The sequence below is a fragment of the Pseudophryne corroboree genome, chromosome 11 (genome assembly GCF_028390025.1).
Source record: "Pseudophryne corroboree isolate aPseCor3 chromosome 11, aPseCor3.hap2, whole genome shotgun sequence".
Classification (NCBI taxonomy): domain Eukaryota; kingdom Metazoa; phylum Chordata; class Amphibia; order Anura; family Myobatrachidae; genus Pseudophryne; species Pseudophryne corroboree.
In genome coordinates this window covers 286,521,546-286,665,724 of record NC_086454.1, presented here as the reverse complement: position 1 = coordinate 286,665,724, position 144,179 = coordinate 286,521,546, and the positions used below count along the sequence as shown (strand labels likewise).

The following is a 144,179-nucleotide window of genomic DNA, read 5'->3' as shown; positions in this document are numbered from 1 at the left end:
TGGTGCTGCACAAAGGCCCACTATTGCAGCAACATGGGCTGCAGAGGCTATTGAAGCATGGGCCTTGGAGTTAGAAGCTGAAATCTCTTCTGACCATGCTAGACAATGCTTGTCATATATTGTCACAGCTTCTCGATATATTAAAGAGTCGGCTTCTGATCCCAGTATCCTAGCAGCCAAGGCCTCTACTACGTCAGTCCTGGCTCGCCGGATATTGTGGCTGAGATCCTGGTCTGTGGATCTGGACTCTAGAAAAACCCTGGAGGTACTCCCTTTCAAGTGAGATATTCTGTTTGGGGAGGACTTAATTAAGATTGTGGCTGACTTGGCTACTGCCAAAACTGCCTAATACCGCTCCTTCTGTGTCGAAGGCTAAAGGTACATCCTTTCGCCCCTTTCGTCCTTCAGGTAAAGCAAAAGGTCAGGCGTACCATAAGCAGGCCCGCACTTCCAAGCCTGGTAAGCCGAAGCCCAAAAGAGCCTGGGCTGCCCGTCAGCCAGCTGCCAAGACCGATAAGCCTGCCGCATGACGGGGCGGGCCTCCCCCTGGGGGATCCCAGGGTGAGGTGTCGACTTCTAGGGTATACCCAGGAATGGTTAAAGACCACTTCAGATGCCTGGGTACGGGAAGTCGTCACTCGAGGTTACACCATAGCCTTCAAAAACCGACTGGCGCTGCTTATAAATAGCAACTTATGGACGGTGTTTATATGCTATACGTATCTATATGCGCACACGTTACCACGTATAGCATAGTTCACTTATGTTTCACTTAGCTCATCTTTAAATATACTACTACACTGAAATGAGCAACACCTGAAAATAGCACAAGAATGATAATATATTATCAGAGAGCGCATATAGCTGTATATATCAAATTTATTACATATAAAATAAAATAAACACATGTACATATAAAAATAAACAATCAATTAAAAATTCCCCCTACTAAGGCGGATTGAATTTGACAGGACACTTTTGCTATATCCAGATTTAAAGTTCTTAATATGACCTTATTCTCAATTTAAAGTCCCGAACAATATGCAGTCCTATTTAAGAACAGTTGATCATGCCTGCCGTTTTTATCCAGCTGTGAGCATTTTTCACATGCTCTTAGAGATCTCCTTATGTCTCTGATAGACAGCCGGCTTTCCACTCCCGTTAATTGGTGCCGCAAAACGGCCAAGTGCTTTGGATGCTTAAGCTTTAGTATCCGTATTAAAGGACTTATACGTCCACTCTCACTGTGCTAATAGGGCCACATTGCAAGATTGTCCACTTTACTCACGGCCAGGAGCGTGCCTGTTTGTTATCCATGGACGGCCCCCGTTGTCGGTCTCAGCCACAGTCGAGAGAAGGCACCTTTCTTTGTTGCGGGGTGCACCGGAGGATCTCTCAAGATGGTCAGCTTCCAAACGGACAGTAGTTACGAAGGATGATAGTCAACTGGATACTGCTGGTAGTAGGAAGGACGTCAATACAGAATAAGCCCCAGTCCTAACACCTGAAAATATTATACCACTCATGCACTTTTTATAAATGTCAATTTTAATATCCTAATGTGTAATAGTTTACATTTTTAAAGAAATCCCTGTTTCATTTCACCTACCCCCTCTTTCTATAAACACCGTCCATAAGTTGCTATTTATAAGTACCTATCGTCCAGAAATAAAATGTAATTGCCCATTGGACCACTAGCTATATCTTACAGAAAGAAAATGCATATAGTTTATTTTCATGCTCCATTTGTAATAAATGTATCTTAGTGAAGAATAAGGATGATTCTCTGCGAAACGATATTGATTGCACTTTATCTTATCTCATTTTTTCCATGTAATCGAGCCTATAAAATGTACTAAGCATCCATGTCTGCTGCACGGACTCCGCTAAAATGGCCACCAACAATGCACTGAACTCCCTAGATGTTATGCCTGTAAAGACAAATAGGAAGAAGCGTCATATGACGTTGCGGACACACACACCGGAAGTTGGGCATGGTTTACCGAACATTGAGGACGGAAGTGGGGCACAAAGCTCTGAACACAGCCGTTCGTATGTACGCGAAACCGGAAGTGGGGCGTTCGCACATGCGCACTTCGCAGCCGCCGATACAGGAGGTGTGGCGGAAGTGCGGAAAATTAATAAGAACTCTCTACTACACTGTTTTAAAGGACTTTTCAAGCTCGTTTTTTAAGATAACTGTTATGGGATGCCTCTCCCTAATTCACTAGAACTGCTCCATCATTGTTTTTTGTCATTGATAAAAATCACGGATACTATAAACCTATACATTGTTAATTGACAGGAAGTGATGTCACAACTAGTAACCCCTTTTCAGCAGGTATATAAGTCTGTTCTGCACACTTGATCACTACCCCTTGATGAAGTCAGACTGACGAAACGCGTTGGAATATCCTGTATGACCCTCCATTTTAAGTTAAGCTATTTTTAATACAGGTTGAGTATCCCTTATCCAAAATGCTTGGGACCAGAGGTATTTTGGATATCGGATTTTTCCGTATTTTGGAATAATTGCATACCATAATGATATATCATGGTGATGGGACCCAAGTTTAAGCACAGAATGCATTTATGTTTCATATACACCTTATACACACAGCCTGAAGGTAATTTCAGCCAATATTTTTTATAACTTTGTGCATTAAACAAAGTGTGTCTACATTCACACAATTCATTTATGTTTCATATACACCTTATACACACAGCCTGAAGGTCATTTAATACAATATTATTAATAAATTTGTGTATTAAACAAAGTTTGAGTACATTGAGCCATCAAAAAACAAAGGTTTTACTATCTCACTCTCACTCAAAAAAGTCCGTATTTCGGAATATTCCGTATTTCGGAATATTTGGATATGGGATACTCAACCTGTAGTTACAATTTTTTTATTCTTTTTATGTCTTAAGGAAGTTTTTATATATACTTTCCAATACATACCCAATTTTTTACGTATATATACACCATTTTACCACTTTTATCATATATGTAGTTATATGTTGAAAAATAGTTTTTGCTTAAAACTAGTGTTCTCATGTATTTTGACAAATAAATTGTTTTAACTTTTTTACAAAAAAAGGCTTTTTTTTACCATGTCCTTTATAAATTGCATTTTAGTCCTCTAAATAATTTTTTATATATAAACACCATTTGGTCGCCAGAACCCCTACCTATCCATATTCATATGTATATGTATGTTTATATATATATATATATATATAAAACAAAAAAGACAAAAGAAGAGGGGGCGCTCCATAGTGCATAAAAGTTTTAATTGAAACAGACAGATAAAAGACTGTAAACTCCAGAGAGATATGACTCGTACCAGAGAATAAAACACTGTGGGCTGGTTACTCTAAGAAAGATTTAGTACTACTGGTGTGCACTGGCTCCTCCCTCTATGCCCCTCCTCCAGACCTCAGTTAAGGAAACTGTGCCCAGAAGAGCTGACATTACAAGGAAAGGATTTTGGAATCCAGGGTAAGACTCATACCAGCCACACCAATCACACCGTACAACTTGTGATAACATACCCAGTTAACAGTATGAACAACAATCGAGCATCACGCAACAGATGCCACATAACATAACCCTTTATTAAGCAATAACTATATACACGTATTGCAGAAAATCCGCACCAGGGACGGGCGCCCAGCATCCACTACGGACTACGAGAAATAGATTTACCGGTGAGTAAAATCTTATTTTCTCTAACGTCCTATTGGATGCTGGGGACTCCGTAAGGACCATGGGGATTATACCAAAGCTCCCAAACGGGCGGGAGAGTGCGGATGACTCTGCAGCACCGAATGGGCAAACACAAAGTCCTCCTCAGCCAGGGTATCAAACTTGTAGAATTTTGCAAAGGTGTTTGAACCTGACCAAGTCGCTGATCGGCAAAGCTGTAATGCCGAGACCCCTCGGGCAGTTGCCCAAGAAGAGCCCACTTTCCTTGTGGAATGGGCTTTTACTGATTTTGGATGCGGCAATCCCTCCGCAGAATGAGCTTGCTGAATCGTGTTACAGATCCAGCGAGCAATGGTTTGCTTTGAAGCAGGAGCACCCAGCTTTTTGGATGCATACAGGATAAACAGCGAGTCAGTTTTCCTGACTCCAGCCGTTCTGGTCACATAAATCTTCAAAGCCCTGACTACATCAAGCAACTTGGAATCCTCCAAGTCACGAGTAGCCGCAGGCACCACAATAGGTTGGTTCAAATGAAAAGATGACACCACCTTCGGCAGAAATTGTGGACGAGTCCGTAATTCTGCCCTGTCCATATGAAAAACCAGATAGGGGCTTTTACATGACAAAGCCGCCAATTCTGACACACGCCTAGCCGAAGCTAAGGCCAATAGCATTACCACTTTCCACGTGAGATACTTTAGCTCCACAGTTTTAAGTGGCTCAAACCAGTGGGATTTCAGGAAACCCAACACCACGTTGAGATCCCAAGGTGCCACTGGTGGCACAAAAGGAGGCTAAATATGCAGCACTCCCTTAACAAAAGTCTGAACCTCAGGAAGAGAAGCCAGTTCTTTCTGAAAGAAAATGGATAGGGCTGAAATCTGGACCTTTATGGGGGTGTCGTACGGTATGCCGGTGCTCGGGCTCCCGGCGCCCAGCATACCGGCGCCGGGAGCCCGACCGCCGGCATACCGACAGCGTGGCGAGCGCAGAGGAGCCCCTTGCGGGCACGGTGGCGCGCTACGCGCGCCACACTATTTTATTCTCCCTCCAGGGGGGTCGTGGACCCCCCACGAGGGAGAATAGTTGTCGGTATGCCGGGTGTCGGGATTCCGGCGCCGGTATACTGTGCGCCGGGATCCCGACATTCGGCATACAGAAGACCACCCCTTTATGGACCCCAATTTCAAGCCCATAGTCACTCCTGACTGTAGGAAGTGCAGGAACCGGCCCAGCTGGAATTCCTCTGTTGGGGCCTTCCTGGCCTCACACCAAGCAACATATTTCCGCCATATACGGTGATAATGTTTAGCTGTCATGTCCTTCCTAGCCTTTATCAGCGTAGGAATAACTTCATCCGGAATGCCTTTTTCCGCTAGGATCCGGCGTTCAACCGCCATGCCGTCAAATGCAGCCGCGGTAAGTCTTGGAACAGACAGGGCCCCTGTTGTAACAGGTCCTGTCTGAGAGGCAGAGGCCATGGGTCCTCTGTGAGCATTTCTTGCAGTTCCGGGTACCAAGTCCTTCTTGGCCAATCCGGAACAATGAGTATTGTTCTCACTCCTCTTTTTGTTACGATTCTCAGTACCTTGGGTATGAGAGGAAGAGGAGGAAATACATAGACCGACTGGAACACCCACGGTGTCACTAATGCGTCCACAGCTATCGCCTGAGGGTCCCTTGACCTGGCGCAATACCTTTTTAGCTTTTTGTTGAGGCGGGATGCCATCATGTCCACCTGTGGCAGTTCCCATCGATCTGTAATCTGCGTGAAGACTTGTTGATGAAGTCCCCACTCTCCCGGGTGGAGGTCGTGTCTGCTGAGGAAGTCTGCTTCCCAGTTGTCCACTCCCGGAATGAACACTGCTGACAGTGCTTGCACATGATTCTCCGCCCAACGAAGAATTCTGGTGGCTTCCGCCATCGCCACCCTGCTTCTTGTGCCACCCTGGCGGTTTACGTGAGCCACTGCGGTGATGTTGTCTGACTGAATCAGCACCGGTTGGTTGCGAAGCAGAGGCTCCGCTTGACTCAGGGCATTGTATATGGCCCTTAGTTCCAGGATATTGATGTGCAGACAAGCCTCCTGACTTGACCACAACCCTTGGAAGTTTCTTCCCTGAGTGACTGCCCCCAACCCTCGGAGGCTTGCATCCGTGGTCACCAGGACCCAGTACTGTATGCCGAACCTGCGGCCCTTGAGAAGGTGGGCACTCTGCAGCCACCACAGAAGAGACACCCTGGTCCTGGGGGATAGGGTGATCAGCCGTTGCATCTGAAGATGCGATCCGGACCACTTGTCCAACAGATCCCACTGAAAGATCCTCGCATGGAACCTGCCGAAGGGCATGGCCTCGTATGACGCCACCATCTTTCCCAGGACTCGCGTGCAGTGATGCACCGACACCTGCTTTGGTTTTAAGAGGTTTCTGACGAGAGTCACAAGCTCCTCAGCCTTCTCCGCCGGGAGAAACACCCTTTTCTGTTCTGTGTCCAGAATCATGCCCAGAAAGGGCAGACGCGTCGTAGGAATCAGCTGCGACTTTGGGATTTTCAGAATCCAGCCGTGCTGTTGCAACACTTCCTGAGAGTGTGCTACGCTGACCAGCAACTGCTCTCTGGACCTCGCCTTTATGAGGAGATCGTCCAAGTATGGGATAATTGTGACTCCTTTCTTCCGAAGGAGCACCATCATTTCCGCCATTACCTTGATAAATATTCTCTGTGCCGTGAACAGGCCAAACGGCAACGTCTGGAATTGGTAATGACAGTCCTGTACCACAAACCTGAGGTACTCCTGATGAGGTGGATAAATGGGGACATGCAAGTAAGCGTCCTTGATGTCCAGAGACACCATAAAATCCCCCTCTTCCAGGCTTGCAATGACCGCTCTGATCGATTCCATTTTGAACTTGAACTTCTTCAGATAAATGTTCAGGGATTTTAAATTCAAAATGGGTCTGACCGAACCGTCCGGTTTTGGCACTACAAACATTGTGGAATAGTAACCCCTTCCCTGTTGAAGGAGGGGAACCTTTACCACCACCTGCTGGAGATATAACTTGTGAATTGCCACTAACACTACCTCCCTTTCCATGGGGGAAGCTGGCAGGGCCGATTTTAGGTAACGGTGAGGGGGCATCACTTCGAATTCCATTTTAGTACCATGGGGATGTACCAAAGTTCCCAGTACGGGCGGGAAAGTGCTAATGTTCCTGCAGAACTGACTGACCAAACTGAAGGTCATCAGCAGCCAAGGTGTCAAACCTGTAAAACTTAGCAAACGTGTTTGCCTCTGACCAAGTAGCTGCTCGGCAAATTTGCAACGCCGAGACACCCCGGGCAGCCGCCCAAGAAGAACCCACTTTCCTTGTAGAGTGGGCCTTTACCAAACTCGGTAACGGCAATCCTGCCGTGGAATATGCGTGCTGAATGGTACCTCTGATCCAGCGCGCAATAGTCTGCTTAGAAGCAGGACCCCCAATCCCTTTGGGGTCATAGAGGACAAACAAAGATTCTGTTTTCCTTATCCGAGCCGTTCTTGCAACATAAGTCCTCAACGCTCTGACATCCAAGGACTTTGAAACGGCTGAGGTGTCAGAAGCCACTGGCACCACCACAGGTTGGTTGATATGGAAATAAGACACAACCTTTGGAAGAAAATGCTGACGCGTCCGCAGTTCAGCTCTATCTTCATGAAAAATCAAATGAGGATCTTGTGTGACAGAGCCCCTAAATCAGACACTCGTCTGCCTGAGGCCAAGGCCAACAGCATGAACACTTTCCAAGTGAGAAACTTCAACTCTACCTCTTGTAGAGGCTCAAACCAGTCCGATTTAAGGAACTGCAACACCACATTAAGATCCCATGGCGCCGCAGGAGGCACAAAGGGAGGTTGGATGCACAGAACCCCCTTCACGAACGTCTGGACCTCAGGAAGGGAAGCCAACTGTTTCTGAAAGAAAATGGACAAGGCCGAAATTTGGACCTTGATAGATCCTAATCTCAAGCCAGCATCCACACCCGCCTGTAGAAATAGGAGAAGATGTCCTAATTTAAACTCCACCGCAGGAGACTTCTTGGATTCACACCAAGATACATATTTTCTACAAATACTATGGTAATGTTTGGACGTTACCCCTTTCCTGGCCAGAATAAGTGTGGGAATTACTTCATTGGGAATACCCTTACGGGCTAGGATCTGGCGCTCAACAGCCATGCCGTCAAACGTAGCTGCGGCAAGTCTTGATAAACAAACGGCCCCTGCTGAAGCAGGTCCTCGCGAAGAGGAAGAGGCTCTTCCAGTAATAACTGCTGAAGATCTGGATACCAAGCCCTCCTTGGCCAGTCTGGAGCAATGAGAATTGCTTGAACCCTTGTTCTTCTGATGATCTTGAGAACTTTTGGTATTAGTGGAAGTGGAGGGAACAGATACACCGACTGAAACACCCACTGGGTCACCAGTGCATCCACTGCTATTGCTTGTGGGTCGCTTGACCTGGAACAATATTTCTGAAGCTTCTTGAGACGCGATGCCATCATATCTATTTGAGGAACGCCCCAACGATCTGCTACCTCTGCAAAGACTTCTGGGTGGAGGCCCCATTCTCCTGGATGGAGCTAGTGTATGCTGAGGAAGTCTGCTTCCCAGTTGTCCACTCCCGGAATGAAAATTGCCGACAGAGCTTTTGCATGTCTTTCTGCCCAGAGGAGTATCTTTGTCACTTCTTCCCTTGCCGCTCTGCTTTTTGTTCCGCCCTGGCGGTTTATGTAAGCTACTGCCGTTACACTGTCTGACTGGATCTGTATGGGACAACCTTGAAGAAGGTGTGCCGCTTGATGATGGCTGTTGTACACAGCTCTCAATTCCAGAATGCTTATGTGAAGGAGTACTTCTTGACTTGACCATCGTCCTTGGAAGCTTTCCCCTTGCGTGACTGCTCCCCAACCTCGGAGGCTTGCATCTGTGGTCACCAGGATCCAAGTTTGAATCCCAAACCTGCGTCCCTCCAGGAGGTGAAAACTTCGAAGCCACAAGAGTGAAATTCTGGCTTTTGTTGACAGGATTATCCTCCGGTGCATGTATAGGTGCGATTTGGACCACTTGTCCAGTAGGTCCCATTGGAACACCCTGGCGTGGAATGGGCCAAATTGTAGATCCTCGTAGGCCGCTACCATCTTCCCCAGCAGGCGGATGCACTGATGAATCGATACACGTGCTGGTTTTAAAACTTGTTTGACCATCCTCTGGATCTCCAGAGCCTTTTTCCACCGGTAGGAATACTTTCTGTGCTTCCATGTCCAATATCATTCCCAGAAATGATAATCTCCTTGTGGGTTCCAATTGTGATTTTGGAAGGTTTATGATTCAACCGTGCTGTTGAAGCACCGTCAGCGAAAGTGCAATGTTCTGCACTAGTTTCTCCCTGGATCTCGCTTTTATGAGGAGATTGTCCAAGTATGGGATGACTATGACTCCTTTCTTGCGAAGAAGAACCATCATCTCCGCCATCACTTTGGTGAATATTCGCGGAGCCGTGGAGAGCTAGAAAGGCAATGTTTGGAACTGGTAGTGGCAGTTCTGCACCGTAAACCTCAGGTATGCCTGATGCGGCGGGTAGATGGGAACATGTAAATAAGCATCTTTGATGTCAATAGACACCAGAAATTCCTTTTCCTCCAAGCTGGAGATCACTGCTCTCAGGGATTCCATCTTGAATTTGAACCTTCTCAAATAAAGGTTCAGAGTCTTTAGGTTTAAAATCAGTCTGACCGAGGCATCCGGTTTCGGCACTACAAACAGGCTTGAATAAAACCCTTTTTCCTGTTGTGACACAGGAACTAAGAAAATTACGTTGTCTTGACATAATTTCTGTATTGCGTTCAGCACTATTGCTCTGTCCTGAACAGAAGCTGGTATGGCTGATTTGAAAAATCGGCATGGGGAAAGGTCCTGAAATTCCAATTTGTACCCTTGGGATACTATCTGCAATACCCAAGGATCCAGATCTGAGTGAACCCAGACCTGGCTGAAAGACAGTAGACGTGTCCCCACCCGATCATACTCCCGCAGGGGGGCCCCAGCGTCATGCTGAGGTTTTAGCAGAAGTAACTGTTGACTTCTGCTTCTTCGAGCCTGATGGTGTTGTAGATTTTTTACCTCTTCCTCGACCTCTTCCTGCGAAGAAGGGGGTACCCTTTGCCTTTTTGGACTTGTTGGGCCGAAAGGATTGCATCGTATGAGAATGAAATCCTTTCCTAGGTGGAGCAGCTGTGGAAGGCAGAAATGCTGATTTGCCTGATGTAGTTGTTGAAATCATGGCATCCCGCTTGTCTCCATAGAGGGCTTCTCCATTGTAAGGAAGCGCCTCAATATTTTTTTTTTTTTATTACGCATCAGCATTCCATTGGCGAATCCACAGCGCCCTGCGGGCTGAAATCGCCATAGCGGAGGATCTTGAACTCAGCAACCCAATATCCTTCATAGCTTCAACTAAGTAACCTGCAGCATTTTTGATATGGCCGAGAGTTAGGACTATTTCATCCCTGTCAACTGTGTCTATGTTAACAAGCAAGCTGTCAGACCATTTTTCCACAGCGTTACCTACCCACGCACAAGCAATGGTGGGCCTGAGCACCGTTCCGATAGCCATATATATGGATTTTAGGGTTGTTTCTAATTTACGGTCAGCTGGATCTTTTAAAGTGGCTGAAACTGAGGTGTCTATCATTGGGGTTGTCTCCCATTTGTGCCTGTCTTCCTCAGGGAAAGGGTACGCTACACGTATCCTTCTGGGAAGGGTACATTTCTTCTCTGGGTTAGCCCAGGATTCTTCAAAGAATGCATTCAAATCCTATGAAGGAGGAAAAGTCACAACCTTTATTTAATTTAAAATAATCCTTTTCCTCAGGGACCAGTGTTAATTCAGGAAACTCCAACACTTCCTTTATAGCAACTCTCATACATTGTATGCTTTTGGCTAATTTGGGATCCACCCCTCTCAAATCCCCAGTGTCGACGTCAGAGTCGGCATCTGTGTCTGTGTCCCCTTGCATTATCTGGGCCAGAGACCTTTTCTGGGAACTTGAGGGGTCCCGTGGAGGGATCAGCAAATAGTACATCCTCTACTGACTTTCTCCAGTATTTTGTCTGTTGTTCAGACTCCCGAGAATTTTCTAGAAAGCTTTGACATATTACTTTGTAATTTTCTCACCCACTCTGGCTCCTTCTGTGAGGGAAGGGCCACCACATTACACTCCTGCGTATATAAAATGGCTTCCTCAGGGGAAGAGCTCTCTCTATTGTCTGACATGTCACAAACGTGCACTTTCACACCACAATCATACAGGGGAGCTATCGGTGACAGACCCACACTAAAATCTATCAGAGAAACGCAGAGAGATTTGCCAGTTCACACACTGCGCCCTATATGAAGAGAATTGTATATGTATATTTATTATACAAAACCTTCAGCACTTTATTTCAATATTAGGCACGCTCACCTAATGTAATAAACACTCTCCCCCCCCCCCCCTCTCTATAACACCCTGGTACTTGTTTCAGCGTTGTTCTGAGGAGGAACACTGTCAGCTTTTCTCTGTGACCCTGCATGAAAAATGGCAGAGTGAGTGTCTGGCAAGTCTGAGGAGAAGCCACGCCTTCCTGCCTCAGCTACAATGATTTTTATACTGGCTGGGGTTTGTAAATCAGAGGCTATACATGTATTTACCGTTTTGCCAGTGAGAGTAAGGATTTTCCATGCAGCTCAGGGCGTCCCCCTCCGCGCCCTGCACCCTGTGTGTTTTGAGATGCATGCTTGCGCAGCTTCAACCGCTGCGCTGTACCTTTTTTGCCGCCAACGATGACCGGAGGATCCCCTCTCTGCAGCACTCCGGTAATATACTCACCAGCCTTCTGACTTCTGGCTCTGTTAGGGGGTGGCGGCAGTGCTGTGGGAGTGAACGCTGGCCAGGCTTGGGTTGTGTTCAGTACCCTTTAGGAGCTAATGGTGTCCTGTCAGCGGAAGCAGAACCATTAACTAAATGAGAAATTGGTTTCTACTCCCCCCCCCCCCCCCCCAAGTCCCACGAAGCAGGGAAGCTGTTAGCAGCTTCCCTGTAAAATAAAAAACCTAACAAAGTCTTTTTCTGTTGGAAAGTCTTAAACTGCCGAAGGCTCCTGCGGAACCGTCTATACTCCATGGTACTAAAATGGACCCCAGCATCCTCTAGGACGTAAGAGAAAGGGACTCTACCTGGCATTGTAAAAGTGGGCTTTACCTTGTGCAATGTGTAAAAGGGGGCTCTACCTGGAATAATGTGTGACTGGCTGTATCTGGCGTAATGTATATAAGGGGCTCTACCTGGTGTAATGTATATAAGTGGTACTACTGTGTGGCGTCATTTTGAATAATGGAGACTACGGTGCGTCAGTTATTATATGCCCCTATATTTTTGGGCCGTGCATTCGGCATGCACTGTCCATGTTATAGATCTTAGGTGGGGCAGGGGGATGAGATGAGATCGGTCACATTTGTATTTGTAGAAAGGTGCAAAATTGATAGTTTGCAGGAGGTCGCCTAACACCGGCCCTGCCTGGTTGTATTGAACCCTACTTCCCTTTTTAAATATTAGAGGACACAGAATAATAATAAGATTTTAGTCACCGGTAAATCTATTTCTCGTAGTCCGTAGTAAATGCTGGGAACTCCGTAAGGACCATGGGGAATAGCGGCTACGCAGGAGACTGGGCACAACTAAAGAAAGCTTTAGGACTACCTGGTGTGCACTGGCTCCTCCCACTATGACCCTCCTCCAGACCTCAGTTAGGATACTGTGCCCGGAAGAGCTGACACAATAAGGAAAGGATTTGGAATCCTGGGTAAGACTCATACCAGCCACACCAATCACACCGTATAACTCGTGATATTATACCCAGTTAACAGTATGAAATATAACTGAGCCTCACTAACAGATGGCTCATAATAATAACCCTTTAGTTGGGCAATAACTATATACAAGTATTGCAGACAATCCGCACTTGGGATGGGCGCCCAGCATCCACTACGGACTACGAGAAATAGATTTACCGGTGAGTAAAATCTTATTTTCTCTGACGTCCTAGTGGATGCTGGGAACTCCTTAAGGACCATGGGGATTATACCAAAGCTCCCAAACGGGCGGGAGAGTGCGGATGACTCTGCAGCACCGAATGAGCAAACTCAAGGTCCTCCTCAGCCAGGGTATCAAACTTGTAGACTCTTGCAAAAGTGTTTGAACCCGACCAAGTAACAGCTCGGCAAAGTTGTAAAGCCGAGACCCCTCGGGCAGCCGCCCAAGAAGAGCCCACTTTCCTCGTGGAATTGGCTTTTACAGATTTAGGGTGCGGCAGTCCAGCCGCAGAATGTGCAAGTTGAATCGTGCAACAGATCCAGCGAGCAATAGTCTGCTTAGAAGCAGGAGCACCCAGCTTGTTGGGTGCATACAGGATAAATAGCGAGTCAGTTTTCCTGACTCCAGCCGTCCTGGAAACATATATTTTCAGGGCCCTGACTACGTCCAGTAACTTGGAGTCCTCCAAGTCCCAAGTAGCCGCAGGCACCAGAATAGGTTGGTTCACATGAAAAGCTGATACCACCTTAGGAAGGAATTGGGAACGAGTCCTCAATTCCGCCCTATCCATATGAAAAATCAGATAAGGGCTTTTTCCTGACAAAGCCGCCAATTCTGATACACGCCTGGCAGACGCCAAGGCCAACAGCATGACCACTTTCCACGTGAGGTATTTTAGCTCTACGGATTTAAGTGGCTCAACCCAATGCGACTTCAGGAAATCCAACACCACGTTGAGATCCCACGGTGCCCCTGGAGGCACAAACGGGGGCTGAATATGCAGCACTCCCTTAACAAAAGTCTGAACTTCAGGCAGTGAAGCCAGTTCTTTTCGGAAGAAAATGTACAGAGCCGAAATCTGGACCTTAATGGAACCCAATTTTAGGCCCATAGTCACTCCTGACTGTAGGAAGTGCAGAAATCGACCCAGTTGAAATTCCTCCGTTGGGGCCTTCCTGACCTCACACCAAGCAACATATTTTCGCCATATGCGGTGATAATGTTTTGCGATCACATCTTTCCTAGCTTTAATCAGCATAGGAATGACTTCCTCCGGAATGCCTTTTTCCTTTAGGATCCGGTGTTCAACCGCCATGCCGTCAAACGCAGCCGCGGTAAGTCTTGGAACAGACAGGGCCCCTGCTGCAGCAGGTCCTGTCTGAGCGGCAGAGGCCATGGGTCCTCTGAGATCATTTCTTGAAGTTCTGGGTACCAAGCTTTTCTTGGCCAATCCGGAACCACGAGTATAGTTCTTACTCCTCTCCTTCTTATTATTCTCAGTACCTTGGGTATGAGAGGCAGAGGAGGGAACACATACACCGACTGTTACACCCACGGTGTTACCAGAGCGTTCACAGCTATCGCCTGAGGGTCCCTTGACCTGGTGCAATATCTTTTTAGCTTTTTGTTGAGGCGGGACTCCATCATGTCCACCTGTGGCCTTTCCCAATGGTGTACAATCATTTGGAAGACTTCTGGATGAAGTCCCCACTCTCCCGGGTGGAGGTCGTGCCTGCTGAGAAAGTCTGCTTCCCAGTTGTCCACTCCGGGAATGAACACTGCTGACAGTGCTAACACATGATTTTCCGCCCATCGGAAAATCCTTGTGGCTTCTGCCATCGCCATCCTGCTTCTTGTGCCGCCCTGTTGGTTTACATGGGCGACCGCCGTGATGTTGTCTGACTGGATCAGCACCGGCTGGTGTTGAAGCAGGGGTCTAGCCTGGCTTAGGGCATTGTAAATGGCCCTCAGTTCCAGAATATTTATGTGTAGGGAAGTTTCCTGACTCGACCATAGTCCTTGGAAGTTTATTCCCTGTGTGACTGCCCCCCAGCCTCGAAGGCTGGCATCCGTGGTCACCAGGACCCAGTCCTGTATGCCGAATCTGCGGCCCTCTAGCAGATGAGCACTCTGCAGCCACCACAACAGCGACACCCTGGCCCTTGGAGACAGGGTTATCAGCCGATGCATCTGAAGATGCGACCCGGACCACTTGTCCAACAGATCCCACTGGAAGATCCTTGCATGGAACCTGCCGAATGGAATTTCTTCGTAAGAAGCTACCATCTTTCCCAGGACTCGCGTGCATTGATGCACCGACACCTGTATTTGTTTTAGGAGGTCTCTGACTAGAGATGACAACTCCTTGGCCTTCTCCTCCGGGAGAAACACTTTTTCCTGTTCTGTGTCCAGAACCATACCCAGGAACAGTAGACGCGTCGTAGGAACCAGCTGCGACTTTGGAATATTCAGAATCCAGCCGTGCTGTTGTAGCACTTCCCGAGATAGTGCTACTCCGACCAACAACTGCTCCCTGGACCTTGCCTTTATAAGGAGATCGTCCAAGTACGGGATAATTATAACTCCCTTTTTTCGAAGAAGTATCATCATTTCGGCCATTACCTTGGTAAAAACCCTCGGTGCCGGGGACAGACCAACGGCAACGTCTGGAATTGGTAATGACAGTCCTGTACCACAATTTTGAGGTACCCCTGGTGAGGAGGGTAAATGGGGACATGCAGGTAAGCATCCTTGATGTCCAGTGATACCATGTAATCCCCTTCGTCCAGGCTTGCAATAACCGCCCTGAGCGATTCCATTTTGAACTTGAACCTTCGTATATAAGTGTTCAAGTATTTCAATTTTAGAATGGGTCTCACCGAACCGTCTGGTTTCGGTACCACAAACATTTTGGAATAGTAACCCCGGCCCTGTTGAAGGAGGGGTACCTTGATTATCACCTGCTGGAAGTACAGCTTGTGAATTGCCGCCAGTACTACCTCCCCTTTCTCCGAGGGCAGCAGGCTAGGCTGATTTGAGGTAACGGCGAGGGGGAGTCGCCTCGAACTCCAGCTTGTATCCCTGTGATACTACTTGCAGAACCCAGGGATCCACCTGTGAGCGAGCCCACTGGTCGCTGAAGTTCCCGAGATGCGCCCCCACCGCACCTGGCTCCACCTGTGGAGCCCCAGCGTCATGCGGTGGACTCAGAGGAAGCGGGGGAAGATTTTTGATCCTGGGAACTGGCTGTCTGGTGCAGCTTTTTCCCTCTTCCCTTGTCTCTGTGCAGAAAGGAAGCGCCTTTGACCCGCTTGCTTTTCTGAAGCCGAAAGGACTGTACCAGATAATACGGTGCTTTCTTAGGCTGTGAGGAAACCTGAGGTAAACTTTTTTTCTTCCCAGCTGTTGCTGTGGATACGAGGTCCCAGAGACCATCCCCAAACAATTCCTCACCCTTATAAGGCAGAATCTCAATGTGCCTTTTAAAGTTAGCATCACCTGTCCACTGCCGGGTCCCTAATACCCTCCTGGCAGAATGGACATTGCATTAATTCTGGATGCCAGACGGCAAATATCCCTCTGTGCATCCTTCATATATAAGACGACGTCTTTAATATGCTCTATGGTTATAGTATCCCTGTCCTGACAGGGTAACAGACCACGCTGCAGCAACACTATCCATGCTGAGGCAATTGCAGGTCTCAGTATAGTACCTGAGTGTGTATATACAGACTTCAGGATAGCCTCCTGCTTTTTATCAGCAGGCTCCTTCAAAGTGGCCGTATCCTAAGACGGCAGTGCCACCTTTTTTGACAAACGTGTGAGCGCCTTATCCACCCTAGGGGATATCTCCCAACGTGACCTATCCTCTGGCGGGAAAGGGTACGCCATCAGTAACTTTTTAGAAATTACCAGTTTCTTATCGGAGGAACCCACGCTTCTTCACACACTTCATTCACTCATCTGATGGGGGAACAAAACACTGGCTGCTTTTTCTCCCCAAACATAAAACCCCTTTTTTGTGGTACTTGGGTTAATGTCAGAAATGTGTAACACATTTTTCATTGCCGAGATCATGCAACGGATGTTCCTAGTGGATTGTGTATATGTCTCAACCTCGTCGACACTGGAGTCAGACTCCGTGTCGACATCTGTGTCTGCCATCTGAGGTAGCGGGCGTTTTTTGAGCCCCTGATGGCCTTTGAGACGCCTGGGAAGGCGCGGGCTGAGAAGCCGGCTGTCCCACAGCTGTTACGTCATCCAGCCTTTTATGTAAGGAGTTGACACTGTCGGTTAATACCTTCCACCTATCCATCCACTCTGGTGTCGGCCCCACAGGGGGCGACATCACATTTATCGGCATCTGCTCCGCCTCCACGTAACCTTCCTCATCAAACATGTCGACACAGCCGTACCGACACACCGCACACACACAGGGAATGCTCTGACTGAGGACAGGACCCCACAAAGTCCTTTGGGGAGACAGAGAGAGAGTATGCCAGCACACACCAGAGCGCTATATAATGCAGGGATTAACACTTTAACTGAGTGATTTTTCCCAATAGCTGCTTGTATATACAATATTGCGCCTAAATTTAGTGCCCCCCCTCTCTTTTTAACCCTTTGAGCCTGAAAACTACAGGGGAGAGCCTGGGGAGCTGTCTTCCAGCTGCACTGTGAAGAGAAAATGGCGCCAGTGTGCTGAGGGAGATAGCTCCGCCCCTTTTTCGGCAGACTTCTCCCGCTTTTATATGGATCTCTGGCAGGGGTATTTTACACATATATAGCCTCTATGACTATATATTGTGTAGATTTGCCAGCCAAGGTGTATAATATTGCTGCTCAGAGCGCCCCCCCCCCCAGCGCCCTGCACCCATCAGTGACCGGAGTGTGAGGTGTGCATGAGGAGCAATGGCGCACAGCTGCAGTGCTGTGCGCTACCTTGGTGAAGACCGAAGTCTTCTGCCGCCGATTTCCAGGACCATCTTCTTGCTACTGGCTCTGTAAGGGGGACGGCGGCGCGGCTCCGGGCGATCGAGGTCGGGCCCTGTGTTCGATCCCTCTGGAGCTAATGGTGTCCAGTAGCCTAAGAAGCCCAAGCTAGCTGCAAGCAGGTAGGTTCGCTTCTTCTCCCCTTAGTCCCTCGTAGCAGTGAGTCTGTTGCCAGCAGATCTCACTGAAAATAAAAAACCTAAATATATACTTTCTTTTCTAGGAGCTCAGGAGAGCCCCTAGTGTGCATCCAGCTCAGCCGGGCACAAGATTCTAACTGAGGTCTGGAGGAGGGTCATAGAGGGAGGAGCCAGTGCACACCAGGTAGTCCTAAAGCTTTCTTTAGTTGTGCCCAGTCTCCTGCGGAGCCGCTATTCCCCATGGTCCTTACGGAGTTCCCAGCATCCACTAGGACGTCAGAGAAAATAAGAATTTACTCACCGGTAATTCTATTTCTCGTAGTCCGTAGTGGATGCTGGGAACTCCGTAAGGACCATGGGGAATAGCGGGCTCCGAAGGAGGCTGGGCACTTTAGAAAGATCTTAGACTACCTGGTGTGCACTGGCTCCTCCCCCTATGACCCTCCTCCAAGCCTCAGTTAGGACACCGTGCCCGGACGAGCGTACACAATAAGGAAGGATTTTGAATCCCGGGTAAGACTCATACCAGCCACACCAATCACACCGTATAACTCGTGATATGAAACCCAGTTAACAGTATGAAACAACCGAGCCTCTCAACAGATGGCTCAACAATAACCCGATTTAGTTAACAATAACTACGTACAAGTATTGCAGATACACCGCACTTGGGACGGGCGCCCAGCATCCACTACGGACTACGAGAAATAGAATTACCGGTGAGTAAATTCTTATTTTCTCTGACGTCCTAGTGGATGCTGGGAACTCCGTAAGGACCATGGGGATTATACCAAAGCTCCCAAACGGGCGGGAGAGTGCGGATGACTCTGCAACACCGAATGAGAGAACTCCAGGTCCTCCACAGCCAGGGTATCAAATTTATAGAATTTTGCAAACGTGTTTGCCCCTGACCAAGTAGCAGCTCGGAAAAGTTGTAAAGCCGAGACCCCTCGGGCAGCCGCCCAAGATGAGCCCACCTTCCTTGTGGAATGGGCATTGACAGATTTTGGCTGTGGCAGGCCTGCCACAGAATTGTGCAAGCTGAATTGTACTACAAATCCAACGAGCAATAGTCTGCGTAGAAGCAGGAGCACCCAGCTTGTTGGGTGCATATAGGATAAAAAGCGAGTCAGATTTTCTGACTCCAGCCGTCCTGGAAACATATATTTTCAGGGCCCTGACCACGTCTAACAACTTGGAGCCCTCCAAGTCCCTAGTAGCCGCAGGCACCACAATAGGCTGGTTCAGGTGAAACGCTGACACCACCTTAGGGAGAAACTGGGGACGAGTCCTCAATTCTGCCCTATCCATATGGAAAATCAGATAAGGGCTTTTACAGGACAAAGCCGCCAATGACCACCTTCCACGTGAGATATTTCAGATCCACGGTTTTTAGTGGTTCAAACCAATGTGATTTTAAGAAACTCAACACCACGTTGAGATCCCAAGGTGCCACAGGGGGCACAAACGGGGGCTGAATATGCAGCACTCCCTTTACAAAAGTCTGAACTTCAGTTACTGAAGCTAGTTCTTTTTGAAAGAAAATCGACAGAGCCGAGATCTGTACCTTAATGGAGCCCAGTTTTAGGCCCATATTCACTCCTGCTTGCAGGAAATGCAGAAATCGACCTAGTTGAAATTCCTCTGTTGGGGCCTTTTCGGCCTCACACCATGCAACATACTTCCGCCATATGCGGTGATAATGATTTGCTGTAACCTCTTTCCTAGCTTTAATAAGCGTAGGAATGACTTCCTCCGGAATGCCCTTTTCCTTCAGGATCCGGCGTTCAACCGCCATGCCGTCAAACGCAGCCGCGGAAAGTTTTGGAACAGACAGGGCCCCTGCTGCCGCAGGTCCTGTCTGAGCGGCAGAGGCCATGGGTCCTCTGATATAATTTTTTGAAGTTCTGGGTACCAAGCTCTTCTTGGCCAATCCGGAACCACGAGTATCGTTCTTACTCCTCGCCTTCTTATTATTATTCTCAATACCTTTGGTATGAGGGGCAGAGGAGGGAACACATAAAACGACTGGTACACCCACGGTGTTACCAGAGCGTCCACAACTATCGCCTGAGGGTCCCTTGACCTGGCGCAATATCTTTTATAGCTTTTTGTTGAGGCGGGACTCCATCATGTCCACCTGTGGCCTTTCCCAAAGGTGTACAATCCTTTGGAAGACTTCTGGATGAAGTCCCCACTCTCCCGGGTGGAGGTCGTGTCTGCTGAGAAGATCAGCTTCCCAGTTGTCCACTCCGGGAATGAACACTGTTGACAGTGCTAACACATGATTTTCCGCCCATCGGAGAATCCTTGTGGCTTTTGCCATCGCCATCCTGTTTCTTGTGTCGCCCTGTTGGTTTACATGGGCGACCGCCGTGATGTTGTCTGATTGTATCAGTACCGGCTGGTTTTGAAGCAGAGGTCTTGCCTGTGTAGAGAAGTCACCTGACTTGACCAAAGTCCTTGGAATTTTCTTCCCTGTGTTACTGCCCCCAGCCTCAAAGGCTGGCCTCCATGGTCACTAGGACCTAGTCCAGTATGTCGAACCTGCGGCCCTCCTTAAGATGGGCACTCTGCAGCCACCATTTTAGAGATACCCTGGTCCTTGGAGACAGGGTTATCAGCCGATGCATTTGAAGATGCGATCCGGACCACTTGTCCAACAGGTCCCACTGAAAAATTCTTGCATGGAACCTGCCGAATGGGATTGCTTCGTAGGAAGCTACCCTTATTCCCAGGATTCGCGTGCAATGATGCACCGATACCTGTTTTGGCTTCAGGAGGTCTCTGACTAGAGATGACAGCTCCTTGGCTTTCTCCTCCCGGAGAAACACTTATTTCTGGTCTGTGTCCAGAACCATCCCCAGGAACAGTAGACGTGTCATAGGAACCAGCTGTGAATTTGGACTGTTTAGAATCCAACTCTGCTGTTGTAGCACTTTCCAAAATAGTGCTACCCCGACTAGCAACTGCTCCTTGGACCTCGCCCTTATAAGGAGATTGTCCAAGTACGGGATAATTAAAAACTCCCTTTTTTCGAAGGAGTATCATCATTTCGGCCATTACCCCGGTAAACACCCTCGGTGCCTTGTACAGTCCTGTCTGGACTTGGTAATGGTAATCCTGTACCACAAATCTGAGGTACTTCTGGCGAGGATGGTAAATGGGGACATGCAGGTAAGCATCCTTGATGTCCTGGGATACCATGTAATCCCCCTCGTCCAGGCTTGCAATAACCGCCCCGAGCGATTCCATCTTGAACTTGAATTTTTTTATGTATGTGTTCAAGGATTTTAATATAAATGGGTCTCACCGAACCATGCGGTTTCGGTACCCCAACCCGTATAAAATAGTAACCCCGTCCTTGTTGAAGTAGGGGCACTTGAGTATTAACTGTTGGGAATACTGCTTATTAATTGCCTTTAGTACAGCCTCCCTGCCTGAGGGAGTTGTCGGCAAGCCATAATCTAGGAAACGGCTGGGGGGAGATATCTCGAATTCCAGCTTGTACCCCTGACATACTTCTTGAAAGAAACAGGGATCCACCTGTGAGCGAGCCCACTTATCTCTGAAATTTTTTAGACGGCCCCCCACCGTACCTGGCTACACCTGTGGAGCCCCCGCGTCATGCTGTGGGCTCAGAGGAAGCGAGAGAAGAATTTTGAATCTGGGAGCAGGCTGACTGGTGCAGCTTTTTCCCTCTTCCCTTGTCTCTGTACAGACGGGAAACGCCTTTGACCCGCTTGCTTTTCTGAAGCCGAAAGGACTGTACCTGATACAGTGCTTTCTTAGTCTGTGAGGAAACCTGAGGTAAAAATATTTCTTCCCAGCTGTGGCTGTGGATACGAGGTCCCAGAGACCATCCCCAAATAATTCCTCACCCTTATAAGGCAGAATCTTTTTAAAGTCAGCATCACCTGTCCCGTGACAGGTCTCTAATACCCTCCTGACAGAATGGACATTACATTCATTTTGGATGCCAGCCGGCAAAGTATCCCTCTGTACATCCCTCATATATAAGACGACGTCTTTAATATGTTCTCATGTTTGACAGGGTCACCGACCACTCTGCAGCAGCACGATCTGCAGGTCTCCGTCTAGTACCTGAGTGTGTAAATACAGACTTCAGGATATCCTCCTGTCTTTTATCAACAGGTACCTTCAAAGTGGCCGTTCCTAAAACGGCAGTGCCACCTTTTTTGACAACCGTGTGAGCGCCTTATCCACCCTAGGGGATATCTCCCAGCGTAACTTATCCTCCTGGCGGGAAAGGGTACGCCATCAGTAACTTTTTAGAAATTACCAGTTTCTAAACGGGGGAACCCACGCTTTTCACACACTTCATTTATTCATCTGATGGGGGAACAAAACACTGCCTGTTTTTTCTCCCCAAACCTAAAAACCCATATATAGAGGTGCTTGGGTTAATGTCAGAAATGTGTAACACATTTTTTATTGCCGGGATCAAGTCACGGATGTTCCTAGTGGATTGTGTATATGTCTCAACCTTGTCGACACTGGAGTCAGACTCCGTGTCGACATCTGTGTCTGCCATCTGAGAGAGCGGGCGTTTTTGAGCCCCTGATGGCCTTTGAGACGCCTGGGCAGGCGCGGGCTGAGAAGCCGGCTGTCCCACAGCTGTTACGTCATCCATCCTTTTATGTAAGGAGTTGACACTGTCGGTTAATACTTTTTACCTATCCATCCACTCTGGTGTCGGCCCCACAGGGGGCTACATCACATATATCGGCCTCTGCTCCGTCACCATATAAGCCTCCTCATTCAACATGTCGACACAGCCGTACCGACACACCGCAGACACACAGGGAATGCTCTAAACGAGGACAGGACCCACAAAAGCCCTTTGGCGGGACAGAGTGAGAGTATGCCAGCACACACCAGAGCACTATATAATGCAGGGACTATGAGTTATGTCCCCTATAGCTGCTTTTTTTTTAATTTATTTTTTATATAATGTATACTGCGCCTAAATTAAATGCCCCCCCTCTCTTTTTTAACCCTTTTCTGTGTTGTAAACTGCAGGGGAGAGCTAGGGAGCTTCCCTCCAACGGAGCTGTGAGGGAAAATGGCGCCAGTGTGCTTGAGGGAGATAGCTCCGCCCCTTTTCCGCGGCCTATTCTCCCGCTTTTTTATGGAATCTGGCAGGGGTATTTACCTCATATATAGCCCCTGGGGCTATATATTGAGGTATTTTTGCCAGCCAAGGTGTTTTTATTGCTGCCTCAGGGCGCCCCCCCCCAGCGCCCTGCACCCTCAGTGACCGGAGTGTGAAGTGTGTGAGAGGAGCAATGGCGCACAGCTGCAGTGCTGTGCGCTACCTTGGTGAAGACTGAGTCTTCATGCCGCCGATTTTCCGGACCATCTTCTTGCTTCTGGCTCTGTAAGGGGGACGGCAGCGCGGCTCCGGGACCGAACACCAAGGACTGGGCCTGCGGTCGATCCCTCTGGAGCTAATGGTGTCCAGTAGCCTAAGAAGCCCAATCCGGCTGCAAGCAGGCGAGTTCGCTTCTTCTCCCCTTAGTCCCTCGCTGCAGTGAGCCTGTTGCCAGCAGGTCTCACTGAAAATAAAAAAACCTAAGTCTATTTCTTTCTAAGAGCTCAGGAGAGCCCCTAGTGTGCATCCAACCTCGGCCGGGCACGAAATCCAACTGAGGCTTGGAGGAGGGTCATAGTGGGAGGAGCCAGTGCACACCAGGTAGTCTAAGATCTTTCTAGAGTGCCCAGCCTCCTTCGGAGCCCGCTATTCCCCATGGTCCTTACGGAGTTCCCAGCATCCACTAGGACGTCAGAGAAATAAAGGGTATATTAATTTTGTCAAATTAGCTATTAGAAAAATTATAAACAAGGCTTGTTAGTTTGTCTGTGTAATAACGGCAATATATTTACTATGTGGTCAGGTGTGTAAACCTGTATACCCCGGGGCACTCCCATCACGTAGTGCAGGAATCGGTGTTGTACCCGCACACAGTAAGGAGACCCCGAGCCCGTACATTGCACAGGGAGGACTCGGAAACATGTGCTGTAAGGGCGGAAATTCTCTCCTGCCCTCTCGCTTCCAGGTCCTGATCACGAAGGGAGCATAGACACAACCGTGAGGTACTCAGCAGTCAGGACACCGAGCCTGAATAATATCTGGCGCCGCTGTGCGGTACCTACGTTCATAATCATAATACCACGATATGTGTCCGCTGTCATACTGTCAATAAAGTTATTTTGTGGCCGCACAGCACTCTGGGTGAAGTACGGGCCAATCAGAGTGAAGTGTCCGGAGAGCGCGAGGAGGATACCGGCGACAGAGGTGGCGGTTAGGTACGGGATTTACCGGGGGAGGGTCCACGTGGTGCACTACATATCCCAGCCTTCGGCAGGTGGACGTGTGGGGGGCGCGGAGAGGATATGTTATTATTGCGGCAGCGTTTTCCTGCATGAGCTGCATGTGTGCCTGGCACTGTGTCATGTATGATGTGACACTGCTAAATCCATGGTGCATCTCCCAGGGTAGAGCTGCTCGTCTTAGAGGTCTGATCATAGAGCTTCCTGTGCTACAGTTCCCTGAGGAAATTCTATTAAGTCTTGTTCTTGCATAAATACAAGTACACCCTGGCTACTGTTTATCCTCTAGCGCACAGGTTCTCAAACTCGGTCCTCAGGACCCCACACAGTGCATGTTTTGCAGGTCTCACAGAATCACAAGTGAAATAATTAGCTCCACCTGTGTACCTTTTAAAATGTGTCAGTGAGTAATTAATTCACCTGTGCAATACACAAAATGGAAAGCTGCTCAATCAGATTGTAATGTCACTCAGGTGCTAAAAGGGAGGGGTAATTCTGTGTAGGAAAAAACTGTGTTCCCTAATGCACACCGAGTGAAAAATATTACTACATAATAGTCAGATAATACGGAGATCTTGGTTGCGTATATCTGCAGATATAGGGTTAAGCCCCCAGGCCGATCGACAAGGCTTCTCCGTCACTGGTGGTCCCTAATACTAGGTATGGGTCCGGGGTGCAGGAACCCACGATGTCGGCACAGGTCGGCCACCCCAGGTCAGCACACAGGTGAAAATTAATAGGGGTTAATAAGAAGCACAGAAGTGCTATGTAAGTGCTGTGATTAAAATAATATATACAAAGTGATAGGGAAAATCATAAGTGTTAATAAAGTGTTAGGGTGTGCCGACCTGAAGCAGCCCAGCCATACCGACACAGGGGCCACCGCACCCCACACCCACCCCATGAATAATTACAAATATGTCGGTTAAATTCCCAGTGTAAGGCCACATGGTAATGGCTCCTACAGCATCTGAGAGCCAGCTTACCTGGGGATACCCCTGGCTTCCCCTATGGCACTCGGGAGTCAGCAATCCCTCCTTACATAGCACTTCTGTGCTTCTTATTAACCCCTATTAATTTTCAGCTGTGTGCTGACCTGGGGTGGCCGACCTGTGCCGACATCGTGGGTTCCTGCACCCCGGACCCATACCTAGTATTAGGGACCCCCAGTGACGGAGAAGCCTTGTCGATCGGCCTGGGGGCTTAACCCTATATCTGCAGATATACGCAACCAAGATCTCCGTATTATCTGACTATTATGTAGTAATATTTTTCTCTCGGTGTGCATTAGGGAACACAGTTTTTTCCTACACAGAATTACCCCTCCCTTTTAGCACCTGAGTGACATTACAATCTGATTGAGCAGCTTTCCATTTTGTGTATTGTATTTAGAGAGGGATTGCTGACTCCCGAGTGCCATAGGGGAAGCCAGGGGTATCCCCAGGTAAGCTGGCTCTCAGATGCTGTAGGAGCCATTACCATGTGGCCTTACACTGGGAATTTAACCCAGACATATTTGTAATTATTCATGGGATAATTCACCTGTGCACCTGCTGGGTTACCTGCAAAACATGCACTGTGTGGGGTCCCGAGGACCGAGTTTGAGAACCACTGCTCTAGCGCCTGCAGACTGCTCTCCGGCAAGTAGAGGTGTTTCCTATAGCAACCAATCATATTCTATAGAATTCAATAGAGAAATGACTGCTAGAATCTGAATGGTTGCTATGGGCAATGTCACCTCTTTCCAGTTTCCATTTGTTCCCAGTGTATGATTGGTGGCAGGATATTCTATCCACTTATTCTGAGACCATTGCTGGACAGCAGGAGCTGAAAATTGAGTACAGTGTTCTGTTTATGAGTCCATAGTAAAATGCAGCATAGAAAAAGTGTGCACACAGCTGACTCTTCATAGATGTATCACTGGTAATATATTCTCATCCTTGTTAATGTGGGAGATCACTAATCACCATCAAAGATAGAGGCTAAATGGTTGGGTTAGTGCAAGGAATGGGCTGGATGAACAATCCCAGGACTGTACAATATGGCGGAATGGGACTATTATGTTGGTCGCAGGCTGGGTGTAAAATGGGCGTCCTTTATACTTAAGATAAATGCTTGAAAAGTGGCTTCTCATCTATGAGCCGTACGTATACATCTTGAGATAGATATAGGTCCGTATTGGCATATGTGTGGTTTAAGCCTGCCGTTCAACATATACAGTTAAGCAAATTTTTGTAGTTTGCTATGTATGTCATTTATGCATTCACCATCGGACATCAATAAAAGTTCAAAACTTCTCTTACACAGCAGAAGAAGAGTGGTGAGTACTAAGCCGGCGTCCTGGTTAGTGGGTTGCCGGCGGGAATGGCGGCACAAGGGTATGGAGACACGGCTTCTCACCGGGGCGGATTGCGTCTCCAAACTCAGTACACAGCTGCGTCTCAGTACACTGTACACAGTACCCACACTGGCAAACAAAGCCTTAAAACGGATCTGGCTCCATTTTAAGCACAAAATTACCTCAACAAGTATAAAAAAAGCAGGAAGACTGCGCACCATTGAAGGGGCAGGGCTTAACTATGAGAGGATCCAGCAGCTCACCAGCACCATTTTCCCTCTGAAGTGGACACAGACTGACAGGGATGCGCAGCTCCTTCGGTTGGACTCCATATTACCTCAGCGGTACCAGGGGTCATAGCAGGGAGGGGAGTGATTATAAATGGACTAAGTCCCCAATCTGGATACTTAGTCTGCGACCCCGGCTGAGCTTGGCATTAGCAATGGAAGGGCTCTTTGTAGGTTAATTGTGCTTTTAACCTTTCCTGTGTGTGTGTGCGCTGTCACATTTACAATATGTCAGGTAAAGAGTGTTTCTCTGACGTCCTAGTGGATGCTGGGACTCCGTAAGGACCATGGGGAATAGCGGCTCCGCAGGAGACAGGGCACAAGAATAAAAGCTTTAGGATCAGGTGGTGTGCACTGGCTCCTCCCCCTATGACCCTCCTCCAAGCCTCAGTTAGATTTTTGTGCCCGAACGAGAAGGGTGCAGGCTAGGTGGCTCTCCTGAGCTGCTTAGAATAAAAGTTTATTTTAGGTTTTTTATTTTCAGTGAGTCCTGCTGGCAACAGGCTCACTGCATCGTGGGACTAAGGGGAGAAGAAGCGAACTCACCTGCGTGCAGAGTGGATTGGGCTTCTTAGGCTACTGGACATTAGCTCCAGAGGGACGATCACAGGTTCAGCCTGGATGGGTCCCGGAGCCGCGCCGCCGGCCCCCTTACAGAGCCAGAAGAGCGAAGAGGTCCGGTGAAATCGGCGGCAGAAGACGGTCCTGTCTTCAACTAAGGTAGCGCACAGCACCGCAGCTGTGCGCCATTGCTCTCAGCACACTTCACACTCCGGTCACTGAGGGTGCAGGGCGCTGGGGGGGGAGCGCCCTGAGACGCAATATAACAGATATACCTTAGGTTGGCAAAAAGAAATACATCACATATAGCTCCTGGGCTATATGGATTTATTTAACCCCTGCCATTTTTCCAGAAAAGAGCGGGAGATAAGGACGTCGTGAAGGGGCGGAGCCTATCTCCTCAGCACACAAGCGCCATTTTCCCTCACAGCTTCGCTGGAAGGACGGCTCCCTGACTCTCCCCTGCAGACCTGCTACAGAATCAGGGTAAAAAAGAGAAGGGGGGGCACTATTGGCAGCTAATAATAAAAACAGCAGCTATAAAAGGGAGTAACACTTATATAAGGTTATCCCTGTATATATATATATATATATAGCGCTTGGTGTGTGCTGGCAAACTCTCCCTCTGTCTCTCCAAAGGGCTGGTGGGGTCCTGTCCTCTATCAGAGCATTCCCGGTGTGTGTGCTGTGTGTCGGTACGTGTGTGTCGACATGTATGAGGAGGAAAATGATGTGGAGGCGGAGCAATTGCCTGGGTTAGTGATGTCACCCCCTAGGGAGTCGACACCTGACTGGATGATCGTATTTAAAGAATTACGTGACAATGTCAGCACTTTGCAAAAAACTGTTGACGACATGAGACAGCCGGCAAATCAATTAGTGCCTGTCCAGGCGTCTCAGACACCGTCAGGGGCCCTAAAACGCCCGTTACCTCAGTGGGTCGACACAGACCTAGACACAGATACTGAGTCTAGTGTCGACGGTGAGGAGACAAACGTAATGTCCAGTAGGGCCACACGTTACATGATCACGGCAATGAAGGAGGCATTGAACATTTCTGACACTACAAGTACCACAAAGAAGGGTATTATGTGGGGTGTGAAAAAACTACCAATAGTTTTTCCTGAGTCAGATGAATTAAATGAGGTGTGTGAAAAAGCGTGGGTTTCCCCCGACAAAAAACTGCTAATTTCTAATAAATTATTGGCACTATATCCTTTCCCGCCAGAGGTTAGGGCGCGTTGGGAAACACCCCCTAGGGTAGATAAAGCGCTCACACGTTTATCTAAACAAGTAGCGTTACCGTCTCCTGATACGGCCACCCTCAAAGAACCAGCTGATAGAAGGCTGGAAAATATCCTAAAAAGTATATACACACATACTGGTGTTATACTGCGACCAGCAATCGCTTCAGCCTGGATGTGCAGTGCTGGAGTCGCGTGGTCGGATTCCCTGACTGAAAATATTGATACCCTGGACAGGGACAATATATTGTTAACTATAGAGCATTTGAAGGATGCATTCCTATATATGCGTGATGCACAGAGGGATATTTGCACCCTGGCATCAAGAGTAAGTGCTATGTCCATTTCTGCCAGAAGAGCATTATGGACGCGACAGTGGTCAGGGGATGCGGATTCCAAACGACATATGGAAGTATTGCCGTATAAAGGGGAGGAGTTATTTGGGGCTGGTCTATCGGACCTGGTGGCCACGGCAACGGCTGGAAAGTCCACCTTTTTACCCCAGGTCACCTCACATCAGCAGAAAAAGACACCGTCTTTTCAAACTCAATCCTTTCGTTCCCATAAGTACAAGCGAGCAAAAGACCACTCATTTCTGCCCCGGGGCAGAGGAAGAGGAAAAAGACTGCACCATGCAGCCGCTTCCCAGGAGCAGAAGCCCTCCCCTGCTTCTGCCAAGTCTTCAGCATGACGCTGGGGCTTTACAAGCAGACTCAGAGACGGTGGGGGCCCGTCTCAAGAATTTCAACGCGCAGTGGGCTCACTCGCAAGTGGACCCCTGGATTCTACAGGTAGTATCGCAGGGGTACAAACTGGAATTCGAGGCGTTTCCCCCTCGCCGGTTCCTGAAGTCTGCTCTACCAAAGTCTCCCTCCGACAGGGAGGCAGTTTTGGAAGCCATTCACAAGCTGTATTCCCAGCAGGTGATAATCAAGGTACCCCTCCTACAACAAGGAAAGGGGTATTATTCCACGCTGTTTGTGGTACCGAAGCCGGACGGCTCGGTGAGACCAATTTTAAATCTGAAATCCTTGAACACTTACATAAAAAGGTTCAAATTCAAGATGGAGTCACTCAGAGCAGTGATAGCGAACCTGGAAGAAGGGGACTATATGGTGTCTCTAGACATCAAAGATGCTTATCTCCACGTCCCAATCTACCCTTCTCACCAAGGGTACCTCAGGTTTGTAGTACAAAACTGTCATTATCAGTTTCAGACGCTGCCGTTTGGGTTGTCCACGGCACCTCGGGTCTTTACCAAGGTAATGGCCGAAATTATGATTCTTCTTCGAAGAAAAGGCATCTTAATTATCCCTTACTTGGACGATCTCCTGATAAGGGCAAGGTCCAGGGAACAGTTAGAAGTCGGAGTAGCACTATCTCAGGTAGTGTTACGTCAGCACGGGTGGATCCTAAACAATCCAAAATCGCAGCTGATTCCAACGACACGTCTACTGTTCCTTGGAATGATTCTGGACACAGTCCAGAAGAAGGTGTTTCTCCCGGAGGAGAAGGCCAGGGAGTTATCCGAGCTAGTCAGGAACCTCCTAAAACCAGGACAGGTGTCAGTGCATCAGTGCACGAGGGTCCTGGGAAAAATGGTGGCTTCTTACAAAGCGATTCCATTCGGAAGATTCCATGCAAGAACGTTTCAGTGGGATCTACTGGACAAATGGTCCGGATCGCATCTTCAGATGCATCAGCGGATAACCCTGTCGCCAAGGACAAGGGTGTCTCTTCTGTGGTGGCTGCAGAGTACTCATCTACTAGAGGGCCGCAGATTTGGCATTCAGGATTGGATCCTGGTGACCACGGATGCCAGCCTGAGAGGCTGGGGAGCAGTCACACAGGGAAGAAATTTCCAGGGCTTGTGGTCAAGCATGGAAACATCTCTTCATATAAACATTCTGGAACTAAGGGCCATTTACAATGCCCTAAGTCAAGCGAAACCCCTGCTTCAGGGTCAGGCGGTATTGATCCAATCGGACAACATCACGTCAGTCGCCCACGTAAACAGACAGGGCGGCACGAGAAGCAGGAGGGCAATGGCAGAAGCTGCAAGGATTCTTCGCTGGGCGGAAAATCATGTGATAGCACTGTCAGCAGTGTTCATTCCGGGAGTGGACAACTGGGAAGCAGACTTCCTCAGCAGACACGACCTTCACCCGGGAGAGTGGGGACTTCACCCAGAAGTCTTCCACCTGATTGTAAACCGTTGGGAAAAACCAAAGGTGGACATGATGGCGTCCCGTCTAAACAAAAAACTAGACAGGTATTGCGCCAGGTCAAGGGACCCTCAGGCAATAGCGGTGGACGCTCTGGTAACACCGTGGGTGTACCAGTCAGTGTATGTGTTCCCTCCTCTGCCTCTCATACCAAAAGTACTGAGAATCATAAGAAGGAGAGGAGTAAGAACTATACTCGTGGTTCCGGATTGGCCAAGAAGGACTTGGTACCCGGAACTTCAAGAGATGCTCACGGAAGACCCGTGGCCTCTACCTCTAAGAAAGGACCTGCTCCAGCAGGGGCCTTGTCTGTTCCAAGACTTACCGCGGCTGCGTTTGACGGCATGGCGGTTGAACGCCGGATCCTGAAGGAAAAAGGCATTCCAGATGAAGTCATCCCTACCCTGATCAAAGCCAGGAAGGATGTAACCGCAAAACATTATCACCGCATTTGGCGAAAATATGTTGCGTGGTGTGAGGCCAAGAAGGCCCCTACAGAGGAATTTCAACTGGGTCGTTTCCTCCATTTCCTGCAAACAGGACTATCTATGGGCCTAAAATTAGGGTCCATTAAGGTTCAAATTTCGGCCCTGTCGATTTTCTTCCAGAAAGAACTGGCTTCAGTGCCTGAAGTTCAGACATTTGTAAAAGGGGTACTGCATATACAGTCTCATTTTGTGCCTCCAGTGGCACCTTGGGATCTCAATGTTGTTTTGAGTTTCCTAAAGTCACATTGGTTTGAACCACTCACCACTGTGGACTTAAAATATCTCACATGGAAGGTGTCGATGCTGTTAGCCCTGGCTTCAGCCAGGCGTGTGTCAGAATTGGCGGCTTTATCCTATAAAAGCCCTTACTTAATTTTTCATTCTGACAGGGCAGAATTGAGGACTCGTCCTCAATTTCTCCCTAAGGTGGTTTCTGCATTTCACATGAACCAACCTATTGTGGTACCTGCGGCTACTAGGGACTTGGAGGACTCCAAGTTGCTTGACGTAGTCAGGGCCCTGAAAATATATGTTTCCAGGACGGCTGGAGTCAGAAAATCTGACTCGCTGTTTATCCTGTATGCACCCAACAAGCTGGGTGCTCCTGCTTCTAAGCAGACGATTGCTCGTTGGATTTGTAGTACAATTCAACTTGCACATTCTGTGGCAGGCCTGCCACAGCCAAAATTTGTAAAAGCCCATTCCACAAGAAAAGTGGGCTCATCTTGGGCGGCTGACCGAGGGGTCTCGGCTTTACAACTTTGCCGAGCAGCTACTTGGTCAGGGGCAAACACGTTTGCTAAATTCTACAAATTTGATACCCTGGCTGAGGAGGACCTGGAGTTCTCTCATTCGGTGCTGCAGAGTCATCCGCACTCTCCCGCCCGTTTGGGAGCTTTGGTATAATCCCCATGGTCCTTACGGAGTCCCAGCATCCACTAGGACGTCAGAGAAAATAAGATTTTACTCACCGATAAATCTATTTCTCGTAGTCCGTAGTGGATGCTGGGCGCCCATCCCAAGTGCGGATTGTCTGCAATACTTGTATATAGTTATTGTTACAAAAATTCGGGTTATTATTGTTGTGAGCCATCTTTTCAGAGGCTCCTTTCGTTTATCATACTGTTAACTGGGTTCAGATCACGAGTTGTACGGTGTGATTGGTGTGGCTGGTATGAGTCTTACCCGGGATTCAATATCCTTCCTTATTATGTACGCTCGTCCGGGCACAGTATCCTAACTGAGGCTTGGAGGAGGGTCATAGGGGGAGGAGCCAGTGCACACCACCTGATCCTAAAGCTTTTATTCTTGTGCCCTGTCTCCTGCGGAGCCGCTATTCCCCATGGTCCTTACGGAGTCCCAGCATCCACTACGGACTACGAGAAATAGATTTATCGGTGAGTAAAATCTTATTGTTTCATGCACGGCAGAGTGTTTATCTTCCCCAGGGAGCTCACTACTATATACTCTGTGTAGTGCAACTTCTCAGGCTAGCGGGGCTGAACCAGCGTGGCTGGATTCCATTAAAGGAATGATTTCCAATATATCTAATAAATTGTCCCGCCATGCAAAAGAGACACAATACTTAAGACATTCTGTGGATGAGATTATGAATAAAGACTCAGTCCCCAAACAAGCATCTCAGTCCTCTGCCATTTGTCCACAAAAGGCGAACTCTAGCCCATATCCTGCAGTCTGACTCTGACGCTGAGGGGTCAGACATGGAAGAGTGGGACGTGGATTCACAGGGAATAGAGGCTCTTACAGAAGCTATCGGAGATGTTCTGCAAATTCCTGATAAGGTGACAGAGGAGTGTGAGGAATCTTATTTTAATGTAAAAAAGAAATCCTCAGTCTCTTTTCCTGTGTCAAAGGAATTGAGGGGCAGATGTATTAAGCCTGGAGAAGGCATAACGAAGTGATAAGTGCAAGGTGATAACACACCAGCCAATCAGCTCCAAAATGTAAATTAACAGATAAAAGGGGATTGGCTGGTGCATTATCACCGCTTTATCACTTCTTTATGCCTTCTCCAGGCTTAATACATCTGCCCCTGAATACCCTGTTTGAAGAACCGTGGGTTAATCCTGATAAGAAGAGAGGGCCAAAATCGCACATAGTCAGTATCGCAAGCACAGTCATTATGTGCTTGTGATGCCGACCTAGCCTCTGTCACATAGTGAGAATCGGGCTTAGCCCGAATCTCACCGTGTGTATGCACCTTAAGAAGACTAATGAAGTTGGACAGCAGTGCTTTATCATATGTCTATACAGTAGCCAGTTCTGGCATTTGTTCCTCTCACCTCTCTCCCACTGGTTATTGGTGGGGGGTATTTAGCATTGATTGGAGTCTTCCTTAATATTACAGCCTGTACTGTGTTTTGTTTTTGCTTTTTTGTTTAACGACATACCAACAGCAAGCGTTTATTGTATTATGAGAACACATTCCCAGTTCTAAAGAATCCTGAAGAATATTGACCTTTTATAAATAAATATTCCAGGTAATAATGAAAATAGAGCCAAATGTGCCCTCCTCCATAACTAGTGATCACTCTTTATTGTCATTAAACTTGAATGCTACCATTACTGGGTTTCGCTCTGACAGTTCTTGGTTTGGTGTATATTCATAAATTCTAGATATGCTGATTTGTTACTATTTTCCCATTTAATGACAGCTGTCCCCTCACAATGGACGGCGAGGGCTTTGGAGAGCTGCTGCAACAAGCAGAACAGTTAGCTGCAGAGACTGAGGGAGTGACAGAACTGCCTCATGTGGAACGGAATCTTCAGGAGATCCAGCAGGCGGCAGAGAGGCTCCGCTCCCGGACTATGACACGTACCTCTCAGGAGTCCGCAAATGTTAAAGCGTAAGGATTGGCCTCCACAATGTGTATTGGAGCCAGCTAATTTGCATTTATTTGGGTAAAATATGACATGCAGTTTGATTTTGAACAGATTTTTGATTTGTAATTTTGGGGGAATGTGTGGATTTGCCTAACTTTTTAGGATTTCTTTAGCTACTACTTGTATTGCGATATTCTCATTGTTTTTGTTGGGCGACACTTAAAGGTAGAGGTGGGGTATAGGTCATGTGTCCTGGAGGTTAAATAAAAAGGTTAAAAAAAAGTTGAATCCCGCCTCCCAGGCAAGAAACTAACAAGTGAAAAGGAGAGAAAAGACAAAAAACCCTTTTTTGGGAGCACTCGTTTGTGATAATTTGTATAGATGAAATAAATGATGAGTATAATAAAACTTAACCTTTAATTGTTTCTTGAATAAAAAGAGAGATTAATGTGGAATGATTATGAGACTCGTGTCTAATGTTTACGAAGAAACTTGTTTTACCTTTTTAGCAAATGAGGTACAAGTTATTGAGAGAAGGTGAAAATATCAGAAGCAATATGTTAGATGAATATCCATGTGTTCTGATGAAGTAAAATGTATCCATCATCCTTCATCAGAACACATGGATATTCATCTAACATATTGCTTCTGATATTTTCACCTTCTCTCAATAACTTGTACCTCATTTGCTAAAAAGGTAAAACAAGTTTCTTCGTAAACATTAGACACGAGTCTCATAATCATTCCACATTAATCTCTCTTTTTATTCAAGAAACAATTAAAGGTTAAGTTTTATTATACTCATCATTTATTTCATCTATACAAATTATCACAAACGAGTGCTCCCAAAAAAGGGTTTTTTGTCTTTTCTCTCCTTTTCAATTGTAGTTCAGCCTACAAAATTCCTGGGAGCACCGCCAATCATGAGCAGTTTTAAAACTTTTTTGCTAAACTGCACATACATTGGTTTCTTTATATTTATGTTATCTCTATATTCAGTTTAGAATTGTTAAGACTAGTGCGGTTCCATATTGAATTTATTTGCAAGAAACTAACAAGCCCAGGGTTATTTAGTTCAGTGTTCTTAGGAGATGGATTTAGGCTCTAGGCTGATTTGCCAGTGATTGTCATTTACTTTGTGCTGTGTGTCCCAGGCTTCACCAGTTGGCTGCGTACAATTGCAGAGGACATCCACTGTTACATAGGGCCTCCGTTCCCTCAAGAGTGCAGCACTGGAAGAACCCAAATAGTGCTGGCGTCAGGTTTCTTTGCAACAGTTATGTATAGTGTTAATGTGGAATCCCATGTACACTTTCACCATGTTTGGTGATATCAGCAGGCACCAATTATGTGAAAGGTGTTGCAAGATGCAGTGTCGTATGGGATTCTGACTTCTATCACTCTTGTTCCCACACCGTTGGTGCGGGCTGTCCTGGTATGTTCCATAGTTCTGGTATCCTCCAATGTAACACAGGAAAAATTGTGATATCTGTACTTGGCGGTCTACTCCTGTGGTTCCCAGACGCAGTCCTCAAGGCTCCTCAATAGTCCTGATTTTAGGTATATCCTCGCTTGTGCCTAAGCATGTATATCCTTAAATCCTGGACTGTTGGTGTGCAATGAGGCCATGTTTGCGAAACACTGTTCTAGTAAATCAGACACACCGCTCAGTAATATACTCCATTTACGATAGCTCCCGACTCGTTTACTTTTGTTTTCAGCCCCGTAGGGCAGCGTTCAAAAATCCACGAGTAAGGGGTGAGATGTGTTTCCAGCATTTCCAAGCTGTCTGAACAACGACTGTTTTCCCTCCACAGCCAGTTGAATTGACCCCATTGTTTTAAATACTTTTCTGTTGTAATGTATTGGCGACACAGCTTTCATACTGTTTTTTAAACTAATATATAGTTTCCTTGGATGACTTGTTGTCTAATCATTGTTTGCACTGCAGGAGATTTGTTTTTTAGTCTTCAATCTCTAGGAGGTAGGCCTTCTACCCACATTCTGTCCCGTCTTCTCTTTAGGTCTGTTTTATTGGGCACCAGAGGTTTGGACATATCTCACATATCCCAGAGGCTAGAGAGCCTCAGTGCAGCTACAACATTTGAGCCTCTTGAGCCAGTGAAGGACACTGATATCCAGGTAAGTACACAGAGTAAGTATAGACAGCTGATGATGTGACTCTGGGCCTGATTCTCAGCTGGTAGTATAGCAAGTAACTGTGCACCTTGGCAACTGTAAGTGGGCTTCTAAAGGGTAACTCTTTACGAAAACAACCTGCTTTAGGATTAAACTGGAGCTGTAGTGTAATATACCTGGAAGGTTATTTTTTTTTTTTAGTTTCTACAGCTCCTCCTAATGATGATTATACGCCATTATCCTTAATGGTACCCGTTAAGCAAAATGAATCCTACACAACTATTTTTACACAGGTCTGTTTGCCAAGTAATTCTAATTCAGAATATATGTATTCTTGTTCAGGGACTCTCAGATGTTCTAGGACTGATTCTGACTCAATGTTTTTTCTTTTTAGGGCTTCCTGAAGAATGAGAAGGACAATGCATTGCTGTCAGCTATTGAGGAATCCAGGAGGAGGGTGAGCGTCTATAGGGCGAGTTGCATATCTCTGTGTACATAAAACCTTGAACCATGGCAGATACTATCTTAAAGTGCCAGCATCATTCCTTCCATGTTTAGCGAAAAGGCTTCATATCACTCAGTTTCTTTTGTGTCTACCGTTCATTTATAATTCTTGGGCATCGCTGTTTGTATTTCCTGTCATCACCCTGCATGCCCTGTGAATAAATCACTCAGGGTACCTTTCATGAGTGTTATGTACATGATGCTGTGCTCAGATGCGTGCACTGCTTTGCAGACTTTTGCTATGGCAGAGGAGTACCACAGGGAGTCCATGTTCGTGGAGTGGGAACAAGTTAAGCAGAGGATCCTCCACACGCTGCTTGCTTCAGGGGAGGATGATTTGGGCTTCTCACAGGAGACTGAGGTATGTAACACATGGGAACACTCGGCACAGTTCTTGCCTCTGTTTAGGTGGTGGTGATCTATACGTGTAATATTTTTGTTTCATTTGTTTGGCAGACAAGTTACATCAGTGAGCTTGGAGCTCCCGGTCGCAGTTCTCTTGATAATGTTGAAATGGCGTATGCACGGCAGGTGAGGCGGTTCAAAGCTATATTGTAGATTTTTTTTTTTTTTTCTATAGCCAAAGGTAGCACAGACTCAGCGGGTTTAGCAACACTGGCAGGGCAGAGGAAAAAGGTTCTTCCTGTGGCGCCTTTCTGCTCCTCATGTGCCATCCATATAAGAGACACCCTGTAATACTTCACTATAGGGTGTCCAGTCCTGAGCACAGATGACTACATCAAAATCACTGAGGTACTAATTAGGTCCCCTGTGCATTATCCTTCTGTGTGCACTCCTCTTTATAGCGCAGAGTGAAATGTTTAGCGGGATTTTAAAATAGTACAAAATCTAAAAAATGATTTAGTGCAATGAATTAAAAATGGGCATTACATATAGCAATATGTAGGCTTTGCCAGCATAACATCAGGAACTTGATGACTTTTCAGTGATCGCGCCGAGTCCAAAAAAAAAGGGGGTCCCAAGGACCCCTCACTTTTAAAAATTGGGGTCCTACCTGTCCTTTTCTGGGTCCCATCGGAATGAAGGCTTTTATTAATCTTATTATAAAATATAAAAACACAGATTTGATTTGGACACTACAAAGTGATGAAAGGGGGAGGATGGGGTGACGATGCTGCTGGGCTGTGTAGCATACAGGACACTGACCCAGAGCTGTAACTAGACATTTTGGCGCCCTAAGGCAGAAAGCGTATTGGTGCTCCCCTTTTCTGCACAGCAAAAATTTAGGGCCGTTGCTTCGTGGGCAAGGGGCGTGGCAACATAATAGTGGCATTTCACATTACACCACACAGTAGTGCAGCTTATACACATTGCACCAGGTAGAACCTCCTATACACACTGCGCCAGGTAGAGTACGTTATACAAATTGCGACAGGTAGAGCACTTATACACATTGCTCCAGGCAGAGCACCTTATACTCTTTGCTCCAGGCAGAGCACCTTATACTCTTTGCTCCAGGCAGAGCACCTTATACTCTTTGCTCCAGGCAGAGCACCTTATACTCTTTGCTCCAGGCAGAGCACCTTATACTCTTTGCTCCAGGCAGAGCACCTTATATTCTTTGCGCCAGGCAGAGCACCTTATACTCTTTGCGCCAGGCTGAGCACGTTATACACTTTGCGCCAGGCTGAGCACGTTATACACTTTGCGCCAGGCTGAGCACGTAATACACTTTGCGCCAGGCTGAGCACGTAATACACTTTGCGCCAGGCTGAGCACGTTATACACTTTGCGCCAGGCTGAGCACGTTATACACTTTGCGCCAGGCAGAGCACGTTATACACTTTGCGCCAGGCAGAGCACGTTATGCACTTTGCTCCAGGCAGAGCACGTTATACACTTTGCGCCAGGCAGAGCACTGAGACAAATTGCAGTAACCTCCTCAGACCTCCCCCCCCCGTGTCGGACTGGTGGGAGACACCGCAGGCTATGATTGGCTGCTCCTCCCCGCTGCACGCTGACCCAGTCTCTGCCGCTGCTGCAGGAGGTGATTGGCTGAGGAAGCAGCTAGTCACCTCCTGTGTCCTCTGACTGGCTAGTGCGATGCCGCACACAGATCCAGATGAGCGCGTCCTGTGGGACTCGCTGATTTTCTAAACGTGAGTCCCAGGAAGCAGTTTCTGGGTAAAATACGCACCATAGCGCGTTTTTGATAAGCACTAAGGGACCAGTTCCCTAATGCGAGGTCTCGTAGCTTTGCGTGTCTTATGTCCACGAATTGTTTCTGATCATAAATATTGCTCATAATTCACAAGCATTGTTTTATGTAGTATAATTGCGGAAACGTGTTCAGAAACTTGCACTGAATTAAATTATGCCATTCACCGGAGGACATGCAGATTTCTCAGTACATTACAATGAGTATTCCGATGTTCACTAAGCCCTGTTTATTCACTTATTTCACAATATATTACACAAAATGTGACTCCTTATCTAACTGGGTAATTGTTTCTCTCTGCAGATTTATGTGTACAATGAGAAGGTGGTGAGCGGACATCTGCAACCCAGCCTTGTAGATCTGTGTGTTACAGTAGCTGAGAGATTGGATGACAAGGTATGAAACCCAACAACAGTGTCTTATCATTTTACCTATGCACAGTAACAATGTGGGATGTGTTTGAAGGGTAGTACGCACATTATGTGCTGCAGTTACCCATTCCCTACACTGACAGGCATGGCGGAGGTGCTGCGCACCTCCATCATTACTGGTGTCACTATACCTTCGTATGGTCAGTAGCACTGACTCTTCTGTCTGCAGGCTCCTTAGATTTTGCGGATCCCTGCTATTGCACTTCCCTGGCTGTTGGAATGTGCAGCTCGGGCATGTGCACACATCTATTCATTTTTGTTTTTAAGTTGCCTTAGCTCCCGTAAATTCTGTATGCACACAATATGAAATCATACGCTCCATTGCCAGAAACTGCAGAGCAGGAATCGCGGAAGAGGAGAGTTAACACTTTCCCTCTTAGGCAGAAGCTTTTTATAATACATTTCATCAATGTTTGGCCCTACTTTGCCTCGATAATAGACTAAGCAGGACCTGCAAATAACAATCTCTATTGTCCCGGATAATACATCTCCCCCCAATGCGTTGCTTCAGCTATGGACATGTGTGTTCTTTTATCTTCTGCAAATGCAATTATCACATAAAATTGCCCTTGTCATTCATTCTGTAATTATTCCTTAAACTGTCACATTTGTATTGCTTCCTGATCTGTGCACTCCTATTCACAGAATGTATCTGATGTTTGGGCAATGGTGAAACAGATGACAGATGTTCTGCTAGTTCCAGCTCCTGATGCATTGAAAAGTCGTTGCTCAGTCCAGATGCAAATGGCCTTTGTGAGACAGGCGCTAAACTTCCTTGAAGAAAGGTAACTTTTGGACCAGTCTAAGGGGGTGATTCAGAGTTGATCGTAGCTGTGTGAAATTTAGCACAGCTACGATCAGGCACACTGACATGTGGGGGGACGCCCAGCACAGGGCTAGTCCGTCCCGCATGTCAGTCCCTGCACCGTCGCACAAGTACAAAAGCCATCGCACAGTAGTGATGCTTTTGTACTGTAGGAGTAGCTCCCAGCCAGCGCAGCTTCTGCACGCTGGCCGCAGCTACTCGTCGCTGCCCGGGTCGCAGCGGCTGCGTGTGATGTCATGCAGCCGCCGCATCCCGGCATGGTCCGGCCACGACGGCTTAACGTCGCCGTCCTGCCCCCTCCCACCCAGCGACCGCCTCTGCCTGTCAATCAGGCAGAGGCGATTGCTAGCTAAAGACAGCCATCGGCTGTCTGGCATGTGCCGACGCATGCGCAGTTCAGGCCTGATCGCTGCTGTGCGAGCACGCACAGCACCGATCAGGTCTGAATTGGCCCCTAAATTGCATCAGTTGCATTATAGTCTGATATCACTGGATGTTTTATTGGAACTTGAATATATCTGCTGTAACTGTATTCTGCTCAGCTGCTGGTTGTCTGAATCTTTTTCAGTTATAAGAACTACACTATGATGAGTGTGTTTGCCAACCTGCAACAGGCTCAGCTGGGTGGTGTTCCTGGGACCTACAATCTTGTGCGTAGCTTCCTTAATATCAGACTGCCTGCACCTATTCCTGGATTACAGGTTAGTGCACAGGCTGGCCAAGAATTACCTATGATATGGTCTCTACTTAGAACATGGATCAATGGATGTTGTTCTGGCATTTACAGGATGGTGAACTGGAAGGATACCCGGTTTGGGCACTGATCTATTATTGCTTACGCTGTGGGGATATTATGGCAGCACAGCAGGTGGTGAACAGGGTGCAGCATCAGCTGGGAGAGTTCAAGAACTGGTTCCAGGAATATGTTCACAGCAATGATCGGAGGTAACTGCAGCAAAATAAAACTTCAAAGATGTAAGCAACAGGTGGTATTAAATCACCGCAAGGAAAGTAGAAATGCAAAGTTAAGACCACGGTTATCCAGTTGTTGTTTTTGTAAGAAACGTACCCATAGTACCTTTTTAGAAGGGATGGGGGGTGCACATTATACTTTCTATGGAAAGCAGTAACACAAACCCAGTTGAAGCTCCTCAGTTATTTTTTTAATTTTCTTAGAGGTAATAGTTTTTTCCTGTACACAACTAATTCCCATATGCACTCCTTCCTTTTCCTACTGCAGGTGGAATGGCTTATGTCTTATCTGTTTTCTAGTAGTGTTCTGTGACCTCTGAGGGTTGATCCAAGAGGAACAAAATGGAAGCCATCAAGCACACAAAGCAGGGCTTGTTGTGGTGACTTGTATATAATGCCCAATATATGAAGCCGCTCCGTTTCTGTGAATCAAGCTTTTTGGAAAGCTTTTTTATTTTTTTATTTTTTTTTTATTTTTTTTAGTGTATACTGTACAAGTTCATTCTTTTGTCATGTATACCAACCAGAGCACGTTTTGATGACTAATACAGTCAGTGCCCAATAGTCCCCCTTTTAAGCTTTTATTACCTGTAAGTATGCTAGCCAAGTGCTAGAGCATCTGTCATTGACTGATAGTGCTCTGGTTGCATGTTATACAGTGATCTGTACTTTGGTGGTCATTCCGAGTTGATCGCTCGCTAGCAGTTTGTAGCAGCCGTGCAAACGCTATGCCGCCTCCCACTGGCAGTGTATTTTAGCTTAGCAGAAGTGCAAACGAAAGGATCGCAGAGCGTCTACAAAGTTTTTTTTGTGCAGTTTCATTGTAGCTCAAAACCTACTCAGCACTTGCGATCACTTCAGACTGTTCAATTCCTGTTTTGTCGTCACACACCCGCCCAGCCACGCCTGCGTTTTTCCTGGCATGCCTGCGTTTTTCCGAACACTCCCTGATAACGGTCAGTTGACACCCGGATGACATCCAGAAGTGCTCACTGCATGTCAATCACTCTGCGGCCACCAGTGCGACTGAAATGCTTTGCTAGACCCTGTGCAAAACTACATAGTTTGTTGTGCCCGTACGACGCGTGTGCGCCGCATACGCAGAACTGCCGATTTTTAGCCTGATCGCTGCGTTGCAGACAAATGCAGCTAGCGATCAACTCGGAATGAGCACCTTTGTTTTTTGGAGTTTATTGCTATCTGCCAGTGATTTTGAAGTTTCAGCACCTGATCGTACCCAGCATTTCCCATCCAGCAATAACCAGTGTACCACTTTTCATGTGTGTCCTATTAACAATCGCTGGGATTTCGAATATTCTGACAAATACAGATGTGTCCTCTTACACCTTTGCTCCATGTGCTACAAGTCGAGCTACACATAACGCGAGTGCTGTGTAACTCGGTAGTGTTATGCGTCTTTTTGCATCCCCCCCCCCCCCCCCCGAAAATGGGCCTTAGTCGCAAAGTAACAGGACACACAAGCAGCTGATTAAAATGATATGCAGCAAGCCTATATCCTGTGTGTGATTGCGACAGTATTTGCATGCAAAATGCTATGCTACAGTGCTTTCACGGTAACTGCTGTAACGTGCCGTTTCAGATGCAGATCAGCAATTACACACACAATATAGGCGTGCTGCGTATCATTTTAATCAGCAGAAGCTGCTTGTGCGTCCTGTTACTTTACTTTGCATCTAAGATGCATTTTCGTGGAAAACAAAAAATGGTAGGCGCTACCGCAGCACGGCATGGCGCGACTTCAAGGGCTGTTTAGCGTGACTGCAGCAAGGATGTAGGAGGACACATCTGTATAAACTATTGTATTTTGCTGATATGAAATGTAATAGTATTTCTAGTATGAAGAAGCCACGTCTACCTCTTGTCTCTAAGTAAGTTACATTTTTGTTTCCAGATTATGCCCAGCAACAGAAAACAAGCTTCGCTTACATTACAGAAGAGCTGTGAGGTCGAGCACTGACCCCTATAAGAGAGCAGTGTACTGTATAATTGGTCGCTGTGATGTGGGAGACAATCATAGTGAGCTGGCAGATAAAACAGAGGACTACCTGTGGCTAAAGGTAAGTGATTATGTCTGCCTGCCTGTAGTACAGTGCAGAATTCAAGTTGTAATCTAATATATGTACTAGTAAAGAGAGCTGGTGCTAATTTATTCATGTCTACTGTATCTGAAGTTTTGAACAAAGAAATAAATAGCTTAATAATCATGTTTGTAATCAGTCTGTTAATTTTACTACCATTTTTAACTTAGGAATGTAACACTTTCACTGCATGTGGTGCCTTGGCTTTTAAAATGTTTGCACTGCATTGATTTTACCAGGAATCACTTTTATTTATTTTTTTTCTTTTTTTTATTTTTTTTTCCCCCTCCATCCATTGAGTGTTTGGATGATACTGGAACTATGGGTTTTAGAGATGCATGCAGGAGCCTTGGGGGAGTATCCATTTAGCTTCCAATGTTTCACCAATATGTTTTTACAGGCTATCCAATTTGGATCGCCCGTAAAGAAATACATTTTCTCACAAAAACACACAGGTTCAGAGAAACCTGCGTGTTTTCGCCGACCAGAGTGGAAACGGGGCTGTTTTCGGGGATTTGGTATTGCCTGCCCAAGGCAGGTAAAACAAAGTCCCAGATAATGGGCTAATTGGAAAGTCTGCGAGGATACAATTACCCGCAGTAAGTGAACGCAGGTAATTGGATATCCCCCTTAGTCTAAACTCCTCCACTATAGTTAGGAGTAAGTCAGTTTTTTAAAGTGCCTCCGATGCAGATAGCTTTGATCAAGCTTAACTTTGGCTTGGGTTAATAAGAGATAGTCAGAATATTTGCTGAATGTATAAATTCAGGCCAAACATTCTCCATTAGTGGAGAATGACCTCAGAGTATCTTGGGAAGCCCCATTGATTTGGGACTTCTTGGGGCCATAATTTCAGATACTGCAGTCTCTTCATGCTGTACACTCTGGCCTATGCCTGAGGGAGGGACACTGGGTCCAAGAAGGCCCTAGAATTTACTTCATACTCTGGCATCAATCTTAATTATTACCCAGACTAATGAGGAAAAAGTTACTTGGTTTTGCTTCTTTCAACCGTACGGGAAGGCAAGGAATCCATTCTCTGTCTGTGCAGCTAGACAGTCCACTCTGGATACTCCAGTGGTGGGTGCCCATCTGCTCTATTCTGCGACCATTGGTTGATTTTACAACATACATTATAGATCACCAATCTTAGAACAGCAGAATGTTTGGTTGTTTTTTTTGATTCCAGAAACCTGGGTGGTTCCTTTTGGGCTGTTCTGAACCTGAAATCCCTAAATGTCTTCTTGACAGTGGACATGTTGAAGTGGAAAGCTTGCGGACAGCTATAAACTCCATGGAACACAAAAATTTTGTAGTGTGAATAGACATCAAGGATGTATACTTACCTGTTCCAGTTTGAGAGGGGACACCAGTGCCTCCTGAGATTTGCATTTAGTACCTTCCGTTTTAGTTGACCTACGTGTTGATGGTGTTCAAAGATGATTATTATTATTATTTTCTCTGACGTCCTAAGTGGATGCTGGGGACTCCGTCAGGACCATGGGGAATAGCGGCTCCGCAGGAGACAGGGCACAAAAGTAAAAGCTTTAGGATCAGGTGGTGTGCACTGGCTCCTCCCCCTATGACCCTCCTCCAAGCCTCAGTTAGGTTTTTGTGCCCGGCCGAGAAGGGTGCAATCTAGGTGGCTCTCCTAAAGAGCTGCTTAGAGTAAAAGTTTTGTTAGGTTTTTTATTTTCAGTGAGTCCTGCTGGCAACAGGCTCACTGCAACGAGGGACTTAGGGGAGAAGAAGTGAACTCACCTGCGTGCAGGATGGATTGGCTTCTTAGGCTACTGGACACTAGCTCCAGAGGGACGATCACAGGTACAGCCTGGATGGGTCACCGGAGCCGCGCCGCCGACCCCCTTGCAGATGCTGAAGAGAGAAGAGGTCCAGAAATCGGCGGCTGAAGACTTCTCAGTCTTCATGAGGTAGCGCACAGCACTGCAGCTGTGCGCCATTGCTCTCAGCACACTTCACACCAACGGTCACTGAGGGTGCAGGGCGCTTGGGGGGGCGCCCTGGGCAGCAATGAAAGTACCTATGCTGGCTAAAAATACATCACATATAGCCCCTGGGGCTATATGGATGTATTTAACCCCTGCCAGGTTGTCAGAAAAACGGGAGAAGAAGCCCGCCGAAAAGGGGGCGGGGCCTATTCTCCTCAGCACACTGCGCCATTTTCCTACACAGCTCCGCTGCTAGGAAGGCTCCCAGGCTCTCCCCTGCACTGCACTACAGAAACAGGGTTAAAACAGAGAGGGGGGGCACTTATTTGGCGATATTATTATATATTAAGATGCTATAAGGGAAAACACTTATATAAGGTTGTCCCTGTATAATATAGCGTTTTGGTGTGTGCTGGCAAACTCTCCCTCTGTCTCCCCAAAGGGCTAGTGGGGTCCTGTCCTCTATCAGAGCATTCCCTGTGTGTGTGCTGTGTGTCGGTACGTGTGTGTCGACATGTATGAGGACGATGTTGGTGAGGAGGCGGAGCAATTGCCTGTAATGGTGATGTCACTCTCTAGGGAGTCGACACCGGAATGGATGGCTTATTTAGGGAATTACGTGATAATGTCAACACGCTGCAAGGTCGGTTGACGACATGAGACGGCCGGCAAACCAATTAGTACCTGTCCAGGCGTCTCAAACACCGTCAGGGGCTTTAAAACGCCCATTTACCTCAGTCGGTCGACACAGACACTGACTCCAGTGTCGACGGTGAAGAAACAAACGTATTTTCCATTTGGGCCACACGTTACATGTTAAGGGCAATGAAGGAGGTGTTACATATTTCTGATACTACAAGTACCACAAAAGAGGGTATTATGTGGGGTGTGAAAAAACTACCTGTAGTTTTTCCTGAATCAGATAAATTAAATGAAGTGTGTGATGATGCGTGGGTTTCCCCCGATAGAAAATTATTGGCGTTATACCCTTTCCCGCCAGAAGTTAGGGCGCGTTGGGAAACACCCCTTAGGGTGGATAAGGCGCTCACACGCTTATCAAAACAAGTGGCGTTACCGTCTCCAGATACGGCCGCCCTCAAGGAGCCAGCTGATAGGAGGCTGGAAAATATCCTAAAAAAGTATATACACACATACTGGTGTTATACTGCGACCAGCGATCGCCTCAGTCTGGATGTGCAGCGCTGGGGTGGCTTGGTCGGATTCCCTGACTAAAAATATTGATACCCTTGACAGGGACAGTATTTTATTGACTATAGAGCATTTAAAGGATGCATTTCTATATATGCGAGATGCACAGAGGGATATTTGCACTCTGGCATCAAGAGTAAGTGCGATGTCCATATCTGCCAGAAGATGTTTATGGACACGACAGTGGTCAGGTGATGCAGATTCCAAACGGCACATGGAAGTATTGCCGTATAAAGGGGAGGAGTTATTTGGGGTCGGTCCATCGGACCTGGTGGCCACGGCAACAGCTGGAAAATCCACCTTTTTTACCCCAAGTCACATCTCAGCAGAAAAAGACACCGTCTTTTCAGCCTCAGTCCTTTCGTCCCCATAAGGACAAGCAGGCAAAAGGCCAGTCATATCTGCCCAGGGATAGAGGAAAGGGAAGAAGACTGCAGCAGGCAGCCCATTCCCAGGAACAGAAGCCCTCCACCGCTTTTGCCAAGTCCTCAGCATGACGCTGGGGCCGTACAAGCGGACTCAGGTGCGGTGGGGGGTCGTCTCAAGAGTTTCAGCGCGCAGTGGGCTCACTCGCAAGTGGACCCCTGGATCCTACAAGTAGTATCCCAGGGGTACAGATTGGAAATTCGAGACGTCTCCCCCTCGCAGGTTCCTGAAGTCTGCTTTACCAACGTCTCCCTCCGACAGGGAGGCAGTATTGGAAACAATTCACAAGCTGTATTCCCAGCAGGTGATAATCAAAGTACCCCTCCTACAACAAGGAAAGGGGTATTATTCCACACTATATTGTGGTACTGAAGCCAGACGGCTCGGTGAGACCTATTCTAAATCTGAAATATTTGAACACTTACATACAAAGGTTCAAATCAAGATGGAGTCACTCAGAGCAGTGATAGCGAACCAGGAAGAAGGGGACTATATGGTGTCCCTGGACATCAAGGATGCTTACCTCCATGTCCCAATTTGCCCTTCTCACCAAGGGTACCTCAGGTTCGTGGTACAAAACTGTCACTATCAGTTTCAGACGCTGCCGTTTGGATTGTCCACGGCACCCCGGGTCTTTACCAAGGTAATGGCCGAAATGATGATTCTTCTTCAAAGAAAAGGCGTCTTAATTATCCCTTACTTGGACGATCTCCTGATAAGGGCAAGGTCCAGAGAACAGTTGGAGGTCGGAGTAGCACTATCTCAAGTAGTTCTACGACAGCACGGGTGGATTCTAAATATTCCAAAATCGCAGCTGTCTCCGACGACACGTCTGCTGTTCCTAGGGATGATTCTGGACACAGTCCAGAAAAAGGTGTTTCTCCTGGAGGAGAAAGTCAGGGAGTTATCCGAGCTAGTCAGGAACCTCCTAAAACCAGGAAAAGTGTCAGTGCATCATTGCACAAGGGTCCTGGGAAAAATGGTGGCTTCTTACGAAGCGATTCCATTCGGCAGATTTCACGCAAGAACTTTTCAGTGGGATCTGCTGGAAAAATGGTCCGGATCGCATCATCAGATGCATCAGCGGATAACCCTGTCTCCAAGGACAAGGGTGTCTCTTCTGTGGTGGCTGCAGAGTGCTCATCTACTAAAGGGCCACAGATTCGGCATTCAGGACTGGGTCCTGGTGACCACGGATGCCAGCCTGAAAGGCTGGGGAGCAGTCACACAAGGAAAAAATTTCCAGGGAGTTTGATCAAGTCTGGAGACTTCTCTCCACATAAATATACTGGAGCTAAGAGCAATTTACAATGCTCTAAGCTTAGCAAGACCTCTGCTTCAAGGTCAGCCGGTATTGATCCAGTGGGACAACATCACGGCAGTCGCCCACGTAAACAGACAGGGCGGCACAAGAAGCAGGAGGGCAATGGCAGAAACTGCAAGGATTCTTCGCTGGGCGGAAAATCATGTGATAGCACTGTCAGCAGTGTTCATTCCGGGAGTGGACAACTGGGAAGCAGACTTCCTCAGCACGACCTCCACCCGGGAGAGTGGGGACTTCATCGGGAAGTTTTTTCCACATGATTGTGAACCGTTGGGAAAGACCAAAGGTGGACATGATGGCGTCCCGCCTGAACAAAAAACTGGACAGGTATTGCGCCAGGTCAAGAGACCCTCAGGCAATAGCTGTGGACGTTCTGGTAACACCGTGGGTGTACCAGTCGGTGTATGTGTTCCCTCCTCTGCTTCTCATACCTAAGGTACTGAAAATTATAAGACGTAGAGGAGTAAGAACTATACTCGTGGCTCCGGATTGGCCAAGAAGGACTTGGTACCCGGAACTTCAAGAGATGCTCACAGAGGACTCATGGCCTCTGCCGCTAAGAAGGGACTTGCTTCAGCAAGTACCATGTCTGTTCCAAGACTTACCGCGGCTGCGTTTGACGGCATGGCGGTTGAACGCCGGATCCTAAGGGAAAAAGGCATTCCGGAAGAGGTCATTCCTACCCTGGTCAAAGCCAGGAAGGAGGTGACCGCACAACATTATCACCACATGTGGCGAAAATATGTTGCGTGGTGTGAGGCCAGGAAGGCCCCACGAAGAAATTTCAACTCGGTCGATTCCTGCATTTCCTGCAAACAGGAGTGTCTATGGGCCTTAAATTGGGGTCCATTAAGGTTCAAATTTCGGCCCTGTCGATTTTCTTCCAGAAAGAATTGGTTTCAGTTCCTGAAGTCCAGAAGTTTATCAAGGGAGTACTGCATATACAACCCCCTTTTGTGCCTCCAGTGGCACTGTGGGATCTCAACGTAGTTCTGGGATTCCTCAAATCACATTGGTTTAAACCGCTCAAATCTGTGGATTTGAAATATCTCACATGGAAAGTGACCATGATGTTGGCCCTGGCCTCGGCCAGGCGAGTGTTAGGCGCCGAGGGTCCGCTCGTCAGTGCGGCCCGGCGCCTAGCAACTAGGGACGCCGCATGCGGACAGCCGCCGGTTCCCTAGCAACGCTAGACGCCGGGCGCACGGAGCCGCACAGACCCTAGCAACGGGGACGCCACTGTCGGACCGCGTTCCCCGTTGCTGGGTCTAAGTTAATCACCTCACTGGTTCCTGGCCGTGCAGCATGCAGCTGCACGGCATGTTGTAATTAGCCCTGTCTGGCTCCTGATTGGAGGTCTCCCATTTAAAGGCACTCTCAGGACTTCTCACAGACGCCGGTTATAGCTTCCTGTTTGCTGTGTCAGTTGCAGAGAGTTTTCCAGTCCTGTTCTATCCGGTCGTTCCTGTCCTCAGTGGTCCAGTACTCGGAAGTTGTCATCTTTTCTTGGAGTCCAGACCGAGCACCTTTAACATCCTGTGGTGTTCGTGAGTCGCGGCGTAGCCGTGTGTTGCGGCTTGACCGCTTACTATTTATTATTTGGTTATATTGTGTTTCGGAGCTTTTTGCGGAGGATTCCGCTCCCACAAATCCACTCTGGTATCCAGCGGTGCTGGATAGGAGTTACGGATTAGTGGATTTTTGGTTGTCCTTTTCCCTGGCGGTTTGTCCGCACATACTTCTGGTTTAAGTTAGTTAGCTTGTAGCCCCTGGCCTGGTTGCTTAGTCAGAGGGCCCCTTGTTATCACCCTGTCTCGGATTTCCCTTTGTCTCCCATTAAGACCTGAGGGGGCATCGGAGTTGGGCAGACATAATCCGCCCTTCAAACGCGGCTGCCATGGGCTCAAGCAACCATAGTCTCGCAGGGGATTTCTGATTACACGGGCGAGACAACGGAGTTAGGGCGCCAGGGGTTACTAGGCTTTCCCGCTCCCGTAACCAGCATTTCCTTCCAGTACTCTGGCCTCTGTCATAAGATCTCCTCTGGTCAGAAGTACTGGAATCATAACATTATAACCGGCCAGACCAAAACTTAAAATTAAACAGGGTTTGATTTTTTCCCTTATTCAGTTTAGACGATTTGTCGGCCTCATGAATCCCACTGGTTTAGGGCCAAATCCTGGCCAGCTTCTAGTTAGCCAGATTCAAGAACTTACTCAGATGGTTCAGGATCTTTCCCTTCGGGTGAAGTCGCAGGAAGATCTTTTACGGACTTCCCCAAGGGTCGTCCCTGAACCGAAAATGCATTTGCCTGATCGTTTTTCTGGTGATAGGAAGCAGTTTTTTAATTTTAAAGAGTCTTGTAAACTTTATTTTCGTTTAAGACCAATCTCCTCAGGTACTGAAGCTCAGCGGGTCGGAATTATTATTTCTTTACTTCAGGGGGATCCCCAGACCTGGGCTTTTGGTTTAAGAACAGAGGATCCGGCATTGTTGTCGGTAGACGCCTTTCTGGGGTCGTTAGGGCTTTTGTAAGATGACCCTGATAGAGAGGCATCCGCCGAGAGTCAGTTACGTGCTCTCAGACAGGGTAGGAATCCCGCAGAGATTTATTGTACGGAGTTTCGCCGTTGGTCGAACGACTGTGGCTGGAATGACCCAGCCCTGCGCAGTCAGTTTCGCCTCGGCTTATCTGAGTCTATAAAAGACAGTCTCCTTCAGTATCCCGCTCCTGAGACTCTCGATAAACTCATGGAGCTTTCTATTAAGATTGATCGTCGCCTCAGAGAGCGGAGGGCTGAAAAAGGAGCACCTGTCGGATCTACTCCTTGTGTTTTTTCCATTCCTGTGGACATAGAGGAACCCATGCAGATGGGTCTCTCCAAGCTGTCTCCTGAAGAAAGAGCCAGAAGGCAAAATTCTGGTCTTTGTTTGTACTGTGGGGGTAAGGGACATTTTGCCCGTAACTGTCCGAACAAGTCGGGAAACGCCTCGGCCAAGTGAATTGTGAGGGGGTTCACTTTGGTCTGCAGCTTATCTCCTCGAATAATTCCCTGTTAGTCCCAGCTAAAGTTTCCTTTGGCAGCCTCTGTTCTTCGGTGTCGGCGTTTGTTGACAGTGGAGCTGCAGGGAACTTTATGGACTTAACGTGGGCCAAGGCCTTAGGTATTCCTCAGTTAATCTTGGGTTGGCGTATCACCATGCATGGTTTAGATGGGAGTCCCTTGTCCAATGGGGTTATTTCCCTCTGTACACCCCCTGTTCTACTTTCGGTAGGAGCTCTTCACTCCGAAAAGATTGAATTTTTCCTTACCCATTGCCCAGCAGTTCCGGTGGTTCTAGGTCACCCTTGGCTGGCCTTTCATAATCCCATCATTGATTGGCAGTCGGGGGAGATCTCACAATGGGGTACCATCTGTAATAAGAAATGTATTACGCTTCCCCTCAGAATTGCTGCTGTCATTCCCGCACCCATTCCTGTGGAATACCAGGATTTTGTTGATGTATTTTCCAAGGGCAATGCGGACATTCTGCCTCCCCATCGGCCTTATGATTGTGCTATTGAGCTAATTCCTGGTGCCACATTGCCAAAGGGAAGGTTATATGCATTGTCCGGACCAGAAACTGTGGCCATGAATGAGTATGTTAAAGAGAGCTTAGGGAAAGGATTTATCAGGCCATCTAAATCCCCTTTAAGTGCAGGCTTCTTCTTTGTGGAGAAGAAAGATGGATCACTCAGACCCTGCATTGACTTTAGAGCCTTGAATAAGATCTCAGTAAAGAATACTTACCCTTTGCCGCTGATTTCTGTCCTCTTTGATCAGCTACGTTCGGCTGTGATTTTTTCTAAGATTGACCTGAGAGGAGCGTATAACCTCATCCGAATCAAGTCAGGAGATGAGTGGAAAACGGCATTCAGTACTCAATCGGGTCACTACGAGTATCTGGTTATGCCATTCGGCCTGTCTAACGCTCCGGCAGTTTTCCAGGATCTCATTAACGATGTGCTCCGTGATTTTCTTGGAAGATTCGTAGTCGTCTACTTAGACGATATCTTGATCTATTCTGACTCTATTGAACTACATGTTACCCAGGTGCGTCAGGTTCTTCAAAAATTACGTGAAAATCACCTATATGCCAAGCTGGAGAAGTGTGAATTTCATGTCACGGAGGTATCCTTTTTAGGGTACATTATTTCCCCTCGGGGATTCTGTATGGAACCAAAGAAGCTCCAAGCCATCCTTAGTTGGGCGCAACCCACCAACTTAAAAGCAATTCAGCGCTTTTTAGGGTTTGCGAATTATTATAGAAGATTTATTCATTCTTTTTCCGACCTGGTTGCTCCCATTGTGGCACTGACTAAGAAGGGAGCGGATCCAACCAACTGGTCACGTGAAGCTGAAGTATCTTTTCAGGCCTTGAAACAAGCCTTCATCTAAGCCCCAGTCCTCAGACATCCCAACCCAGAATTGCCTTTCATTGTTGAGGTTGATGCCTCGGAGGTTGGAGTAGGGGCTATCCTGTCTCAGAAGGATCCGGACTCTCTAGAATTACATCCTTGTGCCTTTATGTCCAGGAAATTCTCTTCTGCTGAATCCAACTACGATGTTGGTAACCGGGAATTACTGGCTATTAAATGGGCTTTCAAGGAGTGGAGGCATTGGCTTGAGGGAGCAACACATACCATTTCAGTTTTGACTGATCACAAAAATCTTCAGTACATCGAATCAGCTAAACGGCTGAATGCCCGGCAGGCTCGTTGGGCTTTATTTTTTACTCGTTTCAAGTTTTTATCACCTTCAGGCCAGGTTCCAAGAATACCAAGGCGGATGCCCTGTCGCGCAGTTTTCTTCCAGTTCATGATAACAGTCCTGTTACTCCCATACTTCCGTCTTCAGTCATTCGGGCAGGTCTCACACAAGATTTATTCACCCAGTTAAAGCAGCTTCAACATCAAGCTCCTGGAAATACTCCTGCTGGTCGTCTTTATGTCCCTGAGTTTTTGAGAGCAACTGTTTTGACTGAGTTTCATGATAGCAAAGTTGCCGGGCATCCGGGGATCTCTAAGACTTTGGAATTAGTCTCCCGCTCAGTATGGTGGCCTGGTCTTTCCAAAGACATTAAGGAGTTTGTTTTTTCTTGTCAAGTCTGTGCACAGCATAAAGTTCCCCGTTCCTTGCCTATCGGTCAACTTATGCCCTTAAATGTTCCTCTCAGGCCATGGTCTCATATTTCCATGGATTTTGTGGTAGACCTCCCTCTGTCAGCCGGATGCCGAGTCATATGGGTAGTAGTGGACCGTTTTAGCAAGATGGCCCATTTCATTGCTCTTCCCCGACTGCCATCTGCCCAGGGATTGGCAGTTTTGTTCCTCCGCCATGTTTTCAGACTCCATGGATTACCCACTGATATTGTTTCTGATCGGGGTCCACAATTCATTGCACAATTTTGGAAGTCTTTTTGTGTCTCATTAAAGATGAAATTGTCTTTAACGTCCGGCTACCATCCCCAATCCAACGGGCAGACTGAGCGAGTTAATCAATCATTAAAACAGTATTTGCGTTTGTACTCGGCCAAACTCCAAAATGATTGGTCCGAGTTTCTTCCTTTGGCGGAGTTTGCTTACAACAATGCCTGTCATTCCTCCACCAATGTGTCTCCATTTTTTACAGTTTTCGGTTTTCATCCCAGGGCTAATTCCTTTTTTCAACATTCCTCTGTCTCCTCGCTGACCTTGACCTCTCATCTCAGACTCATTTGGAGAAAAGTGCACCTTGCTCTCAGAAAAGCGGCATTTCGGGAGAAAAATTTTTCTGACAGGCTCCGGCGGCCTTGCACTTTTAAAGTAGGAGATAGGGTATGGTTGTCGACTCGCAACATTAAACTTCGACAAACCTCAGCCAGATTGGGCCCCAAATTTATTGGACCATTTCATATTATAAAAAAGATCAATCCAGTTGCTTTCCGGTTACGTTTACCAAGAACTCTCCGGATCGGAAATACGTTCCATTGCTCCTTGTTGAAACCATACGTTTCTTCCAGTAGATTTCCTCGAAAGGTCTCTCAGGGGAAATCACCAGTAGATGTACAGGGTCAGCAGGAGTTCTTGGTGGAGAAGGTTCTCGATTCCAAGTTGTCCCGGGGTCGGCTTTATTTTCTGGCACATTGGAGAGGTTATGGTCCAGAAGAAAGGTCTTGGGTCCTGGATAAGGATCTCCATGCCCCGAGGCTCAAGAGGGCATTTTTTCGAGAATTTCCTCAGAAACCTGGCTTTAGGGGTTCCTTGACCCCTCCTCAAGGTGGGGGTACTGTTAGGCGCCGAGGGTCCGCTCGTCAGTGCGGCCCGGCGCCTAGCAACTAGGGACGCCGCATGCGGACAGCCGCCGGCTCCCTAGCAACGCTAGACGCCGGGCGCACGGAGCCGCACAGACCCTAGCAACGGGGACGCCACTGTCGGACCGCGTTCCCCGTTGCTGGGTCTAAGTTAATCACCTCACTGGTTCCTGGCCGTGCAGCATGCAGCTGCACGGCATGTTGTAATTAGCCCTGTCTGGCTCCTGATTGGAGGTCTCCCATTTAAAGGCACTCTCAGGACTTCTCACAGACGCCGGTTATAGCTTCCTGTTTGCTGTGTCAGTTGCAGAGAGTTTTCCAGTCCTGTTCTATCCGGTCGTTCCTGTCCTCAGTGGTCCAGTACTCGGAAGTTGTCATCTTTTCTTGGAGTCCAGACCGAGCACCTTTAACATCCTGTGGTGTTCGTGAGTCGCGGCGTAGCCGTGTGTTGCGGCTTGACCGCTTACTATTTATTATTTGGTTATATTGTGTTTCGGAGCTTTTTGCGGAGGATTCCGCTCCCACAAATCCACTCTGGTATCCAGCGGTGCTGGATAGGAGTTACGGATTAGTGGATTTTTGGTTGTCCTTTTCCCTGGCGGTTTGTCCGCACATACTTCTGGTTTAAGTTAGTTAGCTTGTAGCCCCTGGCCTGGTTGCTTAGTCAGAGGGCCCCTTGTTATCACCCTGTCTCGGATTTCCCTTTGTCTCCCATTAAGACCTGAGGGGGCATCGGAGTTGGGCAGACATAATCCGCCCTTCAAACGCGGCTGCCATGGGCTCAAGCAACCATAGTCTCGCAGGGGATTTCTGATTACACGGGCGAGACAACGGAGTTAGGGCGCCAGGGGTTACTAGGCTTTCGCGCTCCCGTAACCAGCATTTCCTTCCAGTACTCTGGCCTCTGTCATAAGATCTCCTCTGGTCAGAAGTACTGGAATCATAACAGCGAGTGTCAGAATTGGCGGCTTTGTCTCACAAAAGCCCATATCTGATTGTCCATTCGGACAGGGCAGAGCTGCGGACTCGTCCCCAGTTTCTCCCTAAGGTGGTGTCAGCGTTTCACCTGAACCAGCTTATTGTGGTACCTGCGGCTACTAGGGACTTGGAGGACTCCAAGTTGCTAGATGTTGTCAGGGCCCTGAAAATATAGGTTTCCAGGACGGCTGGAGTCAGGAAAACTGACTTGCTGTTATCCTGTATGCACCCAACAAACTGGGTGCTCTTGCTTCTAAGCAGACGATTGCTAGTTGGATGTGTAGTACAATTCAGCTTGCACATTCTGTGGCATGCCTGCCACAGCCAAAATATGTAAATGCCCATTCCACAAGGAAGGTGGGCTCATCTTGGGCGGCTGCCCGAGGGGTCTCGGCTTTACAACTTTGCCGAGCTGCTACTTGGTCAGGGGCACACCCTGGCTGAGGAGGACCTGGAGTTCTCTCACTCGGTGCTGCAGAGTCATCCGCACTCTCCCGCCCGTTTGGGAGCTTTGGTATAATCCCCATGGTCCTGACGGAGTCCCCAGCATCCACTTAGGACGTCAGAGAAAATAAGAATTTACTTACCGATAATTCTATTTCTCGTAGTCCGTAGTGGATGCTGGGCGCCCATCCCAAGTGCGGATTGTCTGCAATACTTGTACATAGTTATTGTTACAAAAATCGGGTTATTATTGTTTTGAGCCATCTTTTCAGAGGCTCCGCTGTTATCATGCTGTTAACTGGGTTCAGATCACAGGTTGTACAGTGTGATTGGTGTGGCTGGTATGAGTCTTACCCGGGATTCAAAATCCTTCCTTATTGTGTACGCTCGTCCGGGCACAGTATCCTAACTGAGGCTTGGAGGAGGGTCATAGGGGGAGGAGCCAGTGCACACCACCTGATCCTAAAGCTTTTACTTTTGTGCCCTGTCTCCTGCGGAGCCGCTATTCCCCATGGTCCTGACGGAGTCCCCAGCATCCACTACGGACTACGAGAAATAGAATTATCGGTAAGTAAATTCTTATTATTATTATTATTACATTTTATTTATAAGGCGCCACAAGTGTTTCGCAGCGCCGTACAAAGGACAGTACAGGGAGACAAAACTTAGCATTACAGTAAATAAATAACAAAAATAGAGTACAGGTAACAAAGAGCACCACAGTTCTCAAAACATAATACAGCTTAGATGTAAGTAGCGAGGGAGTAATCATCGTACTACTAGGGGCTGGCGGCCATAGATAGAGATGGGCATTTATCAGCAGGAGAAAAAGCAGGTAAAGATGGTCGCTGAGTAGGGGAGAGCTGTGAGTGAAATGTGTCGAGAAGAGGGATTTGACCACAAGAGGAGAGAGGGCCCGGCTCTGAAGAGCTAACAATCTAGTGGGAAGGGGCGACAGACAGATGACATGAGGTGCAGGCAGGCGGGAGGTAGCCTGATGGCAGTATGTAAGCAAAGCAAAAGATGTTCAAGGCATGAGGCAGGGTGATGGAGGAGCAGCCTCAGGACTAGGTTATGCATCGGAAGGGTACGCTTTGATGAATAGGTGGGTTTTTAGTGTCAGTTTGAGTGCCGTTTTAGTGTCGCTTTGCAAGGTCGGGGAGAGTCTAATGGTCATGACCATTATTGCTAGGTTACTCTAAGCCAGGGGGTAGACTATAGTCCCTTACCTAAACGACTTGATAACCAGTGTGAGTTCTTCATCCTTGCTGCAGACCCTAGTTCTGGAGACCACTGCAAATTTGAGGCCCAGGTTTGGTTTCTCAGTTTAAGAAAAGAAAAATCAACCTGACCCCTTACCCACAAGGTGATTTTCTTTCAACACCTGTCAGCAGAGGGAGGGCACTCTTATTGGAGAACAAAATCTTTTCGTTACATGGACTGATGAAGCCTCTGTTAGCTCTCAGACAGGTGTCCATATACTTATGCAAAGAGAGGGGGTAAATGGGAGAAAGGGAAATCTGTTGCACAGGAAATTACTTATTATATCTATCATAGAGAGTTGATTTTTCAAGACTCCTTAATTGCGATAATATATAATGATGTATCAGGATATGGGGGTGCTACCACAGATCATGTGATTACAGAACAAACGAAAAGAAAAGGATCTGTTTTAGGTGCACTGGTTGTTTAAAGTGTAACATTTATTGATTAAATTAAATTAAAACTATGCGAAATATGTATTAAAAAACACACATTAAAGTGGTGTAAAGATTCAAAGACAATGAATACTAAAGAAAGAAAGTGAATAAAGATTTTAAAAGACAAAGGGGTATATTCAATTGAAGTCTGATCCATTCCGACATGCATTTGGAGATGAGTCGGCTTGAGATGAGGGAGCTGAGAGGAGGAGAGGGGAGAGAGCAGCGCTACAGCAGCGTTGTAGGAGGATGTGCCACCGCCGCCAGACCTCACGGCAGCGTCCACCCAGCTCCAGCAGGCAAGACTTTGCTTGCTGGAGTCGCGTGGACGCTGCCGTGAGCGGCGGCTGTGCCACATCCTCCGGCATATTCTGTAACCACTGCTCTCCCCTAACTCCCCGCTGATCTCCCATCCCTCCCCCTCTCAGCTCCCTCATCTCAATCCAACTTTTTTAAAAGTCTGATTGAGATGGTCGGAAACAGGGCCACAACCTGTAGAATTTGGCCCCGTTTCCGACACAAGCACGCAGATCGGCACTACCCTTCGGCCTGTCCACAGTCCCGAGGGTATTCACAAAGGTGATGGCGGAGATGATGTTCTGGGTCCAGGGGGTCAATGTGGTCCCTTATCTGGACGATCTTCTGATAAAGGCACGATCCAGGGAGCTTTTGTTGCTCCATATCGACCGCACCATCCATCTTCTTTCGGGTCATGGGTGGATCCTCAACTTACAGAAGTCCCACCTGGAGCCAACTCAGAGCCTCCTGTTCCTGGGGATGTTGCTGGATACTATGACACAGAAGGTGTTTCTTCCAGAGGACAAGGCAAAAACACTTCAGGAGATGGTCCGCATGGTGCTCCGACCTACTCGAGTGTCCGTCCATCTTTGCATAAGATTGTTGGGAAAAATGGTTGCCTCATACAAGCCGATCCAGTATGGGAGGTTCCATGCCAGAACGTTTCAATTGGATCTCCTGACCAAGTGGTCCGGATCGCATCTGCAGATGCACTGGATGATTCGGCTGTCACCTCAGGCCAGGATTTCCCTCCTGTGGTGGCTACAGTCCTCCAAACTCCTGGAAGGCCGAAGTTTTGGGATTCCGTATTGGACCCTCCTCAAGACGGATGCGAGTCTATGGGGATGGGGAGCTGTCACCCAAGGGGCGCAGTTCCAGGGCAGGTGGTCAGCCCACGAAGCCCTCCTTCCAATCAGCATTCTGGAACTTCGGCTGATATACAATGCCCTGCTTCAGGCCTCGCCTCTGCTCAGAGATCACGCAATCCAGGTTCAGTCGGACAACGCCACGGCTGTGGCGTATATCACTTGACAAGGAGGGACAAAAAGCGGAGCCTGCATGTGAGAGATGTCCAAAATATTCCACTGGGTGGAAAGAAATGCAAGAGCACTGTCGGCAATCTTCTTGAGTCGTCACTGTCTCCACCCGGAGGAGCGGGGGCTCCACCATCTAGTGTTCCAGCAGATCATCGACCAGTAGGGTTACCCACAAATAGACATGATCATGGCTTCTTGGCTCAACAAGAAACTTCCCTGGTATTGCTCACGGACCAGGGACCCTCAGGCGAGTTCAGTGGACGCACTGGCGGCGCCTTGGCCGTACCGGCTAGTCTACCTGTTTCCTCTGATTCCATTGCTTCCACGGGTGCTAAAGAGAATCCGGAATCAAGGTGTCCAGGCAATTCTAATTGCCCCGGATTGGCCTCGGAGGGCGTGGTACGCGGATCTTCTGGCCCCTGTCCGTTGAAGTCCCTTGGCCTCTAGCACTACAAAGAGATCTTCTTCGACAAGGACCGTTCGTCTACTCGGACTTACGGCGACTTCATTTGACGGCATGGAGGTTGAGCGGAACATCCTAGCTTACAAGGGCCTTTCCAAGAAGGTTATTGCTACCATGGTTCGGACCAGAAAACCTGTGACGTCAAAACACTATCATCATATCTAAAGGAGATATCTCTTGGTGCGCGGAATGCGTGCAGTGTTTCACTTGGGACGTTTCCTGCAGGCTGGTGTGGATAAGGTCTTACGTCTGGGTTCCATTAAGGGACAGATTTCAGCCCTCTCCATTTTCTTCCAGAAGAAATTGGCAGTGTTGCCAGAAGTTCAGACCTTCTTGCAAGGGGTACTCCACATACAACCACCTCTTGTGCCGCCGACGGCACCCTGGTATTTGGATGTAGTGTTGGCATTTCTACAGTCCTCCTCATTTGAACCTCTGATGACGGTAGAAGACAAGTACCTCGTGGAAGACTGTGATATTACTGGCCCTGGCTTCTACTCGACGTGTTTCAGAATAGGGGGCCTTATCGTGTAAAAGTCCGTATTTGGTCTTTTACGAGGACAGAGCGGATCTTCGGACTAGACAGCAGTTCCTGCCGAAGGTTGCCGCTGCATTTCATCTGAATCAACCTATTGTGATTCCGTCCTGTTCTGACGCTTCTGCTCCTCCGGAGGCATTGGATGCTGTGCGTGCCTTGAAGATCTATGTCAATCGCACAGCTCTGGTCAGAAAAACGGATTCCTTGTTCGTGCTCTATGATGCGCAGAAAAAGGGTTGCCCTGCTTTCAAGCAGTCCATTGCTCGTTGGATCAGGCTTACTATCTAACAGGCCTATGTGTCGGCAGCCTTACCTGTTCCTAAGTCTCTGAGGGCCCACTTTACTAGATCAGTGGGCTCTTCCTGGGCGGTTGTCTGTGGAGTCTCGGCCTTGCAACTATGCCGAGCTGCTACCTGGTCGGGGAAGAACACCTTTGTGAAGTTCTACAAATTTGATACCCTGGCCAAAGAGGATACCCAGTTTGGGCAGACTGTGCTGCAGCAATCTCCGCATGTTCCGCCCGTTCTGGAAGCTTTGGGACGTCCCCATCGTACTTAGATTATCCCAATATCCCTTATGGATACTAGAGAAAATAGGATTTTAATACCTACTGGTAAATCCTTTTCTCGTAGTCCATAAGGGATATTGGGCACCCGCCTCAGTGCGTGGACTTTTCTGTAGGTTCTTGTTCTGTAGTTACCTGTTCAGCTGTTGCTGTTGTTGTTACCAGCTGTTGCTGTTTGTTGTATGTTAGTGGTGTGGGGATCGTGACGGAATCTCGGCGGTCAGAATACCGACACCGGGATCCCGACCAGCACAAACCCGACAAGGGGGCGAGCGCAACGCAGCCCCTTGCGGGCACTAATTTATTCTCCCTCTGAGTGTCGTGTACACCCACAGAGGGAGAATATGTCGGGATTGTGCCGGTCGGGATCCCGGTGTCTTGTGTGACCGTTATCAAAGCACACTGCCCCACACTGTGTATTGCACTATTAAACACGGGGCAGCAACTATCAGTGTAATTGTGGATGGTAACCTTTAGAAACTGATATGTACACTAACAATGGCTCAGTGAAAAAAGGAATTAATTACAGGACTGCAAATAGGGGTATCCAATGCTCTGGTCAGCGGACACGAGTTCTTAATATAAAAGGCCATCAAGATCCAGTCCGATATAATAAATGTGTCTTAATAAATCGCCAAAGGATGCCCTGGCTATGAAAGAGAGCAGCAGGATTTTGCATTGGATGGTGCAAACTGTTCCAACCATCAAAGCAAAATTCATCAGGGTGGAAAACGTGGAAGTAATCTTCCTCAGCAGAGAAAACCTTTACCTTGGGAACTGGAGGCTTTTCAACAGCTGGTGAATGATGGGGGCAACTGGATGTTGACATGATCTCTTGTACTACTGTACAAGGTGGAATGCTTCTGGAATACTGGTGCCATGCAGCCAAAACACTAAAGAGTGAGAGGAGCTTGAGCATTTTGTCAGTACATTTTAGCCCAAGCCCTTCAACCCTACTCTATACTCCATGGTGGTCTAGAGTCCCACTTTGGATTACGACATAATAGAAGTGCAAAAGTACCATTCTATTCCAACGTATTTTGACCCTGGTGACAATTGAACTCATGGGTTCAGCCAGAGGGCACACCTGTATTTTGAAAACAATTTAGCTTTGTAGCGAAACCTATTATATGATCTCGATGTCTCCCTACATATTAAGAAATCTCTTTCGTAAGTATGTGTATCTTGTTGTCAGATACTGTATATGCTGCTCTCTCAACTTTATTATCCGTACAACTGTAAAGCTGGGTACACACTGGCTGATATATTGGTTGTTCAATTGAATGGCCTTCTATTGTGGGCGCGTTGGCGGGTGTGTACCATCTATATGTCTGTGAACATCATTGAGGGTGATACAGGTCATGTAGCTATGGGAAGTGCAAAGTACCAATGTCAGACTGTGATTTCCTGGCTTCTGTGACGGGTGGCTTGCAAAACACCACGGGTGCTGCAAGCCACCCGATGGTGAGTCCAGTGATCCGATGCTAGGGCGCAGCTCAGATCACTAATGCAGCAGGAGGCTTCTGCTTGTAACAGACACCTCCTGCTGCATTACCATACAGCGCTATTACTGCAACTTCCAAGGAACCAGCAGTGATAGCACCTCCAACCACATCAGGCCCATCGTGTCGTCCCTGCAGCATAGCCCATGGCCGATATATCTGCAGATGTATTAATGTGTCATGCGGACTGTACGGGCGGTTAGCCAGCAGTTGCTGTTGGTGACTGACCTGACAACATTTAAATGCCCGCCCCGTTGTAACGTCAGGTTTGACGCATTAGGCAGACGATTGGTAAGTGTGTATGCACTTGCCAATCGTCGGAAATAACTGCTGATCAGCCAGACTGCCGATCCATCGTCCTAGTGTGTACCCAGCATAAGTGACGTAAGGAAATGCTTAGGACCCAGGTTTTGTGAACTGCCCAGACTGGATTTCAGGAGTAGTGGGAAGAATACATTACACCTGCTGCATTTATCTGATATTTTGTCTACAACAATTGTCTTCTCTGTTTTTTCTATTTAGTTGAGTCAAATTTCCTTTGAAGATGACACTAGCAGTTCCCCACAAGACAGACTGACGCTACCGCAGTTCCAGAAGCAGCTACTGGAGGACTACGGTATATATATAACCTATAAATGCATTTACACAGCACATTCCTGTTAATCTTGGAGTTTGCTTACGTGACCGTTTTGATCCCTTGTTACCTCTAGGCGAGTCTCACTTTGGAGTTAACCAGCATTCTTTCCTGTACTTCCAAGTCCTCTTCCTGACTGCGCAGTTTGAGGCAGCCATTGCCTACTTGTTTCGCATGGAGCGCACACGGTGTCATGCTGTACATGTGGCACTTGCTCTCTTTGAATTAAAACTTCTTTTAAAGTCTTCAGGACAAAGTGCACAGCTGTGTAAGTATCCACTTCCCTTTCTTATGAGACCTCAATGTTACACTTATTAAAGCTTTATGGTTTATGATTTCTCTAAATCAGTGTTTCCCAACCACTTTCCTCAAGGCACACCAACAATGCAGGTTTTAGTGATAACCATGTTTGAGCACAAATGGTTCAATCAAAATAACTGAGGTACTAATTAAATCACCTGTGATCAGGTATGGTTACCCTTAAAACCAGGACTGTTAGTGTGCTTTGAGGACCGTGGTTGGGAAACGCTGGTCTAAATCCTTTTTCATCCCTGAAACAAATCCAGAGCAGTGTTCTCCCCCCACAGTAGGAGGAACAGGTGCTGGAGTAAGCACAACTCTGGTGCTTGTCCAACCCTACTGAGTGTGCTAGTTACTGGGCACTGCAGTTATCCGCAGGTTGCACTAGGATCTGGCGGTTTGATTACCAATGTAATTGGTGTTTTTCTAGATGTTGTGCGTCTAAAAGCCCAGTATGATGACTAGCAAGGTATACTGGTACCTGTAGTTGCACTGTGACAACCTATAGCTCACCATCATACCTACTGAGTGTGTGAATTGGTTTGGGTTGTTACAGTTCTTTGATATTAAGTTTCTCGCACTTAGTAAATTGCTCAACTGCAGCCAAATACTCGCTTGTACTAAATGATGCTAATGCAAGTGTCTATACTGTTTTCCTGTCAGCACTTACACCTCTGGGCTCAGAAGATGTGTCAGGAATGGGCACTTTGGCAGCATACGCACGACTCATAGTAGCACGAAACTGGTTGCACACTCACAGCAATCCCCGTATGCGATATATGGGAAATGTCGCTAGATGCCTCCACTCTGAGACTTGCCTGTGACACAGGAACAGGCCCTTAATCCCTAAGTGCTGCTTACATTAAAATACCACATACTCTCCCTACAGAGGCACCTATATTTATTATTGTCCATCAACCTTCCTAAATAAAACCTGGCATGTCCTGCGTCATCTGTAATGTCCTGTTATACAATGCCACGTACCTTCCCACATAACTCATTGCTACAGCGACACAATGTTCTGTCCTTGATGATCAGATTTTTTTTTTCCCAATTGCAAAATGTTTAACAATTAGAAAATTGGGTTTTTAAAAAATCCAGTGATTGGCTTCTTTTTTCTCTTACGTCCTAGAGGATGCTGGGGACTCCGTAAGGACCATGGGGTATAGACGGGCTCCGCAGGAGACATGGGCACTCTAAAGACTTTAGATGGGTGTGCACTGGCTCCTCCCTCTATGCCCCTCCTCCAGACCTCAGTTAGATCCTGTGCCCAGAGGAGACTAGATGCACTGCAGGGGAGCTCTACTGAGTTTCTCTGAAAAATACTTTTGTTAGGTTTTTTTATTTTCAGGGAGCACTGCTGGCAACAGGCTCCCTGCATCGTGGGACTGAGGGGAGAGAAGCAGACCTACTTAAATGATAGGCTCTGCTTCTTAGGCTACTGGACACAAATAGATCCAGAGGGTCGGAACACAGGTCTCACCCTCGTTGTTCGTCCCGGAGCCGCTCCGCCGTCCTCCTCACAGAGCCGGAAGATCTGTGAGGAGGACGGCGGAGCGGCTCCGGGACGAACAACGAGGGTGAGACCTGTGTTCCGACCCTCTGGATCTATTTGTGTCCAGTAGCCTAAGAAGCAGAGCCTATCATTTAAGTAGGTCTGCTTCTCTCCCCTCAGTCCCACGATGCAGGGAGCCTGTTGCCAGCAGTGCTCCCTGAAAATAAAAAAACCTAACAAAAGTATTTTTCAGAGAAACTCAGTAGAGCTCCCCTGCAGTGCATCTAGTCTCCTCTGGGCACAGGATCTAACTGAGGTCTGGAGGAGGGGCATAGAGGGAGGAGCCAGTGCACACCCATCTAAAGTCTTTAGAGTGCCCATGTCTCCTGCGGAGCCCGTCTATACCCCATGGTCCTTACGGAGTCCCCAGCATCCTCTAGGACGTAAGAGAAAAAAGAAGCCAATCACTGGATTTTTTTAAAACCCAATTTTCTAATTGTTAAACATTTTGCAATTGCTTCCACATTCACACACACTGACGGCACTGTATGGGTGCAGGGCGCAGGGGGGGGCACCCTGGGCAGCAATCATAAACTTCTAGGGACACTGGCATAGATATATATATATATACTCCGGAGGCAGTATATTACAGAAACCCCCGCCAGTATAAAGATTTGAGCGGGACCGAAGCCCGCCGTTGAAGGGGCGGAGCTTGATCCTCCAGCACTAACCAGAGCCATTTTCTCCACAGCACGCTGCAGAGAAGCTGGCTCCCCGGACTCTCCCCTGCTGAACACAAATAGAGGGCACAAAAGAGGGGGGGGCACATTTATTTGGCGCAGTGAGTGTATTATTATATATATATATATATATATATATATATATATATATATATATATATATATATATATAAATACTCTGCGCTCCGGCACTCTCGGCCTCCCCCATAGGGTGTACCTTGCTCCGGTGCCCTCCTCAGGGTAAGCGACCCTTGTACATGCACAAAAAGACAATAAGAGGCGGCACTCAGCAGACTTGTGATGCAAAATCAAAAAAGTGTAATAGGTACGGTCAACGTTTCGGGGACCACCTCCCCGTCTTCAGGACAAGTCCTGAAGACGGGGAGGTGGTCCCCGAAACGTTGACCGTACCTATTACACTTTTTTGATTTTGCATCACAAGTCTGCTGAGTGCCGCCTCTTATTGTCTTTTTGTGTGTGTATATATATATATATATATATATATATATATATATATATATATATATATATATATATATATATAAAGCGATGTACTGACTGGGATTTTATTCCAGTGTCCGGTGGCGCTGGGTGTGTGCTGGCATACTCTCTCTCTGTCTCTCCAAAGGGCCTTATTGGGGGACTGTCTCCATATAGATATATATCCCTGAGTGTGTGGGGGTGTCGGTACGTGTGTGTCGGCATGTCTGAAGCGGAAGGCTCATCTAAGGAGGAGGTAGAGCAGATGATTGTGGTGTCTCCGTCGGCGATGCCGACACCTGGATATGTGGAATGTTTTAAATGCAAATGTGTCTTTATTACATAAGAGATTGAACAAAGCAGAGTCCAGGGAAGAAATAGGGAGTCAATCCATGGCTTTGGCTGTGTCACAGGGCCCTTCAGGGTCTCAGAAACGTCCCCTGTCCCACGTAGCAGACACTGATACCGACACGGATTCTGACTCCAGTGTCGACTACGATGATGCGAGGTTACACCCAAGGGTGGCCAAAAGTATTCATTATATGATTATTGCTATAAAAGATGTTTTGCATATCACAGATGACCCCTCTGTCCCTGACACGAGGGTATGCATGTTTAAGGAAAAGAAACTTGAGGTAACCTTTCCCCCGTCTCATGAGCTGAACTCTTTATTTGGAAAGGCTTGGGAAACTCCAGACAAGAAACTGCAGATTCCCAAGAGAATTCTTATGGCGTACCCTTTCACCGCGCAGGACAGGTTACGATGAGAATCCTCGCCCAGGGTGGACAAGGCTTTAACGCGCTTGTCCAAAAAGGTGGCGCTAACATCTCCGGACACGGCAGCCCTCAAGGATCCTGCTGATCGCAGACAGGAAACTACCTTAAAATCAATTTATACACATACGGGTGCCTTGCTCAGACCGGCAGTAGCGTCGGCATGGGTATGTAGCGCAGTAGCAGCATGGGCAGATAACTTGTCATCTGACATTGACACCCTAGATAGGAATAGCATTTTATTGACCTTGGGTCACATTAAAGACACAGCCTTATATATGAGAGACGCTGCGAGAGACGTTGAGCTGTTAGGTTCAAGGGCCAACGCCATGGCTGTTTCTGCTAGGCGAGCCCTGTGGACCCGCCAATGGACGGGTGATGCCGACTCAAAGAGACATATGGAAGTTTTACCTTACAAGGGAGAGGTCTTATTTGGGGAGGGTCTCGCGGACCTGGTTTCCACGGCTACCGCGGGTAAATCTTTTTCTCTAACGTCCTAGTGGATGCTGGGGACTCCGTCAGGACCATGGGGAATAGCGGCTCCGCAGGAGACAGGGCACAAAAGCAAGCTTTTAGGATCACATGGTGTGTACTGGCTCCTCCCCCTATGACCCTCCTCCAAGCCTCAGTTAGGTTTTTGTGCCCGTCCGAGCAGGGTGCAATCTAGGTGGCTCTCCTAAAGAGCTGCTTAGAAAAAGTTTTTAGGTTTTTTATTTTCAGTGAGTCCTGCTGGCAACAGGCTCACTGCATCGAGGGACTTAAGGGAGAGATTTTCAACTCACCTGCGTGCAGGATGGATTGGAGTCTTAGGCTACTGGACATAGCTCCAGAGGGAGTCGGAACACAGGTCACCCTGGGGTTCGTCCCGGAGCCGCGCCGCCGATCCCCCTTACAGATGCTGAAGATCGAGGGTCCGGAAACAGGCGGCAGAAGGCTCTTCAGTCTTCATGAAGGTAGCGCACAGCACTGCAGCTGTGCGCCATTGTTGCTACACACTTCACACTGAACGGTCACGGAGGGTGCAGGGCGCTGCTGGGGGCGCCCTGGGCAGCAATATTTAATACCTTTTATGGCAAAGGAATACATCACATATAGCCATTGAGGCTATATGTATGTATTTAACCCAGGCCAGATATCTCAAAACCCGGGAGAAAAGCCCACCGAAAAGGGGGCGGGGCTTATTCTCCTCAGCACACAGCGCCATTTTCCTGCTCAGCTCCGCTGTGAGGAAGGCTCCCAGGACTCTCCCCTGCACTGCACTACAGAAACAGGGTAACAAAGAGAAGGGGGGCATATTTTGGCGATATTTATATATTTTAAAGCGCATATAACAGAAACAACACCTTTTAGGGTTGTTTATATACATTTTATAGCGCTTTTGGTGTGTGCTGGCAAACTCTCCCTCTGTCTCCCCAAAGGGCTAGTGGGGTCCTGTCTTCGATAAGAGCATTCCCTGTGTGTCTGCTGTGTGTCGGTACGTGTGTGTCGACATGTATGAGGACGATGTTGGTATGGAGGCGGAGCAATTGCCGGTAATGGTGATGTCACCCCCTAGGGAGTCGACACCAGAATCGATGGCTTTAATTATGGAATTACGTGATAATGTTAGTACATTAAAAAAGTCAGTTGACGAAATGAGACGGCCGGAAAACCAGTTGGTACCTGCTCAGGCGTCTCAGACACCGTCAGGGGCTGTAAAACGTCCCTTACCTCAGTCAGTCGACACAGGTACCGACACAGATGAATCTAGTGTCGACGGTGAAGAAACAAACGTATTTTCCAATAGGGCCACACGTTATATGATCACGGCAATGAAGGAGGCTTTGCAGATCTCTGATACTGCAGGTACCTCAAAAAGGGGTATTATGTGGGGGGTGAAAAAACTACCTGTAGCTTTTCCAGAATCAGAGGAATTGAATGACGTGTGTGATGAAGCGTGGGTTAACCCCGATAGAAAACTGCTAATTTCAAAGAAGTTATTGGCATTATACCCTTTCCCACCAGAGGTTAGGGCGCGCTGGGAAACACCCCCTAGGGTGGATAAAGCGCTCACACGTTTATCAAAACAAGTGGCGTTGCCGTCTCCTGATACGGCCGCCCTCAAGGATCCAGCAGATAGGAGGCTGGAAACTACACTGAAGAGTATATACACACATACTGGTGTTATACTCCGACCAGCAATAGCCTCAGCCTGGATGTGCAGTGCTGGGGTAGTGTGGTTGGATTCCCTGACTGAAAATATTGATACCCTGGATAGGGACAGTATTTTATTGACTTTAGAGCAATTAAAGGATGCGTTTCTTTATATGCGAGATGCTCAGAGGGATATTTGCACTCTGGCATCGAGAGTAAGTGCGATGTCCATATCTGCCAGAAGAAGTTTATGGACGCGACAGTGGTCAGGTGATGCGGATTCCAAAAGGCATATGGAAGTATTGCCATATAAAGGAGAGGAATTATTTGGGGTCGGTCTATCGGATCTGGTGGCCACGGCAACTGCCGGCAAATCCACTTTTTTACCTCAGACCCCCTCCCAACAGAAAAAGACACCGTCTTTTCAGCCGCAGTCCTTTCGCTCCTATAAAAACAAGCGGGCAAAAGGACAGTCTTATCTGCCCCGAGGCAGAGGAAAGGGTAAGAGAGGGCAGCAAGCAGCCCCTGCCCAGGAACAGAAGCCCGCCCCGGGTTCTACAAAGCCATCAGCATGACGCTGGGGCTTTACTAGCGGACTCAGGAGCGGTGGGGGGTCGACTAAAGATTTTCAGCAATCAGTGGGCTCGCTCACAGGTGGACCCGTGGATCCTGCAGATAGTATCTCAGGGTTACATGTTGGAATTCGAAAGGTCTCCCCCTCGCCGGTTCCTAAAGTCTGCTTTACCAACGTCTCCCTTAGAAAGGGCGACGGTATTGGAAGCCATTCACAAGCTGTATTCTCAGCAGGTGATAATCAAGGTACCCCTCCTACAACAGGGAAAGGGGTATTATTCCACACTATTTGTGGTACCGAAGCCGGACGGTTCGGTAAGACCTATTCTAAATCTGAAATCCTTGAACCTGTACATACAGAAATTCAAGTTCAAGATGGAGTCACTAAGAGCAGTGATAGCGAAATCTGGAAGAAGGGGACTTCATGGTGTCCCTGGACATAAAAGATGCTTATCTGCATGTCCCAATTTACCCCTCACACCAAGGGTATCTCAGGTTCGTGATACAAGACTGTCATTATCAGTTTCAAACGCTGCCGTTTGGTTTGTCCACGGCACCTCGGGTCTTTACCAAGGTAATGACCGAAATGATGGTTCTTCTACGAAGAAAAGGCGTATTAATTATCCCTTACTTGGACGATCTCCTGATAAGGGCAAGGTCCAGAGAACAGCTGGAAGTCGGTGTAGCACTAACCCAAGTAGTGCTTCAACAACACGGGTGGATTCTGAATCTTCCAAAATCTCAATTGACACCGACAACACGTCTGCTGTTCCTGGGAATGATTCTGGACACTGTTCAGAAAAAGGTGTTTCTCCCGGAGGAGAAAGCAAGGGAGTTATCCGAACTTGTCAGGAACCTCCTAAAACCAGGAAATGTGTCAGTACATCAATGCACAAGAGTCCTGGGAAAGATGGTGGCTTCTTACGAAGCAATTCCATTCGGCAGATTCCACGCACGAATATTTCAGTGGGATCTGCTGGACAAATGGTCCGGATCGCATCTGCACATGCATCAGCGGATAACACTGTCACCAAGAACAAGGTTGTCTCTCCTGTGGTGGTTGCAGAGTGCCCATCTGTTAGAGGGCCGCAGGTTCGGCATACAGGACTGGGTCCTGGTGACTACGGATGCCAGCCTACGAGGCTGGGGAGCAGTCACACAGGGAAGAAACTTCCAGGGTGTATGGTCAAACCTGGAGACGTCTCTTCACATAAATATACTGGAGCTAAGAGCGATCTACAATGCTCTAAGCCTGGCGAAACCGCTGCTTCAGGGTCAGCCGGTGTTGATCCAGTCGGACAACATCACGGCAGTCGCCCACGTAAACAGACAAGGCGGCACGAGAAGCAGAAGAGCAATGACAGAAGCTGCAAGGATTCTTCGCTGGGCGGAAAATCATGTCATAGCACTGTCAGCAGTGTTCATCCCGGGAGTGGACAACTGGGAAGCAGACTTCCTCAGCAGACACGACCTTCACCCGGGAGAGTGGGGACTTCATCCGGAAGTTTTCCACATGATTGTGAACCATTGGGAAAAACCAAAGGTGGACATGATGGCGTCTCGCCTCAACAAAAAACTGGACAGATATTGCGCCAGGTCAAGAGACCCTCAGGCAATAGCTGTGGACGCTCTGGTAACACCGTGGGTGTACCAGTCAGTGTATGTGTTCCCTCCTCTGCCTCTCATACCAAAGGTACTGAGAATTATACGGAAAAGGGGAGTAAGAACAATACTAGTGGCTCCGGATTGGCCAAGAAGAACTTGGTACCCGGAACTTCAAGAGATGCTCACGGAAGATCCGTGGCCTCTACCTCTAAGAAGGGATCTGCTTCAGCAGGGACCTTGTATGTTCCAAGACTTACCGCGACTGCGTTTGACGGCATGGCGGTTGAACGCCGGATTCTAAAAGAAAAGGGCATTCCAGAGGAAGTTATTCCTACCTTGATTAAAGCTAGGAAGGAAGTGACCGCACAACATTATCACCGCATTTGGAGAAAATATGTTGCGTGGTGTGAAGCCAAGAAGGCCCCAACGGAAGAATTTCAATTGGGTCGATTCCTACATTTCCTGCAGGCAGGATTGTCTATGGGCCTAAAATTGGGGTCTATTAAAGTTCAAATTTCGGCCTTATCAATCTTCTTCCAGAAAGAATTGGCTTCAGTGCCTGAAGTACAAACTTTTGTCAAGGGTGTACTACATATACAGCCCCCAATTGTGCCTCCAGTGGCACCGTGGGATCTAAACGTAGTTTTGGATTTTCTCAAATCTCATTGGTTTGAGCCTCTCAAATCGGTAGATTTGAAGTATCTTACATGGAAAGTAACCATGCTACTGGCCCTGGCTTCAGCCAGGAGAGTTTCAGAGTTGGCGGCTTTATCGTACAAAAGCCCATATCTGATTTTCCATTCGGACAGGGCAGAACTGCGGACACGTCCTCATTTTCTCCCTAAGGTGGTTTCGGCTTTTCACTTGAACCAGCCTATTGTGGTGCCTGCGGCTACTAGCGACTTGGAGGACTCCAAGTTACTGGACGTTGTCAGAGCATTGAAAATATATATTTCAAGGACAGCTGGAGTCAGAAAATCTGACTCGTTGTTTATCTTGTATGCACCCAACAAGATGGGTGCTCCTGCGTCTAAGCAGACGATTGCTCGTTGGATCTGTAGCACAATCCAACTTGCACATTCTGTGGCAGGCCTGCCACAGCCTAAAACTGTTAAAGCCCACTCCACAAGGAAGGTGGGCTCATCTTGGGCGGCTGCCCGAGGGGTCTCGGCATTACAACTTTGCCGAGCAGCTACGTGGTCAGGGGAGAACACGTTTGTAAAATTTTACAAATTTGATACTCTGGCTAAAGAGGACTTGGAGTTCTCTCATTCGGTGCTGCAGAGTCATCCGCACTCTCCCGCCCGTTTGGGAGCTTTGGTATAATCCCCATGGTCCTGACGGAGTCCCCAGCATCCACTAGGACGTTAGAGAAAATAAGAATTTACTTACCGATAATTCTATTTCTCATAGTCCGTAGTGGATGCTGGGCGCCCATCCCAAGTGCGGATTGTCTGCAATACTTGTACATAGTTATTGTTACAAAAATCGGGTTATTATTGTTGTGAGCCATCTTTTTTTAGAGGCTACTTCTTTGTTATCATACTGTTAACTGGGTTCAGATCACAAGTTGTACGGTGTGATTGGTGTGGCTGGTATGAGTCTTACCCGGGATTCAAGATCCTTCCTTATTGTGTACGCTCGTCCGGGCACAGTACCTAACTGAGGCTTGGAGGAGGGTCATAGGGGGAGGAGCCAGTACACACCATGTGATCCTAAAAGCTTGCTTTTGTGCCCTGTCTCCTGCGGAGCCGCTATTCCCCATGGTCCTGACGGAGTCCCCAGCATCCACTACGGACTATGAGAAATAGAATTATCGGTAAGTAAATTCTTATTTTTGCCTTATGTTCCCCCACAGCAAAAGAAAACACCTCAATACCAGATGCAGTCCTTTCGGTCGCATAAGTCCAGAAGAGGTCGGGGCTCTTCCTTCCTCGCCAGAGGTAAGGGTAGAGGGAAAAGAATGCCTGCTACGGCTAGTTCCCAGGAGCAGAAGTCCTCCCCGGCTTCTACTAAATCCACCGCATGACGCTGGGGCTCCACTGAGGGAGTCCGCGCCGGTGGGGGCACGTCTTCGACTCTTCAGCCAGGTCTGGGTTCTGTCGGATGTGGATCCTTGGGCGATGGAAATTATATCCCAAGGCTACAAACTGGAATTCGAAGAGGTGCCTCCTCGCCGATTTTTCAAGCCGGCTTTGCCAGCTTCTCCCCCAGAGAGGGAAATAGTTTTAGCTGCAATTCAAAAGCTGTATCAACAGCAAGTGATTATCAAGGTTCCCCTAGTCCAGCAGGGGAAAGGGTACTATTCAACCCTGTTTGTGGTCCCGAAACCGGATGGCTCGGTCAGACCCATTCTGAATCTAAAATCCCTAAACCTGTATTTGAAAAAGTTCAACTTCAAGATGGAATCGCTCCGGGCAGTTATCTCCAGCCTGGAAGGGGGGGATTTTATGGTGTCACTAGACATAAAGGATGCATACCTTCATATCCCCATATATCCTCCTCATCAGGCGTACCTGAGATTCGCTGTACAGGACTCTCATTACCAGTTTCAGACGTTGTCGTTTGGGCTTTCCACGGCCCCGAGGATTTTCACCAAGGTAATGGCGGAAATGATGGTGCTCCTGCGCAGGCAGGGAGTCACAATTATCCCGTACTTGGACGATCTGATAAAAGCGAGATCAAGAGATCAATTGCTGAAAAGCGTGTCGCTCTCCTTGAGAGTGCTGCAGCAGCACGGCTGGATTCTAAATCTACCAAAGTCACAGTTGATTCCAGCGAACGGAACAGAAGAGGGTTTTTCTCCCAGTGGAAAAAGCCCAGGAACTCCAGAACATGGTCAGGGACCTGCTAAAACCAAAAAGAGTGTCAGTCCATCAATGCACACGAGTACTGCGAAAAATGGTGGCGGCCTACAAGGCCATCCCCTTCGGCAGGTTCCATGCGAGGACATTTCAGTGTGACCTTCTGGACAAGTGGTCGGGGTCCCATCTACAAACACATCCGAAAATAAGCCTGTCCCCCAGGGCCAGGGTGTCTCTCCTGTGGTGGCTGCAGAGTGCTCACCTTCTCGAGGGTCGCAGGTTCGGTATTCAAGACTGGGTACTGGTGACCACGGATGCGAGCCTCCGAGGATGGGGAGCAGTCACACAAGGAAGAAATTTTCAGGGACTATGGTCAAGCCAGCAGGCTTGTCTACACATCAAAGTACTGGAATTGAGGGCCATATACAACGGCCTACGACAAACGGAGAATCTTCTTTGCGACCTACTGGTTCTGATTCAATCATACAACGTCACAGCCGTGGCTCATGTAAACCGCCAAGGCGGGACAAGGAGCAGAGTGGCAATGGCGGAAGCCACCAGGATTCTTCGCTGGGCGGAAAATCACATAAGCGCTCTGTCAGCTGTCTTCATTCCTGGAGTGGACAACTGGGAAGCAGACACGATCTCCATCCAGGAGAGTGGGGACTTCATCAAGAAGTTTTTGCAGAGATATCAAGTCATTGGGGACTTCCTCAAATAGACATGATGGCGTCACGCCTCAACAAGAAGCTTCGGAGGTATTGTGCCAGGTCAAGGGACCCTCAGGCAGTAGCGCTGGAGCCCTGGTGACACCATGGGTGTTTTAGTCTGTCTGTGTTCCCTCCTCTTCCGCTCATCTCAAAAATATTGAGAATCATAAGACGAAAAAGAGTGCAGACAATACTCATTGTTCCAGATTGGCCTCGAAGGGCCTGGTATTCAGATCTTCAGGAAATGCTCACAGAAGATCCGTGGCCTCTTCCTCTCAGGGAGGACCTGTTGCAGCAGGGGCCCTGCGTGTTCCAAGACTTACCGCGGTTACGTTTGACGGCATGGCGGTTGAACACCAAATCCTAGCTGGGAAAGGTATTCCGGAGGAAGTCATCCCTACTGTGATAAAGGCTAGGAAGGAGGTGACGGCGAAACATTATCACCGTATCTGGAGGAAGTATGTATCTTGTTGTGAAGCCAAGAATGCTCCTACGGAAGATTTCCATCTGGGCCGTTTTCTCCACTTTCTACAGACAGGAGTGGATATGGGCCTAAAGTTAGGCTCCATTAAGGTACAGATTTCGGCCCTCACTGGGAAGGTGGTCATGTTGTTAGCCTTGGCATCTGCAAGGCGGGTGTCCGAATTGGCGGCTTTATCTCGCAAAAGCCCCTATCTGATTTTCCATGTGGATAGAGCAGAGTTGAGGACTCGTCCTCAATTTTTGCCTAAGGTGGTTTCATCGTTTCATATGAACCAACCTATTGGGGTACAGGTGGTTACGGGTGACTTGGAGGATTCCCAAGTCCCTTGATGTAGTCAGGGCCTTAAAAATGTATGTAGCCAGGATGGCTCGGGTTAGGAAAACAGAGGCACTTTTTGTCCTGTATGCAGCCAACAAGGTTGGCGCTCCTGCTTCTAAGCAGACTATTGCTCGCTGGATCTGTAACACGATTCAGCAGGCTCAAAATTCGGTAAAGGCCCATTCCACTAGGAAGGTGGGCTCTTCTTGGGCGGCTGCCCGAGGCGTCTCGGCATTACAGCTTTGCCGAGCGGCGACTTGGTCGGGTTCAAACACTTTTTTGCAAAATTCTACTAGTTTGATACCCTGGCTGATGAGGACCTCATGTTCGCTCAATCGGTGTCATCCGCACTCTCCCGCCCGGTCTGGAGCTTTAGTATAATCCCCATGGTCCTTACGGAGTCCCCAGCATCCTCTAGGACGTAAGAGAAAATAAGATTTTAAGCCTACCGGTAAATCTTTTTCTCCTAGTCCGTAGAGGATTCTCGGCGCCCGTCCCAGTGCGGACATATTTCTGCAAGGCTTGTATATAGTTATTGCTTACATAAGGGTTATGTTACAGTTAAGATCAGTCTTTGGCTGATGCTGTTTTGTTCAAACCGTTAACTGGTTGCGTATATTCCATGTTATACGGTGTGGAGTATGAATCTTGCCCTTAGATTAACAAAAATCCTTTCCTCGTACTGTCCGTCTCCTCTGGGCACAGTTCTTTAACTGAGGTCTGGAGGAGGGGCATAGAGGGAGGAGCCAGTGCACACCGATCTAAAGTCTTTAGAGTGCCCATGTCTCCTGTGGAGCCCGTCTATACCCCATGGTTCTTACGGAGTCCCCAGCATCCTCTACGAACTAGGAGAAAAAGATTTACCGGTAGGTTTAAAATCTTAATTTTTCTTTAATAATAGCCAACTACCCAACTTTCTAATCACTGTTTATACTGTATAGAAATTGTAATTATTAAGACTGATGATTTGGCAAAAACCTTAGATATCTGGACCGATTAATAAAAAAGTTTTGTCCATCACGCAGGGCTTTAATAAACTGTAGAGTAGGTGAAACAATGGTTCCACACTATGTATTTAATAAGCAGTGGTTTATAATAGCTGCCATTTGCTGACGTGGTTTACCCCCAAATTTAAAAGGACAATTCTTTTTATACCAAAACACGGAGTATTTATCTATTAAATGGGTTGCGCTTTTACTTTTTGGATTGCACTTTCTGGATTTGGTAACCAGAACTCGTCATGATGAAGCCTTTCATCCTCTGTAGCGTGGCTGGTACGTTTGCTTCTGTGACTACAGAACTGTCATCTTCATCCCTCTTTGTTTCTCTGCAGTGGCTCAGGAGGCTGGAGACCCTGTTGGTATCAGACGTCTGAACTTTGTGCGTCTCCTTATGCTGTACACACGGAAGTTTGAATCAACAGACCCACGAGAAGCCTTACAGTATTTTTACTTTCTCAGGTAAATGTTAAAAAGATTATAATGGAGTGCATAGATCATATTGCTGTGTATCAGAGCTACTTACTGCACTACATCTCTAAGGAAGATAGTGTAATGTTGCAGTTGTCTACTTGTTTTACTATTGTAGCTAGTGGTGGCTGCATGACTTATGCTGGGTACACACCGGCCGCTATCGGGTGTTCAGTTGAACATTCGCTATGTTGTGGGCACGTTGGTGGGGGTGTACAAGCGATGTGTCTATGAACGACGTCATTCAGACATATCGCGTCGACTTTGCAGCATAGCCTATTGCTGATATATCTGCAGATATATAGGGGCATTATGCTCTTGTGTACAGGCTGTCGGCACTTGCTGCAGGGGCTGAAGTCACAACTGGGCAGGCAAATTGAAATGCTCGCCTAGCTGCATGACAGGGACTGACATAGCGAGCTGCCGATCAGTAAGTGTGTACACTTACCTGGGACGGCGGGTACATTGACAGATCTGTTAGGTGTGTACTCCGCCTCAGTTTTGAAGCTACTTGTTGCTTCTAGTAGTGCCGAGCTAAAGGTCTCACCTTGCAGGGAGAGACTTCTAAACAGTAGGTGTCTGATAGATGGGGGTGTCATGCTTGTGCCCACATTTGAGGCTACAAGTGCCATACATTATTTGGGATAGCATTGATGATGACCTGTAAAAACATCTTTGCTTCTACGAAGTTAAAGCAGAGCATTAATCATTAATGCAGCCTGACAATTCTAACTTCCAGGCAAGGGATGTAATTCATGCTACCACTTTTCTTTCTCTTCCATTGCACACCCTTCGCTTGCTTGTCTATGTGCATGCTCTTGTCTTTGTAAATAGTAGGAACTGCACTTGTTATGTATGTAACTCTGAGAACATAGTCATATATTATTTCTAGATGTTATGTGTCTGTCTGCAGGCTGCACTTAATTCTGTTAGAGCCAGAGGGAGGCTCGAACAGAAATCTCCCAAAAGTATGGCTTTCTGCCCTTAATGCAGATGCTGGGAAATTTGTCCCTTAGAAATAAAATATGTATTCTCATTTAAGAGGACAACTTCCCATAAAAATAGTTTTGGTTTGGTCATGAGCTGGCAAAAATCATTAGTTCATCAACTGGTTAAGGTTACAATCTGTGTATTCTATGTGCTGCACACACTTTGTAGAAGCATTTCTATATGTCTGAGATTGGATTGCCTGGTCATGTCCGCCTGTCTTCTCCACCCTCTATCTTCCAGAAACGAAAGAGACAGTCGGGAAAAGAACATGTTCCTGCGTTGTGTCAGTGAACTGGTGATTGAAAGCCGAGAGGTAGACGTTTCCTGCCCGGACTATTCTGTTTGTGGCCCTTTCTGTCCCCTAGCTGTCTCTTGAACTGTTTTTCATTTCTATTTTAGTTTGACATGTTGTTGGGGAAGCTGGAGAAGGATGGCACAAGAAAGGTAACGGAACTTGTCAATACTACACCTTCTGCAGTCAGCCAGCATAGTCTGGAGAGACGTCCTACAAGTGCAGATTTTGTTACACATCTGTGACATTGTAAAACTTGTGAAGTATACTTAATGTATAAACACTAGTGTATGTTGGAACACTATGTATGTGCCTTGATGCACTAGCCGTTCAGGATTTTGTTGTAAAACAAAAATTTGTAATAAGAATGTACCACAAGTTCTGTAAATCCTAATAGATCCTGTATTACTATGTTGCTATTTTTATATATTGGTAGCCTGGAGCTATCGATAAGTTTACAAGGGACACAAAGCCAATTATTGGTGAAGTGGCAGCTGTCGCAGAACAGAAGGGACTGTTTGAAGAGGCCGCAAAACTCTATGACTTGGCAAAGGTATAGTGTTCAGTCTTCTCTGAGGTGGTTTGAATTATTTTTTCAAAATTTTTATTATTTCGAAGGGTTTTTCTACTTTAAAATCCACCCCCATATTTTTTTGTTTTGTAAACCTCCCCCTTTTGGTTAATGGTAATACGGAGAGGATTGTTCACTTGGAAACCCTATTGTTTGCTCTGTTTACCTTTTGTATTGTACTTCCAATCAGCCAAGACCTTTGCTGGTCATGGGTGAAAGATGTGTGCCCCCACAGGAGGGAGTGCTCCAACACACTTGCTTGGAATGACGGCCAGTTGCTGCTCATTGATGTGTAAAGGCCGCTCTCTGGATTGGGAGTGGGAGCAGCGTAGTAATTAGTCGCTGTTATTCTGTAGAACAGTGGTAGGCAACTGATCAGGGGCATAACTTTTAAAATGGCTAACCCTTATTCTTGGTAATAAATTAAAACAACGCTCATTTGTAGCTTTGAACCCCTACATCAGAGACTCCTATCGGTAGTAACCTATCAGCAGGCATTTTAAACAAGCTATAATCGTGATAATAAAGCAGGTAGGTGCGGGTGACCACAGGTGAAGGCTCAGAGAGCCATTGGTTGCCTATCACTGTAAAGAAATACTCTGATGAAATAACAGAAAAGGCCTAATCACGATTTACTTTGCTTGTCTAGAACCCAGACAAAGTTTTGGAGTTGACCAATAAGCTGCTGAGTCCTGTAGTTTCTCAAATCAGCACTCCACAGTCTAACAAGGAACGACTCAAAAACATGGCTCTGTCCATTGCTGAAAGGTAAGTTGACTCTCGCCATACCATGCATCTTGCGTTTGTGTAGCGTTGTACAATAGTGGTTGGAACTGAAATGATGCAGCCAAATACAAATTTTTGGGGGGCTACAGGGGGCTTACAGTCTAAAAGGTATAAAGAGACAAATGTTACATCAGCCACCCAGTTGAGTTCAGATGTTGGCGGAATGTTTGTGTAGTGATTCAGTGAGCAAGGGGAAAAAGACCATCCTAAACTCTGTAGTTGGCGAGAGATTATGGGCTTTTTAATATAGCAATTTTTAAGAGCAACCTGAAAATATAGGCAGTGGGGTTTAGACTAGAAGGAGTTGTCATGTTTAAGCTCTAGATAGCATTTTGCACACCTCATCTGGAATGACAGTCCCTTGTTTTACACAAAAAGAATTTTATGGCTAATACAAAAAAAAACCCAAAAACCTCTTACAGTTCAGTGCTACATTGAAATGGATGATAAAACTTAGGGGGTCAATCCGAGTCGATCGCTCGCCAGCAACTTTTTGCAGCGCTGCGATCAGGTTAAAACTTGGCAAAACTGCGTATGCACCGCAATGCGCAGGCGCGTTATACGGCTACAAAGCGGATCGGTGCTGGGCAATGGATTTTACGAAGAATCCATTCGCACAGCCGACCGCAAGATGATTGACAGAAAGAGGGCGTCTATCGGTGTCAACTGACCGTTTTGTGCAAGTTTTTGGGAAAACGCAGGCGTGTCCAAGCGTTTGCAGGGCGGGTGTCTGACGTCAATTCCGGGACCAAAAAGACTGAAGTGATCGCAGCGGCTGAGTAAGTCCAGAGCTACTCAGAAACTGCAAAAAACTTTTTTGTGCCGCTCGGCTGCAAAAGCGTTCGCACACTTGCACAGCAAAAATACACTCCCCCATAGGAGGCGACTATCAGATCGCAGCTCTGCAAAGTTGCTAGCGAGTGATCAACTCGGAATGATCCCCTAAGTGGGGAAGAATCATAGACGCTCCTACACAAGCAAATCCAGCAATTTATTTACATTCTATAAAGTTTCTACTAAATAAAAACTATTTTATGAGTTTAGCGTTATTAACACAACAGTTTGGGTCACAGTTAACCTGACCCGTATTAAATGCATAAATGAACCATAAAACATTACCTAAAGCTTCAGTAGGAGAATTGTTTAATAACTTGAGGGTTGTGGACTCAAACCTAGAGCAGAGAGATCCAGGGACAAGTCCACCATATGTGGCCGCAAATCATTCAGCATCTGGTGTGCCAACGTCTTTATCTTTCCAGTGTAGTGCCATCTGTAATAGTTTAGGGGCCATTACCATTAATCAGAATGGGCACTGAACTTCTTGCTACCCCTTTTCTGGCCTCTTGTAGTCCTCAGGTGGGTCGTAGATGCCTCTGATGCCTTTGATACTGTCCGTGAAAGGTAAATAATATGTAGAGTAACCTATCATTGCTTTTCCCCCCAGGTATAGATCCCAGGGTATAACGGCTGAAAAATCCATAAACTCCACATTTTATCTGCTGCTGGATTTGATGACCTTTTTTGATAACTATCATGCTGGTCATATTGATCTTGCATTTGATGTAAGTTGAGAAAATATTCTGCATGGGTTTTTCTCTGTATGTATATACTGTATGTAAGTATGTCCTTTTACATTTACACACTGAGCCTGTGAGAATAAGACTTGTTTTACAATTGAATGCAGGAAAGCGGCCTGGCTTCAGGAGCTTACACACGGTGGGCCTAATTCAGTGTTATGGTGCTTACACACAGCATGATGTGTCACTGAACAACACATTGTGACCGGCTTGCCGATGCAGCCACAAACAAGCGCAGGGGGGAGCGGGGGCCATGCTGCATTCAGCAGCATTGCATCGCTAGCGACAGCCCCAGATCTTCTTGCATGTACAAAAGATCTGAGGCTGTCTCCAGCGACCCGCATCGTTGTCGTTCACACACACGGAATGATGTAAACGATGTGTCGTTCCAATCAATCGGGAACACCCACATCGTGGGTATAATCGTTCTGTGCGTATGCACCTTCAGGGGCTAATTTCTTTTCTCTATCGTCCTAGTGGATGCTGGGGTTCCTGAAAGGACCATGGGGAATAGCGGCTCCGCAGGAGACAGGGCACAAAAAGTAAAGCTTTAGGATCAGGTGGTGTGCACTGGCTCCTCCCCCTATGACCCTCCTCCAAGCCTCAGTTAGATTTTTGTGCCCGGCCGAGAAGGGTGCAATCTAGGTGGCTCTCCTAAAGAGCTGCTTAGAAAAGTTTAGCTTAGGTTTTTTATTTTACAGTGAGTCCTGCTGGCAACAGGATCACTGCAACGAGGGACTTAGGGGAGAAGAAGTGAACTCACCTGCGTGCAGGATGGATTGGCTTCTTTGGCTACTGGACATTAGCTCCAGAGGGACGATCACAGGTACAGCCTGGATGGTCACCGGAGCCTCGCCGCCGGCCCCCTTGCAGATGCTGAAACAAGAAGAAGGTCCAGAATCGGCGACATGAAGACTCCTCAGTCTTCTTAAGGTAGCGCACAGCACTGCAGCTGTGCGCCATTTCCTCTCAGCACACTTCACACGGCAGTCACTGAGGGTGCAGGGCGCTGGAAGGGGGGCGCCCTGGGAGGCAATGAAAACCTATTTTTGGCTAAAAATACCTCACATATAGCCTCCGGGGGCTATATGGAGATATTTAACCCCTGCCAGAATCCGTTAAGAGCGGGAGATGAGGCCGCCGAAAAAGGGGCGGGGCCTATCTCCTCAGCACACAGCGCCATTTTCCCTCACAGAAAGGCTGGAGGGAAGGCTCCCAGGCTCTCCCCTGCACTGCACTACAGAAACAGGGTTAAAACAGAGAGGGGGGGCACTAATTTGGCGTTAGAAATATATAAAAAAGATGCTATAAGGGAAAACACTTATATAAGGTTGTCCCTATATAATTATAGCGTTTTTGGTGTGTGCTGGCAAACTCTCCCTCTGTCTCTCCAAAGGGCTAGTAGGTCCTGTCCTCTATCAGAGCATTCCCTGTGTGTGTGCTGTGTGTCGGTACGTGTGTGTCGACATGTATGAGGACGATGTTGGTGAGGAGGCGGAGCAATTGCCTGTAATGGTGATGTCACTCTCTAGGGAGTCGACACCGGAATGGATGGCTTATTTAGGGAATTACGTGATAATGTCAACACGCAGCAAGGTCGGTTGACGACATGAGACGGCCGACAAACAATTAGTACCGGTCCAGACGTCTCAAAAACACCGTCAGGGGTTTTTAAAACGCCCGTTTACTTTAGTCGGTCGACACAGACACAGACAGGGACACTGAATCCAGTGTCGACGGTGAATAAACAAACGTATTCCTTATTAGGGCCACACGTTAAGGGCAATGAAGGAGGTGTTACATATTTCTGATACTACAAGTACCACAAAAGAGGGTATTATGTGGGATGTGAAAAAACTACCGTAGTTTTTCCTGAATCAGATAAATTAAATGAAGTGTGTGATGATGCGTGGGTTCCCCCCGATAGAAAATATGGGCGGTATACCCTTTCCCGCCAGAAGTTAGGGCGCGTTGGGAAACACCCCTTAGGGTGGATAAGGCGCTCACACGCTTATCAGAACAAGTGGCGGTACCGTCTATAGATAGGGCCGTCCTCAAGGAGCCAGCTGACAGGAGGCTGGAAAATATCATAAAAAGTATATACACACATACTGGTGTTATACTGCGACCAGCGATCGCCTCAGCCTGGATGTGCAGAGCTGGGGTGGCTTGGTCGGATTCCCTGACTAAAAATATTGATACCCTTGACAGGGACAGTATTTTATTGACTATAGAGCATTTAAAGGATGCATTTCTATATATGCGAGATGCACAGAGGGATATTTGCACTCTGGCATCAAGAGTAAGTGCGATGTCCATATCTGCCAGAAGATGTTTATGGACACGACAGTGGTCAGGTGATGCAGATTCCAAACGGCACAAAGGTGTATTGCCGTATAAAGGAAGAGGAGTTATTTGGGGTCGGTCCATCGGACCTGGTGGCCACGGCAACTGCTGGAAAATCCACCGTTTTTTACCCTAAGTCACATCTCTGCAGAAAAAGACACCGTCTTTTCAGCTTCAGTCCTTTCGTCCCTATAAGAGTCATATCTGCCCAGGGATAGAGGAAAGGGAAGAAGACTGCAGCAGGCAGCCCATTCCCAGGAACAGAAGCGTTCCACCACTTCTGACAAGCTCTCAGCATGACGCTGAGACCGTACAGGACCCCTGGATCCTACAAGTAGTATCCCAGGGGTACAGATTGGAATGTCGAGACGTTTCCCCTGCGCAGGCTCCTGAAGTCTGCTTTACCAAGGTCTCCCTCCGACAAGGAGGCAGTATGGGAAACAATTCACGAGCTGTATTCCCAGCAGGTGATAATTAAATTACCCCTCCTACAACAAGAAAAGGGGTATTATTCCACACTATATTGTGGTACTGAAGCCAGAAGGCTAGGTGAGACCTATTCTAAATCTAAAAAAATTTGAACACTTACAAAGGTTCAAATCAAGATGGAGTCACTCAGAGCAGTGATAACGAACCGGGAAGAAGGGGACTATATGGTGTCCCGAGACATCAGGGATGCTTACCTCCATGTCCCAAATTTGCCCTTATCACTAAGGGTACCTCAGGTTCGTGGTACAGAACTGTCACTATCAGTTTCAGACGCTGCCGTTTGGATTGTCCACGGCACCCCGGGTCTTTACCAAGGTAATGGCCGAAATGATGGTTCTTCTTCGAAGAAAAGGCGTCTTAATTATCCCTTACTTGGACGATCTCCTGATAAGGGCAAAGTCCAGGGAACAGTTGGAGGTCGGAGTAGCACTATCTCGGATACTGTTACAACAGCAGGGGTGGATTCTAAATATTCCAAAATCGCAGCTGATCCCGACAACAAGTCTCCTGTGCTTAGGGATGATTCTGGACACAGTCCAGAAAAAGGTGTTTCTCCCGGAAGAGAAAGCCAGGGAGTTATCCGAGCTAGTCAGGAACCTCCTAAAATCAGTGCATCATTGCACAAGGGCCATGGTAAAAAAATGGTGACTTCCTTCGAAGCAATTCCAGTCGGCAGATTTCATGCAAGAACTTTTCAGTGGGATCTGCTGGACAAATGGTCCGGATCGCATCTTCAGATGCATCAGCGGATAACCCTATATCCAAGGACAAGGGTGTCTCTCCTGTGGTGGTTACAGAGTGCTCATCTTCTAGAGGGCCGCAGATTCGGCATTCAGTTTTGGATGTTGGTGACCACGGAGGCCAGCCCGAGAGGCTGGGGAGCAGTCACACAAGGAAAAAATTTCCAGGGAGTGTGATCAAGTCTGGAGACTTTTCTCCACATAAATATAGCTAAGGGTAAATTTATAATGCTCTAAGCTTAGCAAGACCTCTGCTTCAAGGTCAGCCGGTATTGAACCAGTGGGACAAAACATCACGGCAGTCGCCCACGTAAATAGACAGGGCGGCACAAGAAGCAGGAGGGCAGTGGCAAAAACTGCAAGGACTTTTCGCTGGGCGGAAAATCATGTGATAGCACTGTCAGCAGTGTTTCATTCCGGGAATGGAAACTGGGAAGCAGACTTCCTCAGTAGGCACGACCTCCACCCGGCAGAGTGGGAACTTCATGGGGAAGTTTTCCACATGATTGTAAACCGTTGGGAATTACCAAAGGTGGACATGATGGCGTCCCGTCTGAACAAAAAACGGGACAGGTATTGCGCCAGGTTAAGAGACCCTCAGGCAATAGCTGTGGACGTTCTGGTAACACCGTGGGTGTACCAGTCGGTGTATGTGTTCCATCCTCTGCTTTTCATACCTAAGGTACTGAGAATTATAAGACGTAGAGGAGTAAGAACTATACTCATGGCTCCGGATTGGCCAAAAAGGACTTGGTACCCGGAACTTCAAGAGATGCTCACAGAGGACTTATGGCCTCTGCCGCTAAGAAGGGACTTGTTTCAGCAAGTACCATGTCTGTTCCAAGACTTACCGCAGCTGCGTTTGACGGCATGGCGGTGGAACGCCGGATCCTAAGGGAAAAGGCATTCAGGAAGAGGTCATTCCTACCCTGGTCAAAGCCAGAAAGGAGGTGACCGCACAACATTATCACCACATGTGGCGAAAATATGTTGCGTGGTGTGAGGCCAGGAAGGCCCCACGAAGAAATTTCAACTCGGTCGATTCCTGCATTTCCTGCAAACAGGAGTGTCTATGGGCCTCAAATTGGGGTCCATTAAGGTTCAAATTTCGGCCCTGTCGATTTTTCTTCCAGAAAGAATTGGCTTCAGTTCCTGAAGTCCAGAAGTTTGTCAAGGGAGTATTGCATATACAACCCCCTTTTGTGCCTCCAGTGGCACTGTGGGATCTCAACGTAGTTCTGGGATTCCTCAAAACACATTGGTTTAAAACCAGTCAAATCTGTGGATTTGAAGCATCTCACATGAAAAGTGAACATGCTCTTGGACCTGGCCTGGACCAGGCGAGTGTCAAATTGGTGTTTTTTTTCTCAAAAAAGCCCATATCTGTTTGTCCATTCGGACAGGGCAGAGCTGCGGACTCGTCCCCAGTTCTCTCCCTAAGGTGGTGTCAGTGTTTCACCTGAACCAGCTTATTGTGGTGTCTTGCGCCTACTAGGGACTTGGAGGACTCCAAGTTGCTAGATGTGGTCAGGGCCCTGAAAATATAGGTTCCAGGACGGCTGGAGTCAGGAAAACTGACTTGCTGTTATCCTGTATGCACCCAACAAACTGGGTGCTCTTGCTTCTAAGCAGACTTTTGCTAGTTGGATGTGTAATACAATTCAGCTTGCACATTCTGTGGCAGGCCTGCCACAGCCAAAATATGTAAATGCCCATTCCACAAGGAAGGTGGGCTCATCTTGGGCGGCTGCCCGAGGGGTCTCGGCTTTACAACTTTGCCGAGCGGCTATTTAGTCAGGGGCAAACACGTTTGTAAAATCCTACAAATTTGATAACCTGGCTAAGGAGGACCTGGAGTTCTCTCATTCGGTGCTGCAGAGTCATCCGCACTCTCCCGCCCGTTTGGGAGCTTTGGTATAATCCCCATGGTCCTTTCAGGAACCCCAGCATCCACTAGGACGATAGAGAAAATAAGAATTTACTTACCGATAATTCTATTTCTCGGAGTCCGTAGTGGATGCTGGGCGCCCATCCCAAGTGCGGATTATCTGCAATACTTGTACATAGTTACAAAAATCGGGTTATTATTGTTGTGAGCCATCTTTCAGAGGCTCCGCTGTTATCATACTGTTAACTGGGTTCAGATCACAGGTTTTACAGTGTGATTGGTGTGGCTGGTATGGCTGGTATGAGTCTTACCCGGGATTCATAAATCCTTCCTTATTGTGTACGCTCGTCCGGGCACAGTATCCTAACTGAGGCTTGGAGGAGGGTCATAGGGGGAGGAGCCAGTGCACACCACCTGATCCTAAAGCTTTACTTTTTGTGCCCTGTCTCCTGCGGAGCCGCTATTCCCCATGGTCCTTTCAGGAACCCCAGCATCCACTACGGACTCCGAGAAATAGAATTATCGGTAAGTAAATTCTTATATATTTTTTTTTTTATAAAGATTAATTTGCTCCTAGAACAAACCACGTTGCAATGCATCGGGGTGCAAATACAATTTGTCTTTTTACATATAGTAAACAAATACCTGGCAGCTTTGTTTTTACATGGAAATTTATAAATAATCTAGTGTACACTACTTACCAACTATAAATCTCTGCACATTTTAACTCAGCCCCTCCTGCGGTGCTGCATAGTTTTACCAAGGTGGACATTGCTTCATTTTTTTGTGGGGGGTTTAGTAGCTTGCCAGTTTTATCTTGGTGATCTTAGAATGTTGAGCTTAGTTAAATCCTCTGTAAGTTTACTGTAAGGGCCCAATGTGCCTTTTTTTCTGTTCAGCTCTCTTGTATCCTTGGGGGCAGTAAGAGGCTTGTAACTCTAGGTTTCTCTGAAGGGTAATGCAGAAGTCTGGGCTGCTTGAGTATTACCGATGAACAGGCACTGGACCATGACATTTTTTGTTTTCACCCCTTTTCCCATTGTGGTCATTGAAAAATGATTGATGTGCCCAAAATACTTTAGAACCTGAAATACCTGACCGTATTTGAGGGTTCTGCTTCTGAATTGAGTCTTTGCACTCAGTCTTCATGGAAAAGGGACAAATTCTCTACTCCATCAAAATCGAGAACCTTACCTCCACATTCCATTCTGCATGGTGCATCACTGGTCTATGATTTGTTTACGGTTGCTCTTCCTAATCAGCTAGTGTCTTACTTTTTGGGTGAGGTGGGTCATCTTGTTAAAACGTCCTGGGAGCAGGGCCTATTCGCACCGTATTCCACAATGCACTACACTAGTAAAGGATGTTAGGTGTAAGTACAGATATCTAGTTTGTGATCACTTTTGTGACCAAAACACTTCCTGACAGTTGGCTGTAAGTGTATGCGACACACTGTAAAAAGTACATTTTATAGAAAAATGGCTGATATAAATATTTGGGTTTTGCATGGCGTTTCTACAGGCACCTGTTTGATCTTAATCACTTTATCTTATGGTAGGTTATAGAGAGGCTGAAGATCGTTCCACTGAGTCAGGACAGTGTGGAGGAGAGAGTTGCTGCTTTTAGAAATTTCAGCGATGAGGTAAGTGAATATGTTCCCATTGTCCGTGTGTCTTGGAGTGATGTGGCTAATACTACTCCTAAAAGCGCTCATTCACAAGCTTACTTAACTTGGAAGCACTGATAAGCTGCATGTGTGTGTGGTCCTGTGTTCTGTATACACTTCAAAGCGGCATTACCACCTAGAAACCATTTTTCCTAAAATTGCAATTTACCCCTGGCTAGACCTCTAGTGCTGATGCATGTACGTACACTCTGACGGTTCTGTGTTACAAAATAATTTAGTGTTTGCCCAGTTCTCTGAGAGAACTGGGGAGCACTGGGGAATATAAATACTATACGGTGCAGCCTGTTGTCCCATAGATGGAAGGAGTGGTCGCCTTAGGAAAATGTTTTTTAGGTGGTAATATATATTTTTTTAAATTTAAGTCCATTTTATATGATAAAATGGTAAAGCCACGGAATTCCAACACAAGAATATCGCACCCATTTATTTTTTACACGGCTTGGTGGTGTTTTGGATGTTTGCTACCTTTATATATAAATATTACTGTCTCAGTCTTAGTTAGGAGTGCTACCATGATATCATCTGGTTGGTTTTGTGTAATGCTCTCTGATGTCTCCGTCAAGTCCTTGGTATTGAAATTGTGGGACTTAGGGTAAAAAGTTAACATGGTATTATCCTCTCTCCTATATAAAATAGGCCCCATCACATGTAGTGCCACACTGCAAATAAACACTGAAACAATAGGGACACCTCAGCAGAGGCTGTATATTACGCTTGCCTGACAAAAGTTCTGTCTGTTTTGATAAAAGCAATTTAAAGTTTGTAATGATAAACTAGAAACAAATAGGTTGTACTTGTTTCATTCATCTGGTCACGTGGTGGGGTTGGTTGAAGAATTTCAGTAAATGCTTTTAGGAATATTGTATACAGTGATTGAACTTGTATGATGGTAGATGGAGTGTACATGTATGTTTGCTTTCTAATGTTTGCTGTGCTGCTTCTGGGCTCCCATATTCTCCCATAGAGCTAGCAATCATTCATCCCCTCTTCCTTTGTGTAGATTAGACATAATTTGTCTGAAGTTCTCCTTGCTACGATGAACATATTGTTCACTCAGTACAAGAGGTTAAAGAGCAGTGGACCCTCCACTCTCGGGAGACAGCAACGCGTTGTAGATGACAAAGACTCGGTGAGTGGAAGCCCCCTTACGGCTTAGGATGTTACAATTACCAATCGCTAATTGTGTGGTGTTTATTACAGGTCTTGCGCAGTCAAGCACGTGCTCTTATCACTTTCGCTGGAATGATCCCATATAGGATGTCTGGGGACACAAACGCTCGACTTGTACAGATGGAAGTTCTAATGAACTGATACAGACATAATTGCCATTAATGTATCACCTGCACCTATCTCAGTGCTCTTCATTGTAATATTCCAAATACAACCTTCTTTTTTTTGACCTTCTTGTTTGATTCGTTTGTGCATATTAAGAGGGAAAACATCCCCAAAATGCTACATTTTGTGGATAGATAGATAGAAAGATAAACAGAACAAGAAGCGTTCCTAGTGTAAATCCATATGATAAACTGGGAATAAGTGGCAAATTAATACTGCGTATTTTGTTCGGGATTAATATTGTTGATTAAACAGATTCTATAACCTGTCCGAGTACAGAGCATGGAAAGTGATGCAGTTTATTCATCCACATACATATCTATAATGAAAAATGCAGCCAACGCATGTACAATCTTAATGGTCCCTATATTTCATGTAGGATCTCGATAAAAACTTGTACAATGAAAATTGACCTAAAGCGCTTATCTATAGCATCATCCAGGATTATTAATTACTGGTGTCTCGGTCAAGCATGTTTCTGGCCAGAAGGACAGTTGTGGGGAGTATACCAAAAATCCAATGGATGATTGCAAACAACAATGGCGAATGGCATACGGGAGGTCCCACGCATTTCATTCCTGCAGAAACTCTGCTCTGGGGCAGTAGCAGTTACATTTCAGATGCCTTACTGGCAATGGGGTTTAGCAGAACCTAAAGTGCTAGTAAATGGGGTCTGGTGAAGGACCGTTAGTTTATAACCTAAACAGTGGTTTTATTTATACTTTGGCTCGGAGACCTCTAGACACATAGGAGGAGGTGTTTACTGTAAGGAAGAAAACTCGGTCTTGGTGGGTTTTTTTCTGTGAGGAAAAAAATGGCTCAGTGCTGACAGGAAATGAAGCTGCAGATGAGAGAAATTATAGTGTGTGTTTTTGCTGTTACACTAGGTCTGTCTGCTGAATGTGTGTCTGTGGTAGTTACCATTTGGAGCAGATGCTCTTTATCAGCCCTATGTTTCTGACAACTGTATGCAGTGTCTTCCACCAGATGGCAGCACTGACCTGGCTGAACCTGTTTGGGTGAAAAATTAAAATCAGATAGTGAGTGAAATTGTCCCCTTACTGCATATGGGTCGCTCTTCAGCCCTGCTTAACAAAGTTTTTCCTCCGTTTTCCATGGTCCAGTACAGTATTGATCCAGGTTATTGAACTGTCCTGTATGGTTCTATACCCCGCCCTCAGCCAAAGGCCAGCCAGTTTTCGTTAGGTGCCAGCAGGAGCCGGATGCACCTTTAGATAGGGGAGCTGCTTTCAGCAGCATCAAGCTTTTATTGTATGTTTTATTTCATTTTTTACTTCAGAGCAAGCAGCACTAGTCTCCTACATCCTCCCCCATCATTCCAATATAATATCCTCTTGGTAGAGGTGTAAAAAGCTTTCCTGCTTCATTTTATTGCGCTATGCCTTTCCTTTTGGAAGACTGTGAATTATGAGGACCCCGCTCTATATTGAGGCTTTCCATAACATAAACTATCTTTTAAATGCTTCCTCTTTTAAGCACTTGCCTGACATGGTCGCATCAGATGCGACCATACCAGCAAGTGCTTTATCTGACCAGGTCGCACAGGATGCGACAAGTCAGATATAGACAGCATGTGCAGCTGCATGGAAGGGAAGCTTCCTGCAGCTGAGGCTCTCAGAGGTGGTCCCTCTGCCTCCCTGCACCAATACCCCCCTCCCCCCTGTGTTTGCTGCGCTGCCAATCACTACTGATCAGACAGCATGGCAGGAACCCCCACCCAGCGGCTGAAGACAATAGGGTGATTGGATGTAGTTCCTTCTCATAGAGTTGTTTATGGCTTTTCTCTGACGTCCTAGTGGATGCTGGGTACTCCGTAAGGACCATGGGGAATAGACGGGCTCCGCAGTAGACTGGGCACTCTAAAGAAAAGACTAGGTACTACATCTGGTGTGCACTGGCTCCTCCCTCTATGCCCCTCCTCCAGACCTCAGTTAGAATCTGTGCCCGGCTAGAGCTGGTTGCACACTAGGGGCTCTCCTGAGCTTCCTAGAAAGAAAAGTATTTGTTAGGTTTTTTATTTTCAGTGAGATCGTCTGGCAACAGACTCACTGCTACATGGGACTTAGGGGAGAGAAGCAAACCTACCTGCTTGCAGCTAGCTTGTGTTTCTAGGCTACTGGACACCATTAGCTCCAGAGGGATCGAACACAGGGCCCGACCTCGATCGTCCGTTCCCGGAGCCGCGCCGCCGTCCCCCTTGCAGAGCCAGAAGACGGAAGAAACCGGAGGAAATCGGCGGCTGAAGACTTCGGTCTTCATTAAGGTAGGGCACAGCACTGCAGCTGTGCGCCATTGCTCCCTATGCACACCACACACTCCGGTCACTGATGGGTGCAGGGCGCTGGGGGGGGGGGGGCGCCCTGGGCAGCAATTAGAGTACCTTACATGGCAAAAAGCACATAATACAGTCTAATAAACTGTATATGTGCATAATCCCCCGCCATAAAAGTATATAAAAAAGCGGGAGAAGTCCGCCGAGAAGGGGGCGGGGCTATCTCCCTCAGCACACCGGCGCCATTTTCTCTTCACAGCTCCGCTGGAAGACCGCTCCCCAGGCTCTCCCCTGCAGTTTCCAGGCTCAAAGGGTAAAAAAGAGAAGGGGGGCACTAAATTTAGGCGCAAACTGAGTATATTAAGCAGCTATAGGGAAAAATCACTTTTGTTAGTGTAAATCCCTGTTTATATAGCGCTGTGGTGTGTGCTGGCATACTCTCTCTCTGTCTCCCCAAAGGACTTTGTGGGGTCCTGTCCTCAGTCAGAGCATTCCCTGTGTGTGTGTGCGGTGTGTCGGTACGGCTGTGTCGACATGTTTGATGAGGACGCTTACGTGGAGGCGGAGCAGGTGCTGATAAGTGTGATGTCGCCGCCTGCGGGGCCGACACCTGAGTGGATGGATATGTGGAAGGTATTAACCGACAGTGTCAACTCCTTACATAAAAGGTTCGATGACGCAGCTTTGGGACAGCCGGCATCTCAGCCCGCGCCTGCCCAGGCATCTCAGAGGCCGTCAGGGGCTCAAAAACGCCCGCAACCTCAGATGGCTGACACAGATGTCGACACGGATTCTGACTCCAGTGTTCGCGAGGATGAGACAAATATACAATCCACTAGGGCCATCCGATGTATGATTACGGCAATGAAAAATGTGTTGCACATTTCTGACATTAACCCGGTTACCACAAAAAAGGGTATTATGTTTGGGGAGAAAAAGCAGCCAGTGACTTTTCCCCCATCTGATGAGTTAAACGAATTGTGTGAAGAAGCGTGGGGTTCCCCAGATAAGAAACTAGTAATTTCTAAGCGGTTACTAATGGCGTACCCTTTCCCGCCAACGGATAGGTTACGCTGGGAGACATCCCCTAAGGCGGACAAAGCGCTCACACGCTTATCAAAAAAGGTGGCACTGCCGTCTCAGGATACGGCCGCCTTAAAGGAGCCTGCAGATTGAAAGCAGGAGGCTATCCTGAAGTCTGTGTATACACACTCAGGTACTATACTGAGACCTGCTATTGCTTCAGCATGGATGTGCAGTGCTGCAGCAGCGTGGTCTGATTCCCTGTCTGATAACATTGATTCCCTTGACAGGGACACTATATTGCTAACCATAGAGCATATTAAAGACGTAGTCTTATATATGAGAGATGCACAGAGGGACATTTGCCGGCTGGCATCTAGAATTAATGCGATGTCCATTTCTGCCAGGAGAGTATTATGGACTCGGCAGTGGACGGGTGATGCTGATTCTAAAAGGCACATGGAAATTTTGCCTTATAAGGGTGAGGAATTGTTTGGGGACGGTCTTTCGGACCTCGTATCCACAGCGACAGCTAGAAAGTCCACTTTTTTACCTCCGGTTCCCTCACAGCCTAAGAAAGCACCGTATTATCAAGTACAGTCCTTTCGGCCTCAGAAAGGCAAGCGGGTTAGAGGCGCGTCCTTTCTGCCCAGAGGCAGGGGTAGAGGGAAAAAGCTGCACCATACAGCCAGTTCCCAAGAACAAAAATCCTCCCCTGCTTCCCCTAAGTCCACCGCATGACGCTGGGGCTCCACATGTGGAGCCAGGTGCGGTGAGGGACCGTCTCCGGAACTTCAGCGACCAGTGGGTTCGCTCACAGGTGGATCTCTGGGTTCTACAAGTGGTATCTCAGGGATACAAGCTGGAATTCGAGACATCTCCCCCTCGCCGTTACCTCAAATCAGCCTTGCCAGCTACTCCCCAGGACAGGGAGGTAGTACTGGCGGCAATTCACAAGCTGTACCTCCAGCAGGTGATAATAAAAGTTCCCCTCCTTCAACAGGGACGGGGTTACTATTCCACAATGTTTGTGGTACCGAAACCAGACTGTGCGGTGAGACCCATTCTAAATTTGAAATCCTTGAACACTTATATAAGGAAGTTCAAGTTCAAAATGGAATCGCTCAGGGCGGTTATTGCAAGCCTGGAAGAGGGGGATTACATGGTATCACTGGACATCAAGGATGCTTACCTATGTTTCCCCATTTACCCACCTCACCAGGTGTACCTCCGTTTTGTGGTACAGGACTGCCATTACCAATTCCAGACGTTGCCGTTTGGTCTGTCCACGGCACCGAGGGTATTTACCAAAGTAATGGCCGAAATGATGATACTCCTTCGAAAGAAGGGAGTTATAATTATCCCGTACTTGGACGATCTCCTTATAAAGGCGAGGTCCAGGGAGCAGTTGTTGGTCGGAGTAGCACTATCTCAGGAAGTGCTACAACAGCACGGCTGGATTCTGAATATCCCGAAGTCGCAGCTGGTTCCTACGACGCGTCTGCTGTTCCTGGATATGATTCTGGACACAGAACAGAAGAAGGTGTTTCTCCCGGAGGAGAAGGCCAAGGAGTTGTCATCTCTGGTCAGAGACCTCCTAAAACCAAAACACGTGTCGGTGCATCACTGCACGCGAGTCCTGGGAAAGATGGTAGCTTCTTACGAGGCAATTCCATTCGGCAGGTTCCATGCACGGATCTTTCAGTGGGATCTGTTAGACAAGTGGTCCGGATCGCATCTTCAGATGCATCGGCTGATCACCCTGTCCCCGAGGGCCAGGGTGTGTCTGCTGTGGTGGCTGCAGAGTGCTCATCTTCTCGAGGGCCGCAGATTCGGCATACAGGACTGGATCCTGGTGACCACGGATGCAAGCCTCCGAGGTTGGGGGGCAGTCACTGAGGGAAGAAACTTCCAAGGACAATGGTCGAGTCAGGAAGCTTCCCTACACATAAATATTCTGGAACTAAGGGCCATTTACAATGCCCTAAGTCAGGCAAGACCCCTGCTTCAAAACCAGTCGGTGCTGATTCAGTCAGACAACATCACGGCGGTCGCCCATGTAAACCGACAGGGCGGCACAAGAAGCAGGATGGCGATGGCAGAAGCCACAAGGATTCTCCGATGGGCGGAAAATCACGTGATAGCACTGTCAGCAGTGTTCATTCCGGGAGTGGACAACTGGGAAGCAGACTTCCTCAGCAGGCACGACCTCCACCCGGGAGAGTGGGGACTTCATCCAGAAGTCTTCCAGCTGATTGTAAATCGTTGGGAAAGGCCACAGGTGGACATGATGGCGTCCCACCTCAACAAAAAGCTAAAAAGATATTGCGCCAGGTCAAGGGACCCTCAGGCGATAGCTGTGGACGCTCTAGTGACGCCGTGGGTGTACCAGTCGGTTTATGTGTTCCCTCCTCTTCCTCTCATACCAAAGGTACTGAGGATAATAAGAAAGAGAGGAGTAAGAACTATACTCATCGTTCCGGATTGGCCAAGAAGGACTTGGTACCCAGAACTACAAGAAATGATCTCAGAGGACCCTTGGCCTCTGCCTCTCAGACAGGACCTGCTACAGCAGGGGTCCTGTCTGTTCCAAGACTTACCGCGGCTGCGTTTGACGGCATGGCGGTTGAACGCCGGATCCTGATGGAAAAGGGCATTCCGGTTGAAGTCATTCCTACGCTGATAAAAGCTAGGAAGGATGTGACAGCAAAACATTATCACCGCATATGGCGAAAATATGTTGCTTGGTGTGAGGCTATGAAGGCCCCAACAGAAGAATTTCAGCTGGGTCGATTTCTGCACTTCCTACAGTCAGGAGTGACTATGGGCCTAAAATTGGGATCCATTAAAGTCCAGATTTCGGTCCTGTCTATTTTCTTTCAAAAAGAACTGGCTTCACTGCCTGAAGTTCATACGTTTGTTAAGGGAGTGCTGCATATTCAGCCCCCTTTTGTGCCCCCAGTGTGCCAGTGTCTCAACGTTGTGTTGGATTTCCTAAAATCACATTGGTTTGAGCCACTTCAGACCGTGGAGTTGAAATATCTCACGTGGAAAGTGGTCATGCTTTTGGCCTTGGCTTCGGCTAGGCGTGTGTCAGAATTGGCGGCTTTGTCATGTAAAAGCCCCTATCTGATCTTCCATATGGACAGGGCAGAATTGAGGACTCGTCCCCAATTTCTCCCTAAGGTGGTATCAGCTTTTCATTTGAACCAACCTATTGTGGTGCCTGCGGCTACTCGGGACTTGGAGGCTTCCAAGTTGCTGGATGTAGTCCGGGCCCTGAAAATCTATGTTTCCAGGACGGCTAGAGTCAAAAAAACTGACTCGCTGTTTATCCTGCATGCACCCAACAAGCTGGGTGCTCCTGCTTCTAAGCAGACTATTGCTCGCTGGATCTGTTGCACGATTCAACTTGCACATTCTGCGGCTGGACTGCCGCATCCTAAATCAGTCAAAGCCCATTCCACGAGGAAGGTGGGCTCTTCTTGGGCGGCTGCCCGAGGGGTCTCGGCTTTACAATTTTGCCGAGCTGCTACCTGGTCGGGATCAAACACGTTTGCAAAATTCTACAAATTTGATACCCTGGCTGAGGAGGACCTTGAGTTTGCTTATTCGGTACTGCAGAGTCATCCGCACTCTCCCGCCCGTTTGGGAGCTTTGGTATAATCCCCATGGTCCTTACGGAGTACCCAGCATCCACTAGGACGTCAGAGAAAATAAGATTTTACTCACCGGTAAATCTATTTCTCGTAGTCCGTAGTGGATGCTGGGAGCCCGTCCCAAGTGCGGAATTCTGCAATTCTTGTATATAGTTATTGCTTAACTATAGGGTTTTTTGTTCTGAGCCATCAGTTTAATGAGGCTCAGTTGTTGTTCATACTGTTAACTGGGTATAATTATCACAAGTTGTACGGTGTGATTGGTGTGGCTGGTATGAGTCTTACCCTGGATTCCAAATCCTTTCCTAGTAATGTCAGCTCTTCCGGGCACAGTTTCCCTAACTGAGGTCTGGAGGAGGGGCATAGAGGGAGGAGCCAGTGCACACCAGATGTAGTACCTAATCTTTTCTTTAGAGTGCCCAGTCTCCTGCGGAGCCCGTCTATTCCCCATGGTCCTTACGGAGTACCCAGCATCCACTACGGACTACGAGAAATAGATTTACCGGTGAGTAAAATCTTATTTTTACTCCAGGAAGGACGAAAACTAGCCCCAGGTAGTTGACTATACCCAGATCAGGTGGCGTGGTCTTACTCCGTCAGTGGTCTTTTCTTGGGAACCCTGCTAGGGGATTTTGATTTTGCTGCACCTGACTGGCTGGTTGCGGCCCCCTGTCTGGGTTACCCGGGCTAGTACTAGAAAGGAACGGTAAAGGACTGTCGGATTGTGTAGCAAACAGTGGCTTAATGAGCTTGCACCGATGGTCAAGGAGTATCGGACTTGCACCGATGGTGAATGTGATAAAAACTCAGAGCAACCCAGGTACTAGGCTCCATGCCCCGCAGGCCTAACCACATCAAAGGAAATCACCGCGGCCGTGTGGGCAGCACACCACTGATCGTACCGGTCCCAAACCAGTGGCTGGACAGGTAAGTAACGGGTCCTGACCTGCACCACTCTCCACGGGGCCATGATAGAAGCAAGTAATTATTGAAAAGTAAGCCTTACATCAGCAGTAAGAAAAGTAATGAAAACACTGTTAATGAGTTGTGGAATATCATAAATCCATTAATTTACTAGATTCCAAACAGTATGGATTAGTGGGGGGAGATCATGCCAAGCCAATCTTATTGATTTTTTGACTCTGTGACTTAAATAATAGATCGGGGGGGGGGGGGGGGGCGTAAATGTAGCATTGGTAGACTTTAGTTAGGCATTTTACACGGTCCCGCATCGCAGACTGCTAAATAAACTTGAAAGCCTGGGATTGGATTATAAAAAAGTTGAATGGATAAGAACCTGGTTGCAGGTTAGTAAACAGACAGTTGTAGTAAATGGAGTGCATTCTAAGGAGGAAATGTGGAGTACCCCAGGGATCTGTACTTAGACCAGTGCTCTTTAAATGGTATTGAAGGAAAAAGTATGTCTTTTTGCAGATGACACAAAAATATGCAACAGGGTAGACACTCCGGAAGGGGTAAAACAAATGATTGATATCTAAGTAGACTTGAGGAATGATCAAGAACATGGCAACTACAGTTTAAAGCTAAAAAATGCAAAATCATGCACTTTGGTCTCAAAAACACAAAGGCTAAATTTAGTATCAACTGTGCTATAATGGTAACTACTGATGAGGAAAGGAGTTTAGGATTCATTTCAGGGGACTTAAAGGCAGGTAAGCAATGTAACAAAGCAAAGAAATAGGCAATTCAGATGCTTAGTTGCATTGGAATCGGTAGCAAGAAAAAAATAAAAACAAGTAATAAGGCAACTGTATAGGTCATTGGTATGGCATCATCTAGAATAGAGTGTTCAGTTGTGGAGACCATGGTGGTAATTCCAAGTTGTTCGCAGCAGGATTTTTGTTAGCAATTGGGCAAAACCATGTGCACTGCAGGGGAGACAGATATAACGTGCAGAGAGAGATAGATTTGGGTGTGGTGTGTTCAATCTGCAATCTAAAATGCAGTGTAAAAATAAAGCAGACAGTATTTACCCTGCACAGAAACAAAATAACCCACCCAAATCTAACTCTTTCTGCACATGTTATATCTGCCTCCCCTGCAGTGCACATGGTTTTGCCCAATTGCTAACAAAATTCCTGCTGCTATCAACTTGGAATTACCTCCCATATCTCCAGAAGGCTATAAATAAATTAGAGAGCGTACAAAGAAGTGCAACTAAAATGGTGCATAGCCTACATCACAAAACTTACCTGGAAAGACTAAAAGATCTTAACATGTATAGTTTGAAAGGAAATGGGGGACATGATAGAAACTTTCAAATATAGTATATCAAGGGTTTTAACAAGGTACAGGAGGGAAACATTCTACAAAGTAAGAGAAGTGTACGAGGATATTTATTGAGACTGGAAGGAAATAGATTCAGGGGACATTTTAAGGAAAAGTTACTTTACATAAACTGTAGTAGATAAGTGGAATAGCGTCCCGTCATAGGTGATAGAGGCTCTGACAGTAGAGCAATTTTTTTTTAAACTTTCTTTTATTGAATCTTCAATATGACAAATGTAGGTTAAACATAATTGACCATGAACATTTGCATGGCGAGCACAGCGTTCTCACAAAAAGGAAAATAAAATAAAATATATTTGTATAAAAAGGCTTTGGCATATAGTCCACCAAAATAAACCTAACAGCCATTTCCAATAATATTTAGAGTTAAACATATTGGAGGATCATCAAGAAACACACGCGTTTCATACCATAAGGTGTTGTGAAAACATTTAGCTATGGATTCATTCCTTAGTAGAAGTGGGTAAAGTCTCTATATAGCTCTCCCAAGTAACAAAGACATTTTTTTGACGAGCCTCTTTTTGTAAAGATGCTTCCAGCCAGTCCATGTGAAAAATAAAGTATAACTTCTTTTTAAAAATGTCAACATTAGCATTTGTACTCTGTGTCCATAACTGTGAAATTGCTCTGCAAGCAGCTGAAGATACTGCTAATAATAGTTTTCTAACCCCTCTGGAAACTCTCTCTGTGAGTAATATGCCGAAGATTGCCCATTCAGGCGAAAATGGTGCATAGTTGACTAAGTGGTCAGTAGTAAAATGCCAGACTTGTTGCCAGAACCTCTTAATATATGGACAGGTCAGGTCCAAAAGCAATGAAACAAATCTGCAGAAATAAATTTACATTTAAGACAGGCAGTATTCTCTAGAATTCCCATTTGGTATCCTCTAGAAGGGGATATGTATGAACAATGAAAGATGTTGAGATACATTTCCGTAAATTTTGCCATCGGAAATGTAGTAGTTGAATAGTCTAATTACTTTAGAAGAACATCCGTAGTTAGAGATGGAAAGTGCTCCAGTCATTGTGTAAAGAGTATTCCAGGAGGTTCTGAGAAACTTTTAATATATAGAAATTGCCCTTCTAATCGGAGGTGGAACCATTAGTGAGTTGTCCAGAAGATTGCCCCAGTGTCGTACCCCCCCCCCACCCCCCAGGATGAGGTTAGAGGTACAGTGAAGCAATTCAAACACTCTTGGGATAGGCATATAAATATCTGTCCTCTAGGTTGACACACATTAGGTCGACACCTATTTCTCGACACACAGGTTGACACAACCATTCGGTCGACATGGGAAAAGGTCAACATGAGTTTTCTCTAACGTCCTAGTGGATGCTGGGGACTCCGTAAGGACCATGGGGAATAGACGGGCTCCGCAGGAGACTGGGCACTCTAAGAAAGATTTAGTACTACTGGTGTGCACTGGCTCCTCCCTCTATGCCCCTCCTCCAGACCTCAGTTAGAATCTGTGCCCGGCCAGAGCTGGGTGCTTTTAGTGGGCTCTCCTGAGCTTGCTAATAAGAAAGTATTTTAGTTAGGTTTTTTATTTTCAGAGAGCTTCTGCTGGCAACAGACTCTCTGCTACGTGGGACTGAGGGGAGAGAAGCAAACCTACTAACTGCGGCTAGGTTGCGCTTCTTAGGCTACTGGACACCATTAGCTCCAGAGGGTTCGAACACAGGATCTTAACCTTGGTCGTCCGTTCCCGGAGCCGCGCCGCCGTCCCCCTCGCAGAGCCAGAAGACAGAAGCCGGCAGAAGCAAGAAGACATCGAAATCGGCGGCAGAAGACTCCTGTCTTCACATGAGGTAGCGCACAGCACTGCAGCTGTGCGCCATTGCTCCCACACTAACCCACACACTCCGGTCACTGTAGGGTGCAGGGCGCAGGGGGGGGGCGCCCTGGGCAGCAATTAAGTACCTCCTGGCAAAAGCAGCATATATACAGTTGGACACTGTTATATGCATGAGCCCCCGCCATTAATTTTACACAAAATCGCGGGAGAAGGGGGCGGGGCCTTCTTCCTCAGCACTCACCAGCGCCATTTTCTCTCCACAGCTCCGCTGAGAGGAAGCTTCCCAGGCTCTCCCCTGCACGATAGAGAGGGTGAAAAAGAGAGGGGGGGGGGCACATAAATTTGGCGTAAAAACAATATATACAGCAGCTACTGGGTTAACACTAAGTTACTGTGTGATTCCTGGGTCATATAGCGCTGGGGTGTGTGCTGGCATACTCTCTCTCTGTCTCTCCAAAGGGCCTTGTGGGGGAACTGTCTTCAAATAGAGCATCCCCTGTGTGTGTGGTGTGTCGGTACGTGTGTGTCGACATGTCTGAGGTAAAAGGCTCCCCTAAGGAGGAGATAGAGCAAATATGTGTGTGAGAGGGTGTCTCTGTCGACAACGCCGACACCTGATTGGATATGTGAAATTAAGTGCTAAGGTGAATTTATTGCACAAAAGATTAGAGAACAGACAGGAAATCTACCCATGTCTGTCCCTATGGCGCAGAGACCTTCAGAGTCTCACAATGCTCACTATCCAAAATAATAAACACTGATATCGACACGGAGTTTGACTCCAGTGTCGACTACGATAATGCAAAGTTACAGCCAAGGTGGCTGAAAGGTATTCAATATATGATTATCGTAATAAAAGATGATTTGCATATCACTGATGACTCATCTGTCCCTGACACAAGGGTACACATGTTAAGGGGAAGAAAGCTGAGGTAAATTTCCCTCCTCTCATGGGGAAAAAGAGCGGGAATCTCCAGACAAGAGACTGCAGCTTCCCACAAAAAATTCTCAGGCAGTATCCTTTCCCCACTAGGGCCAGGATGTGTTGGGAATCTTCCCCTAGGGTGTCCTGTTTGCACAGAAGGTAGCACTAGCTATTCTCAGGGATCCTGCAGATAGCGTGCACATTCTAGTATACTACTCGGACCGGCGATTGTGTCGGCATGGGTTTATAGCACTGTGGCAGCGTGGACAGGTACCTTATCAGCAGAGATTGAGACCCTAGTATGCATATAGAGATATATATATATGTATATATAGAGAGATATATATATATATATATATATATATATATATATATTAAAGATGCTGTCTTAAGTGATAGATATATATATATATAAAACATGCCCAAAGAGACATGAGTATACTGGGTCCTAGAGTCAAAGCTATGTCGATTTCTGCTTGACGTGTCCTGTAGAATATACAATGGACAGATGATGCCGACTTAAGAGGCATGTGGAAGGCTGAGGATTGTGTGGAGAAGGGTTCTCGGACCTGGTCTACACAGCTATAGCTGGTAATTCTGATATTTTGCCTTATATTCCTGCACAGCCTAGGAAAGCACGACATTATCAAATGCAGCCTTTCGAATAAAGAAACAAGAAAGTCCGAGGTGCGTCCTTTCTTGCCAGAGGCGGGGGCACAGGAAAGAAGCTGCACAACACAGCCAGTTCCCTGGAACAGAAGTCCTCCCCGGCCTCTACAAAAATCCACCGCAAGGCGGAGCTAGGCCCGGTGGGGGCACGCCTTCGTCAGTTCAGCCACAAGTGGGTTCACTCCCTGTTAGATCCCTGGGCAATAGATATTGTGTCTCAAGGATACAAGCTGGACTTTGAGAAGATGCCCCCTCACCGACGGCCCTGCCGGCTTCCCCCCACGAGAGGGAAACAGTGTTAACTGCAATTCATAAATTGTATCTTCAACAGGTGGTGGTCAAGGTTCCCCTCCTTCAACAAGGAGGGGGTTATTATTCAACCATGTTGTAGTCCCGAAACCAGACGGTTCGGTCGGACCCATATTGAATTTAAAATCCCTGAACATATACCTGAAAGGGTTCAAGTTCAAGATAGAATCGCTAAGAGCGGTTATTGCAAGCCTAAAAGGGGGAGATTTTATGGTGACTCGGGACATAAAGGATGCATACCTTCATGTCCCCATTTATCCACCTCATCAGGCGTACCTCAGAATTGCGGTACGGGATGGTCATTACCAATTTCAGACGTTGCCGTTTGGTCTCTCCACGGCCTTGAGAATATTCACCAAGGTAATGGTGGAAATGATGGTGCTCCTGCGGAAGCAAGGTGTCACTAATATCACGTACTTGGACGATCTCATAAAAGCGAGATCAAGAGAGCAGTTGCTGAACAGCGTATCACTTTCTCTGGAAGTGAAACGGCAACACGGCTGGATTCTATATATTCCAAAGTCGCAGTTGGTTCTTACAGCTCATCTGCCTCTCCTAGGTATGATCCTAGACACAGACCAGAAAAGGGTTTATCTCCCGATAGAGAGAGCTCAGAAGCTCGTGACACTGGTCAGGAATCTATTAAAACCAAAACAGGTGTCAGTGCATCACTGCACTCGAGTCCTGGGAAGGAGGGTGGCATCATTCGAGGCCATTCCCTTTGGCAGGTTCCATAGGAGGACCTTCCAATGGGACTTACTGGACAAGTGGTCCGTATCACATCTTCGGATGCATCAGTTAATCACCCTATCCCCCAGAGCCAGGGTGTCTCTCCTGTGGTGACTGCAGAGTGCTCACCTTCTCGAAGGTCGCAGATTCGGCATTCAGGACTGGGTCCTGGTGACCACGGATGCAAGCCTCCGAGGGTGGGGGGCAGTCACACAGGGAAGAAATTTCCAAGGGCTGTGGTCAAGGCAGGAGACTTGCCTTCACATCAATATCCTGGAACTAAGGGCCATATACAACGCCCTAAGTCAAGCGGAGACCCTGCTTCGCGACCAACCGGTTCTGATCCAGTCAGACCGCAGTGGCTCATGTAAACCGCCAAGGCGGCACAAGGAGCAGGGTGGCGATGGTAGAAGCCACCAGAATTCTTCGCTGGGCGGAGAATCACGTAAGCGCTCTGTCAGCAGTGTTCATTCCGGGAGTAGACAACTGGGAAGCAGACTTCCTCAGCAGGCACGACCTCCACCCGGGAGAGTGGGGACTTCATCAGGAAGTCTTCACGCAGATTGCAAATCGATGGGAACTGCCACAGGTGGACATGATGGCGCCCCGCCTCAACAAAAAGCTAAAAAGATATTGCGCCAGGTCAAGGGACCCTCAGGCGATAGCTGTGGACGCACTAGTAACACCGTGGGTGTTCCAGTCGGTCTATGTGTTTCCTCCTCTTCCTCTCATACCAAAGGTGCTGAGAATTGTAAGAAAAAGAGAAGTGAGAACAATACTCATTGTTCCGGATTGGCCAAGAAGGACTTGGTACCCGGAACTGCAAGAAATGCTCACAGAGGACCCATGGCCTCTGCCTCTCCGACAGGACCTGTTGCAACAAGGGCCCTGTCTGTTTCAAGACTTACCGCGGCTGTGGTTGACGGCATGGCGGTTGAACGCCGGATCCTAGCGGAAAAAGGCATTCCGGATTAAGTTATTCCTACGCTGATAAAGGCTAGGAAGGACGTGACAGCAAAGCATTATCACCGTATATGGCGAAAATATGTTGCTTGGTGTGAGGCCAGGAAGGCCCATACGGAGGAATTCCAGCTGGGTCGATTCCTGCACTTCCTACAGTCAGCAGTGACTATGGGCCTAAAATTAGGGTCCATAAAGGTCCAGATTTCGGCCCTATCCATTTTCTTTCAAAAAGAACTGGTTTCACTGCCTGAGGTTCAGACGTTTGTTAAGGGAGTGCTGCATATTCAGCCCCCTTTTGTGCCACCGGTGGCACCTTGGGATCTTAACGTGGTGTTGGGTTTCCTGAAATCCCACTGGTTTGAGCCACTTAAGACTGTGGAGCTAAAGTATCTCACGTGGAAAGTGGTCATGCTGTTGGCCTTAGCTTCGGCTCGGCGTGCGTCAGAATTGGCGGCTTTGTCATGTAAAAGCCCCTATCTGGTTTTCCATATGGACAGGGCAGAATTGCGGACTCGTCCGCAATTTCTGCCAAAGGTGGTGTCATCTTTTCATTTGAACCAACCTATTGTGGTGCCTGCGGCTACTTGTGACTTGGAGGATTCCAAGCTGTTTGACGTAGTCCGGGCTTTGAAGATTTAGGTAACCAGAACGGCTGGAGTCAGGAAGACTGACTCGCTGTTTATCCTGTATGCATCCAACAAGCTGGGTGCTCCTGCTTCAAAGCAAACTATTGCTCGCTGGATCTGTAACACGATTCAGCAGGGTCATTCTGCGGCTGGATTGCCGCATCCAAAATCAGTGAAAGCCCATTCCACAAGGAAGGTGGGCTCTTCTTGGACGGCAGCCCGAGGGGTCTCGGCATTACAGCTTTGCCGAGCTGCTACTTGGTCGGGTTCAAACACCTTTGCAAAATTCTACAAGTTTGATACCCTGGCTGAGGAGGACCTTGTGTTTGCCCATTCGGTGCTGCAGAGTCATCCGCATTCTCCCGCCCGTTTGGGAGCTTTGGTATAATCCCCATGGTCCTTACGGAGTCCCCAGCATCCACTAGGACGTTAGAGAAAATAAGATTTTACTCACCGGTAAATCTATTTCTCGTAGTCCGTAGTGGATGCTGGGCGCCCGTCCCAAGTGCGGACTTTCTGCAATACGTGTATATAGTTATTGCTTAATAAAGGGTTATGTTATGTTGGCATCCATTGGTTGATGCTCTGTTGTTTGTTCATACTGTTAACTGGGTAAGTTTATCACAAGTTATACGGTGTGATTGGTGTGGCTGGTATGAGTCTTACCCTGGATTCCAAAATCCTTTCCTTGTACTGTCAGCTCTTCCGGGCACAGATTCTAACTGAGGTCTGGAGGAGGGGCATAGAGGGAGGAGCCAGTGCACACCAGTAGTACTAAATCTTTCTTAGAGTGCCCAGTCTCCTGCGGAGCCCGTCTATTCCCCATGGTCCTTACGGAGTCCCCAGCATCCACTACGGACTACGAGAAATAGATTTACCGGTGAGTAAAATCTTATTTTTTTTAACTTTTTTTTTTTTTTACTTTTTCATACTTTACAATCCACGTTGGCCACAATTGGGAACGGTAACCTGTGCCGAGCGCTGCGGCAGCGGTGCGAGTCACCTTGCCCGAAGCATGGCGAGCCATGCGAGGGGACTCGGTGCACTCATTGAGGTTACCCGTCACTTTACGGAGAAAGCGACACCAAAAAAACACAAAAAACTCATGTCGACCCATTTCCTGTGTTGACCTAGTCACTGTCGACCAATATGTGTCGGCCTAATGTGTGTCGACCTAGACACTGTGGACCCTAAGTCCCATACCTGAATATCCTTACAGAGAACTAAAGCTTTAATAGAGTTGAGGTTACCTAAAGGTAAAAAAAAAAAAAAAGGCCAAACTGGATATGCCAAGTGGTTCTTATCTGTCGTCAATTCTATGAAAAGGCCATTCTCATTTGGACAGAAATCCTGGCTGAAGTTATTCAGATCGATGCTTGAATGGTAGCACATATTCAGGATGCTTCAGAATGTATTGCCGATGCTGCTGTTTCTGCCTTTGCTGTTGGTGCCCAGTGCATCCTCTGGTTTAGAGCATTGGAGGCTAACCCAGAGTTAGATCTGTTGAGTACCATTTGTGGGCAATGTTTTCTTTGGTTCTTAAGCAGAAAAAAAAAAATCAGACAGAGCTGAGAGCTCCTATTTACTTGTTAATTTAGATCCTTTGGTCCATAGAAAAGGCAAAAGGTTCATATTGAAGAGGTCAGTTCCCTACTTTCGTGGAGGAGCCCATCTTCTCTTAAGGAATCCATGTTCTCTGCCATCACAGACGGTTGAGAGGAATCTGGGATCTTGACTAAATTTTAAACAGGCGAAGCCTCCTCCAAGACTCTGTTTTATAACGCACTCCACACAAAAAACTAGAACCATCTCCAGTACTGTGATACTTCAGATCGCAGACACAATCCACCATAACAAGAGACAAAGGGAATATCGTGAAACCTGAGTGCCAGTTTATGCAGGAGAGGTAATTCCACAGATGAGTAGGATTTAAATCAGTCTATGAAAGTCAGTATATTAAAAGAAAAAAAATTATATTAAAAATGTGCAATATTTGGGGAGATGCTCACCTTTGTATAACTACTTCAAACACAGTTTTCAGACATGTAAAATTTCCTAAATATAATCCCCATCACTTTGTCAATCTTCTTTCAATGTGTCTCAAGATACAGATATGAATCCTAAAAGGTATCGGGTGAAAGTCAACATTGTTTGCCGTGTGTTTTTTCAACGCTTTAGGGTAAGGGTTAGTCACAAAGGGGGACAGTTAGATTTGGGATAAGATTAAAAATAAAAAGGTGCCAACGTTTTGAACCTTTCAACCTTAAGCACTGTTGACCATTTATCCATCAATCCTTTTGACGCTGTCAACCTAATGCATGTCAACCTATTGACTGTCTACCTAGGAAGTGTCGATCCCACTTCCTCAATAAAATGGAGAGATTACAAAAAAGATCTGGAGTTAGATTTGCTAACCTGCGGCTTGGTCTTATTGATTTAAAGCGGCAATAGAAATAAATGCTAAACAAGTACTATTGTATTATATTGTCACTCTAAAAACTGCTTTTGCTTTATATCCCTGGTTCTCAATCCTCAACCTGTGAAAGCATGTGGGATTATTACTGACCCAGCAACATAGATTACCTCACCTCTGCATGAAATCCACAAAACATGACCTGTTGGTTGTACTTGAGCACTGGATTTGAGAACTCCTGACCTATATCATAGGGGTGTGGTTCATCAAATCGACAGTGTCTAGGTCGACAATGTTTAGGTTGACCACTATAGGTCGACAGTCACTAGGTCGACATGGATGGAAGGTCGACAGGGTTTCTAGGTCGACATGTGCTAGGTCGACAGGTCTAAAGGTCGACATGAGGATTATTATTTTTTTGGTGTCGTTTTCTTCGTAGAGTGACCGGGATCCCAAATTAGTGCACCGCGTCCCCTCGCATGGCTCGCTTCGCTCGCCATGCTTCGGGCATGGTGCCTTCGCTCCGCTACCGTTTCGCTCAGCACACTTTACCATTCCAATCGTAGTCCACGTGGATCGTTAAGTATGAAAAAATTTAAAAAAAGAAAAAAAATGTGAAAAACTCATGTCGACCTTTAGACCTGTCGACCTAGAAACCCTGTCGACCTTCCATCCATGTCGACCTAGTGACTGTCGACCTATAGTGGTCGACCTAAACATTGTCGACCTTCAGACCGGATCCCATATCATAGGATGTTAAATAATCCCAACAAGAGACATGTCCGTTAATATCTGTCTGTCTGAATAATTTGTTTGTAATAAAAAATGTAGGCAAAGATTGTACTTTAGCATATGTTGTTGCAAAGTTTGACACCAGTCTGTAACCTTGAATATGGGTGATTTTCTGAACAAACTACTGTGACATACAGGAAACATTAGCCATACTGTCATAGGCGTGCGCACGGGGGGTGCCTGGTGCGCACAGGCACCCCCTAATGCACGGCACCCCCCACGCCTGTTGCAGCACAGCGATCGATGACCATCCTGTGCCCCGACCTTCCTGACGCCTCCCGCCCGCCGCCGCAGCCGGACACAGCGCTCTGTCTGTACTATTGGCTGCCGGCGCACTGGGTACATGGATGCATACTCCTGGCTCCGCCTCGCGATGTGACGTTAAGATGTCACACCGCACTCCTTCCGTCCCTGCTGCCCGCGCTCAGTCTCTCTTCTTTCACGGCGTTCAAATCCTCATGTGCCGCGGCCACCACGCAGCATCACGGTCAGCATGCCTCTAATGAGGACTCAGAACCGGAGGACACACGTTCAGCAGAAAAAAACAGAGGGAGAGGGAGAGAAAGTTCACTGAGGACTCGGAGTGTGTGTCTCTGAGGCAGTAAGTCTGTGTGTGAAATGCTCAGTGCTGCAACCTACTCCTGCAGGGAAGAGAGGGGCCAAGCCAGCCCGGGGGAATAAAATAACATGTATAAATGAAGTAAAGTTACAATAAAAAAAAAAGAGATCTGTGTGTGCAGTCAGGAAAAAAAAATTAAAAGAAAAAAGGTTACATAAATATATAAGCCAGGGAGCCAAACACTCAGTAGTTCCCTGAGTGCACCTACAGATCTAATTCTTTCCTTTTTTGAAACGTACTGTATTTGGCCAGGCCAGCCAGGGAAAATAACAGCTTCATACTGTGTGTGGTAATGTGAATTCAGCTCATACTGTGTGGAGTAATGTGAATTTGGCTCATACTGTGTGGAGTAATGTGAATTTGGCTCATACTGTGTGGTGTAATGTGAATTTGGCTCATACTGTGTGGCGTAATGTGAATTTCGGCTCATACTGTGTGGCTTAATGTAAATTTCTCTAACGTCCTAAGTGGATGCTGGGGACTCCGTCAGGACCATGGGGATTAGCGGCTCCGCAGGAGACAGGGCACAAAAATAAAGCTTTAGGATCAGGTGGTGTGCTCTGGCTCCTCCCCCTATGACCCTCCTCCAAGCCTCAGTTAGGTTTTTGTGCCCGTCCGAGCAGGGTGCAATCTAGGTGGCTCTCCTAAAGAGCTGCTTAGAAAAAGTTTTTTAGGTTTTTTATTTTCAGTGAGTCCTGCTGGCAACAGGCTCACTGCATCGAGGGACTTAGGGGAGAGAATTTCAACTCACCTGCGTGCAGGATGGTTTGGATTCTTAGGCTACTGGACACCATTAGCTCCAGAGGGAGTCGGAACACTGGTCTCACCCTGGGGTTCGTCCCGGAGCCGCGCCGCCGACCCCCCTTGCAGATGCCGAAGTTGAAGAGGTCCAGAGGTCCAGAAACAGGCGGCAGAAGACTTTCAGTCTTCATAAGGTAGCGCACAGCACTGCAGCTGTGCGCCATTGTTGTCAGCACACTTCATACCAGCGATCACTGAGGGTGCAGGGCGCTGGGGGGGGCGCTCTGGGCAGCAATGTATTATACCTTTTTTATGGCTAAAATACATCACATATAGCCCTTGAGGCTATATGGATGTATTTAACCCCTGCCAGATCTCACAAACTCCGGGAGAAGAGCCCGCCGTTTTAGGGGGCGGGGCCTATTCTCCTCAGCACACGGCGCCATTTTCCTGCTCAGCTCTGCTGAGAGGAAGGCTCCCAGGCTCTCCCCTGCACTGCACTACAGAAACAGGGTTAAAACAGAGAGGGGGGGCACTTATTTGGCGATATGATTACATATGTGAAAATGCTATAAGGGAAAACACTTGTATAAGGGGTTGTCCCTGTATAATTATAGCGTTTTTGGTGTGTGCTGGCAAACTCTCCCTCTGTCTCCCCAAAGGGCTAGTGGGGTCCTGTCCTCTATCAGAGCATTCCCTGTGTGTGTGCTGTGTGTCGGTACGTGTGTGTCGACATGTAGGAGGACGATGTTGGTGAGGAGGCGGAGCAAATTGCCTGTATGGGTGATGTCACTCTCTAGGGAGTCGACACCGGAATGGATGGCTTATTTAGGAATTACGTGATAATGTCAACACGATGCAAGGTCGGTTGACGACATGAGACGGCCGGCAAACAAATTAGTACCTGTCCAGGCGTCTCAGACACCGTCAGGGGCTTGTAAAAACGCCCATTTACCTCAGTTGGTCGACACAGACACGGACACTGACTTCAGTGTCGACGGTGAAGAAACAAACGTATTTTCCTTTAGGGCCACACGTTACATGTTAAGGGCAATGAAGGAGGTGTTACATATTTCTGATACTACAAGTACCACAAATAAGGGTATTATGTAGGGTGGGAATAATCTACTTGTAGTTTTTCCTGAATCAGATAAATTAAAGTGTGTGATGATACGTGGGTTTCCTCCGATGGAAAATTATTGGAGGTATACCTTTTCCCGCCAGAAGTGAGGGCGAGTTGGGAAACACACCTTAGGGTGGATAAGGCGCTCACACGCTTATAAAAACAAGTGGCGTTACCGTCTCCAGATACGGCCGCCCTCAGGGAGCCAGCTGATAGGAAGCTGAAAAATATCCTAAGAAGTATATACACACATACTGGTGTTATACTACGACCAGCAATCGCCTCAGCCTGGATGTGCAGCGCTGGGGGGGCTTGGTCGGATTTCCTGACTGAAAATATTGATACCCTTGACAGGAACAATATTTTATTGACTATAGAGCATTTTAAGGATGCATTTCTATATATGCGAGATGCGCAGAGGGATATTTGCATTCTGGCATCAAGAGTAGATGTGATGTCCATATCTGCCAGACGATGTTTATAGACACGACAGTGGTCAGGTGATGCAGATTCCAGACGGCACATGGAAGTATTGCCGTATAAAGGGGCGGTCCATCGGACCTGGTGGCCATGGCAACAGCTGGAAAATCCACTTTTGTTACCCCAAGTCACATCTCAGCAGAAAAGGACACAGTCTTTTCAGTCTCAGTCCTTTCGTACCCATAAAGGCAGGCGGGCAAAAGGCCAGTCATATCTGCCCAGGGTTAGAGGAAAGGGAAGAAGACTGCAGCAGGCAGCTCATTCCCAGGAACAGAAGTCCTCCACAGCTTCTGCCAAGTCCGCAGCATGACGCTGGGGCCATACAAGCGGACTCAGGTGCGGTGGGGGGTCATCTCAAGAGTTTCAGCACGCAGTGGGCTCACTCGCAAGTGGACTCCTGGATCCTACACGTAGTATCCCAGGTGTACATTGGAAATTCGAGACGTCTTCCCCTCACAAGTTCCTGAAGTCTGCTTTACCAACGTCTCCCTCCGACAGGGAGGCAGTATTGGAAAAAAATTCACAGGCTGTATTCCCAGCACGTGATAATCAAAGTACCCCTCCTACAACAAGGGAAGGGGTATTATTCCACACTATATTGTGGTACTGAAGCCAAACGGCTCGGTGAGATCTAAAAGATTTGAACAATTACATACAAGGGTTCAAATTAAGATGGAGTCACTCAGAGCAGTGATAGCGAACCAGGACGATATGGTGTCACTGGATATCAGGGACGCTTACCTACAAGTCCAAATTTTGCCTTTCTCACCAAGGGTATCTCAGGTTCGTGGTACAGAACTGTCACTATCAGTTCAGACGCTGCCGTTTGGATTGTCCACGGCACCCCGGGTCTTTACCAAGGTAATGGCCGAAATGATGATTCTTCCTAAAAGAAATATGGACGCTTTCCTGATAAGGGCAAGGTCCAGAGAACAGTTGGCGGTCGGAGTAGCACTATCTCAAGTAGTTCTACGACAGCACGAGTGGATTCTAAATATTCCAAAATCGCAGCTTTTTCCGACAACACGTCTAATGTTCCTAGGGATGATTCTGGACACAGTCCAGAAAAGGATGTTTTCTCCCGGAGAAGAAAGCCAGGGAGTTATCCGAGCTAGTCAGGAACCTCCTAAAACCAGGAAAAGTATCAGTGCATCATTGCACAAAGGGTCCTGTGAAAAATGGTGGTTTCTTACAAAGCGATCCCATTCGGTAGATTTCACGCAAGAACCTTTCAGTGGGATCTGCTGGGAAAATGGTCCGAATCGCATCTTCAGATGCATCAGCGGATAACCCTGTCTCCAAGGACAAGGGTGTTTCTTCTGCGGTGGCTGCAGAGTGCTCATCTATGAAAGGGCCGCAGATTCGGCATTCAGGACTGGGTCCTGGTGACCACGGATGCCAGCCTGAGTGGCTGGGGAGCAGTCACACAAGGAAAAAATTTCCAGGGAGTGTGATCAAGTCTGGAGACTTCTCTCCACATAAATATACTGGAGCTAAGGCCAATTTACAAGGCTCTAAGCTTAGCAAGACCTCTGCTTCAAGGTCAGCCGGTATTGATCCAGTGGGACAACATCACGGCAGTCGCCCACGAAAACAGGGCGGCACAAGAAGCAGGAGGGAAATGGCAGAAACTGCAAGGATGCTTCGCTGGGCGAAAAATCATGTGATAACACTCTCAGCAGTGTTAATTCCGGGAGTGGAAAACTGGGAAGCAGACTTCCTCAGCATTACCTCCACCCGGGAGAGTGGGGACTTCAGCGGGAAGTCTTCCACATGATTGTAAACCGTTGGGAAAAACCAAAGGTGGACATGATGGCGTCCCGCCTGAACAAAAAACTAGACAGATATTGCGCCAGGTCAAGGGACCCTCAGGCAATAGCGGTGGACGCTCTGGTAACACTGTGGGTGTACCAGTCATGGTATGTGTTCCCTCCTATGCATCTCATACCAAAGTACTGAGAATCAAGGAGATGAGTAAGAACGATACTCGTGGTTCCGGATGGGTCAAGAAGGACTTGGTACCCGGAATTTCAAGAGATTCTCACGGAAGAACCGTGGCCTCTACCTTTAAGAAAGGACCTGCTCCAGCAGGGGCCAAGTCTGTTCCAAGACTTACCGCGGCTGCGTTTGACGGCATGGCAGTTGAACGCCGGATCCTGAAAGGGCATTCCAGATGAAGTCATCCCTACCCTGGTCGAAGCCAGGAAGGATGTAACCGCAAAACATTTTCACCGCAATTGGCGAAAATATGTTGCGTGGTGTGAGGCCAAGAAGGTCCCTACAGAGGAATTCCAACTGGGTCGTTTCCTACATTTCCTGAAAACAGGACTGTCTATGGGCCTAAAATTAGGGTCCATTAAGGTTCAAATTTCGACCCTGTCAAATTTCTTCCAGAAAGAACTGGCTTCAGTGCCTGAAGTTCAGACGTTTGTAAAAGGGGTACTGCATATACAGCCTCCTTTTGTGCCCCCAGTGGCACCTTGGGATCTCAATGTTGTTTTGAGTTTCCTAAAGTCACATTGGTTTGATCCACTCACCACTGTGGACTTAAAATATTTCACATGGAAGGTGAAGATTCTATTAGCCCTGGCTTCAGCCAGGCGTGTGTCAGAATGGGCGGCTTTATCATATAAAAGCCCTTACTTAATTTTTCATTCTGACAGGGCAGAATTGAGGACTCGTCCTCAATTTCTCCTTAAGGTGTTTTCTGTTTTTCACATGAACCAACCTATTGTGGTACCTGCGGCTACTAGGGACTTGGAGGACTCCAAGTTACTTGACGTTGTCAGGGCCCTGAAAATATATGTTTCCAGGACGACTGGAGTCAGAAAATCTGACTCGCTGTTTAGCCTGTATGCACCCAACAAGATGGGTGCTCCTGCTTCTAAACAGACGATTGCTCGCTGGATTTGTAGTACAATTCAGCTTGCTCATTCTGTGGCAGGCTTGCCACAGACAAAATCAGAAAAAGCCCATTCCACAAGGAAGTGGGCTCATCTTGGGCGACTGCCTGAGGGGTCTCGGCTTTACAACTTTGCTGAGCATTTACTTGGTCAGGGGCAAACACGTTTGCTAAATTCTACAAATTTGATACCCTGGCTGAGGAGGACATGGAGTCTCTCATTCGGTGCTGCAGGGTCATCCGCACTCTCCCGCCCGTTTGGGAGCTTTGGTATAATCCCCATGGTCCTGACGGAGTCCCCAGCATCCACTTAGGACGTTAGAGAAAATAAGAATTTACTTACCGATAATTCTATTTCTCGTAGTCCGTAGTGGATGCTGGGCGCCCATCCCAAGTGCGGATTGTCTGCAATACTTGTACATAGTTATTGTTACAAAAAAATCGGGTTGTTATTGTTGTGAGCCGTCTGTTCAGAGGCTCCTACGTTTTGTCATACTGTTAACTGGGTTCAGATCACAAGTTGTACGGTGTGATTGGTGTGGCTGGTATGAGTCTTACCCGGGATTCAAGATCCTTCCTTATTGTGTACGCTCGTCCGGGCACAGTATCCTAACTGAGGCTTGGAGGAGGGTCATAGGGGGAGGAGCCAGTGCACACCACCTGATCCTAAAGCTTTATTTTTGTGCCCTGTCTCCTGCGGAGCCGCTAATCCCCATGGTCCTGACGGAGTCCCCAGCATCCACTACGGACTACGAGAAATAGAATTATCGGTAAGTAAATTCTTATTTTGTCTCATACTGTGTGTCGTAATGTGAATTTCAGCTCATACTGTGTGGCGTATGTGAATTTGGCTAATACTGTGTGGCGTAATGTGAATTTCAGCTCATACTGTGTGGCATAATGTGAATTTCAGCTCATGCTCTGTGGCGTAATGTGAATTCGGCTTATACTGTGTGGCGTAATGTGAATTCGGCTCATACTGTGTGGCGTAATGTGAATTCGACTCATACTGTCTGGCGTAATGTGAATATGGGTCACTACTGTCAGTAGCTGGTGAGCATGGGGACATGTGTGACAAATGCTGGTGTCCTGCAGAGTTGAGGTCTGATGGCATAGATAGAGGCAAATGTGGCTCTGATGGCATATGTGTAAATTTTAAACTTCACTTGTATTATATTAAAACTTAAATGTTGGGCCCCCTAAATCTCCTGTACTTTTCAGAGTGGCCCACTCAAAATCAGGGTGTAGGTGCTGGGGGGTGCAAGTGGTGGGGTGTGTGGGGTGTGTGAGGGGGGGAGGTGAATGTATATGCACTAAGCCCCCACTATATTGTTCCACCACTGGGTCAGGGATAGGTTCAGGAAGTGTGAGCAGCAATAGGGTGCAGCAGCAGCGAGGACTCGGGGTTATGCCATAGCGGTATCGGCCAGTGGTCGCACTATTATGTTTAATTTTAATTTACTTTATTATTAGGAACTAGAGAGAAATTAGATTAAGCTATGTGATTTTACTGAGAGAATGTAAAATAGTGCTAGACATGTCCTTGGCCGGTGCTGGACACACCAAAAATGCGGCGCTAGACACACCCCTCCGGCGGTGCACCCCCTAATAAAATTAGCTGCGCACGCCTATGCATACTGTACGTATGAAAAGACTAGTGGCAGGGATCATTTCTCTGTGTGCACTTTATCCCACTCACATAAATGTTGTATATGTCTTTTATAAAAAAGTTTTCTTTATTTTAATAAATGTTTTGAAGATTGTATACCAATACCCATGTGGAATATATATCCTTTATTAATTATCCCACATGTAGTATTTTTATGACCTGAGTATAAGGTCATACAAAAGCGACATATTAAAGACAATTAAAGAATAGAAAAAAAGTGATGAAGAAAATTTAGACAAATATTTTTGTCTGTAAAAAACAATAAAAGTTAAAAACATTGTGTGCCGTCTCTTATTCTCATATATCACGATTATACTCTTTTGATGAGTTCCAATTTTCTTATGCTCTGATTTTTATATGTAATTTAAATATCTTTCAAAATGTACCAATACTGTGTTCTCTTGCCTTGTTCTCCTTTATGCTAGTATTTCTATTGAATACTCGTAAACGTACATATGTGTGAATAATAGTGGCTATGTATATGATAGAATAGTTGATTCTCTATACTCTAGGTAGTCTGCAAAATATATATATTTTTATATATTTTAATGTTTCCCTTTTCTTTTGTTTTCTGCATTCCTGCACACTGTAGCCTTATCAGCTACCTCTGCTTTCTCTTACGCCCTAGAGCAGTGATGGCTAACCTTTTCAGCTTGGTGTGTCGAAAATCGGAAAAAAGTGTAGCCTTCCTCGGGTCGTGTGTCACTTCAAGAAATATCAATAATTTGGTGATATTTGCAGCCATAATAAAGAAAGAGTTATATATTTATTATATTTATTAGTTCAAAAAGCAAATAATGATTTCCCAGGCTTAGTGACTTTTCTGTTGCTGAATTGCATTTGCTAAATCTTGCAGGGTTGTAGTCGGCATACTGAAGACCACCCGTATTTTGTGCACTTCAGGGCCAAGCAAGCGCTACTAACTTGATCTGTCAGTCTGTTTCTTTTATTTGTTTTAATATTATTTAATGCTGAGAGTTATGTTGTACCAGGAGTCAGTCCAACAACACTGTTACAGAGGTAATTAAAAACCTATTAAATTAAATGCTTTATTACCTCTGTTACGGTGTTGTTGGACAGACTCCTGGTACAAAATAATTTAAAGCTCTACACTACGTAATGATTGCACTTACAGGAGAGCCACACATTGCTGCTTATCACAAGTCCTCCTGCGCTGTTTATGACGGACTGGGCTGGGGTGATCACACAGGGCTGTGAAACTCGTCTCCCGGGTCTCAGGCCTGCAGGATGTGGGGATCGGAAGGCCACCTTACTTGGCTGTCTACAGGGCTGTGAACCTCGCCGATCACCTTTCCTCCTGTAGCGTTCTTCCGACCGGTTCTCTGCAGAGCGCTCGCGCCAGCGGTGACAACACGCCTCTATGCAACAAGCAGGGATTGGAGCAGAGCCGCACATGACGCAACAAGCAGGGATTGGAGCAGAGCGGCACATGTAACCAAAGGGCAGCATTAACAGGCGTGTCAGTCAAAGTGCCTCGGCGTGTCACGAGTGACACACGTGTCCTAGGTTAGCCATCACGGCCCTAGAGGATGCTGGGGTCCACATTAGTACCATGGGGTATGGACAGGTCCACTAGGAGCCATTGGCACTTTAGAGTTTAATAGTGTGGACTGGCTCCTCCCTCTATGCCCCTCCTACCATACTCAGTTTAGAAAATGTGCCCAGAGGAGCCGGTCACAGCTAGGGGAGCATGCTGGCAACAGCCTCCCTGCTTCGTGGGACTTAGGGGGGAGTAGTGTCCAACCCTGAGAGGTTAATGGCCACTATCTCTGCTGACAGGACGCTGAGCTCCCGAGGGTGATGATCGTTAGTCGCCCCAGGCGACCACTCACTCCCGCAGCATGCCGCTACCTCCTAACAGCCAGAAGATTCTGGTGGCGAGTGAGTCACCGGCGCCCCAGCAAGCAGGGAGTCGGTGTGAAGATGGCGGCAACAGGGTGGGAGCGCAGTACTGACTGCGCTCCGGAAGCTCAGCGGTACACAGTGCGGCGCTATGAGGGGCGCCCTGAGCCAGCGCTTATGTCCTACACTGGTCACCAAGGCTGTCAGAGACCTCGGTAACGCTGCCAGCACCATTCCTCAGGCCAGTATAAAGATGTGAAGAGCGGGAAGCAGCGCCATGTTCAGGGGGCGGAGCTTCTCACAGCGGACCCAGCAGCGTTCAGCGCCATTTTCCTGCATGTAGATCCTACTACAGAGACGCTGGCATGGAGAGCTGTCCCTCCACGCAACTCCAGCTATCCTGTGCAGTACCAGGGGGTTGTAGAAGGGGGAAAGGCTGTATAATTACTGTGTAGTCTATTAAGGTACACAGTCGGCGCTAGGTGGTTGTATTATATCTACCTAGGGAAGCGCTGTGTGTGTGCTGGCTCCAAGCTCTGTGTTTCTCTGGCATAGTTGGGGGGGAAATTGTGTATGACATTTTCCTGTGTGTGTGTGTGGGTGTATTTTTTCTCACATAGCCATGTCCAGGGACTCTGTGTCATATGCTGCAGAGGACGCTTCTTCTCCGGAGAAGTCCATTCCATGTACCCAGGAATGTAATGTATTGTCTCAGATTCCTGTTACTGAGCCAGAATGGTTGACTTCTATTAAGGGAATGATCTCTCAGATCTCTACTAGGGTAGCCCATACTGATACTGAAACTCTGTTTTTAAAGAAGTCTATGGCAGTTTGGTCAGGTTCTGTTCCTATTCCTTCTAAATCCCCATGCGCAGAGATTTACAAACTTTTTTTTTTACTCGCGGCACACCGAACAATATTTTAAAATTGCCAAGGCACACCATCAGTTCCCCACAGAAAAAAAACAAAAAACACACATTGGCCCTCATAGTAAAAAATATCCACACATACATTGGCCTACACAGGAAAAACAATCACATTGCTCCCCACATAAATCCTATTGCTCCCCACATGAATTATTCACATTGTTCCCCACTATAAATCCATAAATCCTTATTCTCCCCACATAAATCCTATTGTTCCCCACAGGAGAAAAAAAACAAATATTAGCCCCTACCGGTCAGCTGTCCTCCTCCCTGTCCCTCAGTGGTGTGGGTTGTTCATAGTGGAGTGCTGCGAATACTGAGCAGCGGGCGGTCGGGCAGGTGTGGATGTGGGTGGGCAAGGAAAGCTGTGTATGCAGGCAGGTGGGCTGGCTGGGTGGTGAGACGCGGCGGCTGTGACCTATGATATCACACTGGTTGAAAAAGCCTGCCCTAGCGTATACCCACAGAAACGTGCACTTGCCCAGATTATGCAAGATGACACGGATACCGAGTCTGACACGGCAGACGGTGATGGGGATGTGCTGAGGTGGGCGGCATCCCTTGCAAAGTGGGTGCAGCTAATGATTGAGGCCATTAGAGATGTGTTAAACATTACAGACATACAACCTGAGGAGATGGCTTACTTCACAGACAATACGAAAGTCTCGCTAACCTTCCCTGCATTTAAAGAATTAAACGCTCTATTTGTTAAATCCTGGGAAAACCCGGAGAAGAAATTCCAGATTACCAAAAGGGTTCTGGTTGCTTTTCCCTTCCCTGAAGAGTATAGGAAAAGTTGGGAGACACCCACCCATAGTTGACGCATCTGTTTCCAGACTGTCAAAAAAGGTGGTTTTACTTGTCCCAGGTTCTACCGCGTTAAAAGAACCGGCTGATCGTAAGATTGACACTACGCTCAAATCCGTATACACTGCTTCAGAGGTGGCGTTAAGGCCTACTATTGCCTGTGCATGGATCTCTAAAGCTATAGTAAAGTGGTCAGGCACTGTACTAGAGGGCATCGATACAATGGATAGAAGTGACATTGAACTGTTTTTACACAACATACAGGATTCTGCGGGGTTCATGGTGGAATCCACGAAGGATCTGGGTACGCTGAATGCAAGGATATCTTCCATGTCTGTCTCAGCTCGCAGGGGACTCTGGCTACGCCAATGGTCTGCTGACGCGGAATCCAGGAGAAGTGTGGAGAAACTACCCTACACAAGGTCAGGCTCTATTTGGGGAAGCGTTGGATGTGTGGATTTCAAGTCACCTTTTCTTCCCTCAGCTCCGCCTTCTACGAAGAAACCCTTTTCTTCATCTACGTCGCAGTCCTTTCGGACCGCTAAGACAAAAAAGTCCAAGCCTCCTACCACCTTCTTTAGAGGAGGTCGTGCAAAATACAAAAAACCTGCACCGGCAGGTTCCCAGGACCAGAAGCCTGCTTCTGGTACTTCAAAATTCTCAGCATGATGGTGGACCGCACAGCCTGGAGGATGGGCTGGTGGGGGCGAGACTCAGGCATTTCAGCCACGTCTGGGTGTCGTCCGGCCTGGATCCCTTGGTACAGGATATTGTGTCCCAGGGGTACAGACTGGAGTTTCAAAAGCTCTCGCCTCACCGATTCTTCAAATCGGGCTTGCCAGCTTTGCTGACAGACAGGGCTGTCCTTCAGGAAGCCATCCAAAAATTGGAAAAGTCACAGGTCATTGTTCCAGTTCCACCTCATCTGCAAAACAGGGGTTACTATTCAAACCTTTTCGTGGTACTGAAACCGGATGGTTTGGTCCAGCCAATTTTGAACTTGAAATTGTTAAACCCTTATCTACGGGCATTCAAATTCAAAATGGAGTCTCTGAGGACGGTGATCTCAGGTCTGGAGGAGGGGGGAGTTTCTGGTGTCCCTAGATACAAGGATGCATACCTCCACATTCCCATTTGGCCGCCGCATCAGGCTTATCTCAGGTTTGCACTGTTAGACAATACCTATCAGTTCCAGGCACTGCCATTCGGTCTCTCCATGGCACCAAGGGTCTTCACCAAGGTGATGGCAGAGATGATGGTTCTTCTTCGCAGACAGGGAATAAACATAATTCCATATCTGGACGATCTGCTGATAAAGGCGTTGTCCAGGGAGAAGTTGTTAATCCATTGCTCTCAAGACTCATCTGCTCAGGGAGCACGGTTGGATCCTGTACCTTCCAAAGTCACATTTGGAGCCGACAAGGAGATTCTTTCCTGGGGATGATCCTCGACACGGAGGTGCAGAGGGTGTTTCTATCGGTGGAGAAAGCATTGGTGATACAGTCAATGGTCCAGGATGTCTTGAAGCCTGCCCGGGTATCTATCTGTTTATCAGTGCATTCGCCTTCTGTGAAAGATGGTTGCCTCTTACAAGGCTCTACAGTACGGAAGATTTCATGCTCGGTCATTCCAACTGGATCTCCTAGACCAGTGGTCGGGATCTCACCTACACATGCACCAGAGGATACGTCTGTTGCCGAAAGCAAGGATTTCACTTCTCTGGTGGCTGCAACTGCCTCACCTTCTGGAGGGCCTCAGGTTCGGGGTTCAGGACTGGATCCTTCTAACCACAGATGCAAGTCTCAGAGGTTGGGGCGCAGTCACCCAAGGGGAAATCTTCCAAGGAAGGTGGTCAAGTCAGGAATCCCTTCCTCCAATAAACATCCTGGAGCTAAGAACCATGTACAACGGTCTTCTACAAGCAGCACAACTTCTGCAGGATCAGGCCATTGAAGTGCCGTCAGACAATGTAAAGACGGTGGCCTACATAAACCGACAGGGCGGAACGAAGAGCAGAGCTGCAATGTCAGAGGTAACAAAAATCCTCTGGGCAGAAAGGCACGCAGTGGCACTGTCAGCAATCTTCATTCCGGGAGTGGACAACTGGGAAGCGGACTTCTTCAGCAGGCACGATCTCCATCCAGGAGAATGGGGCCTCCATCCGGAGGTGTTCACAGAGGTGACCAGTCGTTGGGGCTTACCTCAAATAGACATGATGGCCTCACGGCTCAACAAGAAACGTCAAAGTTATTGTTCGAGGTCGAGAGACCCAAAAGCAGTGGCGGTGGATGCTCTGATCAGTGTATGTGTTCCATCCACGTCCACTCATTCCAAGAATTCTAAAGCTTGTAAAAAGAACAAGAGTTCAGGCGATCCTCATTGCTCCGGACTGGCCAAGGAGGGCTTGGTACGTGGATCTGCTGGATCTACTACTGGAAGGTCCAAGGCCTCTTCCTCTTCGGGAGTATCTTCTGCAACAGGGGCTGTTCGCTTATCAAGACTTACCACGGCTACGTTTGACGGCATGGAGTTTGAGCGCCAGATCTTAGCTCGGAAGGGTATTCTGAGCGAAGTTATTCCTACCCTGATACAGACTAGGAAGGGAGTAACGTCTAAAGATAACCGTCGAATTTGGAAAAAGTATGTGTCTTGTGTGAATCCAAGAAATTTCCTGCGGTGGAGTTTCAACTTGGATGGTTTATTCTCTTACTGCAAGCAGGTGTGGATATGAGCCTGCTGTTGGGATCCATAAAGGTCCAGATTTTGGCTTTATCCATTTTCTTCCAGAAACAATTGGCTGCCCTCCCTGAGGTTCAGGCCTTTTTGAAAGGGGTTCTGCACATCCAGCCTCCCTTTGTGGTGCTGACAGCACCCTGGGATCTTGACGTGGTGTTGCATTTCCTGCAATCGGATTGGTTTGAGCCTTTACAGGAGTCTGAGGTCAAATTTCTCACGTGGAAGGCTGTCACATTGTTGGCCTTGGCTTCTGCGCGACGTGCGTCGGAATTGGGGGCTTTGTCCTGTAAAAGCCCCTATTCAATCTTCCATGAAGATAGAGTGGAACTCAGGATGCGTCAACAGTTCCTTCCTAAGGTTGTGTCGGCTTTTCATATCAACCAACCTATTGTGGTGCCAGTGGCTACTGACTCCTCAATTGTATCAAAGTCCTTGGATGTTGTGAGGGCTTTGAAGATCTATGTGAAGAGGACTGCTCGTCACAGAAAATCGGACTCTCTGTTTGTCCTTTATGATCCCAAGAAAATTGGGTGTCCTGCTTCTAAGCAGAAGATTGCTCGCTGGATCAGGTTCACTATCCAGCATGCATATTCTACGGCAGGATTGCCGTGTCCTAAATCTGCCAAGGCCTACTTTACTCGTAAGGTGGGTTCTTCCTGGGCGGCTGCCTGGGGTGTCTCAGCTTTGCAGCTTTGCCGAGCGGCTACTTGGTCTGGGTCGAACACGTTTGCTAAGTTCTACAGGTTCGATACTTTGGCCTCTGCGGCCCTCAAGTTTGGTCAATCTGTTCTGCAGGAGCCTTTGCGCTCTCCCTCCCGTTCTGGGAGCTTTGGTACATCCCCATAGTACTAATGTGGACCCCAGCATCCTCTAGGACGTAAGAGAAAATAGGATTTTAATTACCTACCACTAAATCCTTTTCTCGTAGCCTGTAGAGGATGCTGGGCGCCCGCCTAGCGCTTCGTAATCCTACAGTGATTGCTTGGTTCGGTACTGCTTTGTTCTTAGTTAAGTACTTCGTTTCTTTACTGGGTTCAGTAATGTTTTAGCAGTTGCTGAGTTTTCAGGCTAGTTAGCTTGGTTTGCCTTGTTTGTGTGAGCTGGTATGAATCTTGCCACTATCTGTATAATATCCTTCTCTCGAAGTTGTCCGTCTCCTCGGGCACAGATTCTAGACTGAGTCCGGTAGGAGGGGCATAGAGGAAGGAGCCAGCCCACACTATTAAACTCTTAAAGTGCCAATGGCTCCTAGTGGACCCATCTATACCCCACGATACTACTGTGGAACCCAGCATCATCTACGGACTACGAGAAAAAGATTTACCGGTAGGTAATTAAAATCCTATTTTCTCATACGTCCTAGAGGATGCTGGGGATGCTTCAAGAATCATGGGGCATAGACGGGATCCGCAGGAGACATGAGCACTTTAAGACTTTGGGTGTGAACTGGCTCCTCCCTCTATGCCCCTCCTCCAGACTCCAGTTTAGATTCTGTGCCCAGTGAGACTGGTCACACACAGGGGAGCTCTACTGAGTTTCTCTGAAAGAATTTTTTAGGTTTATTATTTTCAGGGAGCACTGCTGGCAACAGTCTCCCTGCATCGTGGGACTTAGGGGAGTATAGGAAGAATTGGGCGACACCCACCCATAGTTGACGCATCTGTTTCCAGACTGTCAAAAAAGGTGGTTTTACTTGTCCCAGGTTCTACCGCGTTAAAAGAACCGGCTGATCGTAAGATTGACACTACGCTCAAATCCGTATACACTGCTTCAGAGGTGGCGTTAAGGCCTACTATTGCCTGTGCATGGATCTCTAAAGCTATAGTAAAGTGGTCAGGCACTGTACTAGAGGGCATCGATACAATGGATAGAAGTGACATTGAACTGTTTTTACACAACATACAGGATTCTGCGGGGTTCATGGTGGAATCCACGAAGGATCTGGGTACGCTGAATGCAAGGATATCTTCCATGTCTGTCTCAGCTCGCAGGGGACTCTGGCTACGCCAATGGTCTGCTGACGCGGAATCCAGGAGAAGTGTGGAGAAACTACCCTACACAAGGTCAGGCTCTATTTGGGGAAGCGTTGGATGTGTGGATTTCAAGTCACCTTTTCTGTGAGTTTCAAGGCTCTGCTTCTTTGGCTACTGGACACTAATTGCTCCAGAGGGTCTGATCGCTAGGTACGCCTAGATGCTCGTTCCCAGAGCCCGCCGTCACTCCCCTTGCAGAGCCAGAAGTCAGAAGACTTCAGGGACGGCTTTGAGGTACCTCACAGCGGGCGTGCTGTGTGCCATGCTCCCACACACACAGGCACTGTAGGGTGCGGGGGGGGGGGGCACCCTGGGCAGCATATAAAACCTCAACAGAGACTGGCAATCGAATATATAAGTGCCTAGGCACTATATTTAACCCCCGCCAGTGTAAATATATGTAAGTAATAGCGTGCCATTAAGGGGGTGGGGCTTCCCCCTCACAGCTCATTTCTGCGCCTTTTTTCTCCTCACAGAGACACTGGTCCTTCCAAAGCACTGCTGTACAGATCTGAGTGAAAAACGAGGGAGGGGGGGGGACAGTTGTTTGGTGCAATATAAGTTAAAAATAAAAGCACACTATATCATGAGCGCTGTGGAAATGAGCTGGTAAACTCCTGTGTTTCTATGAGAGAATGTACTGGGGTCTATCCCTTATAGCCAGTGTAATGTCGGTGGGTGTTTGGTACACGTGTGTCGGCATATCTGAGGCTGAGTGCTCTGCCACAAAGGGAATGACTGTCGGCGCTGTCGACTCCTAATGGTACTTGGTACATGTAAATAAATGTCAACATGTCAGTAGAGGTATATTTTTCCCAAGAGAAAACTATATGGGAGACACAGACGTGGGGGGGTGACCCTGTCGGCACCAACAATATCTGACTGGGTGGAAATTGGCATGATAATGTGATGCATATCAGAAAGAGCTATACCTATATGTATGTATAGTAAGGTTACATAGGTCTGTGGCACGATCACAGACGTGATAATATTTATGGAGGGAGTCATATTCACAGAATAGGACTCTATCAGACCACTCGGGATCGCAAAAATGTTGTTTTGCCCAGTTACTACTCCCTGAGATCGACTCGAATAATGTTTCTTATGTCGACCATAATGTTTCCTGCTTAGGTCCACAAAATCAGCATTCAGTACATGTTCATACACATTAGAACATATTAACGTCACTAGGGACCCTGCTGTTCCTGACAAAAGGATATATGTATACTTGTTATATATATATAGATATATGTGTGTATAGGTGCATTTAAAGGTATATATATATATATATATATATATAAAAAAAATGTATATTGAATGCTGAGGTAAAGTTATTCCTTCTCATGTGCTGAGCGCTCTGTTGAAAAAACTCTGGGTCATGGATTCCGAGTGTTTATTCTTTTCCCGCCGTGGATAGAATAAAGTGAGAGTCGCCCCCTGTTCTGCACGGGGACCTGTCACAAAGGATCGTATGCAGGAAGATATGTGATACTCTAATTACCGTATATACTCGAGTATAAGTCGACCCGAATATAAGCCGAGGCACCTAATTTTACCACAAAAACCTAGGAAAACTTATTGACTCGAGTATAAGCCTAGGGTGGGAAATGCAGCTCTAGCCGTACACAGCCCTCAGTGCCAGATATGCCCCCACAGTGCCAGATATGCCCTCATACTGCCAGATATGCCCCCACAGTGCCAGATATGCCCCCACAGTGCCTGATGTGCCAGATATGCCCTCATGCTGCCAAATATGCCCCACAGTGCCAGATGTGCAAGATATGCCCTCATGCTGCCAGATATGCCCTCATGCTGCTGCCAGATGTGCCCCTCATGCTGCTGCCATATATGCCCCCTCATGCTGCTGCCATATATGCCCCCTCATGCTGCTGCCAGATATGCCCCCTCATGCTGCTGCCAGATATGCCCCTCATGCTGCTGCCAGATATGCCCCTCATAGTGCCAGATATGCCCCCTCCCCAAGTGCCAAGTATGCTCCCCAAGTGCCAAATATGCTCCCCCAGTGCTGTTACTTATCCCTCCGTCGATCCCGCGCTGTCTTCTGAAGGAGGGACACGGAGCGCACAGCGTGCGGCTCTCCTGTGTCCCTCCTGCATCTCCGGCGGCCGCGGCGGGTCTATTAAAGGAAGTGCCGGTTCGTGACCCGCCGGAGATTCAGGAGGGACACAGGAGAGCCGCGCGCTGTGCGCTCCGTGTCCCTCCTTCACACTGCACTCTCTGTCACTGTGCACTGACTCGAGTATAAGCCGAAGTGGCTTTTTCAGCACAAAAAAAAGTGCTGAAAAAGTCGGCTTATACTCGAGTATAAACGGTATGTGTCCTCATGTACGTTGATTATGCTTGCATTACATGCGCATGGGGGAGTAGTTGTATGCAGGGTACTCCTTAAGTTGGGTCATGTCTATATCATTGCAGCATACTGCTGTGCGACTACAAGGGATATAGGACTCTTGGGTTCGCGGGCCAATTCCATGGCGGTCTCGACTAGGAGGGCGTTGTGGATTCACCAATGGAATGCTGAGGCTGACTCCGAGGAGAACTGGAGTCTCTTCCCTATGAAGGTGAAACCTGGTTTGGGGATGGCTTTGTTAAGTTGATCTCGGCAGATACCACTGGTAAGTCTACCTTCTTGACCTTTGTTCCCTCACAATGGTTAGTGACTCATTTTTGTAGGATGCAGTCATTTCGAGCGAATGGATACGGTTTTCCCTTTCTTTGCAGGTAGAGGAAGGTGAAAAGGTATGAGGTCAGCAGCCTTTTCAAGTTCGCAGAAGCAGAAATCATCCTCTGTTTCTGCCACATCCACCGCATGGCGCTGGGTCTATCTTGCGGGAGCCCACACCGGTGGGACCACGTCTAATACGCTTCAGTCAGTCCTGGAACAGACATGGACCAGTGAGTTTAAGAATAGAGTCCCAAGGGGGACATACTGGAGTTTCCAGACGATTCCCCTCACTGATTTTTCAAATAGACATTACCGATTCTCCTCTGGACGGGGAGGTAGTATGCGACACCATACAAGAGTTGTGTCAGGATCAGGTCATTGTCCTGCTGTCCCGGTCACACAAAAAAAGCTTTTTCGTGCTTCTGAGGTCGGACGGCTCGGTCAGAACAATCCTATATCTAAAATCCCAAAAATTTCTACTTAAGAAGTTGAACTACAAGATGGAATCTCTCAGGGCAGGGATCTCCAATCTGTAAAAGGAGAAAGAGGGTCTAAGTACGGTTTCTTCCGCATTAGGCTTACCTGGGTTTGCTATTCAGGATTGTCATTACCAATTCACCGGAGTGATGGCGGTATGATGGTTTTCCTTCGATAGTAAAAGAGTCATTATTATTCTGTACTGGGACACTCTCCTGAGTACGGCGAGGTCAAGAAACAAGTGGTGCAAAACGTTGCTTTCTCCCTGACAGTTCTTCAACAAAGTGGTTGGCTCATGAACTTGCCAGAATCACTGTTGATCCCAACGACGCGGTTGTCGGCGTTGGGAATAATGTTAGACACAGAACTGTTGAGAGTTTGTTTCTTCCAGTGGAAAAAGCTCTGAGGATCCAGAGTCGGGTCAGATCTGCAACAGTGTCAATCCATCAATACTTTCCGTTGATTAAAAAGATGGTTGCGGCCTACGAGGCCATTCAGTGAGCAGGTTAAATGCCAGTTGGACATGTGGTCCGGGTCTCACCTGCACATGCACCGGAAAATAATCCTATCTTCCAGGACCAGAATCTCTCTCCTGTGGTGGCTGCACAGTTCTCACCTCCTAGAGGGACGAAGGTTCGGGATCCAGGATTGGATCCTGGTGTCCATGGATGCAAGTCTCCGAGGCTGGGGAGCAGTCATTCAGGGGGAAAAATTTGCAGGGAAAATGGCCAAGCCAGGAAGCTTGTCTGCACATAAACATTCTGGAATTAAGGGCTATTTACAACGGCCTTCTGCAAGCGGAACATCTTCTTCGCGGTCTGCCCGTCTTGATTCAGTCGGACAACATAGCAGCAGTGGCGTACATAAACCGCCAGGGCGGAACAAAGAGCAGAGCGGCATTGGTGGAGGCCACAAAAGTTCTTCGCTGGGCGGAAAGACATGCAAGCGCTCTGTCAGCAGTCTTCGTTCCGGGCATGGACAACTGAGAAGCAGACTTCCTCAGCAGACACGATCTCCATCCAGGAGAGTGGGGTCTTCATCAAGAGGTCTTCACAGAAGTGACAGGTCGTTGGAGAATTCCTCAAATAGACATGATGGCGTCTCGCTTCAACAAGAAACTTCAGAGATATTGTTCCAGGTCGAGGGACCCTCAAGCAATAGCAGTGGACGCCCTAGTGACACCGTGGGTGTTTCAGTCGGTCTATGTGTTCCTCCACTTCCGCTCATTCCAAAGGTGATAAAGATCATAAGAAGAAAAAGGGTTCAGGCAATACTCATTGTTTCAGACTGGCCAAGGAGGGCCTGGTATCCGGATCTTCAGGAATTACTCATAGGAGATCCCTGGCCTCTTCCTTTACGAGAGGACCTGTTACAGCAAGGACCGTGCGTCTATCAAGACTTACCGCGGCTGCGTTTGACGTCATGGCGTTTGCACGCCAAATCCTAGCCCGAAAGGGTGTTCCCAGTGAAGTAATTCCCACACTACGTCAGGCTAGAAAAGAAGTAATGGCGAGACATTATCACCGTGTTTGGAGAAAATATGTGTCTTGGTGTGAATCCACGAAGGCTCCTATGGAAGTATTTCAGCTGGGGCGTTTTCTCCATTTTTTGCAAGCAGGTGTGGATGCAGGCCTAAAGTTAGGCTCCATTAAAGTACAAATTTCGGCCTTGTCAATTTTCTTTCAGAAAGAATTGGCCTCCCTTCCAGAAATTCAGACCTTCGTGGAAGGAGTGCTGCACAGCCAACTTCCCTTTGTGCCCCCAGTGGCACCATGGGATCTTAATGTGGTGTGGCAGTTCCTGCAATCTCATTGGTTTGAAAACCTTTACATAAGGTTGAGCGCAAATTCCTCACTTGGAAAGTGGTCATGCTGTTGGCCTTGGCATCTGCAAGGCGGGTGTCTGTATCAGCGGCTTTGTCTCAATGTCGCTAGAACGGCTCAGATTAGGACAATGGAGGCTCTGTTGTCCTGTATGATCCCAACAAGATTGGGGCTCCTGCTTCCAAGCAGACTATTGCACGCTGGATCTGTAATACGATTCGGCAAGCTCATTCTACGGCTGGATTGCCGTTACCGAAATCGGTGAAGGCCCATTCTACCAGAAAGGTGGGCTCATCCTGGGCGGTTGCACAAGGGGTCTCGGCATTACGGCTTTGCCGAGCAGTTACTTGGTCGGGTTCAAACACCTTTGAGAAGTTTTACAAGTTTGATACCCTGGCTGTTGAGGACCTCTTGTTAGGTCAATCGGTGCTGCAGAGTCATCCGCACTCTCCCGCCCGTTCTAGAGCTTTGGTATAAACCCCATGGTTCTTGAAGCATCCCCAGCATCCTCTAGGACGTATGAGAAAATAGGATTTTAATACCTACCGGTAAATCCTTTTCTCTTAGTCCGTAGAGGATGCTGGGCGCCCGTCCCAGTGCGTACTGTATCTGCAGTTATTGGGTATGTTTACACACATGGTGTGTTGCGTTGCTGACGATATTCATGCCATGACATGCGTTATGCTGTTATTGGTTGTGTTTACACACAGGTTGTGTTACGCTTTATGTCAGCGTATTCCTGCATATTCTTCATGCCGTCGGCTGGTATTCTATTGAATGCCACGTTGTGCGGCATACTGGAGGTGTGAGCTGGTAAGATGCTCACCGTGGTTTAACAATAAATTCTTTCCTCGAAATGTCCGTCTCCCTGGGCACACTTACTTAAACTGGAGTCTGGAGGAGGGGCATAGAGCGAGGAGCTAGTTCACACCCATTCAAAGTCTTAAAGTGCCCATGTCTCCTGCGGATCCTGTCTATGCCCCATGGTTTTTGAAGCATCCCCAGCATCCTCTACGGACTAAGAGAAAAGGATTTACCGGTAGGTATTAAAATCCTATTATTGCCACTATAACCAGTGGTGGAACTAGCGCTGGTGCATTGCACCGTGGCCTGCCAAAGTTAAGGAGCCCACAGCCGCCGGCATAACAATGAGTCACATTGACTCATATGCTGCTGCCAGCACTATTGCGCTGAATACAGAACAGGAAGAACAATATTGCTGTTCGCACTCTGGGCCTGGCCGGAGGGACTGGAGGGGCCTCTCTCCCCTCTCTGCTCCTCCCATTTCCCCTTCCTTTGTGTGTGGGATGTAGTCTGTGCTTGTGCGCTGGGGATCATCAAATGTTTAAGGTAGGCATTCCCAACCGCGGACCTCAAGGCACACCAACAGTGCAGGTTTTAGTGATATCCAGGCTGCAGCACAGATGGTTAAATCAAAATAACTACTAAGTCATCGTTGCTGAAGCCTGGATATCACTAAAACCTGCACTGTTGGTGTTCCTCGAGGACAGTGTTTGGGAATGCCTGGTCTAAGGGAAGGCGGTAAGGAGGAGCAGAGCTACTGCAAGCTGTTTACCTGTGCGGCAGAAGCATCCTCTGATTATCCACGCACACCACTGACACCGATAACTTCCTGCAGCCCCTGTGTGGACATACAATGTGTAAGGGGCGCTGGTTCTGTGCTGGTGTAATGTGTAAGGGGCACTGCTTCCACGTTGGCATACAGTGTGGAAGGGATGCTGTTACTATGCGTGTGTAATGTGTAAGGGGCACTGCTACCGTGTGGGCCTAATGTGAAAGGGGCACTGCTACCGTGCGAGCGTAATGTGCATGGGATGCTGCTACTATGCAGATGTAATGTGTATGGGGCACTGCTACCGTGGGGTGGTAATGTGTTACCGTGGGGTGGTACCATGTTGGTATACAATTTGTAAAGGGCACTGCTACCATGCAGGCGTAATGTGTAAGGGGCACTGCTACTGTGTTGTATAATGTGAATAAGGTCGCAGGACTACTGTGGCTTAATTTGAATTGGGGGTACTATAGTGTGGCCATGCCCTTTCTCAATGAGGCATACACTCGCTCCTAATTTTTCGTGTTAGGCATGCCGTGTTGGCAAAGTTGTTTAAGGACACATCTATCGTGACCCAATGCATGTTGTTGCACCTGGGCCCACCACTTGCTTGCTTGTTTTGCCACTGACTATAACCTCAATTGACAGTTGAGAGGTTGAACCTTGCATTTTTAAAACATTTTAATCTAATATCAGGATACTGCTGCCAGTATTTATATGAATGTTCCTGCATTGGTCTAATTCATCAAAGTAGCCCCTGCAATTAACATCAGGTAATATTCCACATTTACCTGCTTGTAATTACATCGCCACACAAAACTCACTGAATTCTACATATTCTGAAATTCCTTTTGTTACTTATCTATAGACATGCTCTAAGACCTATACTTGCTTTACATATAAGCATAATAGCCTTCTGTGCCTGACTTATTCCAGGTTTATATATACAGTAGATGAGTAGGGGATACAGTTAATAGACTGGCTGTTAGAATCCCGGCATTCAGGAGACAGCCGGTGAAATGCACCGGACGAAATCCCAACAAATGCTGGTTATTCCCACTCAGTTGGTGGGTCCACGCCACCGTGTGGGAATATAACCTGTGGCCAGCCACCGGGCCCAAAGTGTGGTGAGCCCGCGAGGGGACTCTGCCTGGATTCTGAAAGACAAGATGCCTTTGTTGGTATAGTGACAGCCGGCATCCCGTCTGCCGGTAAACCATATGTACTCCATGAGTAGAGATGTCTACAGCTGTGGTTCTCAACCTCGGTCCTCAAGTACCCCCAACAGTTCATGTTTTCCAGGTCACCTAGCTGATGCACAGGTGTATTCATTACTCACTGACGCATTTTAAAAGACCCACAGGTGGAGCAAATTATTTCACTTGCAATCCTGTGAGGAGACCTGGAAAACATGAACTGTTGGGGGTACTTGAGGACTGCAGTTGAGAACCACTGGTCTACAGGACTGAGGGAACAATGAGCTGCCAAGCTCTTTTTATTACGTGAAGTTTAACAGTGTTTTAGATTAATGCGCTGCACTAAACTCGGTGCCGTAGGTCATATTAACTAACTGGTTGAATGGGAGAAATAATGTTCTTGTTTTATCTACTTTTCATCTTCGTAAACAAGTTCACATCTATATTTATGTCAGTGTGAAGCCCCAGAGACGAATTCTTTGAGTAGAAGCATGACTTACAAGAGCATCAGTAATACCACATAACAGGGCTCCAAGCTATGCAATAAGTACGTTTATGATGTAGATATCTTTCATCTCATTAATAATAAACCTAATATTAATGCTATGCACTTGGAAACAGTATTAAACTGTGAACATCTTCACAGTTACACCAAATTGTACATTTTCTCTAACGTCCTAGTGGATACTGGGGAAAAGTACTTTCAGTACCGTGGGGTATAGCTCGGGTCCATTGGAGCCTGGGCACTTTAAGAATTTAATAGTGTGTGCTGGCTCCTCCTCTCTATGCGCCTACTAGCAGACTCAGTTTAGAAAATGTGCCCAAGGAGCCGGGTGCATTGTTGGAGAGCTCCAAGAGTTTTCTTCAGAATTTATTTTAATTTATTTTCAGGTAGTACTGGTTGGCAACCAGTCTACCTACGTCGTGGGACTTAGGGGGGACGGACCGAACCAACCTCCTGAGGGGTAATGGATTAGTAATTCCGCTGACAGGACACTGAGTGCCTGAGGTGCTGTTTCACACACCACACTGTGGGGGTAATTCCAAGTTGATCGCAGCAGGACAGTTTTTAGCAGTTGGGCAAAACCATGTGCACTGCAGGGGAGGCAGATATAACATGTGCAGAGAGAGATAGATTTGGGTGTGGTGAGTTCAATCTGCAATCTAAATTGCACCCCCTAACAGCTGCCGAAGTAGACTCCAAAGGTGTGGTGATTGTTTACACAGGCGTCCCGGCTAGCGGGTCCCCGGTGACATGTGTCAGCAAAAGGGCTACGGGCTGCAGTGCCCGCCGCTGACCTAAACTGGCAGCACAGTTAAGGGGGTTATTAAACTTCCTTTGGTTATATATATATATATATATATATATATATATATAAAACACAATTTGCCAGTATAATCTTTGCAGGGACTGCGCGCCACTGAAGGCGCACCATTTCTTGCTGCTGCTGCTTTTTTTTGCATTAGAATGTCTGGGGAAAAAGGCTATGTGTCCTTCCTGTAACTCTAAATTTACTCTCTTTTAATTTTTTTTATTAATAGAGTACATTTTTATTCACGGAAAAATGTCAGGTACAGATAATAGATGTCGTAATCATCCAAATACATTACATGGCTTGTGGTATATACGTATTGCAGTACAACATTAGCCCCATATACAAACATGACAGAAACATACTATTACGAAACGCAAAAGCAATAAATAATTGTTATCTCAAGTCTGTACGTAAGTATATTATGAGTCACAATGCAATTTTGAAACACAACCTAACCAAGTAAAGCAGGCAATTGCCTACAAGAAAAAAAAGGTAAAGAAAAATACATAGAAAACGAACAAAACAAACACACTAAAGACACAGAGGGTAGGGTGCACTGGAAGTCGAGCAAGAATAATCAGAAGGAACAAGTTCTGGAGAACCATTCCCAAAAAACATTGCTACTGGTCTAAAGAAGGCTGTAAAAAATTATATTGGGGGTTCATGGGAGGAATATACTGATTTGAACTAGGGGGACCATATTTTTTCAAATTTAGAACTGCCATTATTTTGCATGTAAACAAAGCGTTCTTTAGAGAGAGAGTCATTTACTAGTGCCTTAAAGGAGGAAAGAGTGGGTCCCTTAAAAGCCATCCAGAGTCGTGCAATACACACCTTAGCCAGGGCACAGACAGTGTAAATGTAAAATTCCTCCCACCTGGACAGGGAATCAGAGCCTGCTATCCCAAGAACACATAATTTAGGAGTTAATGCTCTCAGGGACATCCCAGTATTCTCCAAAACCGACCTGACCCGTGACCAAAAGGACTGTATAGTAGGGCATGTCCACGCAAGATGCCAGAAGGTACCCCGAGCAACTGCACACTTAGGGCAGGCGTCAGAGCGTCCACTCACAAACCTGGCAAATTTAACCGGTGTCATATAGGTCCTATGAAATATACAAAACTGGATCTGCTGGAATCTAAGAGATTTAGTGACAATACGTGGATACTCCATTGCTAGTACCCATTCCTCCTCATCTATCGGACCCAGGTCAACCTTCCACTTTGCACGTAAGCGAGAGAGTGGGTCAGTATGATGCAAGGCAAGGAGATGTAAGTAGGAGAGAGAAATAGACTTATTGTGACCCAGATTAAATACAAAAGTCTTAATAGGAAACGGGAGAATAGTGGGAGGTGAGTCCCTGAACTGTGCCTGCAAAGCATGTAGAAGTTGGAGGAAACGATAGAAATACGAATTAGGTATACCATATTCATCCTTCAATTGCTGAAAAGATTTCAGTGTACCACCATTATAAAGCTGAGACCGTGAAATCACAGATTTGGGAGCCCACACGCTATGTCCAGCAAGAGACTTCAGTTCAGGGAGCCAACGAGAGTACCAGAGGGGAGTATCCAGATCAAGACCATCAAACTTAGTGAGCACCCGCAGCGCCTGTCAAATTTTCGCAGCCTGGAAAACAAAGGGAGGAGAGAACGGGGATAAATTACCGCTCAACAAAACCTGCACAGGTGAAAACCCAGGGAAGTAACTTTGAAGAAATGTTACATGTAAAGACTGCACATCAGTATTCTGTAACCAAAGTCTGAGGTGTGTAATTTGAGCGGCATAATAGTATAGTTGGAAGTTAGGAAGCGCCAGTCCACCTTCTGGCCTAGGTCTGGTGAGAGTAGTTAACTGCAGTTGGGGTCGTCTGTTGGCCCAAATCAATGAAGAGAGAATACTATTCAGTTTCCTAAAGAATGGGGGAAATAAATAGACAGGAGACTGTAAGAGTATATACAGAATCTTGGGCAACAATATCATTTTAACAAGACTGACCCTGCTGGTAACCGCTAACGGAAGTTTACACCAAGATTTACATTTGCGTATAATTTGCTGCATTAATGAGTCAAGGTTTAAGGGGATAAAGTCAGAGGGATCATTAGTGATCTGAATGCCTGGGTACATAAATTGGCCAGTCCAGCGCAAGGGCAAGGAAATTTTGGGAGTAGCAGGAGGGGGGCCAAGTACTGGCATTATGAATGACTCGGACCAATTGATGCGAAGGCCATCTACCAAACTCCTCTATCACCTTCAGAAGGTATGGCATGGAAACAGCATAGTCTTGCAAGAACAGCATTTAGTTGTCCACATAGAGGGCAATCTTATGAATGCTAGAGCCAATACATATACCCAGTATGCCGGTATGGGACCGAATGATGCACGCGAGGGGTTCGATGGCAATAGCGAAAAGTGTAGAAGAAAGGGGACACCCCTGTCGAGTACAAAGAAAAGGAGTCGGAAATATATCTGTTAACCGAGATCCTGGCAACGGGTTGCTGATAAAGGAGTTTGGTCCAACGCATATAGTTTGGACCAAAACCCATACCACTCCTGACCTCCCACAAGTAAGGACATTCTACGCTGTCAAAGGCTTTGGCCGCGTCCAGAGACAGTATAACCGAATCGGAGGGAAAATCATGTGGGGCTTTAAGAACAGTATATAGGAGGTGTAAATTGATGGAGGTGGACATAGCCAGACTGATCCGAATGAATTATGGTTTCTCCAGCAGGGTCCACAGGTTATCCACAGGATAACGGATTACTTCCTCCCACTCCTACCTCCAGGATTTTTCACGTGCTGCACCACTTCTTTGGAATTCCCTACCTCTCCCCCTCAGACTCCCCCCCTCTCTACAAAACTTCAAACGATCTCTCAAGACCCACTTCTTCACCAAACCCAGCCAAATCTCATCCTAACCCTCTGTTCTACGCTCTCTATGTACCCCATCTGTGTCACCCCTGTCTGTCTACCCCTCCCCTTTAGAATGTAAGCTCTCACGAGCAGGGCCCTCTTCCCTCATGTGCTTATCCTTTCTTACTTTAATAATCTTCAACTGCACCACATCCAGCAGTCTTCTGCCACCTGATACTTATTCCAGTGTCATCTGCTGATGTAACTATGTTTATTTACCCTATACTGTCATCAACTGTAAGTTGCTGTTTTCCTGTTTCATTATTTGTTTATGTATTCTGTAATTGGGCGCTGCGGAACCCTTGTGGCGCCATATAAATAAAGGATAATAATAATAATAATAACATTGGGATATGATGACGCGAAAGCAGATTTGCACCAATCGGTCAAAGCTTTTCGGCCTCCCAGCATGCAACAGACCCGTCCATATATCCCCACCTCCTGGCTCAGGCAAATAATTTTTTTGTTTGGTGCGGCAGGAGCTGGACCATGGTCAAAGGGCTGCTCGTTTTTAGCAGCCCAAAGCATTCTTATTTTAATTTTATAGTCTTACTATTTTTTCTTGAGTGATCTTTCTAAAAAACGTCTTATACGTACCTTAGAAAGAGTCGCTCCAACAACTCTCCGCCGCGTCGCGACAACGCTTACCCATGAGTACAGTGCTGTTTCGGCAGGCGTCTGTGTCGGATATACTAGCAGGTCCAGCAGACGTTACCAGGCTGTGGCTGGAGCACGGGGAGAAGGTAAGGCATCGGATCTGTTTAGAAGGGGAGTACGGACACAGCCGCACTGTTTGGGAAGAGACTACCAAACAGTCGCTGACACCTCGGGTGCACCAGCCAGAGGCGGAACTACCGCCAGTGCAAGCAGTGCGTTGCACTGGGGCCCGCCTCTGTCCAGGGGCCCAAGCATGTAATGAGTGAAATTGACTCATTACATGCCTCTGTGCGCTGCGGGCAACCGCTGCCCGCAGCACACAGCTGCCCTGAGAGGAGAGGAGCAGCGGCACGGACGGGGGAAGGAGGAGGAGGGAGGTGAAGGAGGGAGCCGCAGCAGCGCTTTGTTACTGGTGGAGGCGCTGCTGCTGCTGCCCCTCTGCTTCACTATAGGCTGTCTTCAGAGAACAGCCTATAGTGAAGCAGAGGGGCAGCAGCAGCAGCGCCTCCACCAATAACACAGCGCTGCTGCGGCTCCCTCCTCCACCCCCCCTCCTCCTCATTCTCTACTGCCCGGGAATCGTCTGACGCTGCACCGAGGAGCCGGAGCCAGCGGAGAGGGTAAGTATAATTCTTCTTTCTTTCTTTCTTTCTTTCTTTCTTTCTTTCTTTCTTTCTTTCTTTCTTTCTTTCTTTCTTTCTTTCTTTCTTTCTTTCTTTCTTTCTTTCTTTCTTTCTTTCTTTCTTTCTTTCTTTCTCTTTTTCTTTCTTTCCTACAAAAAAGGGGGACTGTGTGTCGCAATGTGTAAAAAGGGGGAATCTGCCTGCCGCAATGTGTAAAAACGGGGAATCTGCCTGCCGCAATGTGTAAAAATGGGGAATCTGCCTGCCGTAATGTGTAAAAACGGGGAATCTGCCTGCCGCAATGTGTAAAAAGGGGGAATCTGCTTGCCGCAATGTGTAAAAAGGGGGAATCTGCCTGCCGCTATGTGTAACAAGGACACGCTGTCTGCCGCAATGTGTAAAAAGGGGGAATCTGCCTGCCGTAATGTGTAACAAGGGCACACTGTCTGCCGTAATGTGTAACAAGGGCACGCTGTCTGCCGTAATGTGTAACAAGGGCACGCTGTCTGCCGTAATGTGTAAAAAGGGCACGCTGTCTGCCATTATGTGTAAAAAGGGCACGCTGTCTGCCGTTATGTGTAAAAAGTGTACGCTGTCTGCCGCTATGTTTAACAAGGGCACGCTGTCTGCCGTTATGTGAAAAAAGTGTACGCTGTCTGCCGCTATGTGTAACAAGGGCACGCTGTCTGCCGTTATGTGTAAAAAGGGGACTCTGTCTGCCGTTATGTGTAAAAAGGGCACGCTGTCTGCCGTTATGTGTAAAAAAAGGGGGACGCTGTCTGCCGTAATGTGTAAAAAGGGGACGCTGTCTGCTGTAATGTGTAAAAAGAGGAATCTGTCCGCCGTAAGGTGTAAAAGGGTCTCTACCTGGTGTAGTGGTGCTACTGTGCGGCGTAATTTGAATAATGGAGACTACTGTGCACCGTTTTATGAATTGGTATTATTTTGTGGCCACACCCCTTCCCCACGAAGCCACGCCACTATGTATTTTTGCGCGCGTTTACGGCGCGCACTGCCCCTGTTTTGCATGCAGGGGTGGGGCTCCAATGCCGTTTCTTGCACACAGTGCTAAAATGTCTAGTTACGGCACTGTTGCTAGGTATCCACTTCCCTGAGCAGGTCCCTCCTCACCAGATCCTCTCCAGGGGTGAGGGGGTGGACTTGGATGGGATGGGGGGGGGCCCAAGCCATTTTGTCGCACATGGGCCCACCGCTCGCTAGTTCCGCCACTGGCACCAGCACTAGGCCTTAGAGATCATAGGCTCCAGGAGTAGTATGAGGCCGCGATTCCTAGGGTTGATGTCAGCAGTGGGAAGTCAGACGCTCTCCTGGTCGCGCCTCCCCCCGGTTCATTACCAGTTTCCTCCGAGTCTCCCGCCATGAACTGTTTTCCTGCATCCGTCTCAGACGCTGTATACAAAGGGGACCCAGTCGTAGCATAGGCGGCTGTGTGACTGGTGCATCTGTGTTCAGTGAGCGTCTGCGTTCACTATAGGTTCATGGAGAAGCAGTGTACACTAGTAGCATCTGGATCCACTCAGCATTCGCAAACGTATTGATCGGTCCTGGAAGCGGGGTGAGTCTCTCTGTATCCCACTCTACTGAGTATGGGTAATACAGCACTAAGGTGGTCTTTCCAAGTTGATCACTAGCTGCATTTGTTCACAACGCAGCAATCAGGCTAAAAAACGACAGTTCTGCGCATGCGTATGTGGTGCAATGCGCATGCATGATGTACGGGCACAACGAACGATGCAGTTTTGAACAGGCTTTAACAATGCATTTCAGTCGCACTGGTTGCCGCAGAGTGATTGACATGAAGTGGGCATTTCTGGGTGGCAACCGACTGTTTTCAGGGAGTGTTCGGAAAAACGCAGGCGTGCCAGGGAAAACGCAGGCGTGGATGGGCGAACACTGGGCGGGTGTGTGACGTCAAATCTGGAAATGAATAGTCTGAAGTGATCGCAAGCGCTGAGTAGGTTTTGAGCTACTCTGAAACTACACAAAAAATGTTTGCACGTGCTCTGCGATGCAACCGTTCGCACTTCTGCTAAGCTAAAATACACTCGGCATAGCGTTTGCACGGCTGCTAAAAACTGCTAGCGAGCGATCAACTCAGAATGACCCCTGAAGTCTCTATCTCCCTTTTGAGTACGAATAGTTAGATAAGTGCCTATTGCATATGATAAAAAAGAGGGGATATAAATATCAGGATTGCATATGAGTCTGTATACTATTACTGTGGTTTCTTTCGCTATGCCTCTGAAAACGGTAGATCTGTTTTAACATGATGCAGTAATATGCTCTCCTTTATACTTAAAATGTAGTTGTAGTTGATGATGTGCTCATATTGCTTATTATACTAATGTATAACATGTGACTGACTGTTATTGTGATTGCTGACTTTACTATATATTCTGTCAGTTTTTTTCTATTCTGATCCTCGATGCTGGTGCATAGCAGGGTAGGGTCGGATTATATGTCACTTTAAAAAAGCTTAAAGTGATTACAGTCACAAATTCTGTAGTACACTGTGGAAGTGTTGATTATTTATCATGTCTAAGAGCGGCAAAGGTGAGGAAGAGCGGCAAAGGTGAGGAAGATACACTCACAGCAACACCAACACTCATATCATGTTTCTCTTGCAAAGCTGGGTTAACCTCTCAGGATCTGGTTCAGGATGTTTTGTGTGCAAATTGTTTGAGCTTTCACCAGGGTCTCTTGAAAAATACAAGGCAGATTCAGGCGCAGGTTGATCCACCTTGGGCTATGTTTGAACAGACAGTATTCAGTATAGCTGAACGGCTAATTCCTCCGAATCCTGTACCAGAGATAGGTTACACGATTAACCTTTACATTACATTCCCACCTGAGGTTTATCACTCCCAGCAGCAGCCTCTCAAAAGAAACAGGCTGATAAGCCAGTGGTAAGTAAATCTTCATCCTCACAGGCTACACATGTTTCAGATGAGGATTCATTAGAGGATGAAAGCACAATAAATTCTGTTTCGGCATATGAAGAGAAGGATGAGGAAGGTCTCAGCTCAGTGGATACAGCTGAGTTAATTAAAGCAATGAAAGCCATTCTATCCTTAGAGGATTCAGCAGAGCCTGTGTTAAAAACCAAGGCACCTGTTTTGAAACGTCCCAAAACAGTTAAGACTGAGTTTCCGGGGTCAGATCAGCTGACGGAAATCATGGAAGAGGCTTGGACTATGCCCAATAAGAAATTTAGAATTCCTAGGAAATGGAATTCCAATTAACCTCTTCCAGCTGGGGATTGTTTAAAAGGGAGGTGGCTCCCAAGGTAGTTATGCATGTAATTCGGTTAGTGCAGAAATCTATATTACCTTTGCCTTCAACATCATTAAATTATGTCACGGACTGGAGAGTGGATGGTTTTTTAAAAACCATTTTATCCTGTCTGGGGCAGTCATAAGACCAGCCATGGCTTCAGCTTGGATGGCAAAGGCAGTGGCTGCCTGGGCTGATGCATTGGAGAGGGATTTTACAATGGCATCTATAGAGCAAAAATCCCATATAGCACATATAAAACAGGCTGCAATGTTCTTGGAAGAAGCAGCATTGGATATCGGTACTATTGCCTCCAGGGCATCAGCTTCAACAATAGCTGCTCGTCGAGCAGTTTGGCTATGTACATGGAAAGCTGATTCAGAATCTAAGAAGATTTTGGAATATTTGCCTTTTTCTGGAGATATTCTTTTTGGTAAAGAATTGACAGATATTTTGGAGTCAGAAGCAGACTCCAAGAAGGTAAAGTTTCCTTCCACATACAAATTCAAACCTAAAGTTCCAGCTTTTCGGCCCTTTCGGTCTCAGGGAAAAGCTAAAGGAAAAAGTGATGGCAGGCAGCCCCAATACAACAAGTCTGGTAAGACTAAAAAGCATTGGGCTACCAGAGGACCGGTTGGTAAAACAGAAAATAAGCCATCAGCCTGAGGGTGTGGGCTTCCACCTAGGGGATCCCAGGGTGGGGAGCTGACTTCTTCAGTTTGCACACATATGGCAGCAGTCTACAACAGATTCCTGGGTGCATGAAGCGATATCTCTAGGTTATGCTTTTGCCTTCAAGAAGCACCCTCCTCAAAAGTTTTTTTGTACCAGCCCGTCTCGAGTAGAGACGGAGGTCAGGGCTTTGCAAGAGGCAGTTAAAAAATTGCTTCAGTCAGAACTAATCATTCCAGTTCCTCCTGCACAATGAGGACAGGGTTTTTACTCCAACCTGTTTCTGGTTCAGAAGCTAAATGGGTCATTGCGGCCAATTCTCAATCTCAGAGTGCTGAATAAATACATTTGGGTACATCGGTTTCATATGGAGACTTTACGTTCCATAATTTTGGCCATGGAGCCAGGGGATTATATGGTATCCCTGGATATCCAGGATGCTTACCTACATGTTCCTATAGCACTATCCCATCAGTACTATCTCAGGTTCGCTATTCTCTAACAGCATTTTCAGTTCCAGGCCCTACCTTTTGGGTTAGCCACAGCCCCCAGAGTATTTACCAAAATTATGGTGGTACTGGCAGCTTATCTCCACCAGCAGGGGATAAGAATTTTTCCATACCTGAACGATCTGTTAATCCACGCACAGTCGCAGGAATTGCTCCTAAGTCATCTGCAACAGACAATAACGTTTTTGCAAAGGCACGGGTGGCTCATAAATTGGGCAAAATGGTCTCTGGTTCCGTCACAGCGGATGACTCACTTGGGGGCTGTACTGGATTCAAGCCTTCAGAGAGTAATTTTATCTCTGAACAAGATATCCAAAGTTCAGTCAAGGATTCAGGAGTTGCTACACAGTCAAAAGGTATCCATTCACGCAGCAATGCGTGTGATGGGATTGATGGTGTCAACATTCGACATGGTGGAGTATGCACAGTTCCACTCAAGTTCTCTGCAGCATCTGATCCTTGCCAAATGGAATGGGTTGCATCAGATGATAAAAACGCAGACTATGGTCCTTACGATGGAAGTAAGAAGGTCATTAGCCTGGTGGCTACAGACATCCCATCTGGACAAGGGGAGACCCTTTTGGATATCAGATTGGGAAATTCTGACAATGGATGCCAGTCTCCAGGGCTGGGGAGCAGTGTCAGGAAGGTTGTGTTTCCAGGGGCAATGGACCAAGGAAGAAGGTTGCCTGCCAATAAATATATTGGAACTTTGGGCAATATACCTGGTACTATTCCAGGCAAAGGACATTCTTCAGGGAAAACCAGTTCAGATCTGCTCGGACAATGCGATGGCAGTAGCGTACCTCAACCATCAGGGAGGAACTCGCAGCCAAAAAGCTATGAAAGAGGTAAGTCACACACTAAAGCGGGCAGAACTTCATCAGCCTTATCCGCAGTGTTCATTCCAGGAGTCCTAAACTGGGAAGCGGATTTTCTCAGTTGACATAGCATTCAGATAAGCAAATGGGCTCTACACCCAGAGGACTTCCAGACTCTAGCAGACAAGTGGGGGTTGCCAGAGATAGATCTCATGGCGTCCCATCAGAACAACAAAGTTCTCGCATACGGATCATGAACAAAAGATCCCAGAGCAATCTTTGTGGATGCCCTGTCGGTGAGATGGGACTTTCATCTGGCCTATGTGTTTCCTCCAATCACCTTATTATCCAGGGTGGTGAGAAAGATAAAGCAAGGAAAGGGTGCTGTGATACTAATAGCTTCGGCTTGGCCCAGAAGACATTGGTACACAGATCTGCAGAGAATGTCGATGAATGCTCCACTTCTGCTCCCGCAATGTCCAGAACAGATGCAGGGTCCTTGTTATCACAGACATCTGGATCGACTGTCTTTGACAGCGCGGCTCTTGAAACCTCTCTCCTGAAGTCAAGAGGATTCTCACAACAGGTAATTCAAACAATGCTCAGAGCAAGGAAACCTTCCTCAGCTCGCATTTATCACCGAATATGGAAAACCTATATTCATTGGTGCAGTAAACGGAAAATGGACCCTAGGTCTTTCAGAGTTTCCAGGGTCTTAGCATTCCTTCAGGCAGGAATGGATAAAGGTTTGAAGGTGGCTTCCTTGAGAGTGCATGTGTCAGCATTGTCTGTATGGTTCAAAAAGAAAATTGCCAACTAACACGATGTGCGTACTCTTTTCCAGGGAATGCTGCACATTCAACCTCCTTTTGTTCCTCCTACAGTGCCTTGGGACTTAAGTTTAGTCCTAAGGCCCTTCAAGTTGCCCCATTTGAACCACTTAATAAAGTGGATCTTCAATGGTTGATAGCTAAAGTTTTCTTTCTACTGGCCATGGCGTCAGATAGAAGAGTATCAGATTTAGGGGCATTGTTATGTCGTCCACCATTTCTGATCATTTATCCAGATAGGGCGGTTCTTAGAACTAAATCTGGGTTTCTTCCCAAGGTGGTGCCAAATTTCACCATAACGAAGAAATTGTAGTCCCGGCTTTCCAGGAACCAGGCCATTCTGAGGGAGATGCATCACTGGACGTGGTCCGTGCCTTAAGGATCGACGTGGATCGTACCAGTGCCATCAGAAAGACAGATTCTCTCTTCGTTCTCTATGGATATCACCAGAGAGGATGGCCTGCTGATAAGCAGACACCGGCAAGGTGGCTTCGGATGATGATTTCAGAAGCATATTCTCAAGCTGATCTCCCTGTTCCGGCTAATGTCTCTGCTCACTCTACTGGTAAGGTAGATCCATCATGGGCAGCACAATGTGGTGCTTCAGCAGAACAGATATGTAAGGCAGCCACATGGTCTTCCATTAACACATTCATTAGACATTATGCCATGGTTACCTTTGCCTCTCACAATGCTGAATTCAGGCGAAGGATTCTCCTGTCCACTCAGGAGCGTCCCCACCACTAAATTGCTTTGGGGCATCCCAATATTATCCTGTGGATAACCTGTGGACCCTGCAGGAGAAATATACGTTATGGTAAGAACTTACCGTTGATAACAGTATTTCTCCTAAGTCCACAGGATCCACAGGGATCCCACCCTGATGCACCTGATTTGAGGATCCTTTTACTCACTAACCTCTTCCTTCTTGTACGGAAGGGTGTGCATGTGTGTTCTTCTCGCCTGATTATGGCTATCTATGATGCTCCAGCCTTGAGCTTTGGGAATACAACTAATTTGCCTGAGCCAGGATGCGGGGATATATGGACAGGCCCGTTGCATGCTGGGAGGCTGAAAGCTTTGACTGATTGGTGAAAATCCGCTTTCGCTTCATCATATCCCAATGTTATCCTGTGGAGAAATGCCGTTATCAATGATAAGTTCTTACCA

General features: G+C 47.2%; 1 protein-coding gene across 3 annotated transcripts; it reads left to right on the top strand.

Moving 5' to 3' along the window:
• The first annotated feature begins 23,956 nt into the window (after positions 1-23,956).
• NUP93 (nucleoporin 93) lies at positions 23,957-89,273 on the top strand. Of its 3 annotated transcripts, none has more exons than XM_063945410.1 (22): positions 23,957-24,063; positions 33,906-34,097; positions 36,099-36,216; positions 36,608-36,670; positions 36,950-37,078; positions 37,174-37,248; positions 39,200-39,292; positions 39,973-40,112; positions 40,722-40,854; positions 40,941-41,098; positions 43,038-43,203; positions 62,512-62,605; positions 62,700-62,891; positions 76,373-76,499; positions 77,739-77,811; positions 77,898-77,942; positions 78,227-78,343; positions 79,011-79,129; positions 80,592-80,709; positions 87,746-87,829; positions 88,875-89,003; positions 89,075-89,273. In XM_063945410.1, the coding sequence occupies exons 2-22, from the start codon at positions 33,919-33,921 to the stop codon at positions 89,183-89,185; spliced, it is 2,463 nt and encodes an 820-aa protein (XP_063801480.1). In that variant the 5' UTR covers positions 23,957-24,063; positions 33,906-33,918; the 3' UTR covers positions 89,186-89,273. The 3 variants fall into 3 exon arrangements, with proteins under 3 accessions (XP_063801480.1, XP_063801481.1, XP_063801482.1); XM_063945411.1 differs by lacking the exon at positions 23,957-24,063 and adding an exon at positions 24,104-24,273; XM_063945412.1 differs by lacking the exon at positions 23,957-24,063 and adding an exon at positions 25,510-25,531.
• The last annotated feature ends 54,906 nt before the right edge of the window (positions 89,274-144,179 follow it).

Excerpts from the sequence above, each read along its gene's own strand:
- NUP93 (XM_063945410.1), top strand. The coding sequence starts at position 33,919 with ATGGACGGCGAGGGCTTTGGAGAGCTGCTGCAACAAGCAGAACAGTTA. Across the intron at positions 62,606-62,699 it reads GCAGCTACTGGAGGACTACG|GCGAGTCTCACTTTGGAGTT; the intron begins GTATATATATAA and ends TGTTACCTCTAG. Across the intron at positions 78,344-79,010 it reads AACTCTATGACTTGGCAAAG|AACCCAGACAAAGTTTTGGA; the intron begins GTATAGTGTTCA and ends TTGCTTGTCTAG.